The sequence below is a fragment of the Echiichthys vipera genome, assembly GCF_963691815.1.
Source record: "Echiichthys vipera genome assembly, chromosome: Y".
In the NCBI taxonomy this organism is placed as follows: Eukaryota; Metazoa; Chordata; class Actinopteri; order Perciformes; family Trachinidae; genus Echiichthys; species Echiichthys vipera.
In genome coordinates this window covers 5,790,315-5,934,493 of record NC_139849.1, presented here as the reverse complement: position 1 = coordinate 5,934,493, position 144,179 = coordinate 5,790,315, and the positions used below count along the sequence as shown (strand labels likewise).

The 144,179-nt window shown below is 43.6% G+C and overlaps 1 protein-coding gene across 1 annotated transcript; it reads left to right on the top strand.

Annotated features, from left to right (window-relative positions):
* Window positions 1–52,070: 52,070 nt before the first annotated feature.
* On the top strand, window positions 52,071–105,733 carry LOC310966181 (ubiquitin-conjugating enzyme E2 variant 1-like). Its single transcript, XM_083940039.1, has 4 exons — window positions 52,071–52,102; window positions 88,802–88,950; window positions 101,438–101,563; window positions 104,843–105,733. Exons 1-4 carry the CDS (start codon window positions 52,081–52,083, stop codon window positions 104,987–104,989), a joined length of 444 nt encoding a protein of 147 aa, XP_083796165.1. The 5' UTR covers window positions 52,071–52,080; the 3' UTR covers window positions 104,990–105,733.
* The last annotated feature ends 38,446 nt before the right edge of the window (window positions 105,734–144,179 follow it).

Sequence of the window (144,179 nt, the reverse complement as noted above, 5' to 3'; positions counted from 1 at the left end):
AAGGCAGACAGGCCAGAGAGCATCCGTGCGGCCATGGACGCGTTCGTCAAGCCTTGTGCCTTCTGTAAAGGAGATCATGTGATGGAAACATGTGAAGCAATAGCAAAGATTCCCCACAAGGACAAAATTGAGCTGCTAAAGAAAAATGGACTCTGCTTTGCCTGCTTGGTCAGAGGTCATATGAGTAAAGAATGTAAGAAACGTCTCACGTGTCATTCCTGTGAGAAGAAACACCCCACTGTCTTACATATAGAGAACTTTACACCAGCAACTAAGCAGGATTCAGACACCAGGAGCAATTGCATTGCTAAAGTTTCAGCGGCAGCACAAATTGCTATGGTGTCATCAGCAGCACAAACAGGGGACAGAACTACAAGCTACAAGTTAGCAGTGGTACCTGTAAAAATGAAGGCACATAAAGGCAGCTGTTTGATAGAAACCTATGCGTTTTTAGACCCTGGAAGCAATGCTACTTTTGTCACGGAAAAACTGATGGAACAGTTGTCTGTCAGAGGAAAGAAAACAGAGATCCTACTCCGAACGATGGGTCATGAAAAGCCTGTGAAAACCCATGTTATGAGAGGATTGGAAGTATGCAGCCTGGATGGCAACAGCTTCATAGAGCTTCCTGAGGTCTTCACACAAAATGCCATTCCTGTCAGTCAAGAGAACATTCCGACAGAGATGGACATAAAAGGATGGCCTTACCTAAAGGATGTCCACTTAAGACCCATCGAGGCAGAAGTAGGCCTATTGATCGGTGCAAATGTCCCAAAGGCTATGGAACCACTGAAAGTGATCAATAGTCAAGGTGAGGGGCCCTACGCAGTCCTAACAAGCCTGGGTTGGACTATAAATGGACCTCTTGGCAGTACTGCACCTACCGACGAGCATGGTCGACCACGGATAAGTTCCAATAAGATATCAGTGGTTAGGTTGGAAGAGCTTCTTGTACGCCAATACAACCAGGACTTCTCAGAGCTGGCCTATGATGAAAAACAAGAAAACTAATTTGAAGACAAGAAATTCTTGCATGTGATGAACAGCTCAGTCAAAAGGAAAGACGGCCACTATGAAATACAACTTCCGTTCCGTCAGGATAACATCAGCCTGCCTAACAACAGGAAGGTGGCGGAACAAAGAGCACTAAGTCTTGCCCGCAGATTCCAGAAAGATGAAGCCTTTCGGAAAGACTATAATGGCTTTATGAGGGATGTCTTGAGGAAAGGGCATGCAGAAAGAGTGCCAGAGGAACAACTCCCCCGGAGAGATGGAAGACTGTGGTACATTACTCACCATGGTGTCTACCACAAAAGGAAAAAGACAATCCGGGTGGTGTTCGACTGTACCTCTTCATTCCAAGGATCTTCCCTGAACTCTGAGCTGCTGCAGGGTCCTGACCTTACGAACACCTTGTTGGGTGTACTCCTCAGATTCCGACAGGAACCAGTAGCAGTGATGGGGGACATCGAAGGAATGTTCCATCAAGTGAGAATACCTAAACATGATGTGGACTTCCTCAGATTCCTATGGTGGCCGGATGGCGACACCAACCAACCGCTAGCAGAGTACCGGATGACGGTGCATCTCTTTGGTGCAGTCTCATCTCCGAGCTGTGCCAATTTCGCACTGAAGCGGACAGCTGATGATAATGAAGGAAACTGTAGCATTGAAATTCTCAACACCATTCGTCGCAACTTTTATGTAGACGACTGTCTCAAATCTGTCCCAAGTGAGAGCCAAGCAATCTGTCTGGTAAAAGAGCTCAGATCAGTATGCGCCACAGGTGGATTCAAGCTCACCAAATGGACCAGTAACAGTCGTGCAGTCCTTGCCTCTGTTCCAGCTGAGGAGAGGGCAAAAGAGGTCAGAGATCTAGACCTCGACAAAGACAAACTGCCTATGGAAAGAGCTCTTGGCATGCGATGGGACACTGAGTCAGACATGTTTTTCTTCTTGATCACCCCTAAACAACCAGCAATCACCCGTAGAAGTATTCTGTCCGTGTTGAACTCAGTATACGATCCTCTTGGGTTCCTAGCACCAGTCATGCTGACAGGGAAAGGAATACTGCAGGACCTGTACAGGCTAAATTGTGGATGGGATGAATCGATACCAACTGCTTACATAGATAAATGGAAGGAGTGGCTGAAAGATCTTAACCTGATTTCCAGCCTAAGAATCAGGAGATGCCTTAAGCCACCAGATTTTGAAGTTACTGAAGCACAGATACACCACTTCTGCGATGCAAGTGAGCGAGGTTATGGGACAGTCAGCTATCTGAAGCTGACTAAAGACGATGGACTACCTCACATTGCGTTTGTGATTGGGAAGGCAAGAGTTGCACCTTTAAAGGTGGTGACAATCCCAAGGCTGGAGCTTGCCAGCGCAGTCCTTGCTGCTAGGATAGACAGGATGCTGAAAAGAGAGCTTGAGTTAATCCTCGGAGACTCAGTGTTTTGGACTGACAGCACCGCCGTCTTAAAATACATCCAAAATGACTCCAGAAGGTTTCAAACCTACGTGGCTAACAGAGTGTCCACTATTCGGGATCTGACACACAAATCCCAATGGCGCCACATAAAGACTGGACTCAACCCCGCAGACAGTGCATCAAGAGGTATGAAAGCTGAGAGCTTCCTTCATGAAGGACAATGGTTGAGAGGGCCAGATTTCCTGATGCAACCTGAAACAGACTGGCCAGTGATTCAAGTACCACCCACACTGTCCGACAGTGACCCAGAGGTCAAGAAGGTGGCTGTGGCTTTCACTACAAGTGTGCTGCAGAATCAAAGTCCGCTGACTCGTTTCATTGAGCACTTCTCATCATGGGACAAATTGATTCGATCGGCAGCCTGGCTCTTAAAAATCAAAGAAAACCTGAGACAATTGAACTTAAAAAAGAAAATGAGTGACTCAGACCCAACTGGGTCACAGCTGTCTGTGGAGGATCTAACCAAGGCTGAGAAATCACTCGTCTCCTATGTCCAACAACAATCTTTCCGAGATGAGATGACCTCTCTACAAAAGGGCTTGCCCATAAAGAAAAGTAGTAGGATGTATAAACTAGATCCCATCCTCCAACATGGAATCCTGAGAGTTGGAGGCAGACTAAGTAAGCTGGCTATGCCAGAGAAAACCAAACATCCTGCCATTCTGCCCAAGGACAACCACCTGTCAAAGATACTCCTTCACCACACCCATGCCTTGGTGGGTCATTGTGGAAGAAATCAAATGATCGCAAAACTCAGAACAAAATACTGGATCATTAGAGCAAACTCCGCTGCGAGAAGGATAACACGGGATTGTATACTCTGCAGGAGATGGCATGGCACAGCAATGACGCAAAAAATGTCTGACCTACCTCTACACAGGATAACACCTGACTTGCCACCCTTTACCCATACTGGACTGGACTACTTTGGTCCCATAGAGGTCAAGCGTGGCCGCAGCAAAGTAAAAAGATATGGAGCCTTGTTTACGTGCCTCGCAAGCAGAGCCGTACACCTAGAGATGGCCTACTCAATGGATACAGACTCCTGCATTTCTGCACTCCGACGATTTATCTGTAGGCGAGGCCAAGTGAAGGAAATTGTTTCTGACAACGGTACAAATTTTGTTGGGACAGAACGGGAGCTTCAAGAAGCACTTACTCACCTTAACCTCAGTAAAATCCAGCATTTGATTCACGCTGAAGGTATCAAATGGACATTCAATCCACCCTATGGTCCTCATCATGGAGGCGTATGGGAGCGGATCATCCGGATAATCAAAAAGATCCTCTACTCCATCACAAGAGAACAGACCCTGGATGACGAGAGTCTCCAAACAGCTCTATGTGAAGTAGAGGCGATAATGAATGACCGGCCCATCACAGTCTTATCTCAGGATGTAAAAGATCCAGAACCTCTGACACCCAACCACTTGCTTCAAATGAAGCGAAGGCCTACTCTTCCACCTGGACTCTTTGACAAAAGTGATACCTATTCCAGAAGAAGATGGAAACAGACCCAATACATGGCCGATCTCTTCTGGAAACGCTGGACACGAGAGTATCTCCCATTGCTACAAGAAAGACAGAAATGGAATAAGGTTAAAAAGAATCTAAAGCATGGAGACATAGTGCTGATCATTGACGAAAGCTCACCACGCAACTCCTGGCCCATGGGCAGAATCACGGAAATCTTCCCCGACAAAAAAGGACATATACGTCGGGTCAAGATTAAGACACAAAATGGCACCTTGGAAAGGCCCATCACAAAGCTGTGCCTTCTACAAGACATGACCTGAGGAGACAGGCCTGACCTATGCCCTTTTTTCTTATTTGACCCCTGAAACCTTAGTTGAACATTTTTTCTCTCTCTTTTCTCTTTTTCTCAAACAAAGATCTGCATTGAACTCTTTTTGTTGAATTTTTATGAACTTGTTTCGACAAATGGACTATTGGAACTAACTGGATTATTTTTTGGCATATTTTTTGAAATTCTATGGACAATCTTGAATATTATCATAAAGGACTCTTGAGTGTATGCTTCCTATGTAAATGTATGAATTGCCCTATACCGGTCAATTAGGGGCCGGAGTGTTGAAGCCATTACACCGATCTGTGTTTCACCTATATCATATTTATCATATTTATGCGAGTAACTAATCATGCCTATATATCAAATTATGCTGATCATAATGAAATCCTGTTGATCATGTTGATGTGATATTCCTGAAACGATTATGATGATGATGATGATGATGCAATGATGAGGTCAGGGGGTGGTAACTCTATATGTAGATGTCACCTGAGCACAGCCAGGGGGTGTGTTTGGCCAGAGAGCGGAAGGGCAAACAATTTTCAACCGCATTTCGAGACAAAGCGGGTTTTTCTCTGTTTAATATGAGTTTAATTTATATTGCTGTTACTGTTAAGCAATAAAAGAACGTATTATTGTGACACTACGAAAGAATGCGCGTTGATTTACTGACCGCTCCTACATCAGGTGTGACCTGTTGAGGCTAAGGTCACCGCCATAACAGAATTCCCCATTCCGACCACACGTAAAGCTCTACGTCGGTTTCTCGAAAAAACAAAAAAGAAAATTATCACATCTATCTACATAACAAATGGAAGCTGAGCAATCACGCACATACCTGTATGATGGCAACATAAAACAGTGTGGATGACTGAGTGACAGTCATCCTCTCCATAAAATGCCTAACACACAAAAAAAATTGTATCCTTTAGCATGTAGGCTATTACATGAGGAACGTGTTCGCACGCACACAGACACAGACACAGACACACACACACACACACACACACACACACACAATCAAAATCAAAATCAAAAACATAACTTTTTGATCCCAGATTCTGAGCTACATACCTTTTTCAGTCGGGATCATCACAGACTGACCCGGGAAGGGCGCTAACTGCGTCATATTTGCAGACTTTCAAAATAAAAGTTTGGTTTTGTGAAAATGGAGTAAATCAAAAAAATTAAACCAATAAAAAATGTATAATCTGCCTTACAAGTAAAAAAAAGAAACTACAAGACATTATGTGATGGATTTTGGTGAAATTAATTATAATGAAACACAATAAAATTCCAACAGGTTTTGTTTTCTTTTCCTATCTGTTACACGGGCATCCAGCGGAAATGAAACAAATTGTGTCACAATATGAGGTTGTGACAATGCTGTCAGTGTTTGGTTGATGAACCTGCTGATGGAGGGTTGTGACAGACCAAAGTCATCACTGCTGCATTGTTGCATTTTCCCTGTTGTCAAATACCTCAGTGTTGGGATGACTTTCATTTCGGGTGGTATTGCATTGTGGCGTTGGGTTGGAGAAGTAAGTGCATCTCTAATGAGATCAACCACAAACATGATTCCTGCACGATCCAATCTGTAGCGTTTCATTAATTCAGTGTCATCCAGTATTTGGAGAATATCTCTCCTGCCTCTTCCGTCCGCCATTTTGTCCTCTGCTTAGGGAACTCCTAAGCCGCTTAAAAGTCCTCTTCCCTGCTCTTAACAGATCTCACCTTAAGAGCTCTCTTAAGAGCTAAGATTCTGTAGGAATAGCTTTTATCTTTACTGGGATCTACTCTTCACTTTTAGGGGAAATTCTAAGAAAACATCACGATTCTTAGAATTTTCTTAGAATTTGGCCACTAGGAGCAACTCTTTGCACTAAGAAACTTTAGGAATATGGCCCCAGGATCTGTAACTAGTTCAATTATGACCTGATTTTTTACGCATATCGAAGCGCCCCCAGAGAGAGTTTAAAAGAAGCTTATTAATGCTACGCACAGCTTTGTTAACACCAATCCTGTCTGGATTTAAATGAATTCCCTCTCTGTCGTGTGAAAGTATTTTGCTTTTGACTCCGCGTCTTTTGCATAGCTGGAATAAACTGACGCCTCTTGCTTCCGTTGTAGGAAGGTTTTCACGAAGTCTTTAAACAGACTGTCACTTTTGTGCTCGAAATGCCATACCTCATCTATTGAAAAAAGGTCTATACATGTTAATAAATATCTCACCCCATCGTTTTCTGAAAACTATTCTGACATGTCCACTAGATCCGCCTGAAACTGCCCGTCAATTTTATTTACCAAAACTCTATTTCTCTTAAAGTGTATGGGGGCTGTTTTATGAAGAGTATACGAATCCTGTTTTAACAGCCAGTTTTCTACATTAGAGTCTGCACAGCGAGCTCCAAGATGTTGGTGTAGAGCGTTTTGAAGTTTCTGTTTACCCCCGTATCCTTCTGTACTTTCTGGATCATAATATATTTATATTATATATCATATATATTTTTCATATAACGTCATCTGTGGCTGATGTTGGTGAATGAACAATTTTGATCAAGGGTTTTTATTGCAAACCATGTTTGCACCCTCATACTTCATACACATCAGAAAAATATGCTTACACTGTGCTATAGTGTAATGTTTTCTACTAAACAAGCGTCTACAAATTGTCTTCTGTTTAACATAAAAAAAATAAAAACACACACAGTTCAAAACTCAAGACATAAAAACAAGATACATGGCCCTTATGGTCTTTGTCATCATTTGAAGAAAACAATTTCCAATATTGACGAAGGCAACCTTTATATCACTGCATTTACCGACAATCTTCTGTACCATGGCCCCTTGCCTCACACAATCTGTTTTTTGAATCTAGTCCAATACAGATTTCTGTCGATGATATATAACATATTATCAACAGCGTTACTCCACAAAGATCTCATATTGTACATATTTCTTTCTGCCACCTTTTAGCATGTTAGATACACTCGCCATTATGCTGAAGTGTTTTCCACACACCAAATCTTCAGAGTCCTGAGCTACAGTATTCAGTCTATTGTACTCTCTAGTTAGCTGCTTTAGCTTGAAAATTAGATATGGTTTTATCAACCACTTCAACAAGGCAGTTGCAGCCACATCTCGTATGATGGCCAGAGAAGATGAAGCGATGCCTAGACAATCCAGCACATATGTCTGTGCCTTTGTATAATAATCATTAAAAACCTCTTGCTGATTCTCTCAGGTGTCCTTTAATGTAGTGTAAAGGAAGAAAGTAACACATTTACACCGAAACTCCAATCTGACATTCTACTGATGAACAGACTGCTATCAGTTCTCTTACCAAATGCCATGCAGATGAAACAATACAGCATTTGATACTCTGAACAGTACGTCAGCCACTTTCTTTTGGTGCCGTCTGCTACAGAACACTTTCTGCACCACTGGGTCGCCACTTTTTTGCTGAGGATGGTAATTTAAAAATGGCTGGAGCTTTTTCTGATCAGGTTGTGAAAAAAAAATCAGTTTTTTTGACTGCCGCACTCCTCACTCTCTACAGCTGTTTCCCTCTCAGGTCAACCTCCTCACTTTCTACAGCTGTTTCCTTCTCAGGTGATCCTGTCTTTGGGCTGACACACTCCTCACTCTCTACAGCTGGACCAGCTGGACTTGCCCTGAACCTGTCTGGGCTGGACATAGGGAAAGCATTTATCATTGGATGGGGAAATAACTCAAAACCATAGAATAGTGTAAAATTTAAAAGATTAGTTCATATTGAACTAAACATTCACAAGCATAAAACACTAATGGCTTTGTCATGTTTTCATTATGACACTAGTGATTTCCAATGCAAAAAGGTTTGATCTTTGTGACAATACCTGTAAATGCTCAAGACAGCACTATACACAGCCTTTGAAAACTACAGTAAAAGTAACACATTTACACAGAAATTAAAGTTATACACAAATTATACCTACAAAATAGTTATCACCTAAAACAATTCAGCCCAACTTCTCCAGCCATCTCTAACAAATACTGGCTAACCCAGGGAAATCCAGTCTCACCTCGATTTAATGCAGTTCACCCTCCCCTCACCTGTGCGATTAAAGGATCTAATTCCAGCTGAATTTGCACTTGCTTTTTCATTTTACGGGGACGTCATTTGTTCAGCATTCCCCGCACGGAGTCTAGAACTCGACAATTATCTTTCCATGCTTTTAGACATGGTCCTACATTTCGAAGGAACAGGGTTCTACAGCTACCACGTACAGTTTGCACATCAAGTAGCCGGCCGGATCCAGCAATTTAACCAGGGAACATACTGGGGCATCCTAGACTCTGAACTGCCGCATATTTGCAGCTCGCACATCTCTCTTTTGCGAGTTATGCGGAGCACCTTCTCACCCCGCCACCGCATGCACAACTGTCGCTCCACCATCTCACTCGAAATTTCCTCCATGGAACACCTCTGACCCAAACTGTTTAGCATTTACTGCACCTCCACCTCCCATTATTCCTAGGCTGGCAAACTTTCGGCAATCAATAAATACCCCCTCAGCCAAGGGGATTGACAAACGGGGCAGGCCAATCCTCTACCAAGGAGGCAGGATGGTCTGTAACAACTTTAACAGTTTGGGATGCCATTTTTCCAGTTGCCTCCTCCTGCACGCCTGCTCTTTCTGTGGCGGCGCTCACGCAAGGAACTCATGCCCACATAGTCCCGCCACACCCACCGATCAACCTGGGCTATGAGTAGAAGGGCATCTCAGCACTCAAGTTAAGGTAAATGCCCTCGCCAAGGCTTCACAAAATCACCCTGACCGAGAGTTTGTCGATTTTCTGATCGACAGTTTCACTGACGGCTTTCATCCAGGTATTGAAATACTTCCCGAAACTTCCTACTCTTGCAGAAACGTCCAGTCTTCTCTCGCAGAACCTCACATCGTCAACACCCTGTTAGCTAATGAAGTTAAAGAAGGATTCATGATGGGCCCCTTCAAAAAGCCTCCAATTTCAGTGTTTCGCATTAGCCCAACAGGCATTGCTACCCGAAAATACTCAGGAAAAAAGAGGTCAATAATAGATCTGTTCTCCCCTCACGGCTCACAAATCCCGAGCATCAATAGTGTCATTCCCACTCCATGATTTCTCCATGCAATATGCGACTATCGATCATTGTACTAGCTATATCCTGTCATTCTCCAGCCATTGTCTGGGGGCACGAATGGTCCAGAAAGTCCATACTCATACTCAGATCATAAACAAAGGTCGTTCTCGTTCACCAGCCATTATGCAGTTCATGCGCAGATTAACCTTATTCTCAGCCCAAAACCAGTTCAGAGTTCAGAGTTGAGAGTAGCCCACATCCTTGGCCACCACAACAGAATTGCTGATTCACTTTCTCAATTTTCTTTTCAGAAATTCCGACACTTGGCCCCAGAAACGGATTCTCACCCCACAGCATTGCTACCGTTTTCTGCTACAACCTTCAACTAACCCCACAGCTTGAAGAGCTCACAAACACTTCCCGCCATTCTCAACAGACTCGCCCCGGGAACCCTCTCAGCCTACCTTACAGGCTAGAATTGCTTCAAGGCATACCACCATAGATGTCAGGACTATATGCAATTTCATAACCCAAACTCAAACCGTTCAAAGAATCACATCCTCTACCATTCAGACCTACTTGGCAGGGATCAATTTCTTCATTAAATTAATCTCCAACCTCTCATTTCCACATCAAAATGCTCCTAAAGGGCTTAAGACACCAGAAACCAGCTATTGCAGTAAAATGCCTACCACTCACCGCTGACCTCCTTAGCCTCTGTATCCGCACACTCCGTTCAGGCTACATGTCTCCGGCGGTTGACTTAACCTTGGAGTCGATTCTTCTGGGTTTTTTTCTGCTTCCTGAGGTGCTCCGAATTTGCCCCAACCTCATCTACCTACAACCCTTCATATAACCCCAGTCTATCCAACCTCATTTTGCACACCTCCACCTCACTAATTTTCCTGATCCGGAGAAGTAAAACAACTGGGCATTTTCTCCCCTATCTACGTCTTCAGCCTAAACTTCTATCTGAGCCCTTTTGAGTCTCTTATGAAATACCTGAGCTCCAGGTACGCCGCCAAAGCATCACAACACCACCCACTATTCCTTACAGAATCTGGAAAAATGGCCACCCGATTCTGGTTCCAAGAGCATCTGGCAAAAGTCCTCCACAAGTCAGGCATCTCTTCAGAACACTGCTCAATTAATTCTGCATCGGTGAAGCATCCACAGCAGCCAGACAGGGCATTTCGGACAAAAGCATCCAGATTCTGGGCCGCTGGTCTTCTCAGACATACCACTCATACAATTGAATAATCTTCACGACCCCAGTCAAGCCCACATCCAAATCAGCATGATTTTGCCATAATTCTTCGAGGGTTCAAACAATCTACAGTGGGCCATTCCGTATCAAGTGTACAGACTTCCCCCTCCTTTTTATGACAACCACCAAATCATCGGCCTTTCGGGCGTAAGCCATCAATTCTCAATACTCTAACAGCAACATGCACAGTATTCGGGAGAGCCTGGAACCTGCAAGATTTTTTGAATAGACTGCTCTCTTATTTCGAACTTTTGCCTCATGCATTTCCCACGGACCAAGATTGCCTTCATGATTTCACACCTGTCTGGCAGAGCCAAAGCCTGGGCGGCAGCTGAATGGAGCCAGGGCTCCGTTCCCTGTTACTCTCTCCCTGAATTCCAGGCCACGCTACTCAACATTTTTGACCCCGTTACCACGCACCGAGAAAGGGCGCAGGAACTCAGCGTTCTCAAGCAAGGCAGCGGGTCTGTATGTGACTATGCCATCTGTTTCCGCATTTTGGCGGTAGAGAGCGGATGGAACGCCACAGCTTTACACGACGTGTTTTTGAAAGGACTCGCAGCTCCCATTCAGGACCTCCTCGTTCCTCTGGACCTTCCCACCGATTTGGACGCTCTCATCGCGCTCGCCATCCAAACGGATAACCGGCTCGCACAGCTCAGACGACAGCGGGGCGGAGGATCTGCGGCGACGGAGCGACACTCTTGCTCTTCGCTACAGAGCGGACAAACCTACCGCCGTTCACCGCCGGAGCCACAACCTCACTCCGATCAAGACGAGGAGCCCATGCAGCTGGGAGGAGCTCGGCTGACACCGGAGGAGTGAATAAAGCGACTGCTGGAGGGGAGGTGTTTCTACTGTGGGGAGATCGGCCACCTTGTCGTCTCATGCCTATCCAAGATTTCCCAGACGGTCAGTCCCGTTAAATCTTCCCACCACACTCGCCGCATTCTGACCAACGTCCAAATTTTGCATCATACCTTGTTCAATCAGAAAGCCCTCATCGACTCTGGAGCTGATGAGAGCTTGATGAGTTGGGGTTTAGCTAAAGAGCTAGGCATCCGCTCGGAGCGACTGGCCAAACTCATCCGGGCCAGGTCACTCAACGGCCAAGAGATTTTTGCCAAGAGATCTTTGCCATCCGTTAAACGGGCAAGATATTTTTGTCTGTAAGAATGCTGATAGACAGTCATGAAGAACACATTCGATTTTATTTATTCATGTCTCCCATGCACTCACTGATTTTAGGATATCCATGGCTTTTACGTCACAACCCTCACATAGACTGGAAGACGGGAAACATCATTAGGTGGGAAAAGGGTTGCGCCAAAGACTGTGCTGTGTCCAGCCATCCGACTGATGTCACCTCAATTAACCTGTTTTCTGCTAACCGTGCCACAGACATTGAGTACCCGGACCTGACCTCGGTCCCACCTTACTACCATCATCTACCGAAAGTCTTCAGCAAGACCAAGGCTCTATCTCTCCCCCCACATCGTCTGTACGACTGTCCAATCAACCTCATCCCTGGCTCCCCCATCCCTAAGGGTCGCCTTTATTCCGTTTCTGGACCAGAGAAGGAGGCCATGAAAGAGTACATCTCAGCCTCTCTGGAAGCAGGACTCATCCGTCCCGCCTCATCATACGGTGGATGGGGGGTTTTCTTTGTCAAAAAGAAGGAGGGATCCCTCAGACCCTGCATAGACTATAGTCCCCTTAATGACATCACAGTAAAGAACCGTTATCCTCTTCCCCTCATGTCCTCGGTGTTCGGTCAGCTTCAGCAAGTTCAGGTGTTCACCAAACTGGATCTCCGCAACGCGTACCATCTGGTTCGGATGAGGGAAAGGGACGAGTGGAAGACGGGATTCAACACCCCTAGTGGACACTACGAGTATCGGGTCATGCCTTTTGGTCTCACCAATGAGCCGGCTGTTTTTCAGGCCATGATCAATGACGTGCTTAGAGACTTTCTTGACCACTCTGTCTACGTGTATCTCGACGACATTTTAATTTACTCCCCGACCTAGACACCCACCAGAGCCATATTACCCAGGTGCTTAAAAGACTTCTGGATAACCATCTTTATGTCAAAGCCGAGAAAAGTGTTTTTCATGCCGACACGTATCTTTTCTGGGCTTCATTGTAGCCCCTGGAAAGGTACAGATGGACCCGGCTAAAGTTAGCGCTGTGGCCGATTGGCCTACGCCTGACAGTCGTAAGAAGGTTCAGCAATTCTTGGGATTTACTCACTTCTACAGGCGATTTGTCAGAGGCTTCAGCGCAATAGCTGCTCCTCTCCATGCTCTGTGGAAGAAAACATGATTGAGAAAGTGAAAAACAGGCCGAGGTCACTGTACTGGGGACATAGGCCTGATAAGCACATTCTGTTTAGAAAACAATTGAACTGTATTTGGGCTTGATGACGTCTGGACACAAAGTAGACACCACTGATTGTAAATGTACAGAGTGTGTATTGGAAAGACCTGATGGGGCGTGTAAACGTTGTCATCACGCAGACCTTGGTATAAGACAGGAAGTTCTGTTAAGAGACACTAGGTATTGGAATTTTGGTATGGTGAATCTCGGAACTCTGTGATGAGTGTATCAAACCTTGATTCAATAAATTCTCCTTGATTGCTGTGAGACCTCTCTGCTGACTCCTTCTTGTAGACCTTTCTATTTTTATAATACATTGTTCTACCATAAATTGGTGACCCCGGAACTTTTATCCTATCTCGCACAGTTGTATGCCTGTTGAGGCTCAGCCTCGACTCAGGGTAGCGTTTTTGAGGTGCATTCCAAGTTGAACAGGCTGAGTCAGCTGGGAGGTTTCTGGCTGTCTTGTGTGTTCCTGCATGCAGGACAGCTGCTGTAATTCTTTAAAAAATTGCTATGATATAACAAGAATTTGAAACATTGGACTGTGTCAGCAGCTGTGATAAAATAATAAAAAAATAAATAAAAAAGAAGGAATAAGGGAAAAGAATAGTGGCCAGAAAAAGTGTGAAATCGTGCGTGTGTGGATGACCGGTCATTGTGATTGTGATTAATGGGGGGAGTGGATGAGTGTTTCAATAAAACCGGACTGAATTTTTGGTATTGGCTTAAGAGGATATTTCGTAAGAGTTTGGAAATATAATATGGAGGGGCGTGCGCTTTAGAGTCTGTCTATATAGGTCACACGCACATGCTGACCCGCTACCGCTACGGGTTGATCACCGTGGTACTACAGAGTCTACTAAATCATTTATATATACGTGAAAGGAAATTCACTAAGAAACTGAGCAGGATCTGTTTGAGCACTGTAATATAAGGATATGAACACACACACACACAGCAAACAGGAAAAAGTGTCTCAAACGATCTATTGAAAGGCTCACAAATAACGTAATTCAGTCGGTAAGGAACACATTGCTTATGAAAACTCCCATAGAAATATATATAAACTCATATAAACACTGCATGTATGATATGTAAAGCACCAGTTAATAAGGGAAAGTTAACATCTCAAATAAATAAATAAATAAACGATTAATAAAATCTCTATATATAGATCTGTAAAAATCTATCTATAACCTATAAATATATATGTAGATCCATAAACTGGATTCTAGAGAATCTTTGAACGGGTTAATCACTCACTCTTTTTCAACAAGGATGTTCGTGTGTGTCTGAAATCTGTTTTGACTGAGCATGGATAGTAGTATTGAGATACTGCATGTGTGTTGAGAAACTGCTATCTGCATGTTGAGCAGCTGGCTTTCATGGTTCCAAGAAGAAAGAGTTAATGTGGCTCAGCTGTGATCAGAGGAAAAACAGCTAAATTGTATTGTGTAAGTACATACTGTGAATTAAATGAATGGGGTTTTGCGGGTGTTGTCATTTTTAGGTTGTGGCACAGTTTCAGGATTGTAGGTTTAGATTGTAGATTTAAGTTGTATTTCAGAAGTTGGCTGTGGCTATAAAGGCCAATCGCCATTTTGGAACAGTGGCGCAGAGAGAAAATCGGAAATAGTTGTGGTTGTGTTATCAATCGCCATTTTGGAGTTGTGGCACAGTTGAAATTTAGGAGTTAGGTGTGGCTTGGAGGGCCGCCATTTTAAAACCTGATCGCCATTTTGAATCAAACGTTGTGCAGTTTAAATTCATGGTACACGTCATTTTTGCCAGGAGTGGCTTGGAAGACTGCCAGACAGGAGGGGGGTGTAACAGATAGCATCAACTGAGACATATCTGCTATTAGCTATAGGCCCAAATAGCATAGCTATCTGAAAGGCTAATCTAAGTCTTAGCATTTAAAATTGATCATAGCTATTACCATAGCCTAGCTTAGCATAACTAGCATAGCTTAGCATAACTAGCATAGCTAAGGCTAAGCTAATTAGCTGTGAGCTAAAAACTAGCATATTAAATTAGACTTTGGGTATAGCCATAGATTAGCTTAGCATAACTGGCATAGCTAAGGCTAAGCTAATTAGCATTGAGCTAAAAACTAGCAAATTAAATTGAACTTTTGGTATAACCATAGACTAGCTTAGCATAACTAGCATAGCTTAGGCTAAGCAAATTAGCATTGAGCTAAAAAAACTAGCACATTAAATTAGACTTTGGGTGTAACCATAGAGGAGCTTAGCATAACTAGCACAGCTAAGGTTAAGCTAAGTAGCATTGAGTTTAAAAAAAAAAGCATATCAAATTAGACTTTTGGTATTGCCATATCCTAGCTTAGCATAACCAATATAGCATAACCAATATAGCTAAGGCTAAACTAGCTAGCAATAAAGCTAAAGAATTAACGGTTCAATTGATTTCAAATATTTAAATAACGAGCTTAGCATAACCAACTTAAACTAGGCCTAAACTTACCACCAGCAAAACATAGAAATAGCATTCACTTCTGCAAAAGCGCTATCAAATATTAGCATCGCCATAATAAACAGCAACGCAACAATGACTGCACGGCCAATTGAGATAATGGGGGCCAAATACCCAGAATACATTAAGGATATCCCAAGATTTCGGAAAAAATGCCTGCACCGTGGCCGAAGGAGGGCACATTTGATGTGGGAGCCTGCGAGGAAATGGAAGGACAAATAAAAACCTACAAACCAAAAGATGGGAGTACAAAAAGGAAGGGGAAAAGAGAGCTTGAATTAAAGGTTTTGAGCTTGTTCAAAACAGAAGGTGAAAGATACGGAGAAAAATTCACAGAGAACGTGATAAATCACAGTCAAATGAAAAAAGGTGTACAAACAGCAGGCTGCAGGAATCTACCCCAGCCTAGCTGGCAATATCATATTTTCTGAGGATTTTGAACTGCAGCAGGAACAAACACCAACAACAGTGGCAACACAATCCCCGACACCTTCCTCATCACTTGCCACTGTGAGGGATGCCTCACCACAGGCCCCTCCGCCTTATGCACAACCCGAGCCAGGGGAGATGGATGAGATATGTGGAGCTCAGGACTCGCAGACCAGGACCCCCGACAGTATGACAATACAGAAACAAGGTGTGAGCGATGACACGGACAAAACCCCAAGAAGAGCTAATTGCACATCAGGCCTGGTGCCAAAGTTTTGCAGCACAGGGAAAAGGCCATCCATATTGGACTGCTACAAGGACCTAGATGCAAGCAAAGCAGGACAGTCCTACTGGCTGAACATGGATATTGCAGGCACTGACCTTCACAGAGAATTGAATCGATCCCAAATACAAGACTTGGAGGAAGACATAAATGTATACCATGAAGGAGCACAGGACAGACAGACAAATGGAGAACTCCGACAGTGGCCAGAGGTTCCCCAGCCTCCAAAAATCGACAGACCACAGACGAGAGAATTTGACCTTAGATATAGGCCAAACATACGTAAACCAGACAGATATGAGGCAGGCCAGTATCCAATTTTAATAAAGGGCACTCAGGGGCATTATGTGCCGTGGCAAACAGTCGACCTTGCAGGTCTTGTCTCAAGACTCCCTGACATTCACGAAGGAGCCACCTAATGGATAAGAGCATCTGAAGAAGAAACTGTGGGAAAAATGCTGGCCCCACGGTGACATAAAAGCGATATGGGCAAGATGTTTTGGGGCGGCAGCAATGGAGAACCTTTTCAAACTCAACAAAATGGGTGGATGTTAGAACCAAGAGCAGATGGAACCGAGTTCAACGCATATCGCACCACACTGTGGACGGAGCTGCAAAGTGAATACCCCACGAGAATTGATCCAAAGGCTCTTAAGGGGGAGTTGCTCTCAGAGACTGAGAACCCAGCCACGTACATCAAAAGGCAGATGAAAAGGTGGGAGCAGGAAACTGATGAGGAGATTGAGAACAGCCCAGTGCTGATGACATTGTTCAGGAACGCCATCGTGGAGGTCATGCCAGCCCCAGTCCAGAGCAAGCTGGAAGAGGTGGTAGGGTGGACATCAATGTCACACCAACAGTTTAGGGACAATGTCGTACACGCAACAGAAAAACATCGTAAAGACATTAAAAGAGAAGGGGAAGCTGAAAGAAACTTGCAGCGGAAACTGATACAGATACAACTCAACTAGCTGCAAGGGTCCAAAGTTTGCCACGCACCTCCCGATATCAGACAGATTTGTTGAGACAGTAGGATTCTCTGGACAAAAGAACTAAATTCAATTGACGGCTCCAGTGAAAATAACCACAGAAAACTAAGAATAACTAATAACTAAGAACTAAATTCAAATGACGGCTCCAGTGAAAATAACCACAGAAAACTAAGAAATTAAAATCCTAATTCTGGTTAGGAAATAAACACCTGTCAATTTAATTAGAAGAGATGCATTGTGTAAAATAAATATGACAATTTTGTGTTCATCAAAAAATATGCAAAATTCAGTAGAAAACACCCAAATATTTTAAAGTACAACTTTTGATACAAAAGAAGCGGCTGAGGATGAATGAGACATTTGGAGAAGGCGAGGCGCAACAATGAGTGAACAAGGGTTATGAGGTCACAAGACGGTTTGTTGGTGGCCCCAGTGACGTTGTTGTCCATGTTGATTTCTGAAGTGCACAGTCTAGATCACTGTGCAAGGGGGGAAGTGATGAAGAAAATTCGACAACACTTACTGGTTGCCTTACATGCAAGCAATGGTGAACGAGGTGGGTAGATGCTTTGCCACTAACACTAATGAGCTATTGCTTGCAAACGCATAGAATAACGCATATAACACCGCTTGAAATGCTTACAGGTCGACCTATGCCAGCACCGCAGCTAAGAGGTCCTTTTAAAGGACCACCGCTTGAACAATTGCAAAATGAGCTGAAAGCATATATGAAATATCTAACTATGATCCATAGAACTATCTACACACAGGAAAGAGCACGAGAGGAGAGCCTGGAGCAGAAGGGGGAGTCGCCAGTGAGACCAGGAGACTTGGTGTGGATCAAGGTGTTCCAGAGGAAGTGGCATCAACCGAGTTGGGAAGGACCGTACCAGATGGTCAGGGCCACACCGACAGAGGTCCAGGTCGAAGGGAGCACCGCGTGGTATCATCTGAACCACTGCACAAAAACGCGGAACAAGGATGAAGGGAACCCATTGGCAGAAGTGGGAGATGAGAAATGTGGTAAAACTGACTCTGACATTCCTGTGTGTTCAGAGTATGATGACTGTGGAGAGCAGAACCGTGCCAAGCCAGGTACCGACAAGCGAGAGTCCACAGAAAGGAGGAGTCGCAGATGAGGAAAAGGCGATCCAGCCCCAGACGGGGATCCACCAGTCTAAAACAGATGAGAATGATGCAAAACTAAACACTCTGTGCCACCTGCCAGCATTGTCAGATAGAAATAAATGTACAAACCCATTTGACCGTCTAACACAGGAAAGCATAAAAATCTGAAAGAAAAGACAGAGCCATACAGTATGGATTTGGGAAGATAAAAATAATACGTCCAGAACAATTCACAAGGCCAGATCAGAAATACGAGTACATTGTGCATGTAAAAGTAGGTGAGACAAACCTGTGTGGTATAGACAGAGGAGAAGAAGGCAGCCGATGAGGGTTAGATCAGTGTCAGATCAGCGTAATTAAAGGGTAGGAACTGACAATACAAGTTAAGTTGGGTAAACTATAGGACCCAAATTATGACCACAAAGCCTTTATAAAAAAATAACTGAACAAACCCAAATGAGTGCCATATGGGGAGACATAAATCTATGAAGGGTGACCGACGCAGAGATACCAGAGAAGTTAGAAGAGAACAAACTATTTAGGACAGAGGTGGTAACAGGAGGGAGATTAAGGTTTGGTAGAAAGAAGAGAGGTGACAATTTCAGAAATACTCAAAGATGAAAGTAGGCAAGTTATGTGGGTGGATGTCAGATAAGTTATGGGGCAGTAAAATGCGTGCCGGTAGTGCGAGAGGCGTTGTGTGGATGGATCATGGAAGTAGATAATGAAAGACACGAATGAGAAGAAGTCTAATTGAGGACAGGGAAGTGTTTTTGAATGTTATAGGACAACCATAAGGAATTACATACGGGTTTAAGGCCCGAGATGAGATTAAAGCTATGAACAAATTAAAGAAGTTACAGGCCGAAATGACAAAAATGCTGGCAGAGATGCACATGAATGGAGAGGACTAGAAGCAATAGCCGGAGAGTGGGGAGTGTTATGTGTAAAAGCTATTGCGATCATTTTCATAGTGTTAATTATTGTAGCATCCCTACACTGTTGCATCATACCCATACTGAAAAGGTGGATCCAGGGAATGTTGTATAAGCGGGCAGTGGAAGACACAAGACTACAAATGGCTCACCTGGAGTTGGTTAACTGAACCACTACCAAGGGCAGATGAACTATGGAATGGCTACATGGTTTCTGATTCTTTCTTTTTCTCACGTCCACGGCCCGCTTGAAAGAGGTGGGCTTTAGCGGAGCCGTTTGCACATGTACGAGCACGAGCGTGCGCACGTGTACGAGCACGAGCCCTACGGCAGTAGCGTTATGTCCGCCTGTTCGGACATGTAAATAGAAGGACGGACCATGCGCGGACATTTAACAACAACAACAATGGCGGTGAAAGGTTCATGTTGGTGTGATGCGGAGGTGGAGTGTCTACTGCAGATTTGGTCGGATGAAAATATTCAAAAACAGTCGACAAGACGCACAAAAACTCCGAGGTCTATGGAAAGATTTGTAAACAAAGCCACACACACGCGATCAATGCGTGTGACGTGTTACGGCGTGATGGCGTATGGACAGCAAGAAGCATTGGCCGGCCCTGGCAGTGTGAGTACAAACGGGGCTGGGGCGCGGGGGGGAGAGGGAGGGGGGACAAGTACCCTAAAGTCCGGGTCGCGTTTTGGGAGGACAGTGTGAGTAGGCTCTTAAAAACTAGTAGAAGAACTTTAAAATCAATCCTGAAACGCACGGGGAGCCAATGCAGCGACTTTAAAACTAGTGTTATGTGCTCCCGCCCTCTGGTCCTTGTCAGCACTCGTGCAGCTGAGTTTTGTAATAATTGTAGATTCGAAATGCTCTTTTTGGGAAGGCCAGAGAGCAGGGCATTACAGTAGTCTATACGACTAGAGACAAAAGCATGCATCAGCACCTCCGTGCTGGCCTGAGAGAGAAACGGGCGGACTCTGGCTATGTTCTTAAGATGGTAAAAACCTATTTTTGTTATATTTTTGATGTGTGGAATAAAACTGAGCTCAGAGTCAAAAATCACACACAGATTTTTTACAGATTGTGATAGTTTAAATTTCTGTAACTTTGGTAAAAGTTTCTCTTTCTGGCCCTCAGGACCAATGAGTAAAATCTCAGTTTTGTCCTGGTTGAGCTGTAGGAAATTCCCTGCCATCCATGTCTTGATATCTAAAATGCAGTTAAAAAGGACATCAATAGGCCCTGTTTCATCAGGAGACACGGCGATATACAGTTGCGTATCGTCAGCATAACTATGAAAGCTGATGCCGTGCCTCCTGATGACGTCCCCAAGGGGAAGCATGTAAAGGTTAAAAAGAGTTGGACCTAAGATTGACCCTTGGGGAACACCACACTTTATTTTGTGGGTTTCTGAGGAACATGTATCCATACTTACAAAGAAGTGTCGATCTGTGAGGTAAGAAATGAACCAGTTAAGAACAGTACCAGAGAGGCCGACCAGGTTCTTCAGTCTATCTAATAAAATGTGATGGTCTACTGTATCGAAGGCGGCGGTTAGATCCAGTAGTACCAAGACTGTGAGTTCATTGTTATCCAAGTTGCACCTGATGTCGTTTTAAATCTTTAAAAGGGCTGTCTCTGTACTGTGGTTCGCCCTGAAACCAGACTGACACTTCTCAAAAATGTTGTTTGCAATTAAAAAGTAATTTACTTGATTGAAAACAAGTTTTCCCAAAATGTTACTTAAAAACGGTATGTTGGATACAGGCCCATAATTATTAAAGATTTTGGGATCTAAATCGCTCTTCTTCAGAAGGGGCTTCACCACCGCCGTTTTAAAGGAGGTGGGGAAGACCCCCGTCTGAAGAGAGCAATTCACCATGTATAAAAGCTGATCCTCAAAGAAGTGTTTAAAAAAATGGGGTGGGAATTGGATTTAATAGGCAGGTTGTGGACTTTACTTGGGAGAGAACTCGACCAAGTGTCCCCGCATCAACCAGGGCAAAACTCTCCAGTGTTTCCTCGGGTAAAATCAATGATCCAGGTGTGTCAACATTGGAAATCTGTTGGGGTAAAAGACTCGATCTGATGTCATTGATTTTATTTCTGAAGTGGTCTGCAAAGTCCTAACAAAGGGCGTCAGTTGGTGTTTTGGAGGATCTATTAAAATTTTTGTTTGTTAAAAGGTCAATTGTGGAGAAGAGGAATTTGTGGTTGTTTTTATGTTCGTTGATTAGTTTATGGAAATGGGAGATTCTTGACTGTTTGATTGCGTTGTTTTGAGATGTCAATTCAAAATTTCATAGTGAACTGTCAGTTTTGTTTTTCTCCATCTCCTCTCAGCACTCCTGCAGTCTCTCTTTAGTTTTTTAGTTTCTGCATTTCTCCACGGGGGTGTCGGTCTTGTCATATTTCTTTTTATCGATAGTGGAGCCACCAAGTCCAGCGTTGATTTTATTTTATGGTTAAAATTGTCAACAATAAAATCACATGGTGCTGGTAAAATTTCTGCAGGAGTGCTCTGTAAAATCTGGATAAAATTTGCAGCCACTTCAGAAGTTAGGTAGCGTTTCCTCAATGTTCTCACTGGGGCCTCCTGCTGGTTAAAACTGGTGATTGTAAAAAACACACAAAAAATGGTCAGACACAGCCAGGTCCACAACAGAGGGCGCACCAATGGACAGGCCATAGGTTATGACCAGGTCCAAGGTGCGCCCCCTGCTGTGGGTCGGCTGCGTGACATGTTGATTAAAATCAAGGCATGGAGAGGGTTTAAAAATTCTCTCGACATAGGATCTTCGGAATTATCTATGTGTAAATTAAAATCACCGGTTATAAGTATTCTGTTATACATGCTATGTGTTATTGACGGTAACTCTGAGAATTGACTGTTAAAAGAGGTGGAATAGCGGGTGGTCTGTAGATTGTCATACAGAGGATGGGGGGGCTGCTAAAAACAAAGGCATGATACTCAAATGATAAATATTTGTTAAAAAAGACTTCATTTGACAACATGGTGTCTTTGGTGATTGACGCAGTTCCGCCTCCTTTTTGTCCCCCTCTAGTAGAAAATAAAAAGTTTAAATTTGGTGGGGAAGCCTCAGTGAGAACAACAGGTGCATCAGTGCCAAGCCATGTCTCTGCAAGGAGAATGCTGTCTAGGTTGTTATCTAAAATTACATCGTTAATGATAAAGGATTTGTTCAAAAGAGAACTCACGTTCAGCACATTTATTTTAATGTCTGTGCTGAAAGTGCGCTCAGCTGTTGAGCAAGGCACCGAACCCCCAACTGCTCGGGGCGCTGGTCACTGGCAGCCCCCTCGCTCTAACATCTCTCCTTAATTGCATGTATAGGTCCTAGTTGTGCATGTGTGTATTTCGGGCCTGTGTGTGTAACATGTATAATAATAAGAGTGAAAAAATTCAATTTCCCCGTGCGGGATAAATAAAGTAATTCTTCTTCTTCTTCTTCTTCTTCTTCTTAAAGGAATGTTAAAAACACAGTGTGGTCTAAAAACAGTCCTGGGTGTAATTTGTCTGTGTGAGATTCTGGTTTTGATGGTGTGGATGTTGTTTTGTGCCTCAGGTGCAACTGAACAGGGGGCGTGCGTAGTGTAGAAGGGGGAGGGTGAAGGTGAGTGAGGGGCAGAGGGGGCGTGTGTAGTGTAGGAGGGGGAGGGTGAAGGTGAGTGTGGGGCAGAGGGTCTGTGTGCACGTGTATCAATAGTGAGTCAGTGGGTCGTTTGTGCAGATTGTACAGCGTACTGTATATTAGCCGAAAGCATGCGGCTACCCAGTGTGCTGGGGTGGAGGCCATCGCTCCTGAAGAACTCTGAACGGCCCCAAAACAGGTTAAAATTGTCAATAAAACCAATGTTGAGGGCTGTGCATGCTGATTGGAGCCAGCTGTGGAGACTGAGCAATCTGCTTAAACGCCCTGCTCCACGGACTACTGTGGGGATTGGGCCAGAAATAAAAACAGACTTACCACAGGCACTTAAAAAGGATAAAAGACCATTAAAATCCTTTTTGGTCAGCTCTGACTGCTCCCGGGCTAAGTCGTTGGTCCCAACGTGAACTATTACTCGACTGATAGTGGAAGGGAGTGAGAGCATTAGCCCCGGGAGTCTCGGCAGGTGTGTGATATGACGGGGGTCCGGGGCCTTGAACCCAGAAGGAGGATCCTCTGTCGGCTCAGTGCGAGGAAGACGTCCAGACCGTCTGAGTACGGCGTCCCTTAAAATCTTAAAGCGAGAAGACGATGTTGGTTTGGTCAGTGGCCGTCGATCCGGCCTCACGGTTGAGTGGCTGCCCGCCTGGACACTAATTTCCTGCGGTGAGGTGACAGTGTCGGCCGATGTCTGAGCGACAGCCGGGTCACCTGGGTGGGCCGTGGCATCATCGGACAGTACCGTGTAGCGGTTGGAGAGGTCCAGGTGCGGTGGCGATGCAGACCGGACCGTAAGACTGGTCCCACCACGGACCACCACCTCAGACCATGACTCCTGATGGTTAGGAGTTGAGCAGGAAGAATGTTGAAGGTTGGTGACAGGGTCCCATTTGATGGTGGTGTCCTGGATAGTTGCGTTGAGGGAAGTGATGTGTTTGGACTGCTGAGATGCTACTTCCATGAAACTGATTAGTTTGGACTGCTGTGAAGCTACTTCCATGAAACCGGACAGGAGTGAGTCCTTCTTTTTCACTTCATTGGAGAGGCGACGGTTGCCTTCTTTTAGGTCAGCAATCTTTTTATTTGCCTTTTGAAGGAATGTGTAGCCCTCACATGGCGTGGTAGGCATAATAGTTTAGTGTGTGTGTCTGCTTGTCCGTGTCAAAGCTAGCTACTAGCCGGGTAAGCCCAAACGGGTAGTGCGGGTGAACTGGGAACGTCTGGAGGAGACCCCTGTCCGAGAGATCTTCAACTCACACCTCCGGCGGAGCTTTTCTGGCATCCCAGTGGAGGTTGGGGGCATTGCACCCTAATGGGCAATGTTCAAAGCTTCCATTGCTGAAGCTACAGCGGTGAGCTGTGTCCTCAAGGTCTTAGGTGCCTCAAGGGGCGGTAACCCTCGAACACCATGGTGAACACTGGTGGTCAGGGAAGCTGTCCGACTGAAGGAGTCCTTTCGGGATATGTTATCCCAGAAGACTCCGGTGGCAGTTGCAAGTTACTGATGGGCCAGAAGGGCTGCAGCCTCTGCTGTGTCAGAGACAAAGCAGCAGGTGTGGGAGAAGTTCAGAAAAGTCATGGAGAAGGACTTTCGGGTGGCACCAAGGTGCTTCTGGAAAATCATTCATTACCTAAGGAAGGGGGAAACGGGGAACCGTCTGAGCTGTTTACAGTAAGGATGGGACGCTGGTGACCTGAGCTGATGAGATAATCAGGTGGGCAGTGGAAGGAGCACTTTGAGGAACTCCTTAATCCAACTAACACGCCCTCTTTTGTAGAGGCAGAGCTGGAGGCTGATGGGGAATCATTGTCAATATATCTGGCTGAAGTCACTGAGGTTGTCAAACAACTCTACAGTGGCAAAGCCCCAGGGATTGATGAGATTCGTCCACAAATGCTGAAAGCTTTGGGTTTGGAGGGGCTGTCTTGGTTGACACATCTCTTCAACATTGTGTGGAAGTCTGGGACAGTGCCAAGGGAGTGGTAGACTGGGCTGGTGGTTACCCTGTTTAAAAAGGGGGACCAGAGAGTGTGTGCCAATTACAGGGGTATCACACTACTCAGCCTCCCTGGGAAAGTCTACTCCAAGGTGCTGAAAAGGAGGGTTTCTCCTATAGTACTATAGTTAATTAGTCGCCAATCAGCTGTGGGACTTTTACATAATAACGAGTTATTTGAGGACTTCCAGTCCGGATTTAGAATAAATCATAGCACTGAGACAGCACCAGTAAAAATTACTAACAACCTTCTAACAGCTTCGACAAAGGACTTGTCTCTGTACTTGCTTTACTAGATCTTAGTACGGCCTTCGACACTATTGACCATCGCATCCTGCTACAGAGACTGGAGCATGTAATTGGCATTAAAGGAACCGCATTAAGCTGGTTTTAGTCGTATTTATCAGATAGATCTCAGTTTGTACATTTTAATGACAAATCCTCCATACACACTAAAGTCAGTCACGAGTTCCATAGGGTTCTGTCCTTGGAACGATTCTATTCAACTTATATATGCTTCCCTTAGGAAATATTATAAGGAAGCACTCCATGAATTTTCATTGTTATGCTGATGATACACAATTATATTTATTGATCAAACCAGAAGAAACCGATCAGTTAGATAAACTCCGTTAGTTTTCTATATATCCCAGTAACTTGGCCTAGCGACTTACATGGCTCTTTGTGTGCAGTTAGCTTAGCTTTAGCTTTAACTTTGGCTTCCGAGTGACATGGATAATCGACAGAAAACAACATAACAGTGCAGGAATATTCGGCCAACTTCCTCGCCACCTCTATAACTCTGTGGTGTTACTCTTTTATATGTCTCTATCCATTTTCTTTCGGCTTACCTGAGAAAACACATTGCAATACAGTTATGCTTCTGTCCAGTCGGATTCAGAATATACACTGAGCGCATCGGCTGTGTTTACCCTTGACTGAGTTGCTCATTTAGGGGGGTACTCCCTCTTCTGGCATAAAGACACCACCACACCCCTGTATTGCCTGATGGAAGAACTAGAGCCCAGTGATTCTTAAAATAAAATAACATAACATATGTAATAACAAAAAAAATGGGTGTCCCTTTTATAACCACCATCTGAACTTAGATGGTGACAGAAACAAGAGGAAAGCACACAGACAGACGCAGGGAAACACAGACAGAGGGAGACAAACTCACACAAAAGGAAGAGAGGAGGATACTGACAGAACCGAGTCTTGACATCAAATGTGCATCAAGGAAATAAAAAGCTGGATGACCTGCAATTTTCTGATGTTAAACTCAGATAAAACTGAAGTTGTTGTACTTGGCCCCGAAGGCCTCCGAAACTCAATACGTAAAGATATTGTTACTCTGGATGAGGTTGTGTTGTCCTCCAGCACCACAGTAAGGAATCCAGGTGTTATTTTTTATCAGGATATGTCCTTCAATTCTCACATAAAACTAACGACAAGGACTGGATATTTTCACCCGCATAATATTGCAAAAATTAGGAACATTGTGTCTCGGAAAGATGCAGAAAAACTAGTCCATGCATTTATTACTTCTAGGCTGGACTATTGCAATTCCTTATAGTCAGGTTTGCTCCAATAAGTCTGTTAAGAGTCTCCAGTTGGTACAAAATGCTGCAGCTCGTGTACTAACTAAAACAAATCCAAGAGAACATGAGAATGCAGGACTACTTGTCGTTCCTAGATTCTCCAAAAGTAGGATGAGAGGCAGAGCCTTCAGCTACCAAGCTCTTCTCCTCTGGAACCGACTCCCAAGTGTTATTCGGGAGGCAGACACTGTCCCCATATTTAAGAGTACACTTAAAACTTTCCTTTTTGATAAAGCTTACAGCTAGGGCTTACGAGCCCCTAGCTATGTTGTAATTTTTAAGATGATTGTGTTAGGACAGATGACTGTCCTCCGTGAAGCTGGGTCTGTCCCACGTTCCTGTCTGTTGTGGGGAGGGTTTTCATTGCCACTGTACTCTATTGGGGAATTGTTGGGGAGTGTGGTCTATACCTACTCTGTAAAGTGTCCTGAGATAACTTTTGTTATGATTTGGCATTATAAATAAAATTGAATTGAATTGAATTGAACTATAGTTGATCCTCAGATTGAAGAGGAACAATGCCGATTCCGTCCTGGACGTGGAACAACGGACCAGCTCTTCACTCTTGCAAAGATCCTAGAGGGGGCCTGGGAGTATGCCCATCCAGTCTACATGTGCTTTGTAGATCTGGAGAAGGCATATGACCGGGTCCCCCGGGAGATACTGTGGGAGGTGCTGCAGGAGTATGGGGTTAGGGGGTCACTTCTGAGGGCCATCCAATCTCTGTACACCCAAAGCGAGAGCTGTGTCCGGATCCTTGGCAGTAAGTTGGATTCATTCCCGGTGGGGGTTGGCCTCCGCCAGCGGTGCGCTTTGTCACCAATCCTGTTTGTGATTTTCATGGACAGGATATTATCGAGGCGTAGTTGTGGTGTGGAGGGGTTGCAGTTCGGGGCTGAGGATCTTGTCTCTTCTTTTTGCAGATGACGTTGGTCAGTGACCTTCAGCACTCACTGGATCGGTTCATAGCCAAGTGTGAAACGGCTGGGATGAGGATCAGCAACTATAAATCTTAGGCCATGGCTCTCAGCCGGAAACCAGTGGATTGCTTACTCCGGGTAGGGAATGGGTCCTTACCCCGAGTGAAGGAGTTCAAGTACCTCGAGATCTTGTTCATGAGTGAGGGGACGATGGAGCCTGAGTTTGGCCGGAGAATCGGAGCAGCGGGGGCGGTATTGCAGTCGCTCTACCATACCGTTGGGAAAAAGGGGGCTGAGCCGGAAGGCAAAGCTCTTGATCTACCGGTCAATCTTCGTTCCTACCCTCACCTATGGTCATGAAAGCTAGGTCATGAAAGAACGAGGTCGCGGTTACAAGTGGCCAAAATGGGTTTTCTCAGGAGGGTGGCTGGAGTCCCCCTTAGAGATAGGGTGAGAAGTTTAGCCATCCGTGAGGTACTCGGAGTAGAGCTATTGCTCCTTTGCGCTCAAAGGAGCCAGTTCAGGTGGTTGGGGCATCTGGTAAGGATGCTCCCTGGGCGCCTCCCTAGGGAGGTGTTCCAGGCACGTTCAACTGGGAGGAGGCCTCGGGGAAGACCCTGGACCAGGTAGAGAGATTATATCTCCACACTGGCCTGGGCCTGGATAAGCAGTTGAAGATGAGTGGTGAGTGAGTGTGGTAAGAACAGTCAATGATTCCATGTTCAGTACTTTTTGAACCTCTATGATGTTGAGTTACATACCGGCAAAATCCAATGTTATTGATCAGTAATATAAATAGAAATTATAATACCAATGGTTAAATTATCATTATTAGTCGTAGTGGTATGAGAAGTACTATCGATTATGCTGGTCACTGTGTTTGTGACCTGCCGCACAGTCGCTCCTTGCAACCAGCTCCTACCTGGCATGGACCAGTGGTCACTACCACTAGGGGCGCTCATGGTCCTTGTCACCTGCCTGTTGTCTTGACCAGTTACTGAGTGGTCTTTGATGTAGTTATTTTACATTTAATACACCTTTTCCAAGTGGCACAAGCCTTACTACGGGCCCAGGGGGGTAGGCATAGACTATAGAAAAATTAGACTTAGCCTCTACGTCGAGGTCCGTTCACTCAAACTGATCCAATTGTACCTGCCACCATTGTCAAACTTTAACTCCGCCTCATTTCCTCTTGCCCAAAAAGGGCATTGATGTGACGTTGGAGGGAGGGAGATACTTCCATCTTGCTGACGTTTGCTGAATAAGAACAAAAACAAAACATTAGCACCACCTACGAGCTAGGCTAACAGAACACGTTAATAGATAAACACGAGTGAGAGTTGTAGGAATTCTACACACAATACATTAGTCAAATCAGAAGGACCTCACAGAGTATATATTGCGTAATTCAAATTCTACAGGAGGCTTCCTGGAGTCAGCAGAGTCGTTGGTAGTTTAGTGCGCCAGCAGGCATTTATTAGTAGATGGACATCGGATGATACAGACGTCTGGAGAAATGTTCTATTCTCTATCTAGAGTAACTGTGTACAACACAGTACCCGTGATCAGAGGCAAGAAGTTCTGATATCTATTCTATCTGCTCCAGCATATAAACTTGTTACAAAGGCGTGGTTATGTGTCCGCTTGTGCGTGCATATGTTTATTTCAGAAATAGCAGTCCTCCAGCCTCCATCTTCCTCCCTGCGCGTCGGAGTATCATCTGTTTGGCATGACTCGTTTTCTTTATCTGTGAAAAAGCACATATTCTCATCCTCCCTACAGCCTACCTCCTTATATGGTTGTTCCTGTCTCCTTATATGGTATTGTTTTGGTATAATCTCAACCTAGTTGCCACTTGCGTTTGTGCAAGCTGGCTAGTTCATTGTCTTTGTGACCTTGACTGCCAAAAGTTCCTGTGCTTTTGGAGAAAGCAGAAAAGCTTGAGCCTGGTCAAATAATAGCAGAGGCACATACTATCACATGCTTAAATTATTATACTTATTGCGTCTTATTATCACACTCTCATTAATCATTACTAATACACACGCTAACACATGATTACTATACTTCACTCATTGATCATTAATTCTTCAATTCCCCCTGTTGATCACTCACCAGAGTGATCATTCCTCCGAGACCACAAAATCCTGGATGTCTAAAGGGATGCCACGGACGTGGCCTGCCAAGTTCCATAACTCTAACAATTATCTGATCATGCACATATAAGATAAATTACCACTAAAATAATGAATATTACAATAAACACACTAAGTGTCTAGACACACACTGTTTGTTTTTCTGCTCCTCTTTTTTCACCCTATTTATCCATTCTATATACTGTGGTGTTTTACTAATGGTGTATGTGGGTCAATCATAGATTATATGTATTTACAGAAGTCCCTTAACCCTGTTCGGTTAGATTTGTTCTGACTTGGTCTAGGGATCTTTTGGGCTCCTCCCCCTGTCTACACCTTGAGAGGTGCATCCACTTGTCACTTCCCTGTATTTTTACTGCTGTGGAGGTTCTCTCCACCACCTTATGGGGTCCTGTCCACCTAGGGTGTGTCCACTTTCTTTTCAATATCTATACATATACCCATGTTCTCCTAACAGCGTCAATGGGGCCGGTACTGGTCCTGACCCACCTTGGCTTCCTGCCAATGTCTTTACCAAGCCTTGGAGTTGAGTCACGTAGGAGCGTGCTAGTCCTGGTGTGGCCCCTGGCTGCAGCGCTTCCTGTTGTCTTGGTCCGGGGATGGTGCGACCTGTAAATAACTCATAAGGGGTAAACTTCTTTTCTCTGTTCACACTAGCCCTCTTAGAGTATAATGCCATAGGCAAACAGTCTAATCATGATAGACCTGTAGTTGCCATCATTTTTGCTATTTTCTCTTTCCTCATTTCCTCCTCATGCTTAATAGGCAGACCTGAAGCTGTCACAAAACCTGCTCTCTCTCATTCTTTCAACTGACAATGGAGTGCTGCACTGGCATATGCAGAGTCTGCATATGCCTGCCATCAGACGCTGCACAACAACGATGAGCGACGCTCAGGGAATAAACTCACACTATTCAAAGTGACCTATCACTGAAATGCACCTTTATCTCTCTTGCACATTAAAATCCACATAGCACATTGTAATATAGTTGTGAGCCTCCCTGCTCACAGGACAGACGGTAAATGAGGGAGAGACAGCGTTGTCGGCGGTTAACCGTTTATTCCAGGCCCCCCCAAACGTGACTCAACGTAAAACAAGACTACACGAACGAGCAGCCGTCCCTCTGACGGCTGTGGTCAGGCGTCTGCTGCCTCTCTCTCGGTCGTCGCCGCTCTGGTCCTCTCATAGGACCCAGCCTACTGCAAGAGACCAGAACCAGGTTACAAACGTGCTTATATAGCTGACTGATTACCTGATTCTATCCAGCTGTCTGATCACCGGTCGAGCCACTCCTCCCTCTCCTCCAGCAGTCGACACCTTAACCACACCCCACTGCCACATACCCCCACCGCCCGACTTAGGCCGGGATCCCACCGGCCGCAAGCCCACCCCCCCCCCTCCGCGGAGCGGGAGAGAAAGTCAGCCACAACCATGCGGTTACCCGGCCTATGGATCACCTTGAACCGGAAAGGCTGTAATGCCAGATACCAGCGAGTGATCCGCGCGTTGGCATCTTTCATGCGGTGGAGCCATTGGAGTGGGGCATGGTCCGACCAGAGGGTGAATGAGCGCCCCAGGAGGTAGTAGCGGAGGGCCCCGACCGCCCACCGTATGGCGAGGCACTCCTTTTCCACCGTACTGTAGTACACCTCCCGCTGAAACAGCTTACGGCTAATGTATAGTACGGGGCGGTCGATCCCCTCCACCTCCTGGGACAAAACGGCCCCCAGCCCACTGTTCGAGGCATCAGTCTGCAGGATGAAAGGGAGAGAAAAGTTAGGAGTGTACAAGAGTGGCTTCCCACAGAGGGCTCGCTTCACCCTCTCAAACGCCAGCTGACACGGCTCCGTCCACTGGACCGGATCTGAGGCACCCTTTCGGGTCAGGTCGGTGAGGGGGCTGGTCAGCTCTGAAAAGGCCGGAATGAACCTCCTATAGTAACCGGCCAGCCCCAGAAACCTCCTGACCTCTTTTTTTGTCTTGGGTGTTGGGCAGGCCGCAACTGCTGCGGTCTTTTGCACCTGTGGCCGCACCTGCCCGCCCCCCAAGTGGTACCCCAAATACCGTACCTCCCTCCGTCCAACCGCACACTTCTTCAGATTGGCCGTGAGCCCCGCCTTCCTCAGAGACTCGAGCACCGCCCCCACCTGCTGCATATGCTGCTCCCTGGACTCACTATGAATGATTACATCATCCAAGTAGGCCGCAGCATATGCAGAGTGAGGCCGCAATACCCGGTCCATGAGGCGCTGGAAAGTAGCTGGGGCCCCGAACAGCCCGAACGGAAGTGTGACAAACTGGTACAAACCGTACAGAGTGGAGAAGGCCGTCTTTTCCCTGGACTCCAGCGACGGGGGAATCTGCCAGTAGCCCTTGGTCAGATCCAGTGTCGTGAAAAAGCGAGCCGTGCCCAGCCGATCCAGGAGTTCGTCGACCCGGGGCATTGGATAGGCATCGAATTTGGACACCTCATTGACCCTGCGATAGTCCACACAGAACCGTATTGACCCATCAGACTTGCGAACCAGCACAATGGGGCAACACCAGTCACTGTTGGACTCTTCTATTACCCCCATCTCCAACATGGCCTGAAGCTCCGCCAGAACCATTTTCCTCTTGTGTTCTGGCAGCCTATAGGGTCGTGAACGCACGGTCACACCTGGGGGTGTTTCTATGTGGTGGTGTATGAGGCTTGTGCGTCCTGGCAGGGGCGAGAACACATCAGCAAAACGCCGCTGCAACGAGGCCACATCTGCTATCTGGCTCGGTGAGAGATGAGGTCATCAAAGGGGACCGGTGCTGAATAGTTCGACTTTGCCACCTCCGGCCCCAACTCATCTCTCTCGATCACCGTAGTAGCCAGAGAAACAGCAGTCACCTCCCTCCAGGCTTTAAGGAGGTTGAGGTGGTAAACCTGTGTGGCTCCGCCCCTGTCTGAACGTACCACCTCATAGTCAACATCCCCCACTCGCCGTGTGACCACAAAGGGCCCTTGCCACTTGGCGAGCAATTTGGAGCTAGATGATGGTAGCAATACAAGCACTTTATCTCCCGGTGAAAACTGTCTAAGTTTTGCCCCTCTGTTGTACCAACGCTGCTGACGTTCCTGGGCCTGGAGCAAATTCTCCCGTGATAACTGACCCAGTGACTGGAGTTTTGCTCGCAGGTCAAGAACGTGCTGCACCTCGTTCTTGCTGGTGCTTGGACCCGCCTCCCAGTTTTCCTTGACCAGGTCCAAGACACCCCGTGGTTTTCGGCCGAACAGGAGTTCGAAGGGAGAAAATCCCGTGGAGGCCTAGGGAACCTCCCGCACTGCAAACAACAGAGGGTCCAACCATTTATCCCAATTACGGCTATCCTCGTGCACGAACTTACGAATCATGTTCTTTAGCGTTTTGTTAAACCGCTCCACCAGGCCGTCGGTCTGGGGATGGTACACACTAGTCCGGATTGAACGGATGCCCAGTATTTCGTATAGTTTGCGTAGTGTACGTGACATAAAGGATGTGCCCTGATCAGTCAGGATCTCTTTCGGGATCCCAACTCGGGAGATAACTTGAAACAGTGCCTGTGCAACACTCTTTGCAGAGATATTGCGCAGAGGCACCGCCTCGGGATATCGGGTTGCATAGTCCACTAGGACTAACACAAAGCGATATCCCCGTGCACTCCGGTCTAATGGCCCGATGAGGTCCATGGCAATTCTATCAAATGGGACCTCATTAGTGGTAGTGGGCGCAACGGCGCTTTTGGGGTGACCGGCGGATTGACTAACTGACATTCGCGGCATGATGCACACCACCGACTTACATCTGCGCGAATGCCCGGCCAATAAAATCGGGCCATGATCCGGTTCAGTGTTTTGTCATAGCCTAGGTGGCCCGCCATGGGGTTATGATGAGCCGCCTGGAAAATTGTTTCCCGACGGCTTTTGGGCACCAACAACTGGGTGAGTTCTTCGCCTGTCCGAGCGTCACGACTCGCTCTGTATAACCTGTCCCTAATGACAATAAAATATGGGTGAGTGAGTGCTGTGTTAGGGTGGACCTGGCAACCATCAATTTTCATCACTTGGTTAAAGGCATGACGGAGGGTCTCATCCCGAGACTGCTCAAGTGGAAAATCTTCCATGGGGGCTATCTGCAGGGCCCCCGGAGCCAGCCGTGCTGGCCCCGCCGGCCCCACGCCCCCCCCGACGGCGTCGGGATGCGGCACCCCCGTCTCACCACTAAGCACGGCACACCACTCGCATTTCCCTGACGTACGTGACCGCACCCTCATAGTTTCCCCCGCTAGGCTAGCAAACCCCGGCCAATTTGTGCCCAAGATTAGAGGGTGCATGAGGCGAGTACTAACTCCAGCCCTAACTCTATGCTTTTTCCCTTTAAAAAGAATTTCTAGAGCCACCACCGGATAATCGTGAATATCCCCATGCACACACCTCACCTTCACCCACGATGCCTCTAGCAAAGCCCCCGGTCGAACCAAGCGCTGGCGGATCATGGTCTGTTCACAACCAGAGTCTAGCAGAGCTTGGTGTGTACCCCCCTGTATACATACCGGTATACGGTACGTCCCTTCCGAACCGGGGGAGGGAGCTGGCGGTCCCGCAACCCGCACTGGGCCCTGCGGAACAGAAGGCAGTGTGTTACTAGTGGACCAGAGCGGAACGGGCTCCGGGTGTGTGTGTGTGTGCGGGGCAGGGTGCGGTGCAGCGGCCGCCGGGAATCTCCTCCTCGGGGCCGGAGTGGGACGGCCCGCAGGGATCGCCGCTGGCCTGGCCTCCTCCCTCATGCTCCGCCGGGGAAGGGAGAGATGGTCCTCCGCGAGGGCGATCGCTGCCTCGATGGTGGGGGGACGGTGGCACTGGACCCAGTTGGCGGTGGACGAGGGTAAGCCGGCGATAAACTGCTCCAGCGCCACCTGTCCAACGACGTCCTCGGCGGAGTGGGTCCCCGGCTGGAGCCAGCGCCTCGCTGCGTCGAGGAGCCGCTGCGCGAAGGCGAAGGGGCGGCCGGCTTCCTCAAAAGAGAGCCCCCTGAACCGCCGCCGGTGTCCCTCTGGCGTACTGCCCAGCCGGTCCAGGATGGCTCTCTTCAGGTGGGTAAAGTCGTGGCGAGAGGCCGCCGGCAGGCTGTGCGCGGCCAGCTGCGCCACGCCGGTAAGCAGGGGGAGAAGCCGGACCGCCCTCTCCTCCTCTGACCACCCGCACGCCTCCGCCGTGCCCTCGAAGATGTCCAGAAACGCCTCCGGATCATCCTCTGCTGTCATCCGTTGAAGGGCAACAGGCGGAGGCCGGCCGCGACTGGGCTCCAGGTCGGGCTGGGTGGCCGGGCGCTGCAGCAGCTCCTGCAGGAGAGCACAATCTTCCCTTTGGGCCGCCACGATGTCGGCCAGGGCACGGGACTGCTGCTGCTGGAGAGTGGTAGTGCTCTCCTGCATCGCGGCGAGGTGCTGGAGGGCCAGCGCCAGCGGACTTTGGGCTTCCGACATGTCCCTGTTCAGGCGCAAGATGTGAGCCTCCCTGCTCACAGGACAGACGGTAAATGAGGGAGAGACAGCGTTGTCGGCGGTTAACCGTTTATTCCAGGCCCCCCCCCCCCCAAACGTGACTCAACGTAAAACAAGACTACACAAACGAGCAGCCGGTCGTCGCCGCTCTGGTCCTCTCATAGGACCCAGCCTACTGCAAGAGACCAGAACCAGGTTACAAACGTGCTTATATAGCTGACTGATTACCTGATTCTGTCCAGCTGTCTGATCACCGGCCGAGCCACTCCTCCCTCTCCTCCAGCAGTCGACACCTTAACCACACCCCACTGCCACAATAGTGTTTATCTGCGATACTGTACTTTTATTTTATTTTATTGTTGTTCATATTTTGTATTTTATATTTTATCTTTAGTACTTCTGATTGCTTTGTACCGCTGCTACGATGACCTAATTTCCCCTCGGGGATAAATAAAGTTATCTATCTATCTCTCTTTCTCTCACCATGCTTACAAGCTGCTGTCACTGCCATCACTTCCGCTAGCTGAGCCGACGGTTTTTCTGTCACTTCTCCTGTACTTAGTGTCTCAAACTTTCCCTGATCTTTGATAACCACTTCCCATGCTGCGCTTAGTCCTCCATTATCTTTTCTGAAACAGCAGCCGTCTACATACAAGTCCATGTCTGGTCGGTCCTGTGATTTTGCATGCAAGTCAGGTCTCACTTTAATGGCTTGCGCTGTCAGTGGAATGCAGTCATGTGGGTTTTTGTCATCTGGAACTGCTAAACAGCTCGCTGCATTAACTCCTTCATGTGTGTACGTTATGTTTGGCGCATTTAAGCCGTCCTCTACTTTTCTCAGTCGAGAGCCTGATAGAGTAAAAATGGATGATGAGATTCCTGGTCAAAATTTGGAGTGGATGCCTGGATTACCTTTTTCTCTAATTCTGATTGTGAGGTGATGTGATGAGTGATCTTGTACATCTGTCCTTCTTTGAAGTATGTGACTGCCGGGATTGTGGTTTGTTCGCAGTCCTGTAACTGAGATGTTGTTTTTACCATGGGCCCTAAATCTTTAGCTTGACTTCCTGCTCCTAATGCTAAGCTAATATGGGGTGCTGCAGTGTCACACATGTTGTACCACTCTGCCTGTTTTGCAGTGAGCAGGACTTGTGCTACTACTCCTTTCTTTGATACATATGTACTATGTACTATGGTCACTTCTGTTTTTGCACTATTTGGTCTTATTTACTTATATTTATTCACTCCATATTACATTATTACAAAACAAACAAAACAAGAACAACTGCACTATATCATGTGAATATGTATATATGTCTATTTCTTCCCGCTTATTTTTGCTATTTTTAATCTTATTTTGTAATATTCTGTTGCTGCTGTGACAAAAGAATTTCCCCGTCTGCGGGACATTAAAGGTTTTCTGATTCAGATTCTGATTCTGATTCTGATTCTGATATATACAGTCCGAAGTCAGTGTCCAAGGGGAACCCTCCACTTCCCTAAATCTTTCCTCATACACTTCTTCAGTTTGGGTACGGTCATAGAGAAGAGTACAGTGGGGAACGTCAGGGACAGGTTCATATGGGTGCACTGAGTGAATCCACGGTTTCCATTGTTGATACAGTTTCAAAACATTGGTAATTGGCGGGTCTGGACATCTCTTCCTAGAAGTGAGATTGGGCATTGCGGCGAATATACATAGCTTTGATGAAACTGGTAACCAGCTATTTTAGTGGTGAGGGGTTCTGTGAAAGGGAGTGGCATTGGCTGTCCTCCAAATCCCACAAGGTCTATGGAATATTTGGTGAGCTGTTGACCGAACTGAGGTTGTATCAGAGTCGAATGTGTTGCTCCTGTATCGACTAAAAAGTTCACTTTTCGTTCGTTCACTTCTCCCCGTAGCAAGGGGTCAGCCTCTCCCCTTGCCCTTGACCCTGGGCACCCCTAGTATTGGTCTGGATACCAGGTGCCTTGGCGCAACTGGTTACCTGGGGCCAGTTGTGGTTGCGGTGGCACATGCTGTTGTTGCTGCTGTTGAGGGGGTCCCCCTCTTGGTGACCCTCTCTGGTTTTGTGGACAGTCTCTCCCAATGTCCATGACCTCCACACACGAAACACCCATTGTCCCTAGCCCCCGGTGATCCGCCCCTGCCCCTTCCATAACCTCCTCGAGGATTAAAGCCTCGTCCTCTTCCTCCTCTATAATGTGATTGTGGTGGGCCCCATGGTCCTGGCGGGTTCCATGGTCCCTGGGGAGGGGGTCCTGCATAGAATTGGCCTGCAACTGGAACTGGGGATTCCCATTGGCGCTGGCTCCCCCTGTTGTTGGCTCATTTGTGCTTGTGTCTTTGCTTTAGCTGCTTGTTTGTGGCTTGCGCCTTCCTCTCTGGCTTTTGCTAACTGTAATTTAGTCAGTTGTATTTTCAAATTTTCTACCTCTGTCTTGCTTGCCTCTTTTCTCTCATCTGCTCTACGCATGTGATGTTGGAGTGTCCTCATCCATATGTGTAGAGGCTCTGTGTCTGCTCTGGGGTCATCCTCCATCTTTGCCTGCACTTCCTTATCTGTTCCTTTCATAACGGCGGCTTTAAACATTGATCCCTGCAGTGGATCTGACCCTGGGTTTGTTCCTGACCTTTCCTGCCAGTCTTTCCTGCATCTAAATCGAATTGGTCTGTTGTCCCTAATCCGTATTTCTGTCCAATTACTTCTTAGTTCTGTAGGAAATGCTGCTACATTTTTAACTGTTTCAATAATCGCTCTTTATCACTTATTTAGTTTGTACTTATCTTATTTCAATCTGCTGCTAAACTGCACAGTGCGTATTGTTGTATATTGTATAAACCTGCGTTTAACCACGCCGTATGTTGCACTCTGTCACACTTAGTTATTGTTTGATTTATTTTACGTTAGCTTTATTTTATTTGATTATGTTTTTATGCTTATTGTCAATCTGATCCTTTCCCATCTTTGTATTGAAACTGTTGCACAATAATTTCCCTCTGGATAAATAAAGCTTCTTGAATCTTGAATCTTAATCCTCTCACATCACCTATGATGGGATACCGTGACCTTACTAAGGAGCTTTTCATAAAATATAATATTTTTAAATTTACGGATATAGTCACGCTAAAAATACTTGAAATCTTATTCAGAGCTGTAAAAAATCTTCCTACAGGTGTTCAATCTTTATTTGAATTAAGAAACAATTGCTATAATTTAAGAGGACTGCTTCAAATTAAAACAAGAAAAGCAAGAACTAACATTAGCCAAAGATGCGCGTCCGCGTCCGTTATTGGTGTAAAAACGTGGAATGACTTTAATGATAAACTGAAAGTAATTACAACACGACCGATATTTAAAAAGACCTTGAAATTTGAAATAATTAATGCATATGTATAAATGTTATAATTGGAAAAGAGAAAAATAAATAAAAAAGGGAAATGTTATTCATTTTGATTATTGAATACATGGAGATGAGAAAACCTTATTTAAGCAAATATGAATTTTGATTTTGCAGATTTTGATTTTTGCTTTGTGAGTATGTGTATGTATGTTTATATGTATAATATGTTTAAATGTATGTAAAGTAAGTAAATTATTTCATTTATTTAGATATAAGTAAATATACTTTTAATCAAATATATGTTTAATCATAAAATATGTTGTGTTTAAACAGTTAGAACTGTGATGTTAGGGTGGGCTAATAAAAGCAAGTTGCTTCAGCCAAATCCTTTCTTTGGTTGAAATTGTCAAAATATTATGTCGTTTTATTTAACATCTGATGTATAACCAAAAGTTAAATTAATTCATTCATTCATGGTGAGCTCTGTGCCTACGGTTAGATCAGCTTATTTCTGTAACCATATTCCAGCTCCGTCACTAAGTGGTGGTAGTTGTGCATTCATGTGTTCCTTGTCTGCTAAACTAAATGGTTTGTATATCGGTGGTCCTGTCCCTTTAGAGCGTACTAGAAGCATCATGTGAGATTTACCACGTGTTCTAAACGCTACTGGTCCGTCTGCTCCATGCTGTGCCAGAAGTCGTAACTCATCTTCTAATTCTCTTCGATTCTTTTCCACTAATTCTTGCATCTCTACTAATTCCTGCATGTATACTCCCTCATCCTCCTTTCTTCCTTCATGTCTCGTCCAGTCTTAGTTCCTGGTCCTCTGCTTCCGCATTCTGACCATAGTATCTCCTCTTCCTCCCCCTCTGAGCCAGAACTCATCATACTGATTTTTTTGTGTTTGTTTTTAAATCCCTCTCTCTTTCTCCCGTGTTTGTCGCTTTTCTAGCTTCTACAGTCATAGTCAGAGTGGTCTGAGTCAGTTAAGTCAGTCTCAGGTTTGGGTTTTCCTGCTTTGTGTCGCTGTCACACACGACAGCGACACAAAGCAGGAACAAGTTGCTGCTCCCTCTATTTCTCCCTCTAACTCTTCTCCTAGTATTCCTGACTTCCCATGTTCCCTTTCATACTTTTTTTTCCCTCATACTGTCTCTCCGAAAGCCCCTCCTTTCTGTTGTGCCCTCTCATGCAATCTCTCTTCCTCATATCGCGCTCCTCTCTGACGCTGTCTTTCCTTCTCCTACTGTTTTTCCTCTTCTGTCTGAAGTCTCACCCTCTCAGATTCACCTGTTATTATACTATAGTCCTCCTCTCTTTCTTCCCTCTTTTTTGTATCCTCATAATCTGCGTTTCTTCTCATTCTTACCTTCATACTTCCTTCTGCCTCAATCGTAGGTAACTGTAAAGACAAATCTGGGTATATTCTACTTGCTGAAGGGGCCGATGGTGACGGGGGTGGGTTTGGATAGGGTGGGGGTACTGTTTCTGCCTCCTTCTTTTCTGCCCTATTTCTCCGCTGTCTCTACACTCTCAGCTGCCAGTCCGGCCATATGCAAATCTGCTCTTCGCTCCTCCCTCTTCTCCTATTCCTTCTCCTCCTTCTTTCTCTTATGCCACAACCTACTAGGTCCATTATTTCTGTTTCCCACTACTTCTTCACGTGCTCTGTCCTCCTCTAACTGAATTATCTTTACCATATTTTCTGGCTCGCCCTTCACCTTTACACGTCTCTAAATATTCCTTCAAATCTATCAATCTAGTCTTATGTTTCTTTTTATCCTTACCGTGAGTAGGCCTTCCGGAAATGGCCTGTCCTACTATTCGCTGCCAGTATTCATACCAACCTAATCCTGGGCCTGTAAATTACCTTTAATATAACACATCATATTCCCAAAATGTGTAGTTGCATTTTCATGAGAAATCTCTTAAAATTTGTTTATTTTTACCGTTACTTCCTGTTTTTAGGCTCGTGCTTTTATTTTGATAGAGTGTAACCGGAAAAGAGAAAAAAAGGACAACTTTACAGAAAGTTAAGTGTATTGCAAACGGGTCCATCAAAAGTGCAAAAACTTAAGGAAATGTAAACTGACAAGTTTGTTTAGCATCTGGCTGATAAGGGCACAAGGTTTGTCCTCATTTTGTTTAAATGTGGTGCTTAATGCTTTATCAAAACGGGATGTTGCTTTGCATTGTTTTACACAAGTCTATTTTAATGCTGATGCAGAGCATCTGTCTTTCTGAAGGAGACAATTATTTCATTACACTGCTTGCTAGTATTTAATAAATACAGCATTATTTTTGTGTGCATTCACAATCTTTGGAAGTTAAAGGTGCACACTGACAGTTCTAATATCATTTTTTAAGTTAAATATGTTTGTTTATTGAACTCTATTCTGAGTTTGTAATTAAGATAAAATAGGTTAAAAGGGATACTTCATGATTGTAAATGACAATTCATTTTCTGTAAAAGATTAAACACACTATTTTGATATTGTTGAACATGATATTACATAGATGGTAACATATTATTTTTGTTTTATTCTATAGCTCTTACGGTGTGTGTTCACGGTGTGTTCACTATGTGTTCAGAGTCTTCAAGTTGTCAAAAGATTTAATGGAGCAACGGTATCATCTATTTTGCCCAAAAATAAACACTTGTGAACCATCAGTCCGACCATCAATCAGCCGGAGACGCTACAGGGCCTGCCATAGTTATTTCAGCTGTTAAAGTACTATTCACAATTATTTCATTACACTGCTTGCTAGTATTTAATAAATACAGCATTATATTTGTGTGCATTCATAATCTTTGGAAGTTAAAGCTGCAAACTGACAGTTATAATATCATTTTTTAAGTTAAATATGTTTGTTTATTGCACTCTATTCTGAGTTTGTAATTAAGATAAAATAAGTTAAAAGGGATACTTCATGATTGTAAATGACAATTCATTTTCTGTAAAAGATTAAAAACACACTATTTTGATATTGTTGAACATGATATTACATAGATGGTAACATATTATTTTTGTTTTATTCTATAGCTCTTACGGTGTGTTCACGGTGTGTTCACTATGTGTTCAGAGTCTTCAAGTTGTCAAAAGATTTAATGGAGCAACGGTATCATCTATTTTGCCCAAAAATAAACACTTGTGAACCATCAGTCCGACCATCAATCAGCTGGAGACACTACAGGGCCTGCCATAGTTATTTCAGCTGTTAAAGTACTATTCACAGGTATTTATTTATTTATTCTTTATTCACACACACTCGTTATCTGGTCAGTGGATCTAGTCCCCAGTGATCCTCCCCTCACTCAAGCTTCTACTCTACCGTGATAGAGCGGAGTGAGACGGTAAATCACCAGTTTTAATGACCAAAAGCCGAGTGTCACAGCCCCGTTATTTATGTACCCCCAGATAAGAGAAGACCAGTGGTGAGTTTAATCGTCAGGCTTTTCTGTGATGTCTGCAACAAGCTTCTACTGACAGTGTTTCACTATCAAGACAGATGGCCGTCCTCCACAGAGCTGGGTCTGTCTGACGTTCCTGCCTGTTATAGGGAAGGTTTTCGTTGCCACTGTACTCTACAGAGGAATTGTTGGGTCTATGTAAATCATAAATAAGTCATTGAGTGTGGTCTTTACCTACTATGTAAAGTGTCCTGAGATAACTTTTGTTATGATTTGACACTATAAATAAAATTGAATTGAATTGAATTGAATTATCAGCGGCTCCAGACAAGGGTGTATCCACCATCACAGAAACCTACTCACACTTTTATGTTTGTGTTCTCTATTATCCTCGAAACCTCCCACACAACAGTCCCACAAATAAACACAACTTTTAAGTATTTCTTATACTTTGGTTCCCAGAACCGTAGGTCCCAGACCTACAATTTTTCTTTGGTTCCCAGAACCTTTAGGTCCCAGACCTACGGTGGCTTTCTAGGCTCACCTAGGGGCTATCCCCCTGTGGCGCTTTTAGTCCTTAATGCCTAATGTATATTCAAGGGTCTCTACAGCCTCCGGCCTTTCTGCGTTCCCTGAACGTCTTACTGAGCACCGTTTATGCGCCTAGGACGGATTTAAGATCCCAACACTCCTTTACCTTTTACTCTTATACTGATTCCAAATCAGTTTACCAGGCCTTTTTTCAAATCGTCAGTCCACCGGCTAAATTCGGATCGAATTAACCTCTAGGAAACATACTGACTTGCTCCACCAATTTAGATTATAGGCCGAATCACAGTCTTTACTTCTTAAGAAGAATAGGTGACTGCTTACCTTTTGTCAGTGATGGGCGCCCTTGTGGAGAAGTTCAGTCGGCCCCAGGAGGTTCCCAGTGACTCCGCTTGGTCACCGGTCCAATCTCTGCAGCTCCTTTTACCTGAGCCTCCTTGTTAGAATCCCGTCCGGGGTCGCCAAGTTTCTCTGTAGGAATTTTACACACAATACGTTAGTCAAATCAGAAGGACCTCACAGAGTATATATTGCGTAATTCAAATTCTACAGGAGGCTTCCTGGAGTCAGCAGAGTCGTTGGTAGTTTAGTGCGCCAGCAGGCATTTATTAGTAGATGGACATCGGATGATACAGACGTCTGGAGAAATGTTCTATTCTCTATCTAGAGTAACTGTGTACAACACAGTACCCGTGATCAGAGGCAAGAAGTCTGATATCTATTCTATCTGCTCCAGCATATAAACTTGTTACAAAGGCGTGGTTATGTGTCCGCTTGTGCGTGCATTTGTTTATTTCAGAAGTAGCAGTCCTCCAGCCTCCATCTTCCTCCCTGCGCGTCGGAGTATCATCTGTTTGGCATGACTCGTTTTCTTTATCTGTGAAAAAGGCAAGGCAAGGCAAGGCAGCTTTATTTGTATAGCACTTTTCATACACAAGGCAGACTTAAAGTGCTTCACAGCACAACATGTCATGAATTCAAATGCATTACAGAAAGACAAAGAGAATAAAAACATAGACAATAATCAAAACAGTGCGGACGTTAAAAGTGCGAAGATTTAGCAGAAAGCTAAGGTGAACATAAAAGTTTTCAGTCTAGTTTTAAAAGTGGTCAGAGTGGGTGAAAGTCTTACATCTTCAGGAAGTTTATTCCAGCTGTTTGTTGCATAATGACTGAAAGATGCTTTCCCTTGATTTGAGTTTACTCTGCGAACCACTAACAGATTGGTCTCAGAGGATCTTAGTGATCTAGAAGGCTTATGTAGTGGGAGCATATCAGTGATATACCTCGGCCCTAGACCATGTAGTGATTTATATGTGAGCAGGAGGATTTTGAAATCAATTCTCTGACGTACAGGAAGCCAGTGTAAGGATTTAAGAATTGGTGTAATGTGTGGTCTTTGTTAGAACTCGAGCAGCAGCGTTCTGAACAAGCTGTAGCTGCCTGACAGTTTTTTTGGGAAGACCTACAAGGAGACCGTTACAGTAGTCTAGCCTACTGGTTATAAAGGCATGGACAAGTTTTTCTAAGTCTTGAGCTGACATGAGCCCTCTAAGTCTTGTTACATTTTTAAGGTGATAATAGGCGGATTTTGTTACTGATTTGATGTGACTGTTGAAATGTAAATCAGAATCCATAATAACCCCAAGATTTCTGGCTTTATCTGAGGTTTTCAGGGACAGTGATTGAAGGTGTTGGATGACTTTAAACCTTTCTTTCTTAGCACCAAAAACAATTATCTCAGTTTTATCCTCATTTAGTTGAAGGAAATTTTGGCACATCCAGTGTTTGACTTGCTCAATGCACTGGCACAGAAGATCTATGGGGCGATAGTCATTTGGTGATAGCGCTACATAGATTTGGGTGTCATCGGCATAGCAATGGTGGTCAATGTTATTATTTTGCATGATTTGTCCTAGTGGGAGCATATAGATGTTAAATAAAGTCGGCCCCAAGATTGAACCTTGGGGGACTCCGCACGTTACGTTGGTTTGTTCTGATACAAAGTCGCCAATGGAAACAAAATAGTTCCTATCTTGTAGATATGACTTGAACCAGTTTAGGACTGTGCCTGAGAGCCCCACCCAGTTTTCCAACCTGTCCAAAAGTATTGAGTGGTCGACAGTGTCAAATGCAGCACTGAGGTCCAATAGCATTAGTACTGAAGTTTTGCCAGAGTCTGTGTTAAGACGGATGTCATTTATAACTTTAATAAGGGCCGTCTCGGTGCTATGAAAAGGTCTAAATCCTGACTGGAGGTTGTTGTGGCAGCCAGTAGAAGCCAAGAAGTGATTTAGTTGTTGGAGTACAACTTTCTCAATTATTTTACTTATGAATGGTAGATTTGAAATTGGTCTGTAGTTGTTGATAATAGAGGCATCTAGGCTCCGCTTTTTTAGAAGAGGTTTAATGACTGCAGTTTTGAAGGCCTTTGGGAAATTCCCCAATTGAATAGAGTTATTAACTATTTGCAATACGTCTGTTGATAGGCAGTCGAAAACATTCTTAAAGAAGTTGGTAGGTAAAGCATCGAGACAGCAGGTGGTTGGCTTTAGATTGGTCACTTTTTCCACTAGAGTTTTAGAGTCTATGGCATTAAAGCTTGCCATCATTGCTGTGTTATTTTGGCCTAAACGGGGTGGTGATCCAACTTTTTTGTTTGAGATATTGATGGCACGTCTGATGCCTTCAATTTTATCAGTATAAAAGAATGCAAACTCATTGCATTTCTGTGTGGAATGGAGTTCGGCTGGTATTTGTGTCGGGGGGTTGGTCAGTCTGTCGACAGTTGCAAATAGGGTTTTGGCCTTATTAGTGTTGCTGTTTATGATATTGGAGAAGAATGTTTCTCTAGCACGTTTTAAGACTAAATTGTAGGCCTGGAGCCTCTCTTTATAGATGTCAATGAATATGAAGTTTTGTATTTCGCCAGATTCGTTCAGCCTTCCTGCACTCTCTTCTCTGGGCTGTTACAACAGCAGCTTTTCTCCAGGGTGCCTTTTGCTTACCAGAAATCGTTTTAACTGTAACCGGTGCAATGACATCTATGATATTCACAATTTTGGAATTAAAGTTGTTTACAAGATCATCAGCATGGCATGGGTTTAGAGGTGGTAGCGAGGAGATGGCATTTTTAAAGAGTACATTAGCATGTTCATTGATGTAGCGCTTTTTGACATTCTTTGATTCTGTTTGTGTCTCCGGAATTAAAGAAATATTAAAGAAAACACAGAAGTGATCAGACAATGAAAGATCAGTCACAAGAACATCAGAAACATTGAGACCTTTTGTGATAATCAGGTCCAGGGTGTGTCCTTTACAATGAGTAGCCTCTTTCACATGTTGAGACAGGTCAAATGTATCTAAAATAGTAAAAAGTTCCTTTGCACCCTTGTCATTCGAATCGTCAATATGAAAATTAAAGTCACCAGTTATAACTAGGCAGTCAAAGTCAGTGGAGATACTAGACAATAATTTGGTAAAATCCTCGAAAAAATTTGCTGAGTATTTAGGTGGCCTGTAAATAATTAACAGAATAATTTTGGGAGAGCATTTCAACACAGCACACAGGTATTCGAATGATGTAAAATCACCAAGTGACATCTGTTTCCCCTGAAATATGTTTTTAAATATAGCAGCAACCCCTCCCCCCCTTTTCCCCGATCTACATACATCAATAAAGTTATAGTTGGGGGGTGCTGTCTCGATCAGAATGCTTGCACTGTTATATTGCTCCAGCCATGTTTCAGTTAAAAACATAAAATCAAGTTTGGAAGTAGTAATGAAATCGTTGACTAAAAATGATTTGTTATTCAGAGACCTAACATTGAGCAGACCCATCCTAATGGTGTTATTGACAGGCTTCGATGTTGACTTTGATTTGGAGAGGATAGGAATGAGATTGTTTAGGTTAGCAGGGTGTCTACGTTTCCCAATGTTCACTCTCTTGGTAGTCACAACAGGAATGTAGAAGGTGCCAAGCTTTGACGTAGGCAGCCTTGGGCCCAGCTGATAATGTGGTCTACTGCTGAACCCTTTTCTGTATCAGTAGTTTTCAGGACTGCTGTCAGGGCGGGGCGGGGGTGGCCATGAGGGGGAGGAGGAGTGGGCAGCGTCAGAGCTGGAATGAACTACTGGAGGTGGACGTTGAGGGCGTAGAGGGGGTTTACGTAAGAGGGGCGGAGTAGGGCTGAGGGTTTGTGAAGCACGCCTTCGTGGAGGGGGGGGAGGAGGTGGGAGGGAGGTGCCACTGAGATGACGCTGAGGGGGGGATCGCTGAGGTCGATCAAGGGGGGTAAAAATAGGAGTAGGGCGGGGAGTGGGTGGGGGTAGCTCCCGGAACTCCAAGGGGGATAAGGGGGGAGAAAGGCTTACTTGAGGAAGGGAGAAGGATGGAGACCTGGATTTAGTCTTGGGGGGTGTGGGGGAGGGATCTTCACGCCCATTTGAAATGAAAGGGGAGGTAGAGGGGGATGGACACGTCTCCTCTTTGCTCCGGTGTCTCTCATGGTCAGCGCTCTCCTTTTGCAATGGCGGTCCTCCTTCGACGTTCATGATAAGCTGTGTTGTGTCTGTCTTTTCCGTTGGTTCCTCTTGTCTGTTGTCCTTCGCAGTGATGATAGATGGATGACGCAGGAAGTAAGACATGTTGGTCATGAAAAGCTTTACTCCCAGCTTATTTAGACAAAGTCCGTCTGCCTTAAAAAGATGCCTGCAGTCCCAGAAAAAGCTAAAATTGTCAATAAAATGCATCGAACGAGCAAGAAAAACGCTGGAGAGCCACTCATTCAGCGAGTAAAGTCGACTGAATCTCTCAGCTCCTCTCCTGATCGGAGGTAGAGGACCACTGATAAACACCTCAGCATTCACAGCGCTGACTGTTTCAAAGAGTTTATTGAAGTGCTCTCTCAGCTCCCTTGATTTTTGTTTTTCAATGTCATTAAAACCAATGTGCAGAATGATATTTTTCACATTTGGGTGTGTAGCCACAATATCCAGGATTCTTTTTTCCAAGTCAGACACCTTATCCTTCGGAAAGCAGAGTACTTTGGTGCTATTATTGCTTTTCATATCTTTTACAGAAAAGTCACCCACAATCAGATTTTCAGGCCCACTTGTTAGCTTTCTCTGTGGTTTTAAGTTAGCAGGTCTTACCCTTCTGCGTGGTGATGGTGGGTTATTCAGGCAATCAGAGGGGGATCCATTGTCGGGCAACAGTGGAGCAAACCTGTTCTTTAGTTGAACACTTGCTTGCTGGGGAAGTTTCTTGGTACTTTTCCTCTTCTCAGCTGTCCGCTGCTGTGTCCTACGTGGCAGGGGAGTGGATGAAGCGCTATGCCTGGATAGAGATGGTAGCGCAGGCCAACCGGTCAGATCAGAGATATCGGGGCGCTGGGTCCTCCCGGTTATCCGTTCTCCCTTGTCGCAGGGAGGTGGTCTTCTCTTTGGCTTTGCCCCAAGTGTGTTCCAGGGCGGATTATCGCTGGTAGATTTATTACCCTGTACAGGGACCTCCCGTTTCCTCGTAGCTTCATCATTGCTAGTTAGCTGGGCTCTGGCCTGCCCCTGTCCACTGTTTTCAGTCAGTGCTAGAGTGGTATTGTTGTCACAATATCCATTCACTTCTATAAATACTTCTAGCCGATTAATTTTTGTTTCCAACAGCAAAATCTTCTGTAGTAGTTTGTGGTAATCTTCCATAGAGAAGGGAGGCATCTTCTGGTGATTACCTTTAGCACTGTAGCACAGGCTCAGGCTTATCTTGAATGGTAGGCCTCCCTGCCTAGCGTTGAGGAAGTCGTAAAAATATTGAAAAATGCCTCTGTTATCTAAAAGAAATATAATCCCACTGGTTTTGTACGTATCCAGGAGCTGTTGCTTTTTGTTTCTTATTGAGGAGAAGCAAATAGTAGCAGATAGTAGCAAAAAATGCAAGCAAAGGCGAGAGCAAGCAGAAAAGCGTCCGCACTGTAGCAAAGCAGGAAGTAGGAAGCACATATTCTCATCCTCCCTACAGCCTACCTCCTTATATGGTTGTTCCTGTCTCCTTATATGGTATTGTTTTGGTATAATCCCAACCTAGTTGCCACTTGCGTTTGTGCAAGCTGGCTAGTTCATTGTCTTTATGACCTTGACTGCCAAAAGTTCCTGTGCTTTTGGAGAAAGCAGAAAAGCTTGAGCCTGGTCAAATAATAGCAGAGGCACATACTATCACATTCTTAAATGATTATACTTATTGCGTCTTATTATCACACTCTCATTAATCATTACTAATACACACGCTAACACATGATTACTATACTTCACTCATTGATCATTAATTCTTCAGAGTCAATATTGAAATGTTTTTACGGGACCAGGAGTGAACAGGAGTAATTTTTTTAATTTCCTGTGTCTCTAGCAGAGATTACACCGGCTCCAGGAGTAAATTGCAGGCAGGCAGCATTTATGATCTATGATTTAAAGTGATATTCAACACTGTACCATGACCATAAATTGTAAAACACCAACCCTCACAGCCCGAATCCTCCCTGTGCTCCAGATTAGCATCTAGTGTATGTGACATCTATAGTAGGCTATATTGCAAGTCATGGTACAACAGCGGCTATTTAATTAGCATGACAGAGCGAACGTTAACACGGTGTGTTCTTAAACCATCTGTTGGTACAGTTGATCAAAGAGCAAACCATCTTATCACTTATAGTAACACCACCGCCCAAATGACCGCGTTCCAGGTCAAGATGACGGAGTTAGCATGCTAATCCTTACAAGCTGACAACTCCGAGTGAGGGTGTTGAGAATGGATAAGTGTAGGAATGCATGTACCAGTACTTGTTCAGGAGGAGGCGCTGTTGCAAATGGCATGGGTAAGGGGAATGTTACCATCCTCTCTCTCTCTCTGTATCTGACTCACTGAGAGCAGCATGTTGTGCACAGTTGTGGTTTGCGGGGAAATATGTTTGAACAATGGTTGTAGAATGGTAACAGTAACAAAACGTTAAAACGTCAAATCGTCTTGATGGATCCAGCACCTGATCACTGGATAACTCAATGATCCTTCCAGGGATTTTCTCTGCATAAAATCTGGAAAATCTGCATAAAGGACACATTTTAGTTCAGGACAACATAAGAAAAAAATAAACAAGGAAGAGGACACATTACCAGCGTTATTTATGTTAAATTAACAGATGTAATTATATTTATGAGTTATCAAGTAACAGAAAGCTAAATAATATTTGAAAGACAAAAGATGATTTTTATTTATTTATTTTTACATTTATTCAGCACAGTGTTGCCAACATAATGAGAAAGGGGAGAAGGTGTATTAAATAACTACATGTACAATACAATAACTACTCCAAAGACAACTCACTAACTGGTCAAGACAACAAGCAGGTGACAAGGACCACAGGACGGACCAGTGTCCTCAGCGCCCCAGATCCCTCAACTGGCCCAAACAACAGAACAGGTCACAGAGCAGGTGGTCAGGACTAGTCATTTTAGTGCCCTTTGTGCCAGTAAGAAGCTGCTCGTGACTACTGTGCCACTGGTCGCAACCGGTGTCTTGGTGGTTGTGGCCACCACTGAGCTACTGCCGCTCAAAAACATAATTCTATCCATCTCTTCTTTTTGATTTAGTTCTGCAACTACTTGTGTTTTTGAAAGATAATTTGGTTATTTAGTGCAATGCACCTGTAGCCCTTGTTAAATAATGAATGTATTTTGATGACAGAATATATAAACAATCCACAGATTCATGATTCATAGAAGTTAATTGCATATTAAAATGTTTAAAATAGTATAAATATAAATACAGAACACGGTAAAAAGGTAAGATAAGTCTGTTAAAAATATAACTTAATTCATCATTTGTCATTTAATTCCATGGCATATAAACAAATAGTAAGTTCATGCTGTTATAATGTTTTGAGATGTATGATGATTATTTGTTTTGAGAGGTCTCAGTCACTAATTTATTTTATATGATTGGCATGTGTTAAACTTCAGTGACTCCGGCCAATCACAGAGTAGTTTGAGGTGAAGGGGTGGGAGATATCGCCAATGCTGTGGTTCAGAGCAAGCAGAATGGAAGAGAAAAAAAAAGGAGACACGTGTTAGCCCAAGTTGGAGAATGTTTCAGAGGATCAAAGTTCATAATTCGTGGGAAACAGACAGTGACCTGATGTTACAAACTTTTGTGAACTGCTGAGAGGTACACCTGAGCATACACAGTATTATCACAGATAATGAGCATACACAGTATTATCACAGACAATGATCATACACAGTATTATCACAGACAATGATCATACACAGTATAATCATAGACAATGAGCATACACAGTATTAGCACAGACAATGAGCATACACAGTATTAGCACAGACAATGAGCATACACAGTATTATCACAGACAATGAGCATACATAGCATTAGCAGACAGGGAGCATACACAGTATAAGCACAGACAATGAGCATACACAGTATTAGCACAGACAATGAGCATACACAGTATTATCACAGACAATGAGCATACATAGCATTAGCAGACAGGGAGCATACACAGTATAAGCACAGACAATGAGCATACACAGTATTAGCACAGACAATGAACATAAGTGCACTAACTACAAGTAAGGACAGAGTAAAATATATTAATCCAGATTATGGCAGCATGTCTGATTTTCAAATAGCCATTGTTTTATAGATTTAGAAAAAGATTTCAAGGATGTGATGCTCCTTAGTTCTGTAGGTATGTAATTCCAGTGTGAGTGTGAATTAGACTGTTTTATTTTGTCCAAGTCCCAAGACAGAGAGACTTAGGCAATTTTAGTTGTGCTTTATTATGCACAGTTGAAACATCATTTCACAGTATCACAGAGGAAATATTTAACTGCCATTTGTTTGGTTGAGCTAAGAGTCATTGCAGTTGTGATGTTTGAGTTTACGTTACTGAATTAAAGGGCCTTTCACAGCCAAATGTCTCCTGAGTCTCTGTGTGCTCCACTAGCATTTTCAAGTATCTGTGGCTTACCCTTCCCCATGGTCTGTCACAGTAGTAGGGAAAAACAAGCGCACTGTTTTGCCAAAGTCACTTATTCCAGAAGTAATTTGGCCCAAGTCCCGTTTAAATTGCTAAAGTCACAAAAGGATGCCTGTAAATTGTAATATAATCCTCTTGTGTTACATAATTGACTGACAACATCATTTGTATATCAAGAGTCATCTATTGGCATACCATTTTGTATGAAATGATTAATAAATGTCATATACTGTATATTTGGTTCAGTTTTTTCTGTTTTTTGTGTAATGTTTTATTACAGGTTAAAAATATTGATGAAATATATGCTTAGATCTTTGTTTGAATGTAATAAAAGATACTGTCGATTGTTGAATATGAATAAATCATTTCCAAATCATGTTCTCTCACTCTTAATAAAATTGTCATACCAAAACACACTTCAAGATGTCGCTAAAAACAAACGCTCCAACGTTTTCACAAAAAAGACAACACAGGCCTTTTCTTGCGGCGGACACGCGCCTCTCATTGTCGTGCATCGTACGTGCGCGCTTCCGCAAACAGTGACGAAGATGGCGGCCGCCGCCTTAACAGGTAAGCCGACTTTACTCACAGTTCAGACATTAATTTTCATTGATTCTCCTCATGAAGTATAATTTCCAGCATACTGTTTCAGCTGCACAATCGTTTTGCAATCCACAAGAGTCCAGTTGCAGAGTTTTGTGTGTTACAGGAATCCTTCTGAAAGAAAAGCTGACGCTGCGAGTTAGCGTGAGCTAGCTCATCGGTTAGCTAAAGCTGGGCTGTTTAAAGTGGCCCACAGTGTTTTAGCAGCACTCGGCCATCTGCAGCCGCCTAAATTATTATTATGAAGCCCGGCGGTCAGATTAAAGGCTACATGCGGATTCAGTGGCCGCCGCAGACCACATTTTTCTGCGGTATTGGTGGTTTACTGTTCAGCGGGGACACCCGTGACTAGCTTGACAGGTAGAAAACTTGTTTGCTCAGATAACAGATAACACGCCCTAATTAATAATTTAGTTGGATCGCAGTTCTGTTCAGTCGTGTAGTCCGGAAGAAATGCACAAAAGTGGTCCGTGACTTCAAAATGAAGCCCAGGTATTTTCCTCAATGCAGCGTTTGACAACTTGTTAGCACACCTACTGCTTATTTGACGTCAACGTGAATAGCTGTCCTTAGCGAGCACGTTATGTTTTTACATTTAGTAGGCAAGGCAAGTTTATTTGTATAGCACAATGCAAGAACAAGTTAATTCAAAGTGTTTGACATAAAACATTAAAAGCATTCGGAGAAATAACACATAAAATATATACATTTATAAAATATAAAAGGTCAATTAAAACATATAAAATATTTAAAATGCATAAAAAGTCATTTTTTAAACATAAAAGATGGTTAGAGTTACAGAAAAGTCTTCAGTCTTGATTTAAAACAACTGAGAGTTACCTGGACCTGCAGTTTTCTGGAAGTTTGTTCCAGATTTGTGGAGCATAAAAACTGAACGCTGCTTCTCCATGTTTAGTCCTGACTCTGGGGACACAGAGCAGGCCTGTCCCAGAGGATCTGAGAGGTCTGGATGGTTCGTAGCTGAGCAGAAGATCTAAAATGTATTTTGGTCCTAAACCATTCAGTGCTTTGTAAACCAGCAGAAGTATTTTGAAATCAATTCTCTGACAGACAGGAAGCCGGTTTAAAGATCGAAAGACTGGAGTGATATGATCAACTTTTTTGGTCTTAGTAAGGACTCGAGCAGCAGGGTTCTGGATTAACTGCAGCTGTCTGGTGGACGCAGCGCCCCCCTAATATAATGGATATTTTAAACAGAAGAGGCCCCAGAATGGAGCCTTGGGGAACTCTGCGTATAATTTATGCCCACTCAGATTTGTATTTATTCATAGAAACAAAGTAGTCCCTGTCCTTCAAGTAGAATTCAAACCATTTTAATGCTGTGCCAGAAAGTCCCACCCATTTTCCAGACGGTCTAGTAATATGTTGTGATCGACTGTGTCAAATGCAGTGCCTAGATCAAATAATACTTTGCCATTGTCCGTGTTTAAATGGATTTCATTGAAGACGTCTCGGTGCTGTGGTGTGGTCTAAAACCTGACTGGAAGACATCAAAACAGCTGTTCATTAACATGAAATTGTTCAGCTGCTTAAAACCAGTATTTTTAATGCTTTTGCTGTGAAATGGGAGGTTTGATATTGGTCTACAATTGTTCATTAGTGAAGTTTCTAAATATTTATTTTTTTTAAGAAAGGCTTGATAACAGCAGTTTTCAGGGCCTGTGGGAAAACACCTGAAAGAAGAGACGTGTTTACAATCTGTAGAAGATCTGAGGCCATGCAGTTTGATACATCTTTGAAAATGCCTATGTGGAGAATATTGAGGCAGCAGGAGGAGGATCTCAAATTTTGAATAATGTCCTCCAAGGTCATATGGTTAATCACATGAAATTGCGCCATGGTATTTGAGTTAGTGTTAGGTGGACACATGGACAGCACATGTCCTGTACCTGATTTGGAGGCACTGGCTGTTTGCCTATGTTTTTTTTTATTTTTGTCATTGAAAAAGGAGGCAAATTCATTGCAGGCCCTGAAGGAGCAGTTCAGGTGCTACTGACACAGAAGGGTTTGTTAGCCTGTTGACAGTAGAAATCAAGGCACGTGCATTATTATTGTTCTTGGCAATGATGTTTAAGATTGGCTGTGACTGACGAGGGAAGGATGCTAGATTTGATAAATTTGCTGAATGAGAAAGGAAATAGGTTTGACATGAAACGCCTTATTCCCATCCTGTTTAGGTATAATCCATCTGCTTTAAAAAGTTGTCTGAGGTCCCAAAAAACTTGAAATTGTCAATAAAAAGAACTGAGCGGACGGCACATGCAGCTGAAAGCTATGTGTTAAGACTCAGAAGTCTTGAGAATTTCTCTCCTTTTACAACTGGTGGCAGAGGCCTACTGATGGACACTTCAATGTTCAGACAGCTGACTGTGTTTAGCAGATCAATACAGTCTTTTTTCAGTACTTCAGTTGTTTCACAACATCATTTGACCCTATGTGCAGTATACATTTCACCCGTTGGTGCTCCTTCACAATAGCAATGATTTTTTTCATTCATGTCAGATACCATGTTCTTGGGAAAACAAAGAACTTTGGTGTTCTTACTCATATCTTTTAAGGCAGAGTCACCCACAATCAGAGTTCCAGCACATAAAATGACGTCAGAGCCGCCGTAGGCCTCATGCTCGTACATGTTCAAACACGCTTCACAAAAGCCCACCTCTCTCAAACGGGCCGTGGCCGGCCAGCTGGCCGCAGCTAGGCGCGGAGCGTTTGCACTCACACTTAGCACCAAGAGAGTTCCAGCGAGAACCTGTGGGTTTTGGTTTCCAGTACTGAAATCTTCTGGAGAAGTTTGTGGTAGTCGTCTTCAGAAAAGGGAGGCATATGCTGGTAATTAGCTTTGGCTCCGTCTCACTGCAGGCATTTGCTATGGGTAGGTCAAGGTTGAGCAGTACTAAGGTCGTAAAAGTATTAAATTATGGCAGTAGTCTGCTATCCACAAAAAGTGTATAGTCCCAGTGATTTATAGGTATCCAGGAGCTGCTGCTCATAATTTATCTTAGAAGAAAGCATGAATATCAGCGCAGAATTGCAAGCAGAGGCGAGAGCAGAGAGACAGGCGTCTGCACTGTAAGGAAGCTGGAAGTAGAACAAGCAAGCAAAAAGTTACGTTAGCCAACTTAGACAGTTACCGTAGTGTCATTTCTCTCACCCCCTGGCTACCCCAAAGCTAATAATGTCATGCCAGGTTGGGCAAACTGTTAAAATTGTGTCTGTCTGATAATAAACCTTATGAATGAAGGGTCATTGTATAGCCTAATGACACGCTCACAAACAATCTGATAAAGATCAAGTGTAAACCCAGTTTAGTACGCGTATTACTGAATATACTCACCAACTTAAACTTTATCAGGATGTCACATCTTGTGTGTTTGGCCATCAATGTATTTCTGCCAGGGTTTGAAATTGGCCTTTTTAAAAATTTTCTTTTTTACACAATTTTATGACACTTTGGAATCTACTTTATTTACTAAATGAAGGAGTAACGTTTAGATAATTTAGACACATTTTACTATAAAGAATATTGTCATTCAATCTTTGATATATTTACACTAAAAAATCACTGGCATGCTAAATTAATTTGGAATTTCTGTGTGTATAACATGAAAATATAGGCTAACGTAAACATAGGTAAACGTAAAAAATTACACATGCTCCTATGATTTGGAAAGACAGACAACAGGATCAGAATAATCCTTAGTCCTGCTCCCTTTTCGCCTCTGGCCATAAAGCATGGCCTAATCTATGTGACTTAGGGATGGGTATCATTAGGATGTAGGGGTGGAAAGGTTCACAAAATCCACTTTTCGGTTCATATCACGGATTTGGGGTCACAGTTTTTCGGTTCGGTTGTTTTTTTCTATTTTTTAGATTCTAAGAATACCGTGTATCAGATCTGTAGCCTAATAATTAGATTATTTTAGTAATTAGATATTCTCAAGGACATGTCATGCAATCATGCAAAAACTGAAATGAGGCAGCTTGTTTAGGGATTACTGTAACAATCTTATATCAAAGTGAAGTGAGATTTTGAAACAGTAGGAGAGACATTGCTGCATTAACGCGTTTATATATTTATTTGGCAAAAAGGTAAACAATTGATTGCCTTCTAGGTAAGAATATAAACACTTATACATTATCAAATCTTGAAAAAAATGAAGAAAATAGGTTTTCTTTCACTAAAATAGGACAAACAGCAGTCACTGAACTGACTGAAATAGGCTACATCAGGGCTATTCAATTAATGTGGAATTGAGGCCGGTTGACGAAAATTATCCAAAATGAGGGGTTGTAAAAATATGAGCATCACATTAATGGATATTGTAAAACAATGCAGCGACATAGGAGTGCATACAGTATATTGTCTTTATTTTATCAATGTAAATATTAGTCATAGGCCTCAAAGTGCAACAAGCTTGTCAAAAACAATCCTTGTTAAATGAACAAACCTGTGAACCAGAGGATTTCACTCAATTATTGGACTAAAATAAAGTTTGAGGCACTTTTACTTGAGTATTTTCTTTTCATGCTACTTTATTCTTCTACTCCTCTACAAATCAGTGAAAATATTCTACTTTTTACTGGACTACATTTATCTGATTACTTCAGTTACTAGTTACTTTACCAGGCTTACACTGTAAAAAATAAAGGGCTATGAAAACTCAAAAATTCTAGGTAACTGGCTGCAATAGATTTTTGCGTTTTGATTCCAACTAAAACTCTCAAGTTTTGAATAAAACTACATAAAGTTAAGACAACAAATTATCTTTTGTTGAGATAACTTATAAATTAACTTTGACATAACTTCAAATTTAGATTTTTTAAACACTTAAAATTCAGTAGTCTCAACTAATTATTTTAGATTTGAAGAAACATGTTAAAACACTACAAACCACAACACAGTTCAAAAGCACTGAAATAAAAATCCTGAGCTTCGCAACACTAGGCAGTTGGCAGTTTTAGCTTCAGATGATTGCTTTTTTCGCCCTAATGTTAACATTTTTAATCCAGTGACAAAGAAGTTATTTTCTTCAAAAAAAAAATAAAAAATCCCATCTCTGTAGAACTGTAGGAACATAACCCTGACATAGATGAGTCCTTTGCTTGCAAAACAGGCCTAAAAGCCAGCCAACACAACTAAAAAAATAACAAAAAATCAAATGTAATGTAAATAAACAGATGGGCTTGTGGCTAAGAGTGAGGCCTTGTTGTTCTCAGGCTTCTTACAGCAAAAGCTTTGTTTTCAGGCTCCGCACACGCTGTGAACAAGAGGGTGTAAGCTCCATAAAGATGTGCTGCACTGTTTCAAACGTGTATCTGAAATGTCTTGGGAACTCTATGTTCAATGCATAAAGTAGGCCAAACAGGTAAGCAAAGGCAGTGGGAAAGTCTGGAATGTCTTCGAGCACAATAGTCTCCTCCAACACCACAGCAATGCTGTTAACAGTTTGAAGCGAGGGCGGTGCACCATCATCCAAGAACACGGTGAGCACTGCCATTTGGACCCCTTTTGTTTGTCCGTCTTCTGGATCAGTTTCCTGTTAAAAGCAGAAATTAGGTCAAATTTAATATTGTTAAAATAACGCTTTAATTAAACACCCATGTCAGGGTGTAATTTAAAATTTGTGTATGTGTAAAAGGATATTCCTTCCTGCTGGAAGTGATGTAAATCAACCCCTGGAGCAACTTTAGCCATAGCGTACAGTAGGAGACAGTCCAGTGTCTCAGGCAAAAAACTGTATAGTACAGTAACTGTAAACTACAGGTTTACTCAGGCTGTGATCCTGATTGCTATTCCTTTGTAGATGTACTGTAGTTGTGAGACTACAAGTGTTAAAGAGGAATTATGATTTTTCACTAAACTTTGTTTCATTTTTACCTTAAAAGGTTGAATATGGAGAATGTTTATTAAAAGCTACATATATTTTTTTTTTAACACTGTTAATCAAGTACAATTTGATTTCTGCTACTGCTCAGATGATGGTCAGCAGCACCACTGCCATTCAGGTGAGAATTGCTCAGAGCAGGCAGAGCGCTTGTTAAATGCTCTGTTAGCAGATGGTGCTACTGGGCCATGTAACTCAGCTAAATGGCTAAAATATATGGAACGTTGTTGATGGGTACAGTTTTTTTGGAGCTACAATCCAAGGTGTGGATATCTCATCTTTTCAATGTTCTAAAGCAATATGGCATAGAGAATAATACATAGTTTGTGCATGATAATTAATGTGCACTGACCAAAAACTCAAAAGACTCACCAGGCATTTCAGGAAAAGCTTCTCTGAAGTGTCACGGAGAAAAAGAGGTAGACCTTCTAGACATGCTCTGCTTCGATGCATTGTGATGTCGGATGTCTGGAAATTGGACAAAGGAAAGACATAGGACATTTGGTTAAAAACAGTGCAGCTAAGATTTATTTGATACTAGTTTAACATGTCTTTATAATCACACTTAAATCAGGTTCTGTTACAATTACATAGAACAATGACGTGTTAATAAAATGATTCAACATCACTCTGTTAAGCTTTTATTAAATTAGCTAAAGAAACGTCAACCACTAAACTGTAATCAATACTTTGGTTCAAACCTAACTCTACTAATTCCCTCCCTTTTCTTTTGGAACCAACTCTCACCCTGGGCCGAAGACACTCTCTCCACTTTTCAGAACCGGCTCATAACCTTCCTCTATGAGCTTTTCATAAGGGCTGGCTCAGGTAACCCCGAACCATAACCAAAAATAAATTATGTTTATTACACAAATTCACCTGATCATCAAGAACATCCAAGAGGCTCTCCATGTCTTGTCCAAAGGCCCCTTTCCTGGCACGATACAGCTTGAGTAGTCGAGGACAATAGGTGTCTAGGGCTGCTCTAAATGTCCCCAACAGGTCCTTGGTCGTTACACGGTAGAACTCGCGGCAAATCTGTGGAGCATGAAAGAAACAAAAACAAACAAAAACGCACACATAAATGCAACCAATCAAAGCATAGCATAGTGATATCAAATAGTTAACAACTTTTTCACACACACATTTACTTACCTGTTCCTTAAGAAACAGGGCAGGCCATCTCTCCTGGATTTCCGTGACCATGGGCTGCACCTCAATAATCTCCTTTCTCCTGAGGGAAAATGTGAGTTCCATCTTCTGACTGATAAGTTCCATGTCTTTCCACTTCTTTTTGGTTTCATCCACCAGAACACATCTTTCATCTTCTAGAGTGTCATCATCAAAGTTTTCTGGATGATCAGGCAAATTATTGACTTCGCCTCGCTTTGGTTTTTTCAAGGAAAAGCCACCTTCATCCGGATCTTCAGACCGCCCTCTTCTCTTGTTCACACTGACCTCATGACAACCAGCCTGTCGGAGCTTTGCTCGGTAATTCCCAAGCTTGTACTTGATGCTTGTTGTCCAGCCATCATATCCTGTTCCACTACCAGGCTCCTTGAGGCATGGATGTTTGCAGACAAGTTCAGAAGCAACTGATTCAATTTGACTTTTATCAGGGTACGCTTTCAGACCAAACATTTCTTGTGCCAGCTTGTCTAGAATTTCCATTTTAGCATCTCTTGTCAGACCTTTTCCAGTTTTTTGAAATGTCTCGTTTCCCTTACGCAGCTTTAACTCTACATCATATGCAAATGAAGGAACTGGAAAAGGAGAAGGCCACTCTGAAGCACTTCGCAAAATGGTCTGGATAATGGAGGATGTGCTGTGGGAAGAATTATGCGAACTGACACTGGCTGTATCAAGAGAAGAGATGGACGCTTGACTTGGTGTTTGTGATTCATCACCACTATTCCAAACAATGTGCAAGACAGCCTTTTCTGCAGGCAACTCTACCATGTCTATTAAGTTGCAGAGTGCATTCTCAAAGTCTGGATCCTCATATTGTACAGAGAAATCACCTTCTAGTTCAAGTTTTTCCCGTAGCTCATCAGGTAGTTGCTCCACAGATTCAGGGCGTTTAGTCAGTTGAACTTTCCTAATGAGTTTGGGGTTGATGTTTACACGTAACAGCAAAGCCTGTGAAGACAAAGAAAAACATTTTATACACAAGCATGATCAAACAATAATTCTTGGATCATACACATCTATAGTACATACCATTACATTCAATGCAGTAGACACGCCCTCGGGGTTACCATCAACTTTCCAGCGACTTGGTATACGGTTAGGGGCTGGTAGTCATTCAAGTCCTCAGGATCCAGGATTTCAACATCCACATAGCTAGTGTCAATAACTTCGTAAGATCTGTAGTGTTCCATAAACCAGGAAGAGAGCTTTGTGGTTACAAAAAACACTTTTTCAAAGTTGATGACAATGCTCAGAAGTTTGTAAAATTCAGGCAGTCCACTGCATTGCCCAACAGAAATGATCATGCCTTTTGCATAGTGGGTTCCATGTAAATGAACATCTTTGGTAAGGGATACATTATCTTGCTGTGGAAACTTGTTTTGAATTGCTATCCTGAGTTTTTCCTCCAATGATGCTGTGTTAACCCTATCAACACTGGCTGTGTACAGCTTTGGTTTAAACAGACTTTTGCCATCAAGGTAATATGCCATCATTTGTTGATGTTTAGTAGAGAGCGTAAGAAGGATGTTCTTGAAATTGTGAACATCATGCACCACATTTTTAAAGAAGTTGTGTTTGGACTCAAAGCGCATGGTCCACAAGCCCACTAGAGGTCCAAAGCAACGTATAAGGTGTACATAATGTTCAATATAGTGATGTTTTGGCAAACACTTAAAGTCAGGAAAAGTGTCAAGAAGCAGCTTGCGATGGTCATATATTTTAGTCTCCAGATAACACAGTATTTCCTCTGATATATTAGTAGAGACAATAATCTCCACAATCTCTTTGAGGTCCATTTATATTTCCCATGACGGCTCCTTTTCTGGAATACTGCTCCCAATCAAAAGAGGAAGTAAACGTAACAGTGTCCAGTTTTCGTGACCGTTTCCACTGATTCTTTTCTTTCCAAAACTGGCTTTTGTAATTTGTTTTGGCTTGTTAACCTTATCAGAATGTTTATATGGAAACAGTTTTATGCGGCTATTCAGCCCATCAAATGTAATGAAACCTTTTCTTACCAAATCTTTAAGACACAAACATAACTCTACTGGGATAACACCTTCAAAGAAGTCGTGTAAAATATCTGGGGGAAAGCCAGTAACAGGATGGAAATGGGACAAATGCTTATGAAGTACACAGGCCTTTTTCACACCATTCACAGTTTATCACCAGATTCAAGTTCCTCCACAAAGGTGTTGTGCTGTTCCACAGTGCTTAGTTGACAATCTCTTGCTTCAACAGTATTAATTTGGTCCCGATTAATACAACAAAATCGGCAAAAATGTTCAACATTGAATGATTCCTGGAAACCTGCTAGGCTATGTGCCCCAAGATTATCTGCGCACACACAAAATACTGTCCCCTTCACAAATGTATCTAGTGCCTCCACAAACACCCCAGTCGTTTCCAAAAATTGTAAATCCTTAATCAGTGGATGAAGAAATGCATCATACCCAAACTGTTTCACATCAACACTCTTTCCAAGAAGAGCCAGTTGTATTAAGGGCAGAGTAGAGCGAAACTTGGCTGGTAAATTCAGCAAAATCCAGTAAACAGCAGTTATTTTATGTATTGTTCTAGATGTCCCCAAAGGGTTACATACTTCAAAATCGTCTATATACAGTCCAATAGAAAAACTTGTCTCTTGCACACCCAAAAGTGTATTTTCTTTGTAGTACTGGCCGTCTTGAAATGACCCGTATTGACCTGGTTTGCTTTCTTGATCAAAAACTAACTTCTCTGTAAAATATGACTCTCTCAATAAACTCTCTAGAACTTGAATAAGTGGAACATAAACAAAATTGTTTTTTTGGGTATATTTATATGTGTATTCAGTTGGTGCAATCACAGGGAAGTGCTCGTTAAAATAGATATTCCTCCTGTAATTAGTGGAGAGAGCACCTTTTGCTTCAGTGCTTACAATAAGTGGATTTTTTTTTTTTTTTACACATGCAGCATTAATTTCTTTAACAACACAATCATCTACTTGAATGTCATGTTTAGTTAGCACCTCTTTGATTGTTTGTAGAGAATGACATTTAGTGAAATGGAGGATGTCGTTCAATTCCTCAACAATTGTCTGTAAAGCACTTTTTGAAACATGTAATACAGTTTGCATACGCAGAAAAAGTGATGCAATTTTATGTTCTATAGTGTCAGTGTCTATATACTCTTCCTCAGCCCTGTCAGTTGAATCCTCATCACTTTGTGATCTTTCACTTTCGCCACAGATATCTGACGTCTGGTTCACATTTTCAGGTTCAATTGCACATGCTACATTTTCTCTAACACAAGTTCTAATGTCCTGTTGATGTCTGTATTTCTGCTTCTGTGAGAAGTGAATGTTTTTAAATTGTTAGTTTTAAACTCACACCGCAAAAAGGGGCAATGCACAGTCTGTCTATTTCTTAAATGATGTGCAAGATGGATGAAAAATGTGCGTTGAGTGCAAATTTCTCTGAATTCACAAGACTCACAAACAAAAGTGCACGTCTCCTCCCTTCTCCTTGTCCTGCAATGTGATCTTGTAAGATGTGTTTTCAGTGCCCCGTGGGTCCGGAAAGTGCACACGCACTCGCTGTAAATACAGGGCCAGTTAGCTCCTCCTACATGCCTCAGACGATAGTGCTTGAAGAGACCCTCTTGGTTTGTGCAGGCAAAATCACAAAATTTGCACCTCATAGGACAACTGCAACAAGAAATACAAGTCCAGTTACTTGATAAAATAAACATATAAATAACAAAATATACACTCAAACAATGTGCAGCATAAAAGACCCTCAAACTTATCATTTAATTAAATATATAGATTGTTTCTCTGTTGGTGCAGTCTCATAGTATGTATAGTATGTGTTGTCATACATACTGGTGGTATAACCTGATTAGATACATGGTTTCATTTTTCATCTCCTACACTTTTCACTCTGGTGCAAACCGCATCACTGACAGAGCGTCATGTTTCCATGACGACCGACCGAAACAAGACGAGTATTTCATGTTTACATGACTGTCGTTTGGAAAAAAGAGTCTCTAAAGTAACACTAGACTTTAACATCAAAGACATACGTGCGCAGTATACCGGTTGCTTATTTTGTTTAATAAATGAGCTCCAGTTCGACTGTAGCCCACTAACGGAGCCGACAGAGCTAACGGGGCTAACGAGGCCAACGTAGCTAACTGGTAAACAGACGGACATTTTCGGCAGTTTGGGAGGCATATCTGATACCGGTATTGGAATCGGAACAACTCTAGTTCGGTCCAGTGTTATATCTTGATGACTCTGGCTGTTTAATTTTAACTTGGTAACACGTTTTGAGTTGCTAACAACCTACCTTGCTAACACGACATAAAGAACGTGTACACAGGCCTCACCACAAGTAGCTCAGTGTGTCTGTGTGCTCCACAGTGCCCGCTCGTACTAGGCTGTGCACCCATTTGCTTATTTAACAATGGTTAAGTTACCAGCATGTTTAAACGAGTCCTTCACATTTAATTTATACATGATTTGTACATTGAAAGAACTCTCTTTAGCCCTGAGAGGGATATTTCTCCGGATAGCAATGTTAAAAGGCCAATAAATATATAATAACAATAAAGTATATATAATAAAGTATAATCTTGACGCGTGAACCCCAACTTTTAGTACCATATTGAGCAAAATACTCACCTTGACAGTAAAACATCTCGAAGAGTTATCGGCAGCACATGGACACAGTGTGGTTGTGATGGAACCCCTGCAGATATGCGTTGGAAACCCCCAGTTCTTGTTCGCTAGTTTTGTCCTGACCTCAAATACACAGTTTTGAGGTTTGCTAACTCAAATTATTATGTGAGACCAACTTTAGCCGAAAAACTCGAAAAAGATAGTTGGAAATACATAGGTTGATTAGTTTAAAACACAACTCAACCTTTTTTGTTTTGTTAGCTGAAAGAATATGGGTAGACCAACAACTTTAAGTTTTCATTTTTAGAGTGTACAAGCACATATGAAACATTAGTTTATTCATCAAAAACTGGACTGACACAAAAGAACGTAACATAAATGCAGAGTAGCATTATTTTTCTGAAAATGCCTTATTAACTTTTCCTCTTTACACTCAGATATGGCTGCAGAGTAAACACAGGCTTCACAGTGACAGACAAACAAAAACTTCCCGGTCCATTCTCTGGTGAACTGACGGTTTTCTGTGACAATCTTTCTGTTTTTCAGAGTAGAAAGAGACATTGATGTGGTGATTTAACCACGGATTTAACCACTGAAATGATTGAGAATAACAACAAAGCGGGGTTTAGCGAGCTGTTGCCCAGAGGATTAAAAAAAACCACAAGGAAGAGCGTAGCGGGAGCGTGCGTAGCGGGAGCGTGCGTAGCGGGAGCGTGCGTAGCCGAATGGGACAGATTTTTTTGATAAACCGTTCCACCCCTATTAGGATGTTATTAATACTACTGCTGCTGCTAGGACTGTAAATTAAATTGGCATCTTCTCTACATCAGTATAAAAGGTAATAAGTCCTCTATTATAATGTTATTAAATCACATTCAACCACGTTACCTGAACATTTACAGGAATACAAGGCAGCTATAGGAGCTAGCCAGTTAGCTCATTACTTAGTTCAACTAGTTTGGGAATTACTGAAACGGGTGTCTAACAGCAACACAATGAACAGACTTAACCCAGTGCATACACTTAAGTAAAATAACATCATAAAATAATCACATTAATGTGCTTCATGAATCTTGTAACATCATAACTTGCATCATCAGTGACGACTGCATCACGATCTTCGGCAGGAAAAGTAACAAGATGCGTGCATTAACAGGAAACTGAAATACAGCACGACTTTACAACAAACGGTTTCAAAGTAAAAGTCTCTGAACGCGAGGAATTCACAACAGACGCTACATAGAAAATAAAATTAAAGTAACTTGACCTTCAAGGGGGGCTGGGGTTACCTCCCGAATATAATGGTAGGGGAGACTCTGCAGATTCACAAATTTGTGGATATTTCTACAGTACTGACATTCCTGTTCTCACGTCGCATAGTTTGCTGTTGCTATTTAGAAGCCGGCCAACATCAGGTGTGGCTGTAAAATAGCGATAAACACATTTAATAAAAGAACTCTGTTGTATTTAGGGCTGAGCAATTTTATCAATTCTGCGATATAAATCGATATTTTGTTTCCCAATAATGTATAGATTTTTAAGCAGCTAGTATAAATACATAAATCCCTTTCATATCCCCCTTGTTTACCCCCGTTCGCTTTGCAGGAAGTTACCCGTCTGGATACTCTCTTTGCAAAGACCCCGACCTCTTCCTGTTTGCGGAATCACAGCGAGGAGATTCAAAAAAATGGCAGCGATTATAAATCCAACACCTTCGTGCTTAAAAGCAGACGTGTGGGAGCACTTTGGGTTTAAAAGGAAGAAGGAAAGTGACGACTTGGACAAAAGCGTTGCGGTTTGCAAGCTGTGTCACACAAACGTAAAATACTCTGGAAGCACCACCAACCTACGAGCCCACCTAAAACGTCACCACCCCGACAAGGTAATGTTAGTGGAAGACCCCAAGAAGCTGCGGCGTGACCCAAAACAAACCATGCTGGACATGGATGACAAGGTCGCAGAGTCCATTGCCTACTTTATCCGTCAGGATTTGAGACTGTATTGGATGGTGGAAAACACCAGCTTTAGGCGCATGGTGAACGCGATGGAGCCCCGCTATCCTCTTCCAACCCGCAAATACCTCACCATGGTTTGCATCCTCAGGTTGTACGCTCAGACAAGGGCACACGTCAAAGCCTCCCTGGCCAGCGCGGAGAGAGTTGCCCTGACGTGCGACGGCTGGACCTCGTGCACAACCGAAGCCTATGTCACCATCACGGCTCACTTTATCAACGAGGAATGGGAGCTCGTATGCTACGTATGTTTTGCAAACCAGGGACATGCCCGAGAGCCACACAACCTGGCAGAACACCTGAGAAAGGCCCTCGCTGAGTGGGGAATCACAGAAAAGGATCCAGTAATTGTCACTTACAATGCGTCAAATATGACAATCGCAGCTTTACACTTCATGTAAAATGCCATGCTCACACCCTGAATCTGGCTCCACAACGTGCCCTCAAAATCACAGCAGTTGCACGCCTGCTGGGAAGGGTGAGGCGCATTGTGAACATCTTCAGACGGAGCACCACAGCCAACTACATGTTGAAAGAGAGGCTTCTACTACCAGAGCACAAGCGGATGACGGATGTAGTGACGAGGTTAGTGTGCTGCTGTTTATTTTGTTTTTTATTACAATTTTTTTTTGTTGTCATTTATGTAAAGCAGCATTCCGTGCATCCATGCTGTGAAGGGTATAGGGTGCTATAGGTCTATACATAAATGTATTTATTTTATTTAACTACAGGTGGAATAGTGTGCATGACATGTTGGAGCAACAACCGGCCATAGGTGCAGCCCTGCTCTCTAGTGAAGTCAGGAAGACAGAGAAGGATCTGTGCACACTGACTGAGTTGGATGTGACAACAGCTGAAAAAGTTGTCAGCGCGTTGAAGCCCATGAAGTAAACTACACAGTACATGTCCAAGGAGAAGACCCCTACACTCTCCGTCGTCGCACCCCTGCAGGAAACACTGATCAACCGACTGAAACCAATCGAAGGTGAATCTGCAGTCATAAAAGAGATGAAGGCTGCCATGGCCGGGGTTCTTCAGAGGCAGTACATTGACCTCAAGGCAACTCTCTAAGCATGTTCAGCAATGGATCCAAGATTCAAAAGTCTTCCCTTCCTGACTGAGAATGAAAGACAGGAAGTTTATGATGGACTGATTGTGGAGGCTGCAAGACTGAGCATGCAGCCATCAGAGGTAAGGCAGTGATGGTACTGCTAGGTTTAACCATGGGCCTTATTTAATTTAGTCACTTTGGAGTGTGTATGAAGAGGGGACTGCAAATGCCTGTAGATGAAGGCTGTAGATGGAGAGGAATTCATGGAAGGAGAGAGCTGTCAAGGTCAGTATTATCACTCATTGTTATCCAGTGAAGCACACTGTTGTCTGAACCTCTGTGTAGGAATTATGGGATGCGCTTAACTATAAGTAAATCGTTATTGTTTATTTATTTTAAGGTCAGCATCCTCCACCCAGGAATCCAAGACCTTCTTGTCCACTGGTTGTCCTTCTTGGTGAATGATATGGTGGTGGTGCAGCACGACCCAAGACAATTACCCAAGAGGACGAGGCCAAGGAGCAGATGACCCGCTACAAGGAGGCTAATCTCCTGGAAGTGAAAGAAGACCCACTGGTCTGGTGGAAAGGGCACCAGTATGAATATCCACTCTTGTCACAACTTGCTAAAAGGTACCTCTGTATCCCTGGCACTAGTGTTTCCTCAGAGTGGGTCTTTTCCACCACCGGGGATATCATCACTGCTCAAAGAAGTGCACTTCTCCCAGAGCACGTCGATCAGATTCTATTCCTGAACAAAAATCTGAAGGGAATGTAGATCACTTAGTCTGCAGTAGTTATATGGAGAGGAGAGTTTCTGTTTAGTGTTAAGGCCTTAAGCTACTCTAAGATTTGTACAGTTTTAAATAGGCTTAAATGTTGCTCCTATGGAATGGATTATTGGCTGCTATGGTTTATTTTTCTTTTCCGCTGGCCAGACTGGCTACCTCACAAACTTGGAGGACTACAGGCCTTAAACTACTCTGCTAAGATGGGTACATTTTAAGTTAAATGTTTAAATGTTTTTCCTAGTGACTTGAATTATTGGATGTTTTGGAGAAGCCATGGTACTATGTTTACTTACCTGGTGGCTAGACTGGCTACCTCATATGATCAGTTTCAAGCTAAATAAGCTGTCAAAGAATCTGTTAAGAACAGGCCACTTGCTGCACTTTTGAACTGTCCATTGTTAATTGTAATACAGCACTTTATTTACTTTTCAAAGGCTTGTAAGTGACAGTTTGCACTGTTTTAATAAATTGAACTAATTTCTCAACACATCTTTGATTAATTTTGTCCAGCATGCTGTAGATTTTGTCCAGTCAGACACATATTGTGTAATTGATGTTTTTAGTTTTCAGTTCAATTAATTCAATCCATGTAAATGGAGCACTCACAAGATGTCACCAAAATCACACAGTACCTTTTAAATCTTTCAGAAAATGATGTGTGTATTAAATTATATCGAATCATATCGTTTACTGAATATCGTGATATATATTGTATCGTGAGCTGAATATCGTATCATGAGATTGGTGTCGTTACAGCCCCAGTTGTATTGCTTGTTTTCCTCAGCAGTAACTTGACACTTTTAAAAATGCCTTTCTCTCTCTTCTCCTGCATAAACCCGAGTTGAATCTCACAACACACTCTAACTTAACCCATTTAAGCGGGAAAAGCATCACCACATTTCTACCATTTAAAACCGGGGGCGCTGTTGTATTATTCTACCATTTAAAGCCAGGAAAGCGATAATGTAATTTTGTAGTTTTTTTCCCCCACCTATTTCAGGCAAGCCCCCACCGCAACGACTTCCTGGTTGATCCAATCAGAAAGTACAAAAAACTGCAGTTCTCAGTGTCCAGTAGGAGAAGTTTGAACAATAGAGCAGACCCCCATGTTAAACAGGCATAACCAAACCTATTTAGGACTTGTTCACAAAAAATCATTCTAGTCTGTATGTTTAAGTCATATCTCCATGACAACACTTAGGAGGGTGAATATTTTTGTACCAGGCTAGTTTTTATTTTATTGGAGGTTAAAGTATAATAAAAATTAGGGGCGTGGCCTCCTGAGTGACAGTTAGCCTCTGGCCCTCACTTGTCCTCGGAGGCTAGTTGTCAGGATTAGCATCATTAGCATGCTAACTCCGTCATCTTGACCTGGACTGCGGTCATTCGTGTGGTAGTGTTTCCATCAGTGACAAGAAAAGTAGCCACACTTGCACCATGACTTGCAGTACAGGCTGCTATCTATGACACAGAAACTAGATTCTAATCTGGAGCAGCGGGAGGATTCTGGCCGTGATGGGTCAGTGTTTTAAAGTCTGATACTTAAAATCATAGATCATAATTGCTGGCTGGTGGGTTTTTTTTGTTTTTTTCCCCCAAAACTTTATTTCATATCCTAGCCGGTGTAATCTCCACTAGAGACACTGGAGAGCCTGCACTCGACTCGCAGAGCCGGTGTAGTCTCCGCTACACACGTTAATCTAGTAACATGTTCTGTTATTATAGCTCCCGCACAGTGGAGCTAATGTGAGCTAATCTGGCTAATTCTGTAAACGTCACCCAGACAGACATATCTCCCTCCCCCCAACGTTCCATAAATGCCCTTTTTTGGTAAGAGGAAATCAGGAGCAGTCAAAGTCTGACAAGATGGCTGCTTCCAGAGGCGAATATGATTGGATCAAGCTGAGAGAACGTTCCCCAGCGGAGAGGCTACGTCCATTTTTTATACAGTCTATGATTTCAGGTTTCTTGGCCAATGAAATGCATCAGAATATACACGTGGGAGTGTCACAATGCAACGTGGGACTTTTCCAGAACTTTGAAATCATGGTGGAAGACGACTATAGCGTAAGGGAGCTCAGAAGTTAGTGCTATTTTCATCAAGATCGCTTCCTTCACTGACCATTTTATTGCTGACCTGGACTTTGAACCCTTGGGACCAGTCGCTCGGGATTTGGACAAGGAATATGTTTTTAGACGATTGTGATGATTATATAAGAAATCATGTGTTTATGTCATATTACTTTATGAATTAAGTACCCTGAAAAGTGCAATATAGATAAAATGTATGATTATATTGATATTAGTTATTATTACAGTAGGCTTAAGAGTACTATGTCTATTTCTTCCAATAGTGTATCATGTTTACATCTTGCTAATTGGCATGTATTATTGTCCATTGGATTTTTATTCAGTCATCACATACAAATGTATAAACAGTAGCTTACCGTCCAATGTAATTTACAATATACTGTAGACTCTATACTCGCTGAGTTTGTTGATTTTTTTGTTTTAGACTTTATTGAAGGTTTGGAAAAATAAACCCAACTTATCATGAAAACCACAGTTGTAAGCTCTCAAATACTTTTATGAATTTTATCTCTATCTGCTGCGGAGTCTGATAAATCAATTATTTAGTAGGTGTTGACACTTCTGTTAAATTTCCAGAAAAACTTAAGGTTTTAGGGGGTTATTTTAAAATCACCCAGAGGTTTTACAGGCATTTTTTCCAGGCGTTGTTAGATTGCACATTCTGGGTTTTACATAAAACTGGAAAAAGGATGAATTATTATAGACATGTACTATGCTGAAGGTTGCCCTATACGCACTACTGTATTTACGATACCGGCTTGTTTACACCATGTCCGCCGTGTTTACTCTTCTGTTTCTCCTTTTTTTTTTTACGGCGGTTGGGCATTTTTAGTTCATTGCTGCAACCTATGTTATCCTCCGTGCCGAACACAGGGCTCTGTATATAGTTTGGATCAAATGCTGCATTGCTTTGAAGCAGTGACGTGCAGTGAGAGTTGGGGTTGGGGAGGCACTGAGTCACAATTCAGATTTACAAACATACAGTAGGATGCCAATAGGATAGGATGAGCGAATAGGAGCTGAAAACCATTTTAAAACACCAGTGCAACTGTATATTGCAGTATATCTTACCTTTACTTGTAAATGACTTCTTGCTTTGGCTGAAAGTCCAGCTTTGAAAATTTCTTAGTTTAGAAATCATATCCTCCATTTTCAGGGCGAGAAATGACAGCTTGTCGCTAAGCTCTACAGCGTCGCACAGCACACTTGTGTTTACTTTTTGCACAAGGGTGAGAGTTCACCGTGACCTGGCTGGATGCTGGCTATCAGGCTGCTCACTATCGCCGCCTTCCTTGAGGCAGAGGTACTGCCTGCCTCAAGGCAAGCATTTTCCCTGTGGATTTATGTCCTATCAATAAGATGTAAATATTACACACATTACCGTTCAAAAGTTTGGGGTCACCCTGAAAATTTTGTGTTTTTCCATGAAAAGTCACACTTATTTACCACCATGAGTTGTAAAATGAATAGAAAATATAGTCAAGACATTGACGAGGTTAGAAATAATGATTTTTATTTGAAATAATATTTTTTTTCCTTCAAACTTAGCGTTCGTCAAAGAATCCTCCATTTGCAGCAATTACAGCATTGCAGACCTTGGGCATTCTAGCTGTTAATTTGTTGAGGTAATCAGGAGAAATTTCACCCCATGCTTCTAGAAGCCCCCGCACAAGTTGGATTGGCTGGATGGGCACTTCTTGCGTACCATACGGTCAAGCTGCTCCCACAACAGCTCAATGGGGTTTAGATCTGGTGACTGTGCTGGCCACTCCATTACAGATAGAATACCAGCTGCCTGCTTCTTCTCTAAATAGTTCTTGCACAACTTGGAGTGCTTTGGGTCATTGTCCTGTTGTAGGATGAAATTGGCTCCAATCAAGTGCTGTCCACAGGGTATGGCATGGCGTTGCAAAATGGAGTGATAGCCTTCCTTATTCAGAATCCCTTTAACCCTGAACAAATCTCCCACCTTACCAGCACCAAAGCAACCCCAGACCATCACGTTACCCCCACCATGCTTGACAGATGGCGTCAGGCACTCTTCCAGCATCTTTTCAGTTGTTCTGCATCTCACAAATGTTCTTCTGTGTGATCCAAACACCTCTAACTTCGATTCGTCCGTCCATAACACTTTTTTCCAATCTTCCTCTGTCCAATGTCTGTGTTCTTTTGCCCATATTAATCTTTTTCTTTTATTGGCCAGTCTCAGATATGGCTTTTTCTTTGCCACTCTGCCCTGAAGGCCAGCATCCCGGAGTCGCCTCTTCACTGTAGATGTTGACACTGGCGTTTTGCGGGTACTATATAATGAAGCTGCCAGTTGAGGACCTGTGAGGCGTCTATTTCTCAAACTAGAGACTCTAATGTACTTATCTTCTTGCTGAGTTGTGCAGCGGGGCCTCCCACTTCTCTTTCTACTCTGGTTAGAGCCTGTTTGTGCTGTTCTCTGAAGGGAGTAGTACACACCGTTGTAGGAAATCTTCAGTTTCTTGGCAATATGGAAAAGCCTTCATTTCTAAGAACAAGAATAGATTGTCGAGTTTCACATGAAAGTTCTCTTTTTCTGGCCATTTTGAGCGTTTAATCGTCCCACAAATGTGACCAGATACTCAACTAGCCCAAAGGAAGGTCAGTTTTTTAGCTTCTCTAACCAGCTAAACTGTTTTCAGCTGTGCTAACATAATTGCACAAGGGTTTTCTAATCATCCATTAGCCTTCTGACCCAATGAGCAAACACATTGTACCATTAGAACACTGGAGTGATAGTTGCTGGAATGGGCCTCTATACACCTATGTAGATATTGCACCAAAAACAGACATTTGCATCTAGAATAGTCATTTACCACATTAGCAATGTATAGATTAGTTTAACTTAGATTAGTTTAAAGCACTGTTTAAAAAACAGTGCTTTTCTTTCAAAATAAGGAAATTTCTAAGTGACCCCAAACTTTTGAACGGTAGTGTATGTAAAATACATACTGAACACCATGGAAAAGAAAACATAAAAATGTCCTCAACCATCATATTGGAAACACAGAAATGGGAACAAGCACGCGCATTTGCTCAATCCAGTTTGTGAGTGATTGCGCAATCTGGAGGCAGGCTGGGCTGCCACTCACAACCGCTGAAAAGTTCAGCACACACCACGCGAGAGAGAGAGAGAGAGAGAGAGAGAGAGAGAGAGAGAGAGAGAGAGAGAGAGAGAGAGAGAGAGAGAGAGAGAGAGAGATGAGAGAGAGAGAGAGAGAGAGAGAGAGCAGAGAGAGAGAGAGAGAGAGAGAGAGAGAGAGAGAGAGAGAGAGAGAGAGAGAGAGAGAGAGAGAGAGAGAGAGAGAGAGAGAGAGAGAGAGAGAGAGAGAGAGAGGAGAGAGAGAGAGAGAGAGGTGAGAGAGAGAGAGAGAGAGAGAGAGAGAGAGAGAGAGAGAGAGAGAGAGAGAGATTATTTTAACTATTAAGAATCCACATTTTGATCAAAAGCACATATCAAACAGCACATCCTTTAAAAAACATTAAAATTCAAACTAAAACCAATAAAACATACACAGCTTAGCCCGTGCAGACAGGTTAGAGAGATGCATTAGATGAGATGGTGAGAGAAGACCAGAGTATTGTCAGTAACTGAACACAGTGTGTTGGAGTGAGTCCAGGTCTTAGTGAACTGATCCATGTCCTGCATCTGACTGTAGTATTTTAAATCTATGTGGATCCTGGCCTTCACCATCCGACAGAACAACAAACTCACATCAACATCCACCATGTTCTCCTCTTTCCTCTTCCTGCTCACAAGCACTGCCATCTTGGCCTGTCCCAGTAAGAAATTTAAAAGTTTACACTTGCTCTCTGCTGCCTTTCTGTACTTAAAACCCAAGATAAAAACCTGAACAGAGAATTCTTCTCCAGCTGCTCTGAAGAGACTCTTCAGGAGAGTGAAAAGAGGAGTGAGACGTGCACACTCACTGTAACAGTGAAAAACTGTCTCCCTTTCACCACAGAACACACACCGGTCAGTGTGCCCTGGGGAGATGATCGACAGGAAGGAGTTAACTGCTACAATGCCATGTAGCACCCTCCACTGTAGGTCTGCCACTTTTTTAGTCAGAGGACCTTTATAGAGACTCCTCCAGGCGGGTGTCACCTCATCTCCCAACTGCAGGTGACCCCTCCATGGAGTGTCCACTCGGTTCAGAGTCTTTCCATTCAAACATGTCACCATGACTCTGTACAAGGCTTTGCCAGTGGCCTCCTGTAGGCTTAAAGTGCAGTGCTGTGAGTTTAAAAACCAACCAATGTAGTCTTTAAAAAACCGGACGAACAGTGATGGAGGAAACGGATCGTCAGTGCAGGGGGCAATAAAACCTTGGGAGTGCCGGCTCAGTAGAAGACGATGTCCATTCAGGCAGCCTCTCCAATGCTCCAAAAGTCTGCCAATGCTCCTCACAGACCGGATCCCCAGCTCAGCTCCAGCCAGGTGAACAACAGACCCCAGAGTCATGACCCTGGCCTGACAGAAGATGTCCCTAAGAGCTGTTCCGCCCAGAAAGGGGCGCTGAGCTGTCCTCCAAAGACCACAGGCTCCTGAAGCAGCCAGTGAAGAGAGACCGTATTTTTCTCCCTCGCCATCAGCTTCCACACAGTGAAGGCTCCCCGGTAGAAAGGTGGCAATGTGCGAAGGTCTGCAGTGCTTGAGGTCCATGAGGAATAGAGTCTTTTAAACCCAGGCCAGCGAACCGCTGCAGAACCATGTGGGCCAACGGTCCTCCAGACCAGGTCCTTGGGGCCGTACAGCAGTCGCTGAAAGAACTGTAGCCGGAAAGCAGCTCCTCTGCTGGCCAGGTGGACAAGTCCCTGCCCTCCCTCAACCTTAGGAAAGTAGAGGACAGCTTGAGGGGTCCAGTGAAGTTTGTCCCAGAAAAAATTAACTAACAACGCCTGTATTTTGGACAGCAGGTTAGGGGGAGGGTCCACACAGGCCAGTCTGTGCCAAAGGGAGGAGGACACCAGGTTGTTGATAATGAGTGCCCTTCCTCTATAGGACATGCTCGGTAGCAGCCAGCTCCACCTCCTGAGCTGACCTTCAATCCTCTCCAGCACATTGTCCCAGTTCTTATTTAAAACAGTCTCATCGCCTAAGAACACCCCAAGGTATTTTATGCCCCCTGTCTTCCACGTCAGTCCTCCAGGTAAAACCAGCTTGGTTGTGGGCTTGTCACTTACCATCACTGCATCGCTCTTACTCCAGTTTACCTTTGCTGATGACATCTCATTAAACAGTCCAACATTAGTTTTTATGATGTCAATGTCTTTTTGTGTGTTCACCATTAAAATGACATCATCAGCATAGCAGACAGTTTAAAAACAGCAGGACATCCATTAAAAACAACACCATTGAGCTCCTTTCTTAATTTGTGGAGCAGAGGCTCTATGGCAAGGGAATAAAGCATCCCTGATATTGGAGCATCCCTGCCGAACCCCCCTCTCCACATTAAAAGGAGCAGCCAGGCCACCGTTAACCTTCAGTATGCTCGCAATGTCACCGTACAGTACCTGGATCTTAGCTATGAAGCCTGGCTGAACCCAAAAGCAGCCAGCGCCTGCCACAGATACTGGTGTTCAACCCGGTCAAAAGCTTTTTCCTGGTCTACGGAAATCAGACCAGTGTCCACGCCTAATGAGCTAGAGACGTCCAAAACATGCCTGATTAAAGTGATATTATCACTTATGGACCTGCCGGGCACACAGTATGTCTGGTCCACATGGATGACCTCACTGACGACCTCCCTCAGCCTCAGGGCCAGGGCTTTGGACAATATCTTGTAGTCCCCACACAGCAATGAAACTGGTCTCCAGTTCTTTAAAAGCTGCAGGTCTCCTTTTTTAGGGAGCAGAGTAATTATAGCTCTCTTGCAGCTCAGTGGTAGTTGTCCCCGGTTCAGACTATCCTGGAAAACCTCCAACATGTCTTCGCCGAGAACCGGCCAGAAAGACTTGTAGAACTCCACGGGGAGCCCATCAATGCCAGGAGCCTTCTCATTGGCCAGACTCATGAGGGCTGTGTGGAGCTCATCAACAGTCAGCTCAGAGTCCAGTGTTGTGTTTGAGGCAGCCTCCACCTGAGGCAGGTTATTAAAAAACTGTCCACCCAGCTCTGGGTTATCCACAAACTCATTTGAATACAGTTTTTTATAGAAATGTGTGGCATACCTCCGGATCTCTGGGCCTGTCGTGTATGAAGAACCATCTTTAGCACGTAGCGAGTGGATGATCTTCTTCTGGCCATTTTTCCTCTCCAGGCTGAAGAAGAACCGGGATGGAGCATCCATTTGTGAGGCATTCAAAAAACGAGAACGGACCAGCGCCCCCTGTGCTGTAATGCCCAGCAGGTTGGCTAAAGCAGCCTTTTTCCTTTTAAGGGCTTCAAAATGCCCTTGTTCTCCTGTACAGTCTGCCAAACCCTGCAGCTGTACCACCTCAGTCTCTAGGTCCTGAAGAGACCTGGTGATGTACTTAGTGACATTGCGAGTATATTGTTTACAAAATTGTTGGATTTGGACTTTGCCAAAATCCCACCACTGCTGTAAAGAAATAAAACTGGACTTCTTGCCCTTGTGTAAAACCCATAAATAAATAAGACCCTCTCTAAAAGCATTATCTAATAAAAGAGCTGTGTTAAAATGCCAATACGCACTGGTTATCTTAACATTTGAGATAAAAAAAGAACACTGAACCAGAGAATGGTCTGTAAAGCCGACAGGTATAATATGACTTGATTTAAAAATGCTAAAATGATGTTTAAAGCAATAAAACCAATCAAGTCGAGCCATCGATAATACATTCTCAAGACTGTGGCTCCATGTATACTGCCGGATATTTCTATGAAACCCTCTCCATACGTCCTGCAGCTCTTGAGCTTCACTGAGACGCTGAAGCCGAGCACATGAAGCAGGGTAGGGCTCTAGGTGATTCCTGTCTGTATTAGGATGCTCTGTGCAATTAAAATCACCTCCCAGAAATAAATACTCTTCAGTGCTGCAGCCGCTAATGGCATCAGATAGAATGTCTAAAAAACTCATTCTATCTTTGCTAAAAACAGGGGCATAAACACAGATAAAAACCATTATGACATTCTCAAACTGTGCTCTGACCTTCAAAATGTGACCTGATAAAACATCCTGCACCTCGACGGAGTGAGGGTTAAAAGCTTTGTTAAAAAGCACACCGACTCCAGCACTATTAAAAGATTTCATCCATGTCCTCCTCCATCACCTCATTCACCACCTCGTCTGCATTCACATTATGTTCTTTATCCTTCTTTTCCTTTTCCTGTTTATTTTTATTAGCAGGTGTGACCGTGCTCTTTGTAGCAGTAATATTTTCCTCTGGGCGAACAGCCTGTTCCTGCTCCATCTCCTCCCGTTCACTCTGTTCTGCCGTCTCGTCAGATCGCTGCACACCGGCCGAGTCTAACTCAGCCGCCGGCTGCAGCGCGTCAGGTGAGCCCGTCTCACCTGAGCCACTCTCGCCACCAGCTGACGCATCAGCTGCCGGCTCACCGGAGGCCAAAGCGCCAGGTCCACCAGAGGCCGAAGCCCCGGATCCCCAGGGGCCCCGCAGCGCCACCGGCAGCCTCCTTATCCTCAGGGCAGGCTCGAGCCAAGTGCCCCTTGGCCCCACAAGCAAAACACTTCATCGTTAATGCACACAGTGACAGGTTCAAAAATAAAACCATCCTCCACCTTTCTCCTTCGGCTAAAATACACCGCCATCTTGGCCTGCCCTAAAACAAAGTTTAAAAGCTGTCATTTGTTCTTGTGTTGGCGTGTGTATTTAAAACCCAGAACAAAAAGCTGCTTGGTAAAAACCTCCCCACATTTGGTAGAAACAAGGGTAAAAGACGAAGACACTTATAAAAAACAGTGAAACAGTCTCTCTTTGGTCGCAGTAGGGACACTTGTCCTCTACTGCAGGGTTTATAGTGGACACAAACTATAGTGGAGTTCACTGCTATGACTCCATGGAGGACTCTCCAGTGAATGTCTGCATGTCTTTTGGAGAGTGGAGGCTTGTAGAAGGACCTCCACTCCGGTCTGGCTGCAGGAGCCAGTTGCAGATATCTCCTCCATGGAGTGTCAGGTCTTTTGTCCAGTTTTGTTTTGTACTGCTTTCACCAGTATTCTGTAGAAGATTTTCCTGTGGTACCATCCAGTGGTGCGGGGTGTGTGTGTTCCATTAAAATCCCAGAGCAGTCTTTAAAATCCGGTGCCAGGAAAATGGCAGGAAAGGGATCGTCATCCTTCACTGTTGGATTAAAAGAGGAGTTTAAAAGCAGGCGGTCATGTCCTGTGAGTCTCTGTTTCCAGTGTTCTAGGAGTCTTTGTGAGACCCTCACTGATGTCAGTCCCAGCTGGGCAGCGAGTCTAGAGGGGTCATCCATCAGGGGCCCAGTCAGCGCCACCACCTGCACCAGAGTAACAACCCCTGCAGTCTGCAGTCTTGTAGTTAGATTCTGACCTGCCCAGCTGGGAAGGTCCAGACGGGTCCCCCACAGGACAGGCTCTTGGAGGATCCAGTACAGGGAGTCCGCTTTATCCCTCCTCTCCTTCTTCAGCAGGTTCCACACTCTAAAAACACTTTTATAAAAAGCAGGCAAAGGAGATGTGCTCATGTTTGGTATGTTCATTAAAACAAATTAAAATCATGACCAAGGCCTTTAAAACCCTGCAGAATGCAGCGGGACAGGGGTCTCCACAGAGTGTTCTTTGGCCCGGTCAGCAGTCTTTGAATAAACTGGAGGTGGAAAGCCGCGCCCCTGCTGGCCAGATGGACCAGGCCTTGCCCCCCCTCTTCTTTAGGTAAAAACAGGACACTCTGTGGGACCCAGTGCAACTTGTCCCAAATAAAATCAACCAAAACCGACTGAATTTTTGACAGGAGAGAAATTGGAGGATCGACGCAGGCCAGCCAGTCCCACAAGGAGGATGAGACCAGGTTATTGGCTATCAAGGTTCGGCCTCTATATGACATTTTTGGGAGGAGCCACCTCCACTCCTCCAGCCGACCTTTAACCTGCTCCAGGACATTGTCCCAGTTTTTATTTTTGTTGGTCTCATCCCCCAGGAAGACTCCAAGGTATCTGAAACCTCCTTTTTTCAATTGTAGGCAGCCTGAGCCGACCCCCCAGCTCCCCCCCAGCCATCAGAGCCTCGCTTTTCCCCCAGTTCACTCTAGCAGATGAAATAAAACCAAAGTCTTTTACAGTGTCAGTTAAAATGTCAATATCTTTTTGTGACTTAACTAAAACAACGAGATCATCGGCGTACACAGACAGTTTAAAAGACACGGGACACTGGGGGAAACACACACATGTAAGTTTTGCTCTGAGTTTGTGGAGCAGAGGCTTGATGGCTACTGACTATAACATCCCAGAGAGAGAGCAGCCCTGCCTTACCCCTCTCTGGATCTCAAATGGTGCGCCCAGCCCGCCGTTAATTTTCAGAACGCTCGCAGTGTCACTATCTGTCTGCCACAGGTACTGGTGTTCAACCCGGTCAAAAGCCTTTTCTTGGTCTATTGAAATCAGACCAGTCTCTATACCCAATGAACTGGAGAGCTCCAAAACGTCTCGAATTAAAGTGACGTTGTCACTGATGAGCCTGCCGGGCACACAGTAGGTCTGGTCAGGGTGGATGGACGCCATCACCTCTCTCAGTCTAAGGGCCAGAGCTTTGGACAGGATCTTATAATCTGTGCACAGCAATGAGACCGGCCTACATTTTTTGAGTTCCTGCAGGTCTCCCTTTTTAGGCAGCAGGGTTATTGCGGCCCTCCTGCAGCTCAGAGGCAGTCTGCCGGTCTTTAGGCTTTCATTTATAACCTCTAGCAGATCTGGTCCTATGGTGGACCAGAAGGACTTGTAAAAGTCAGCAGGAAGGCCGTCCATGCCTGGAGCTCTGCCGCTCTGCAGGCTCATGGAGGTGGTGTGGAGCTCCTGCAGCGTCACCTCTGCTGCCAACTCACCGTTGTCAGCCTCGCTGACATGAGGGAGACCACTGAGGTAGCTGCTGCGCACATTTGGATTATGTGTCCACTCACTCTTAAAAAGTTTTCTGTAAAACTTGGCAGCATACTTCCTAATCTCAGATGAGTCTGAGAGTTGGGAGCAGCTACCCGTTCGTAGGAATGAATGGTCTTGTCCATTTTTTCGCTCCAGCCTAAAGAAGAAGCGAGATGGGGCGTCCATCCGTGTGATGTTCATGTACCGAGACCTGACCAGAGCCCCCTGTGCTGAGACGCCCAGGGAGTCTAAAAGCCCTCGGTTTGCTGTGGAGTCTGCTAGGGGCTGCAGCTCCACCACCTGCGACTCCAGATCTTTCATGGACCGGGTTAAGTCTGTAGTGACACCACAAGCGAACTGCTGGCAGAGCTGCTTTATCTAGGTCTTACCAAAGTCCCACCACTGTTGTATGTTAGTGAAGGCAGGCCTTCTCTCTCTGTGGGACTCCCCAAAAAAATTAAATGCAGTTCTAAAAGCCTGGTTTATCTAAAAGGGCCGTGTTAAAATGCCAATAGGCGCTCTTAAAACGGATGTTTTTGATAAAAACATGACAGGAGACTAAAAAGTGATCACTAAAACCCACAGGCTGAAAAAAACACCTCTTAAAAATATTGAAATGGTGTTTAAAACAATAAAAGCGGTCCAGTCTGGCCAGAGATAAAACCCCCTCCCTGCTGTGGCTCCAGGTGTACTGTCTGTGCTGACTGTTAAAAACCCTCCACACATCACTCAGCTCATGGTTCTCCACCAGTTGTCTGAGTGTGTGAGATGAAGGAGGGTGTGGCTCAGGATGGTTCCTGTCTAGGGTTGGATCCCCTGTGCAATTAAAATCCCCCCCTAAAAACATAAAACCATCATCCTCACAGTTCTTAACACAGTCACTTAAAATGTTTAAAAATGCTACCCTGTCCACTGCGTTAGTGGTAGTGTAGACATTAAAAAAAACACAAGTTTTACATTTTCAAAGACAGCTTTAACTTTCAATAAAACACCTGGAACGACTTCATCAATAGTAAAAGAAATAGGTAAAAAGCTCTGAGCAAATAAAATCCCCACTCCTCCACTCAGACTGGACCTGTGACTTAAAACCACCTCCCCTTTAAAAGCCCTTTTCCAGTCACTATCATTGTCTACAGTGCTGTCAATTCTTTTAGTCTCCATCAGTTTAAAAAGGGCGTTTCGTTTAAGATCAGACCTGGCACCGTTCAGGTTTAAGGTACTGATGTTAAAATCACACATGGATAAAAAATGAACAACAGTAAGAAGAGCAGTCAGTAAAAGGTAAAAATATCTAACAATCCTCTTCATCATTGACGATTTGAGCTCTTACCTTCAGTATTAACTTTTTTAATCTGAATATTTCTTGCTCTGTTAAAACTTCCTCTCCATAGCTCTTCCTGGTGAGCGGCTTGGCTGAACTAATAAATAGGTGCAGGTCAGGAAAGAACTCACCTACATAAGCAGCCTGGCTCCTTTAGTTTGAAGAAGAAGAAGAAGAAGAAGAATTACTTTATTTATCCCACACGGGGAAATTGGATTTTTTCACTCTTATTATTATACATGTTACACACACAGACCCGAAATACACACATGCACAAACAGGATGTCACAGGGGTGACAGCAACGGGCGGATCTCCATCCGGAGCCGCAGCAGCAGCAACGGCGGTTCCCCTACGGCAGCAGCAGCACCGGGCGGATCACCCGCTGGAGCAGCAGCAGCAGCATGGCAGTCCTTTGGGCAGGACCGGACCAAGTGCCCCTCGCCCCCACAACCGAAACATTTCCTCGTCTCTGATGAAACGAAGACCACATAATTAAAACCATCGATTTTAAAAGAGAAAGACAGGCTCATATCAGTGTTTCTTTCTTTTAGGATCCTGTAAACCTGTCTCCTATGACACACAACGTGTTTTAATTTAGGAGATTTACACCCCAGTGAAACCATCCTGATTGGCGACACTATTTGTCCGTATTTGGACAGCTCCCTCCCCAGCAATTCATTTTTGATGAACGGGGGAGCGTTCAAAATCATAATTTTTGTGGCCGGGTTGACGAGAGGGGAGACGGGAGTGAAGGTGTCTCTGATAACCACTCCCCTCTCTACCACCCCGCCAACCTTAGCCGTACTGTCCAGGAGCAAAACGATAGCCCCGTTCATGTGCGAGGCAGTTCTCACACTGTCACACCCGACCACCACTCCCACAGCCAGCCCGGCCTCCTCCACCGAGCACTGCACTGCGGGGAAAAGCTTTATCGCATGTCTGCGAGTCAGCTTTTCAAAGTCCGCAGGTACAGCCTCCGCTGCCAGCATTGTGCTACACAGCACGCTGCCCCTCACAAACACGTTCACACCCACACACAAAAACAACCCTTATACCAGAAAAGGATAAACAAATAACTCATAAAACCACTCAAACCGACGAAAAAGGAAAAAGTTTTTCACAAACTTACGAAAAGTTGAAACACTCTCAGCTCCATCATCCACTCGCACTCAGCACACTCACTCCCAGCATGAACTCCGAGAGAGAGAGAGAGTTTTAAAATCTACGCATTTTTCAACCGTACACAATGTACAAGTTAATGCCTGATAAAAAAATCTTTTAACAAGGCAGCCTTGATAAATAAATAAATAAAACATTCAAATGAGGTGAGAGAGAGAGAGAATATTATTTACGTTCCTCAGCTCCACTGTGACCCGTGTGCACACTGTTGAACCTGCGCTCCTGCTCTGTAGCGGGGTTTACCAGCGGGGATATTAGGTATTCCGTTCGAGGATAACCTTTGTCACCTAGAAGAACCATACCAAAATGTTCATCATCTGATACCTTGTTTGATTTAATGCAATTTATCGAGGGTAGCCACTTATCGAGGAGATGACTTTGGCTCTGCAGTGCGCATTCCTGCAGCCGCGCGCCATCACATTCATTCATTCATTCATCTTCAACCGCTTGTCACTGTCGGGGTCGCGGCGGCTGGAGCTGAGCTCTTTTGAAATATAAAAGAATCGTGTGTCCCCCCTGGCCACCCGGCACGCGTTTAAGAGCGATAGCTTGGCATCACAAATCATCTGTACATTTATCGAATGGTAGGTATTGCGATTGATGAATGCGTAATCATTCATGGATGGTGCCTTCAGACGCACATGAGTACAATCAATTGCTCCAACCACAATTTTTTTTTTTTTTTTATTCGATTTAAGAATCCATTTTGATCTGTTCTTAATATGTGACTGCTTATGCTTAATGACAGCTGATGTTTGTTAATTATTTTCAGCCAGATTTTGCTGTGCTGCACCGCAAATCCACAGGCTCAAATTTGCGTACAGGATCTCAGACCTGACGTGAGATTTGATCGTAGCTCCCGCTCACGTCCAAATTGATAAATGCAGAAGTTTGCGTGGAAATGGTTGTACGCACGTTTTGTCTGCCGTACGTTCGTTTGATAAATGAGGGCCATTGTCTGGTGTATCATATACCTGACGTTTTATATGTGAGGTTGACTTATCTCTTTGAACTTGCAAGTACTAAGAAATGAAAAGATAAAGAGAACAATTTAAAAAATGGTATCCATAAATAAAATTGTAATTTGGAGACTATTAAAACTGAAGGGTTATTTTCTGTACTTTTTTTTAGTATTACAGTATTAGTATTACATCATCACTAACTATATCCACTTTTGCTGTTAATATAATAAACTGTAGATACTGTGTCCCTATCAAAGCCCTTACCTTCACAAGTGTCCATCACCAGGAGACAGTTTCATTTTGGTGACAATCTACATAATTAATCAGTGTCTTACTGTATAAAAACATATTATGCAGTTAAGATCAGATACTGCATTAATGGTTAGGTCTGCATAGAGAAGTTACAAGACTATTTACCAACAACCCTAAATATACACACTATTAGTCTATTCATATATTAAGGAACTGCAATACAAATGTAAACTAAGGGCAAAACTCAAAACACAAGATTGGATCTTTTGTAAAATATGAATGTGGATGTACCAAATGGTTAAAAAAGGAAAAAACATGTATCCATTAAAAGTAGAAAACACACACTACATTAGCTATTTTCTTATTTGGAACATGTTTAATTGACTTCCAGTTTTAGATCAAAATGCACACAGACAATCGTGAGATCTATGCTACATTGTTTTTTCTCAACTTAATAAAATATGCAAAAGTGAATAGTGATAAAGTTAAAAACAAACATCTTGCAATGTTTAGAAAACATTCATTCATTCCTTTGATTCATATGAATTGTAGACTTTGATCTGACTTCTTCTCGACTAATAGTAATCTTAACCAGTAAACTTTGTGTGAATGTTGTGTGAGAGACCGGCTGTCCAGCTGTCCCCAGTGATCTTTTGGCAGGTGCAGTGGAGGACAGTCAGCACAGATCTCTGGTAGTCTTTGATGAGATGATTTTGTGATGTCGTCCTCTTAGTGACTGTGAGGGCTTTTAGATCACATTCAGTGATTCAGCTTCTCCTTAATAGGTGATCAGACGTCAGCATCACTGGTCCATCAACTATCCATCACAATGTGATCATTTGTGAAGAAACATAAGTAAAGCCAATATAGTATAAAAATAAAATGTGGTATGTAGAGAAAAAAAAACACCTTTTCTTGTATTTAGGGGATCACTGCCACTCTTAATAAAACTGTACATCATTTTTTTATTGTCAGTTTTTAATGCAAGTTTGACACAAGAGTCCTGCAATGAATTCTATATGCATATGAGTTTATTATGTGTTTGTTTTTAGACATGATTCAACTTTTATGAGTCTGTAGTTAAATCTTGTTTGAGGTGTTTATAAGTCCAGTTTTAGCTGAGATGAGTTCATCACATTATGTGTCATTGAGATTATTATATAATATTATCATTGAGGTCAGAGTGACTAGCAGAGTTGTATCTGACTGCATTATACTCAGTGTTGTTAATTTACACTAACGTTACACCATGTAAGTGGAGTGGATATATCTGTTTACTTCAGGATAATAACAGTGGACTAATGTTACAGATTTCTCCCGATCAACCTGTAGGTTTGACAAAATCCAATGCTAACTGCTAATGGAGGCTAACAATAAAATTTGGTTATTAGCTGGTGTGTTCCACTGCTGCTTTACCTGACTAACCACACCTTGGTTCTTCTTACTCAAACACTTGTGCTGGTTCATGTGGAAGCTGACAAACTTAGAAATTAAACTTACAGTGCACAGTTCATGTTTTCATCCAGCTGAGTCTCCATGATAATGACCATCCCTCCCACCGGGGACGTCAGCAGCACGGGGGGCTGCTGTACCAACGTAGGTGCATCAGCTGTCTGCCTCACAACACCGGGAAAATAAGAGCGCCCTAACGTTACACAGCCGTGTTTCCGGTACTGATGCAGCAGTGAAGTACCGTCTCCTTGTCTCTTCACCCGCAAAAACACTCAGGCACGAAGCTAGCTCCGTACATTTTCTTGTAAACTACGGACTTGACGTCTTAAGAGGCTGAAGTCTGTGCTTCCTTTATAAATAGAATAAATCACTATAATGACAATTGGTTAAATTTATAGAAAAACTACAGAACAAAACTAAAACCTTCTATCGCCTATGATCGTGACAGCGAAGGAGACTCCCGTCTCATACTTAATATGACGCGTCTGATGTATGATGTTAACAAAAAAGAGGTAGTAGCAATGCTCAAAACGGCCACTTTCACCTCCGATTTCTGCCCATATGTTTTGTAAAACATAAACAATCCTCCATTAACTTTTCAAATAAATGTAAATTTAGTAAATAAAAAACTAACCTGCAAGTGCAAGTTGCACTTTAAGCTCTGTGTGGAAAACAACAGCAGGGAGAAACAGACTCGGGAGTTCCAGGTGAACTTGTAAACACCATTGCTGTAGACGTACGGTAAAGCCAGAGGCTTACTTCGGTAAAGCAGTTAGTGTGAGCGGAGATGAGGGGCTATTCACAGAGAGAAAGAAATACAGTGTGTGAGAGAAATACTGTGATTGTCCTAATTAAGTTCCTTAATTTCCGTTAAAAAAAACAACTTGACTGTTTTATTCATGTTCATTTTATTTTGAATAACTGTCATTGTGTAATGCAGCACAAAGCAAAATGTAAAAAATGTTTACATATTTAAATGCTAAACTGGCAACAGCAACATGATAAAAAAGAAATAGGCTCAAATAAGTGAGTGCTTATTATTTAATTTTGGTGAGCCAAACCTAACCCATTGTACCATCACACCAAACTCTCTTCTGAAATGAAACAATTTCAAGTTTCTTTAAATATTTGAGTCATTTATTAGTTACTTTTCAAAATCCACATGAACCACTCTTCACATCGGCATAAAGTAGATTCACAGCACTTAGGGTGCACTCACACTGTCCATTAGTACCGTGCGCCGTGCTTTAGGATGATTGGCTCGATTACTTCTTGATTATACGTCATCACCCCTCAAACATAGTCTTGTCTGACGGTTTTTGAACATTTCATCTGACATTAGACCACTGCGAACCGTTCGACGACATCTTTTTAAATTTTCGTCACGGGGAATAGTTGTATATAAATAGTTTCAGGACCGCTGTCAATGCTCGCGCTTGTGTCCGTACATGTGCATTTGTGCTTTACTAAAGCCCACCTCTCTCAACCGAACTGTGGCTGGTAAGCGTGCCGAGCCTGGGCGCTGTACAATTGTACTCACACTGGTCAAACAAACTAGATTTTAGCTGTAAAACGTGCTTGGACACGGTACAAATGGACAGTGTGAGTGCGCCCTTATTACAAAGAAAAGACGTCACTTTTAATGCTGCTTCCTGTGACTCCTGTTAGTAATTTCTTCTAAAAACAATCTGTTAGCACTTGTGTGATTCACTACCAAGCCTTTTTTTTTTGCCTGTCATTTATGTAGATAGGACAACTGGAGTTTTTGTCAGGAAATTGTTGAGAGAGAGAGAGAGAGAGGGGGGGTCGGCATGTAACAAAGGGCCGCAGGTCGGAGTCCAATCAGGGCCGCTGGGGTGAAGATTTTTGGCTCTGTATATGGTGTGCCTGCTCTACCCACTGAGCCACCAGGCTCCCCCACTACCAAGCCTGTTAACCAGTGCAGACGACGTTATGTTCCCTTCACCTGTGTCTCCTGCTCTCTGAAGTCGATACAGTATAGCAGCTGTTGATTATTATGGCCATGCTCAGCTGCTCATAACGGGCATGCAGCGGCAGGTGTCTATGCCAGGGTCTGTGCCTGTGTATTTCAAGATATCAATGATTGTATTGACTAGGGATGGGAATCTTTGGGTATCTCACGATTCGATTTGATTCCGATTCATGGGGTCACGATTCAATTCAGTATCGATTTTTGATTAGAACTGATTCTCGGTTCAAAATCCAGTCTTTCAGGTTCATAATGATTCAAAATCAATTTTTTAATTAGTACATGCTTCAGGATCTACTCCAGTCCTCTGTGAGCTAATAAAGCATTGTGGCAAATTATGGCATGAAAGCATAAGATTTTATTTTATGTTTTGAAAAAAATATCACCTGATTACAAAAATGTAAACACAAAGGAAAACCTATGACCAAATGTTATTTATTCATGCTTAACTGCACTTTTTTATTATCTCTCAATTGTCAGTGAAAATAAAAGTTCTATTAACATAGATACAATTACACATGTAGGCTAGTAGCTGCCTTATTTCTCAGAATCTTTTCTATCTATTCTCCAGAATAAAATTGTACAAAAGTAATACTGCAAGATTGGTATTTTGCCTGTTTGTAATTTTTAATACAAAAACATACTGTTTATCCTGAAATTCCACAGGGCAAAGTTCTGTGAATATGCAATCATTTTTATTTTCATATTTATTTGGTATTTTATGGAGTAAGACAGCTGTCAAAAAGATGTGTCCGTGATTAATGTCACGAAGGGTGACCCAAATGCAGACACGAAACTCAGGAGACAGTATTTTAATAAACTTATTTTACAAAAAGGTGCACTAAAAACAAAAGGAAAAACAAGAAGAGAACTGATACAAACTGGACACGAGGAATAAACACAAGAGGACAGGTACGCAGGGAGACATCTGGGTGTATAGGGTATGATCCGGCACCGAATGAGGCTTAGGACCAGCTTAATATACAGCGTTGCAGGTGATCAATGCCAACGAGACACACCTGCCAGGAAAACGAGCTCAAACCAGGGAAACAGAAAGGGGAGCACATACAGAAAAACACAAACAGAGGGAGACAAAAACAACGACTAAAAAAGGAGAGGAAGACTGTCCTGATCCAATCATGCCAATTAAAAGATTTGTCCGTGATTCTAACCATTTGTATTCGTAAATACAAAAGTTGTACACAAATTCTGCTGTCATTCAAGAGTCTGAGAAACTGTTCGGGTTAGGATCGTTTTTATGTGAGTATGAATCTAAAAGCGTACGTACATAAACTGTATATTATTTAAAACAGCACAATTTCATGAAATTAATGCGGTTGCACTCACACTTGTCAAACGGACTAGGCTTTACCCGTAAAACCTGTTTGGGCACGGTACGGATGGAAAATGTGAGCGCGACCTTAGATTCATACTCACATAAAAACAATCCTAACCCGAACAGTTTCTCAGACTCCATAGTATTTGGGCTTGGTTGTGTAAGATCCACGACACAACAAAACATTTTTGAAGCAATTTAATGAGATTTATTTCCTGTGGTGTGGTTCATCCCCTCTCTGCAGATAAGAGTTTTATACTGCAAAGTGAGAAAGAATGAGCGTAACCACTGACTCAGTCTCTGAGTTATAGTTTTTATGTACTTAGTTGTTGGACTAATCTTTTTGCTGAGATATGCAAAGCTTTCCAAAAAGTTTCTAATTCATGTACACATTCATGTGTGTGTGTGTGTGTAGGCGTCGTAGTTCCCCGCGGTTTTCGTCTGCTAGAGGAACTGGAGGACGGTCAGAAGGGAGGCGGAGACGGTACTGTGAGCTGGGGCCTCGTCAATGATGAAGACATGACGTTAACTCAGTGGAATGGCATGATCATCGGCCCTCCCAAGGTGAGCCCCCGCTCCAGGTCCAACAGCACTAATACATCATACTACTCTTCAGGTGGCCAAGTGGTTCTAGCATTGGCCTGGATTGAAAAATCTGATTTTAACAAGTGTCCTTGTCAGACAAAAGGGTAGTGATGGAAATTGAGGAAATTTTGTTAATACTAATTAGGGCTGCACTATATATTGTTCCAGCATTGACATTGTGATTGTACATTACAGGATGTGCACGTTACAACTTTTTTGCTGCTTGATACAAATGGAAAACTCCCATGGTTCTCAATTTTCACAACTACTAATTCATTACCTCGGTAGGCCTAGAATTAAGTTGAAAAAAAACCTGCTGTAATCGGAGCCCAGATATTTTTACGCGTGTGTATCTCATGACCTAACCACTGATTTTTTTTTTTCATTAATTCGATGTAACGTCAGTCTTAACTTTCTGACCTGTTGGGCTTCAAGGTACTTGCATTCAACTTCAGTATTCTCATTTGATGCTACTTTATAATTTTACTCCACTACATTTGTCTGGCAGATTTGTTATCGTGTTAACGTGTGTGAGATAAACTCGACTCGATTAGTCCTTGTGACAAATTAACTTGATTGGTAAACAACAGAACTCGATTTTTTTTATGTGCACGCGTGTGTAGTGCCTCTGGCGTCTGCACTTGACCCGAATGAATGTTTTGAAATTGTGGTTGTAAAAAATAAATCCTTAAAGAGTAACTGTGACTGTTTTGATTAAGAAAAAGCATTAGTTTGTTGGGTAGGCTGTATTGTTAAAAAATAGAGTTGGAAAAACGAGTAGTCGATTGTCCCACGAGGAATTGATGCCTCCATCCCTCCATCTTGGAATTAACTACTCATGACCATCTCTAATGCTAGCGTTAACAGATAGGGCTCAAACAATTACTCTACAAAAATTTGCTTAATTCTTATCTCGCTCGTTCTGCGGCCTGTTCAGCGCAGAGATCATTTTTCCACACAGACCGTTTTTGCAGATGCACACCACTACATCTGGAAAAGGCAGAGAATAAGTCTGGGATTATTTCACACTTAAAAAAGATGCTAAAAGTTGCAACGTGTCTACTGTAGGTGCAACCGGCATCCCAAAGATGATTGTTCATTTCTGGATTAATGTGAACTTTCAGTTTGATTATGAGAAGGCCTCATCCAGATCAAACAAAGGAAAAGTCTAGGCCCAAAAGCCTGGTAGCCTTTGTCTGCCTGAGTGCATGGTCACAGACAAAGGCCATGCAAATCTCCCCCAACAGGTCACACCCAGGTGTGAGCTCTCCCAGGAACCCCAAACTGTCAGTCCCTTGGTTCACCTGACCTCTGGTGATGACATCACCATCGAGTCTATAAAACCATAGGACACCTCCTGCTCTCTCTCTTTCTTGGACTTCAGCTGGATGCAGGGACCAGCTGCCAGCTGTCCCTAAGCCCTGAACATGGCCTGTATGGAGTAGGATCATCAGCCAGGTTAACCAACCGGTTATCAACCCAACTGAGTAGAACAAAGGACGATCTGTGTCATGAACGGTACGGGGATAACACAAAGAGACTGGACCCAAATGCAGACACGGACACGGGATGAAAGTACAAACAAACGTTTAATATAAACGACAAACAAAAAACGTTGAACACTACAGGGTAATAGGAAACTAGGACGAGGAAACGACGGATAATCAGGGAAACGGACGAGGAAATAGGAACACGGGAAACCGCAGAGAAAACAAAAAAAAAAACAACGATTAATACAATTACCAACTAGGAGTGCGAAAACCACAAACGAGTAAGGATAACAACGGTCCGGCGCTGCATGCCTGTCAGCTCTGGGCTTAAGTAGTCCTCAGGTGATTAGCGTAACAGGCTCAACTTGGGGGAAACACGCCTACCGGACCTAGACGACAAAACAAGAGGGAGACACATGCAGGAAAAGACAGACAGAGGGAGACAAACTCACACAAAAGGGAGAGAGGAGGGTATTGACAGAACCGACTGTTGACAGTACCCCCCCCTTAACGAGCGCCTCTAGGCGCTCCACCGGGCCTCCCTGGATGAGCCCGGTAGAAGTCCTAGTACAGGGACGGATCCAGGATAAGGGATCTAGAAACCCAGCTCCTCTCCTCTGTGCCGTAAGCCTCCCAGTCCACCAGGTACTGGAACCCACATCCTCTGCGTCGCACGTCCAGAATGGAGCTGACGGTGAACGCCGGATGGCCGTCAACGGTACGGGGGGTGGTGGGGGGACGGCAGGCAGGCACAACGTGCTGGTGGCTACTGGCTTCAACTGGGAAACATGGAAGTTTGGATGGATCTTGAGAGTCGCAGGGAGCTTCAGGCGGACAGCACTGGGGTTCATAATGGCCTCCAACTCGAAGGGGCCAATAAAGCGAGGAGCAAGTTTCTTGGATGGGACATTCAGGGGGATGTCGCAAGAGTTTAACCCGACTTTCTGTCCTGGTCTGTACTTAGGCGCAGGGATGCGATGGCGATCCGCCATCCTGCGGTTCTGCTCCACCGTCCGAAGCAAGGCCCCTCGGGTCTCTCTCCATATCCGACGTACTCTCCGTAGATGGTGTTGGATGGACGGAACAGCAATCTCTATTTCCTGGGCCGGAAAGAGAGGGGGTAAGTAGCCCAACGAAGCCTCGAAGGGGGACATACCTGCAGCGTGTAGGTCAGGGAGTTGTGGGAGTATTTCACCCAGGACAGCTGCGAAGACCACGACGAGGGATTACAGGCACAGATACAATGGAGAGCCGTCTCAAGGTCCTGGTTAGCTCTCTCCGTCTGTGTGTTGGACTGAGGATGAAAACCTGAGGATAGGCTGACCTTGGCTCCCAAGGCCTGGCAGAAGGCTCTCCAGACACGGGAGGTGAATTGAGGACCCCGGTCTGAAACAAAATCTGCAGGTATCCCGTGGAGGCGAAAGACATGGTCCACAAGGATTGATGCCGTCTCCATGGCAGAAGGCAGCTTAGGCAAGAGGACAAAGTGAACCATCTTTGAAAAACGGTCAACAGTAATCACAATAGTGTTGTTACCTTGGGAGACGGGAAGTCCAGTAACAAAATCCAAGGCGATGTGGGACCATGGTCGACCGGGTACCGGGAGAGGGCGGAGAAGACCTGCTGGAGGACGATGGGTGTGATAGGGTCCTGGTGATTCTGGGATGACAGGAGAGACGAGAAGAGTGACCCCACTGGAGCACCTGGGAGCGAACACAGGCAGGAACAAACAGAAGCCCAGGTGGACCACCACCAGGGTCGGGGTTAGCGCGTTTAGCCTGTTTGACAGTCGACTTGATCTCCCAGGTTAATGCGGGAAAGATGCGGGAACGGTGGGCGTCGGCCATTCGGTCACTGCTGTGACCTTCGTAGGATCTGCCCCTACCTGTCCACTCTCCACGATATACCCCAAAAATGTCACGGAGGAGACGTGGAACTCGCATTTCTCAGCTTTAGCGAATAGACGATTTCCCTGAAGACGCTGGAGAACTTGACGAACGTGCACCACATGTTCATTCAAGTCCTTGGAAAAAATCAGGATGTCATCCAAGTACACGAAGACCGAGCGATTCAGCATATCACAAAGCACGTTGTTAACTAAAGCCTGAAAGACAGCTGGCGCATTAGTTAACCCGAACGGCATAACTACGTACTCGAAGTGTCCGAGTGGAGTGTTGAAAGCTGTCTTCCACTCGTCCCCCTCCCTCACCCTCAAAAGATGATACGCGTTGCGGAGGTAGAGTTTGGAGAAGACCGTTGCTCCATGCAACGGTTCGAACGCGGAATTAATCAAAGGGAGGGGGTACTTGTTCTTGACCGTGATGTTGTTGAGACCACGGTAATCAATGCAGCGGTGTAGCGACTTGTCCTTCTTGGCCATTAAGAAAAACCCAGCTCCCAGTGGAGAAGAAGAAGGACGAATGATCCCTGACTTAAGCGAGTCATTTATGTACGTCTCCATCGCCTCACGCTCGGGGCCTGACAGGTTATAGAGACCACTAGTAGGAAAGGTTGACCCGGGCAACAACTCAATGGGGCAATCATAAGGACGGTGAGAAGGTAAGGATAACGCCTTAGTCTTGCTAAATACCTCGGCGATATCGTGATACACGGATGGCACGGAAGACAAGTCTGGAGGTTCAGGTAATGAGGGACTGGGGTTACTGGGATATCTAGGAGGAGCTGAACAAAGGCAGGAAGAATGGCAATTGCTGCTCCAACTTACAACCCTACCAGTTAACCAGTCAATAACCGGGTTGAGTGATAAGCCAGGGAAGACCAAGAACCACGGGAGCATAAGTCGACGGCATAATGTGGAAAGCAATCGACTCAGAGTGGTTACCAGCAAGAGACATGATTAAAGGCAAAGTCTCAGTGGAAATCTGTGCGAGCTCGCTCCCACTGAGACTATTAACCATTAATGGAGTCTCAAGCTGGTTAACAGGGATAGAACTGGATTCCACAAATTCCGAGTCGATAATGTTTGGGTCAGAACCCAGAGTCAATTAGTGCTTGGAGGGAAAACTCTCTACCATCACAACTCAACACTATGTCCAGGTTAATACGCTTACAGGGAATATCAGGGACAACCGAAAGACTCACAAGAACCCCGTCTGCGACTGGTGAGTCTGACAGTTTAAACGTATCGGACAGCTGGCTAACTGATGATCGGGAGCTCCACAGTAAATACACAATCTACCCCTAAAGCGCCGCTGACGTTCAGCGGGAGTCAAACGGTTGCGACCTAGCTGCATCGGTTCCTCCTGGACTGGAGCAGGAGACAGGGGAACCCGGTTGCTCACAGGTACACAGGGAGTGGAAAATAGTGAGAGGACCTGAAGTAACTGGGGAAACTGACCGCCTCTCACGGCGCCTCTCACGTAGACGGTTGTCTATCTTTATGGCGAGGCTAATAAGCTCCTGAAGGTTAGCAGTCTCAGATCTACCTACCAGACTGTCCTTAACCTCCTCGTTAAGCCCCTTAAAGAATATACTCTGGAGAGCCCGATCATCCCATCCTAATTCTGCCGCTAAAGTGCGAAACTCTACGGAGTAATCTGCAGCACAAGCGGAACCCTGGCGTGTATCCAGCAACCGATTGCTGCTGGAATCGCAATTAGAAACAGGATGATCGAATCTTGACATAATCTCACTGGAGAACTGTTGGAAAGTGGCCTGCCGAGTCAGGGGATTATTCCAAAACGCAGCTCCCCAGACTCGAGCCCTACCGGACAACAAGCCTAGCACATAGGCTATCTTGGTATCGTTAGCGTATGTGAGAGCCTGCTGACCGAACACCATAGAGCATTGAAACAGAAAAATCCTGCATCACCCAGTTTACCACAATAACGCTGTGGTGCAGGAACATAGGGCTCACCAGGGAGGAGAGTACTCACGGTAGTAGCGGGTGACTCAGCATTCACAGTAGCAGCAAGGAGAGGTCTTACCTGTCTTGCCTCCAAACGAGATACGCAGGCAGTCAGCTGACTGAGACTCTCCATGATTCCTTGCAGCGTCTGCAAATGCAGTACTCCCTGGGAGGTAACCGCGTGGCGAACAGAAAAACCGGGGGGATCGATTTCCATGTCCGCGGGGTCCATGTTATGGCCGGACCGTTCTGTCATGAACGGTACGGGGATAACACAAAGAGATTGGACCCAAATGCAGACACGGACACGGGATACAAGTACAAACAAACGTTTAATATAAACGACAAACAAAAAACGTTGAACAATACAGGGTAATAGGAAACTAGGGACAAGACGGTCGAGGAAAACAGGAACGAGGAAACGACGGACGATCAGGGAAACAGGAACATGGGAAACTACGGAGAAAACAAAAAACAACAACGATTAATACAATTACCAACTAGGAGCGCGAAAACCACAAACGGGTAAGGAATGCCAATCCGGGGGGAATAGTTTACCAAGGGAAGGATAACAACGGTCCGGCGCTGCATGCCTGTCAGCTCTGGGTTTAAGTAGTCCTCAGGTGATTAGCGTAACAGGCTGCAGCTTGGGGGAAACACGCCTACCGGACCTAGACGACAAAACAAGAGGGAGACACATGCAGGGAAAGACAGACAGAGGGAGACAAACTCACAAAAAAAGGGAGAGAGAAAGGTACTGACAGAACAGACTCTTGACAATCTGATTCCTCTTTTGTCTAAGAGCAACCACCAAGACAAGAACCTTCCTTCAAACAGCTTCCTTCACAAGGACCAGACACTGGCATCAAGTAACGCAACTTATCTTTCCCATCTCATGGACTGGTAACTAATCACCAACTGGGCATTACTACATGTTATAGGACTGTATGAACGGCTAAGCATAGAACTGTAACTTTGTTATAACCTGAATAATAACTTCTGAGGTCTTCAGCCTGCTGGCTTTTGTGTAACTTAAATGTTCACATCATCTCTGCAGGGGTCCAAGCCCCACACCTCTACTCTTTGTTTCACACACACACACACACACACGTGCGCGCACACACGCACGCACACACACACACACACAAACACATTTGTTGTTAGCTTTAGTTAGTTTATTGTGTGTTTTGTTTGTTGCATTTATTAATTTGTTAATAAATGTCTGTGTCTACAATATGTCTGTTTATTTAATATTGCACAAAGATGAATGAGCCAGCCTCTACTAAGAAAATAACTTTTAAATCCTTCAACTGAGTAAACTATTACATTTATTGGTGTTTAACCCTTAATTAGTAGTTTAATCTGTTTAATGAGACTTTTATATTAGTTGTCACTCCGTCTATGACGGTGGTGCCCCGAGGACCTCTGGTTTAACAAGAGTAATTTTATTATTATCTTTGATAATTATTGGTGATAACTAATATTTACTTGATTAACGATAAATTTATTGAGAATACTCAATCTCAATCTGAACGTTAGTCAAGGCCCTACATTTAATTGGTTCTCCGTGTAAAGTTTTTAATAAATTAAAGTTATTCATTTTCAGTAATGTTTATTAAATTTATTAATTTTCATTTTCAAATATTTCATTTGATAGTCACACCTTTAATCCAATTAACCTAGAGTGCCTACACCACTGTTAACTAGAACTGTTCTATCACAATAATACAACATCCATGATTCAGCGTCTGAGCCGAAAGCAGCCCGTTGTTAATGCCACTTAGCACCGGTTTCAGTTGAAAGAGGGCAGTTGCTGTAGTAACGTTAGCTGTCCTTGTGAGTACTATTCTACTCTATGTTTAGTATTTCATTACAATGAAAAACATAACGTCACCTACCTGATCAGTCTTTATAATTTTTTTTAGGAAATGTGTCAGTGGAGTTTTGTTTGTTGCTTGTTACTGTAATCAGGAAGAGAGCGATAATATCTATCAATCTATTTTCTAAATAAATCTATTCATTTTTGAAACCTGTTTGAGTAAACGTGTGTCACGTAGAATGATTTAAAGAGTAAACTTATTCATGGTAAATTGCGAGTGTATTGCCTCCAACACACACACATCTCGTCTCTCTCCCGCACGCACGCACACGCACTCAAGCACACACAAACACACACACACGCACACACACACACACACACACAGCCACCCCATTTAGGCCAAATAGGCCAACCCCAGACATAATATATATTTTTGCAACTTATAATCATTTTTTACACGAAATGCAAAGTTGTTTTTTTTATCCGCTTATACTCGCTTACAAAAAGATTTGATAGCTGCAGCCCTATCCCCAACAGGTTAAGGTCGATTCATACCTCTCAAACTGGACGAAATTCGTCCGTCCGTTCCAAACGTTGTCTCCGGTGCTGCCCTTTATATTTCCGTCTGGTTTCAGCGCTATGGATGTTACGCAATACTTTTCCTAGTGCCTTGTCGCAAACAATACTGGTATCGACAATCGCAAACATGGCGTCTGTGGGGGAGATGATTTTGCCCTCTGAAATTGGCATAAAAGGTGCAGAAATCTTACACGTTGGTGGCATATGAGACCACTCAATGAAAACCAACACCTTAATGGCAAGTTTTTTTTCTTTGGTTTTGCTGCTGAGAGAGCTGGATGATGAAAGGCACTTCCAGTACTTTAGGATGTCTGCCTCTATTTTCGATGATGGCCCGGCATGGTCGCATTATAAATGTGGATGTACCCCCAAACCAACTCGCAGATTTTGTCCTCCAAATTTTGCTCCACTTTTAAATGTCCAGTTACTACTCTCTTCTTTGTCGATTTTTGCGAATGGTTGGACTGCCTCTCTATTGACTCTATACTGCCACCTCGATTTCCGGTGGTATTGCTCCATTCTGTCCAGAGCACTCCGGATTCATAAGCTCAGAGGAGACGGACCCACTGATGGACGAGACGACCTCCGGGACGGACGAAGGGGTCCGTTTCCGTTACATTAGGGTAGGAATGGGCCTTTAACCTCCAGAATTTAACACCAAAACAGCATAAAAGTGGCAGAACTTACAGCTTCCAAGTTTGAAGTTTGGTCCCAGACAGCCGGTAACAGTTACAGATCCGTCCTGAGCTTTGGTTTTGAAGTGACCATTTGTTGGAAAGTTTTGTGACGACAAAAATGGAAATAACAAAGGCCTTCAAAATAAAGTTAATCCACTGGGTTTCCAACTACTCTGATAATGAGTACATTCTGCTATTCTGTTGGTCCTTGTAGACGACAACAGAGCAGGTAGCTAACAGCTCCTGGTGGCTAACCGCTAGTCTCTGTGTAGGTCCGCACCACTCTGTTTGAGGGCGTGTCTAACTAGGAGGAGGGCATAGCCAGGCATTCTTGGGCAAGAAATTACACATTAGGACTTATTATTATAATCATTATTCACGGAAGTTAACACGAAAATGCTATTGAAATGTGTTATTTTGACTTAGAACACCTATTACATGCATAAACAAACTATAAAACATACTAAAGGACAGGAAAAAAACCCAAATGCATAATAGGGCCTCTTTAACCTAAATTAAGTCTTTAAAAGACCTCTTGGATCAGATGGAAAATGCCTCGTCACAAAGCTCCTCACCCTCTGAGGTCTAAGGCTATTTTCTCGATTTTGCATACTTTTGTAAGTTCTCCTTTTAAGTGTACTTGCATATAACATAATACCTAAGTGTTTTTTATGGAAATTTTCAGAACAAACCCAGCTTTATGAATAGTGAGGCCCAAATTTGTCCTAGAGCAATGTGTAAAGAGATTATTTGGCCCAAATGCTGAAAATTGAATTCCGCTTTTTCAAATTCTTCACATCTCTTATGAAAACATGCCTTTACTCATGTGGACGAACTGTCTTGGTGCTTGACATGAGTTTACTAAAGTCTTAGGTTGACAAAGGTAGTGTCCTTTATGAACAAAATGCATGCAAAATGAATGTCTGAAATGGAAATTTGTCACTTTTTGAGAAAAGGTGTTGTCTCTCACTCTATTTTCACCATGAGATGAAATGGGCCAAAACATATCCATTCATCTAGACCATGGGTGTCAAACTGATCCAGTAAAGGGCCGTGTGGCTGTAGGTTTTCATTCCAACCAATCAAAAACACACCTGGTCCAACAAATAAACTGTGTGAAGACAGTTCAGGTGATTGAGTAAGTCGAGTCAGGTGTGTTCTTGCTTGGTTGGAATGAAAACCTGCAGCCACATGGCCCTTTACTGGATCACTTTGACACCCATGAGAGACTATTAGTAAGTGAAGCTCACTAATCAATTATGCAAAACTAAACAACTATTACAGAGTGATACTTTACTAATGGACAGTCAATTTTGTCAAACAAATTCATGACTTTTGATACACAGACCAATTTAGACATAGCACACAGAAGCTTACTTTGGCCAACCTGGTCACAATTACACATCGTTTTTGTGAAGTAAAAACACTTACTCATCTTCAAATGGATCTCTATTGTTCCTCTCTGTTGGAGGAATCAACCCTCTGGCCCAGAAGCACCGCAATCCTCGTCGAGGCCAAATCAGTTCCAGAACAGCGCTTGTGTTTTCCACTGTTGTGATCTGCTGCTAGTGTCAGGATGCAGTAAAAGGATCAGACTAACTTGCTGACGGTAGTGGGTGAAAGGCTGAAAACCAACATTAAATGGCCCTGACCTTTGATCCCTCAGGCTGCACTGCATTAAAAACTGACATCATTCTATATAGGATATTACCATGTGGGCTCAGGAACGCTTTGTCAGTTTAAAACAGTTTATCACTAGATCTACAAGTGCAAGTTAAAACTCTACCATGCAAAGTGAAAGCCACATATCAACAACACCCAGAAACACCGCCTGCTTCTCTGAGCCCGGACTCTCATGGACTGACACAAAGTGGAAAAGTGGTCTGAGAGTCCACATTTTAAATTGTTTTTGGAAATCATGGACATCGTGTCCTCCGGGCCAAAGAGGAAAAGGATTGTCATCAGCGCAAAGTTCAAAAGCCGGCATCTGTGATTGTATGGGGATGTGTTAGTGCCCATGGCATAATGGGTGACTTGCACATCTGTGAAGGCACCATTAGTCAGAGTTCGTACGTTTGCTGGAAGTCCTTGAAAGCATTTGAATTTTAGTGTGGTGTTTTCAAATTTTGTAAAAATGCTTGGATTTTTAATAAAGTGCTTGAAAGTGCTTGAAAATGTTTGTTCTATAGGATGGCATAAATAATTTAACCATAGACTGAATAAAAAATGGACGTAGCCTCTCCGTCAAGTTCCGTTCTCTCAACTTGATCCAATCGTCCTCTTGTCAGACTTTGATTCCGCTTCATTTGCTCTGACCAAAAAAGGGCATGTATGTGACGTTGGGGGGAGGGAGATACGTCCATCTGGCTGACGTTTACCTCCAAAGAGAACTGAGGGCCAGTAGCTAGCTGTCACTCAAGAGGCCACGGCCCTAATTATTCATAAACTTTAACCTCAAATAAAATAAAAACTAGCCTGGTCAAAAAAATTCACCCCCTCAGTGTTGTCATGGAGACATGACCTAAACATACAGACCAGAATGTTATTTTGTCCCAGGCCTTAAATAGGTTTAATTATGCTGTGAAAACGGCCTGTTTAACATGGGGGTCAATGAGAAACTGCTTTTTTTTTGCAAACGACTCCTAGTGGACACTCGGAGAACTGCAGTTTTTCGGCACTTCGTGATAGGAACATCCTTATTGGATCAACCAGGAAGTTATGGTGGTGGGGGCTTGGATATAACACAGAAAAGAAGATCTCCATATTTGAGGGACTGAAAACCGAATTTTCTGACATTTTTGATGATTAACAGATGATCAGAATAGTTGGTGATTATATTTCTGTCGAGTTAGTTTTCCTTTCATTTGTCGTTCTTCTGTAGAAAGCTGTCTCAAAACATCATGCTGTTTTTTTTAAGGGCATCTCGTTTAATGTAATGAACAAGTGCAATAATAAGTATACTGAATGCTGAGTATTGTACTGTATACACATATGTAGTTTACCACAGCTGTAAGGTGTTGGAAAAGCATGAAAATGCACCTTTAAATGCTTGGAAAGTGCTTGAATTTTACTTTGGAAAAGGTGTAGGAACCCTGCTTAATGCTGAATGATACATATAGGTTTTAGAGCAACATCTGCTGCCATCCAAGCAACATCTTTTTCAGGGATGTCCCTGCTTATTCCACCAAGACAATGCCAAGCCAGATTCTGCACGTTACAACAGCGGGGCTTCATAGTAAATGAGTGCAGGTACTAGACTGGACTGCTGCAGTCCACACCTGTCTCCCACTGAAAATGTGGGGTGCTATGAAATACGACAGAGACCCCGGACTGTTGAACAACTGAAGTCGTACATCCAGCAAGAATGGGAAAGAATTCCACCTACAAAGCTTCAACAATTAGTGTCCTCAGTTCCCAAACACTTATTGAGTGTTGTTGAAAGGAAAGGTGATGACACACAGTGGTGAACATAATTCTCTCCCAGCTTTTTTGGAACGTGTTGTAGGCATCACATTCAAAATGAGTGAATATTTGCAAAAAAAAACCATTAAAGTTTATCAGTTTAAATATTAAATATCTTGTGTTTGAGGTGTAATCAGTTGAATATTGGTTTAAAAGAAATTGCAAATCATTGTATTTTGTTTACATTTACATTTTACACAACGTCCCAATTTCGTATGAATTGGAGTTTGAATTAGGAAAACACTGAAACTAAACATTTCACTGCACAATGGGGGGGCAGACATTCAGCTCTGTGCGCATTGGCATTATGGCATTGGCGTGGTGTTTGTCTTCATTAGATTGCCTGAAACACCACTCTGCTATAGTAAAATCACACAGACCTCACACTTCAAACTGTTTGGTAAAAGTGCGACTCCGACAGACATTTATTCGTTACCGGCTGAGATGGACGGCATATCACTTAAGTGTTTCAGTGGAATTATTAAATTGGCAGCTTCTGGTAATTGTGCGTGTTTTAAGCCTACATGTTGAATGTAATTTGAGCTAACCTGTCAACTTTTCTCTATTGCAGACCGTGTATGAAGGCAGGATATACAGTCTGAAAATAGAATGTGGACCCAGATACCCAGAGTATCCCCCTCATGTCCGCTTTGTAAACAAGATCAACATGAACTGCGTACACAGTTCCAATGGTGTGGTGAGTGTCCAAATTTCACCACGCATTGATTCTTACCTGTTGATCAACATTCAAATTTTGATCATTATTTCAAGTGCTTATTGATACGATCTTATGTGGACTGAATTAGACCAATGCAATATACACATGATTTATCAATAACTACTCTGCCAGTAGGATCCACAGCTAGCACTTGAATTTCAGACTTGACTTATGCTTCAGTCCCAGTGATAGCTTTTAGTAGTAGAGTTGTTGGCTCACTACTCGTTAGAAACACTATAATTTAAATATATAAACTGTGTGTGTGTGTATATAACAAATAAACTTTGTTATGCCACCAATGTTACAGTAGGACTCAACAGGTAACATGTTCTGCTACTTCAAACTGTGTCCTTCTCAGACCTTATTTTAGGTAGATTTATTAGATCTTGTTATTTCCCTTCAGAAACATAAAACAGGATTTTGGATCAGTGAACCCTCTGCTGTATAGAATTGATTTGACCAGCCATTCTATTTAGGAAAGGCTAACAGATCCTGCAGTTTGTAAACTTAATGTGGTACAGGCTAATCAACTTGTGTGTAAAATGTAATTAGAAACAGAATGTGATGATTTGCAAAACATTGACACGGAATGTTTAATTAAAAATGGCACACAATGGCACACATATCCAATGTTGAAACTCAGAAATGTCCTTGTTTTTTGAAAATGACACGCCTAATTTGAATTTGATGCCCGCAACACGTCTAAAAGTTTGGACAATGGTAAGAAAAGACTGAAAAAAAATGTTAAATGCTAAAAGAAAACAATTGGTACACCTCAAAATGAATGAGGTTAACTGGCAACAGGTAAGTAACATGACGGGGTATAAATAGAGCATCCCAGAGAGGCTTTCTGGGATGCTCCGTATTAAAAGAGTTTAGGTGCTAAACTGGCCTTCATTCCAGACCTACTTACTTACGAGAAGGGGACTCCAAATTGGTGAGCGGCTGGTAAACATTCCACTTTCAAAATGACACCAACTGGTCTCCTCAGTTCCCAAACGCTTATAGAGTGTTGATAAAAGAAGAGGTGATGCTACAGAGTGGTAAACTTGACCCTCTCCCAACTGTTTTGAAACGTGTTGCTGGCTTCAAATTCTAAATGAGGATTATTTTCAGAAACAATAAATGTTTTCAGTTTCAACGTGTGAAATGTTGTCTTTGTGCTATTTTCAATTATATATGGGATCATGGGGTTTGCAAATCATTGATTTCATATTTTGCATGGCGTCCAAACTTTTTTGGATGGTTGGTATAAGGGGTGCCACTCTTGATTAATTTTGCGTTCAATCGTTTAACCAGTAACTTACTTCCTAACTTTCTTTTTAAGAAAAAAAAATTACAGAATGTGTAGTTGTGATGTAGCTTTCGCTCGTGAAAACTGTCCAGCAGTCTGTGGTCAGAGCTGCATGGTTTCCAAAAGTGTGTTGAAAGCCTGGTCCTTCACGGTCTTAGCATCAGGGAATTATTAAATAATGAAATAATAAAAAAAATGTTTTTATTGATTTTTTCAAATAATTTTTTTTTAAATTCAAATGTGTTCATCAAGTAGCAAACACCTTTAAAGAATAGGTGTAGGTTGTCTGGTGAGTGTGTGTGTGTGTGTGTGTGTGTGTGTGTGTGTGTGTGTGTGTGTGTGTGTGTGTGTGTGTGTGTGTGTGTGTGTGTGTGTGTGTGTGTGTGTGTGTGTGTGTGTGTGTGTGTGTGTGTGTGTGTGTGTGTGTGTGTGTGTGTGACGTTTGCAGTAACATTCTAGCTGCGAACGTAGGAATGAAGTGTGTGTACAGTTTATGTATCTGTGAGATGCTGCAACTCTTCAAGTCCCTAACCAACTTCCTGTGTATTGCTGGCCACCTGCTTTAATTGAAGGGTCAGCTCATTTTAGTGACAGGCCGCTCCTCCAAGTTTGCTCAGCAACTTTTACCTCAGGCTTCTAGCTAGCGAAGCCGTTAGTGGGGTTAGACTGTGAATGCATATTAACATATAGGCCAAGTGTTTAACTGGTCAAAAATATTCCATGTGGTTAACCATTGACATCCCTAATACCTAACAAATCACCATATGTCATTTTATTGCACAACTGTAGCTTCCCTGTAAATCAAACATGCCATGAAGTTGTCATGCTTCTTGTTTAAATACAAACAGATGGTAAAGAGATAGCTAGTGCTGGGAATCTCAAAGTATTGAACCATTTGATTCAGAAGCCGTATTTACAAAATATCTAGCACTCATCCTAAATGGTTCTACAAATTCTTTACATTACATAAATTTTCTTTCCTTTGGCCTGACAGAAAGTCAGCCATCTTGGACTTTGTGCATTAATTTTCATTTGACGAACACGTTTGAGACCTTTAGGATGCATAAAAAATGCACAAAACTGTGGACGCATATTCAAAATAGTTATGTTGTCGATTTGATGTTGATGTTGACTTGGGTGTGGCTCGTCCAGTCTATAGCACCCCTTTATTACTTCACGATGCCAAATTGTAAAGTATTTGTGTTTTACTGGAACGAGGTTGCCCCTGCGAGGCGGGCAAATTGTATTTTTCGCCATGACACAGTTAACTGTTGTAACTTGACTTTACATTGTCCATTCTGCCCCAAATTTCTCATTCTGGATAAGAGACCAGACCAGAGCCACCTACTGACAACAGCAAGTAAAGCTCATGTGACAGACATCATATGATTTACATGAAATTATTATTGTGTGGCCTACATTTGATATAGTGTGTGTTCTCTGGTGCCACATGGTGGACATCAGAAGAGATACAAAAATGTAAATCCATAATTTGCAGTGCCCAGTGACAATGCAGAAAATAGTGGGTTGCGATGGTCTGTTGATTGCTGCTTGCAGCTTTAATAATTAATTATTATTGCTTGTATTGTATTAATACATTGACAGTGGTGCCACAAGATTTCATATATGAAAAAAGTTAATTATTGTACTAGTACTACTTTAAATGGTGCAAATTTTACAGTGTAATCCAGCGATGCCCAACAAATTTGCTGTATCCATTTAGTTATGAGATGTTTGTTTTAAGTACATAAGTTACAGTCACGAAGCGTTAGTTTGTTGTTTAGATTAAAATGAAAGCTGAGTTTATGGATGGGTGTGGTCCCAGCATGGTCACAGAAGTAGGGCGTAGGAAGTGTGTAATTTTGATGTAAAAAGTTCTTACAAAAATGGAAAAACACTCTTTGTGTCAATGCCCTGCTTTAGTCTAGCTTTCGATATATTTAAACTTAATGTACTCCTTTCAGGTGGACATAAAGGCGTTGACAGCACTGTGCAGGTGGAAAGACTCCTACAACATCCGGATGGTGCTGCAGGAGCTCAGACAGCACATGATGATGAAAGAAAACAGCAGGCTTTCCCAGCCGCCCGAAGGCCAGGTGTACAGCAACTGAGGCACCTGCTGCTATCCCTCCCTATCACACACACGCAACTCTACCACTTTCAAACTACTCAACCATCGTGTTCTACAAGACTCTCCACTCCCACTTCCTCCTCCCTCAGGAGCCTCCAATTGGAAAGAGAGAGGGATGTACACCCAGTGCCCAGCCATCTGTTAGTCCTGGGTGCAGACCAGACATTACAAAACAAAAATACTGTACATCTTACTAATGTTATTTTTTATTATCTTTGTGCGTTTTCTAAATCCAGATTGTAAAATAACAAATTACCTGATTCAGTGTACCAATTATGTATGTGCGTGCTGGATTCTTCACAAGTGGTTACAGTTAGTCCCTGTTCTTGTATGGGTTTTGTGGTGATGGACACTCTGCAAAACAAATCTGCTTCTGTAACCCTGACCAAAATATTAAACATTCAGCTCATTCTGCAAACCTTAGCATGTTGCAGTACGCTGAAACAGATTCCCCTCATAGAGAAACAAACGTACCCCACTAAATGCTTGGCTTGGTCTCCCAGGCTGTGTTAGTCTTAAATTCCACAGCTTCCGCAATCCCAACGATGTGAATTTCACAGGCCTTCCTTAAATGAGTGCATGTCCAGTACATGGGAATAAATGGCTACTAGACATTCAGCAACGTATGTATCAACAGGGAACTGCTGGCTCATCACTCATGTTCTCAGACATGAGAATTGCGTGCCATATGGTTCATAGCGCTTTGTGATGGTGATTGATTATTAGCAGCCATTGGGAGGGGGCAGGGAGGGGGTTTTGGGGCTATAGGCCTTTGTGCTTTCTCTCTTCAGAGAACAGTTTGAGCACTCAGCACCTCTTCAGGATCACCATTGTATTGTGGCCTGTGCCGGGCAGGAGGCGCTGGGATCTTTTTCTTGGCTGTTTTGGGGTTCTTCTTTTGGTTTCTTCAGTCTCTGGGCTAACTAGTGTATACTCCATGAAGCTGTCTCTCCTCTCATACAGTAAATGCTCATGGAGCGCAATGTACGGCTTTGGATGTTTATTTTATGGGATTGAATCTAATCAGGGTGATGGTGACCTGTTGCATGGTTTTCTTTGAATTAAACGTTATACGTATACTTTTGTATGTGTTTGTGTCATGATTCCCGAGACATTCCAACTCCTGCTGGAAACAACAGTGGTTGCTCATGACCGATTAAATAAATGTAAGACAACATAAGTAGCTCATCTTGTAAATGATAGGTTCCTCATTTTTCAAGTCGTGTTGGAAATGGTTTTGCTTGCTGTAGTCATTCTCCCTTTTTTTGTATACCTGACTTGAAAAAGACTGGTCAAAATTAATGCATTATTTGCTATTATAAGTCAAGGTCCAACAACTCTGCATTCTACACTCACCTGCCACTTTATTAGGCGCACCTGCTGCTTATTAAAGTGTCAGTGTGGTCTTCTGCTGCTGTTACCTATCTGCTAGAAAGTAGGTGGTTGTGTGTGTTCACAGATGCTCTCCTGCATTCCTCTGTTGGAACCAGTGGATATTTGAGTTACTGTTGCCTTTCTATCAGCTCCAACCAGTCTGGCCGTTCTCCTCTGACCTCTGGCATCAACATTTGCGCCCACTGAACTGCTGCTCACTGGATCTTTTCTCTTTTTGGGACCATTCTCTGTAAACCCTAGAGATGGTTGTGCTTAAAAATCCCAGTAGATCAGCAGTTTGTGAAATCCATAGAGCAACCCATCTAGTACCAACAATCATGCCATGTTCAAAGTCACTTCAATCACCTTTCTTCCCCGTTCTGATGTTGCTTTGAACTGCAGCACATCCTCTTCACCATTTCTACATGCCTAAATGCACCGAGTTGCTGCCAGGTGATTGGTTGATTAGAAATTTGCGTTAACGAGCAGTTGGACAGGTGCACCTAATAAAGTGGCCGGTGAGTGTACATTTCCCATTATGCAATCAATAGCAATGAGCCAGCATGAGAACACTTGGCACTAAAGTGGCTTACCAAAACTATCTTACATTTTTATAAAATATGGTCAGTTAATTTCAGTTCAGTTTACTTTATTAATACCAGTAGGAAGATTTGTTGTGCAGCAGGAGAGGGCGTCTCAAACATTAATGAAAGGACATACAGAAGATGAATTAACAGCATGATACGGAAATGGATACTTCCAATGTTCACTGAGCAGGATTCAAAGCAGATAAGATATGACCAAGTGATGATAAAAGGGACGATAAATAGGTTTAAAAACCATTTTCAATAAATAGAAATGAATACATAAATGACGATAAGTCGCGTCTCCGTCCAGATGGCAGGAGTTGGAACTTGCAAGAGGATGGGAGATGTTGGTAACAAGAATGAAAGTTAATATTGTTATTTAAGTCTCATTAAATATATTAAACTACTAGTTAAGCGTTAAACACCAATTAATGGAATAGTTGACTCAGTTGAAGGATTTTATAGTTCTTAGAAGAGGCTGGCACATTCATCTTTTTTAAGAAGTTTTTCAAGACTATTATATATATATATATATAGGACAGACAGGAAATGGGGTGAGAGAGAGAGAGAGGGAAAGACGTGCAACAAAGGGCTGCATGTCAGAGTCGAACCCACAGCCGCTGCCTCAAGGACCTTCAGCCTCATGGGGCGACTGCTCTAACCACTGTGCCACCAACTGCCCCTGGTACATTCATCTTTGTGTTATATTAAATAAACAGACATATTGTGAACACAAATATTTATTAACAAAATAATAAATGCAAACAAAAAACAATAAAACTAAAAAACAAACTGCAGCTGGAAAGATCTAAAAAGCCAAATCCAAGTTATGTGTGTAGTCTGTTCAGATTCAGTTATAGGTAACAGAGTCTTAGTGCGTGCAAAAACTGTGTGGAGCATTGCTAACAAACATCCTCAACTTAACTGAATCAACACAGTCACACATAATCATCATTAAACATCAGCCATAACAAAGTTACAGTTCTATGCTTAGCCGTTCATACAGTCTCATAACATGTAATAATGCCCAGTTGGTGTTTAGTTACCAGTCCATGAGATGGGAAAGATAAGTTACGTTGCTTTGATGTCAGTGGCTGGTACTTTTGAAGGAAGCTGGTTGAAGAATGTTGGTTCTTGTCCTTGTTGTTTGCCGTTAGACATAAGAGAAATCAGATCGCCCCTTGTTCCCTAACCTGGCTGATGATCCTACTCCATACAGGCCATGTTCAGGGCCTAGGGACAGCTGGCAGCTGGTCCCTGGATCCATCAGAAGAGAGAGGAGATCCGAGAGAAAGAGATCCTAGTAAAGAGCGAGAGGAAGAATGGTGTTTTATAAACATGGTGATGTCATCAGCCAGAGGTCAGGTCAGCCAATGGACTGAGTTTGGGGGTCTTTGGAGGGTTTTACACCTGGATGTGAACGGTGTCATCCTTCTGGCAGTTTCTTTGTTTGTGACCATGCGGCCAAACAGGCTCTGTGTCCCCAGAGTCAGAACTAAACATGGGACAGGTGTGCTCTGTGTCCCCAGAGTCAGGACTAAACATGAGACAGGTCTGCTCTGTGTCCCCAGAGTCAGGACTAAACATGGGACAGGTCTGCTCTGTGTCCCCAGAGTCAGAACTAAACATAGGACAGGTCTGCTCTATGTCCCCAGAGTCAGGACTAAACATGGGACAGGTCGGCTCTGTGTCCCCAGAGTCAGAACTAAACATGGGACAGATCTGCTCTGTGTCCCCAGACTCAGGACTAAACATGGGACAGGTCTGCTCTGTGTCCCCAGAGTCAGGACTAAACATGAAGAGGCAGCGTTCAGTTTTTAGGATCCACATATCTGGAAGAAACTTCCAGAAAACTGCAGGTCTGCTGCAACTCTTAGTTCTTTTAAATCAAGACTGAAGACTTTTCTATTTGCCGCTGCTTTTCAGTAAACTGCACTGTAACGTCTGTAACTGTAACCATCTTTTATGTTTTAAAAATGACCTTTTATGCACTTTAAATCTTTTATATGTTTTAAATGTATATGTTTTATGTGTTATTTCTCCCAATGCTTTTAATGTTTTATGTGAAGCACTTTGAATTGCCTTGTTGTTGAATTGTGCTATACAAATAAGCTTGCCTTGCCATCATCTGTGGGATGCTGGTTGCACCTACAACAATATGACCAAAAACATTGAAAACTAAGTTTTGTTCTTTCCATGGCCTTCAGCAGACTCAAATGACACAAATTCCTGTTAGTAATGTGTCTTGTGAAATGTCCCAAAGTTTTAGAGGGACATGTCATGGTATCAGATCAGAACAGAGTGAAAACTTGGGGAAACAAGTAAAAAGTTTAATTTAAAACAAATGTATTTGTCAAGAGTTGGTTCTGTCAGTGCCCCCCTCTCTCCCTTTTTGTATAAGTTTGTCTCCCTCTGTCTGTTTTTCCCTGCATGTGTCTCCCCCTTGTGTTTTGTTGTCCAGGTCCGGTAGGCGTGTCCCCCCCAGCTGCAGCCTGTTACGCTAATCGCCTGTACAACTATAAAGACCCTGAGCTGACAGGCATGCAGCGCCGGACCGTTGTTATCCTTCCCCTGGTAAACTCTTTGTCGGATTGGCTCTCGTTACTCGTTCGTTGGTTATATTAATCGTTGTTTTCTTTGATTCTTTCCGTAGTATCCCGCGTTCCTGTTTCCTTGTCCTGTTCCCTGATCGTCTGTCGTTTCCCCGTTCCTGTTTCCCTTCGACCGTCTAGTCTTAGTATTTCTGTTACCCTTTAGTTGTTTCACGTTTTGTTTGTCGTTTATATTAAACGTTTTGTTTGTACTTTTACCCTTGGTCCTTGTCTGCATTTGGGTCCAGTCTCCCAGTGTTATTTCCCGCACCGTTCATGACAGTAATGTCTAAATTGTAAAAAGTGACATTATATAACAAAAAAATACAGCATACAGGCATGAGATGAAACATATGACTGAGTGCTGTGGGGACAACAACCTTGCCCTTAACACCTTGAAGACAATAGAGGTGATCATTAACTTCAGGAGGACAAAGAGAACTGAACACGTCCCCCTCCACCTACACAGAGAAGCAGTGGAATTAAGTTCCTCGGAGTCAACATATCAGACAAGCTGGTCTGGACCTCCAACACCTAATGCTTGGTCAAAAGGGTTCAAAAGAGACTATATTTCCACAGGAAGCTGAAAAAGGCCAAGCTCCCACAAACACTGATGCTCAACTTTTACAGGTCTGTCATTGAGAGCATCCTAACCAACTGCATAACTGTTTGGTATGCCAGCTGCACAGCTGCTAAACGCAGGGGCCTGCATATGGTGGTGAAGGCAGCCCAGCGTATTATCGGGCTGGAGCTCCCTAACCATGACATCATAAATGCCAGCAGACTGAGTAAGAAAGCTAGCAACATACTCAGGGATCACACACACCTTGGACACACTCGTCGTGAACCACTGCCATCCGGTAAATGGTTCAGGACACTTGGATCCAACACCAGCAGTATGAGGAACTGTTTTTACTCCAGAGCTGTGGCCTCTGACAACCCCCACCCCCCACCTCCCTGATTGCACACCCACCCACCTCCTAACTGACTGATACGAATTTGCATAAAAACTTATAATAATATACTGTACCCTTTTGTAAATATACATTTACAACGTTTTGTTGTTACACTTTTTGCCAGCTGCTGCCTACTGACTTTGTCTTTCTTTGACTTTGTTTCTGTTTCTATTTTGCTTTTATTTATTGTTTTGATATGTGTACAGGAGAAGACATACAAAATGTCATTGTACTAAGTATAATTACAATAAAGAGAATTCTGATTTCCGAAGGAGTGCTGTGTAAGAGGTTGGGGAGGGGGCTGAAATCTATCTACAAATTATGAATAGGAATTAAAGCTGCAAGCATCAATGAACGGGCCCTCCTACCTGGGTCATGTCGTGGAGGTGACTGGATGCCGGTACTCATGGCAGTGTGCTTTAGATATTGAGAATTTCATGTAAATCTGATTAATTTTGTTGTATAAGTCATTTTTCCTGTTGCCAGTAGGTGGCACTGTATCTGTTAGTCGACATTGGCATGTAGTTGTCCTCAGACCTTCATCATCTCTGGGAAATGTGGTGCAGTTTGGACAATTTATGATAAAGTTAGAGTGACTTCCTGTTTATGGCGGAAGGTACAGAATGGCTGCAATGCCATTAGACAACATACACAAAACATGCGCTGTGTTACCCTACATCAAGTGTAGAACCCACAATGTAAGTTTCATGTAAATCGATAGATATTTGTCATTTTTCCTGTTGCCAGTAGGGGGCACTATGCTTATGACTAAATGTTGGGATGCAGATATGTTCAGGCCTGGACTGTTATAAATCATGAGAAATTTGGGGCCTATTGGACAATGTACTGTAAGTTGAAGTTACAACCACTTCCAAAAAATCTCAAGTATGTGCTGACAGGATTTGAGGGGGATGTGTTCAACCGGCTAGGAAAAGAACATCAAAATATATAAATGTAATTTCCTGTCGCCAGTAGGGGAAGCTATGACAATGTTTCAAACTTTTCCTACATAAGTTCAGGGCCCTGGCCAACTTCGTCGGTGCTCAGGCCCTAAAAATAGCAATAATAATACTACTACTACTAATTATAATTAGTCATTTACTGTGTTTTTACTTTAGTGCCAGCCCGCCGTCACCCGATGCACTTGGGGTGCGAGGGCCAATTCAATGCTTATATTTCAATTGTAATTATTGTAATTATATAATAATATTATTATTATTAGGGCCCGAGCACCGACAAAGTCAGCTAGGAACCTAATAATAAAATTGTGCCAGGCCGGACGCCGGCGAGACGCTGGCACAAAAGTAAAAACACATTAAAAACACACATGCTTTTAATGCAATTTGGCATCGTGATGGTCTTGTGATTCTTCTGACACATTTGAGATTGATCTGTTAAATTCTCTAGAAGTTCTGAAAAATTGGTTTGAACATATATCGACAGTTCTGTGCATTTTTGTGAATCCTAAAGGCCTCAAACATGTGTAAAATGAAAATGAATGCAAGAAAAACAAGATGGCGAAAAAAATAAAAAAAATGTCAGTATGTTCTATAAGATGAGAGCAATGATCCCACAAAATCTGTCGATCAAAATAACTTTTTCCCAACCATGGCATGCATTTTGGGGCCTGCTGGCCACACATGAGCCCAATTACTGCGGAACTTTGCAATGTTTGCCCCTTCTGACCTGTGAGCCAGTTTTGGTGAGTTTTCGAGAATCCCAAGCCCCTCAAAATGCGACAAAGTATTCACATAAAGCTGACTTCCTCTTGTCAGTAGGTTTCGTTTACAATAGGGTCCTCGCGGACTTAGTCGTTGCTCAGGCCCTAATAATCATTCCAATTACAATAGGGTCCTCGCCGACTTAGTGAGTTCTCAGGTCCTAATAGTGCAGGACAGTTTCCTTGAAAATATAATGTATAATAGATGCCTTCTGTACGTTATTCATGCAATGTCCTGGGGACGGACAGGGCACCAATGTTGTAAAATGGCCCAGAAACTTTATTGTCCGTGATATGAAAAGGTGTCTTTGACTGCACCATGAAGTGGAAACTTTTCTAGACTGGTCAGGATTACTGTTTCCACTGGTTCTTTTGCTACACAACAAGAAATCTTCTTTTTTGGAACAGAACTTCTTGAGACCTTGATGCGAGAACAAGCCTATATTTACTGGGTACACCGCAGGGCGTCATCCGCTAACACATGCACAGGCAAATGTCAGGTTATGGCGCACAGGATACAAGAACAGAGCGTTTTTATAGGATTCTAATACATCGGTGTCTATGTGGAGTACACTTCAGATGATCATGCGCCAAACATAACACCTTAAAGAGGAACTATGCTAGCAGACGTCCAGCTGAACAGGCCGCCTCTTGTTAAAGAAATGTATAAAACATTATCAGAAATGTTCTTTTCATGCATATAATCAAAAGTGTTTTTGCTTCAGAGGGTTTGTTCCAAAAGTATGTGAACCAATTATATTTGACCCATCCGGGGAAAGGCTGATAACGCTTCCCCTCCGTAAGAGAACTGTGTGAGCAAAAGCAGCTGTGACCTTGTAGAACTCTTGTGTGAAAATATAACCTGTATGTAACTGGTTAATGATTATTCATGTACTTTTCAATAAAGAGGCACGGGGAAGGGCCAGACGTCAGAAGGGAGATTGAAGCTGGACAGGCTGGACTCTCTCTTCTCCGTGCACGTAAATTATCTCTTGTCTCTGGCTTTGCTGAAGGGGGTCATTCTTGAATAGGGGATGCCAGGAAGTCTCCATGTGTTGTTTTGTCAAGACAACAGAAATATTTTGACATTTTTGGTCATTCGAGCCGGATCTCAACACTGCAGAAAAAAGGGTGACTGACGGGACGTCTGCAAAGACTGTGCACAGCAAAGTCTGGCGGAAAAACCTGCCGCTGGACAAAGACCACCTTTCAAAGTGGCCAGACAGACCCCCTCATCCATCCTTTCTATGCAGCAAACGAGATCCGAGCCAGGGAAGGGGAGACATTCATCACGAAAAGGTCAGAGACTAAAGAGAACAGGGAGCATGAGTCTCCACAGTAGATATCTAAAAAAGTGTGCATGATTGTAGATCTACAAAGTGTTTGTGTGAATGATTGTTGTATGAAAAGGAATTTGGGCCTGAAACCTAACGGTGTAAACAGAAAGCCTATTTGCTAGCTGTAATAGATTAAATTGCATTAAGGGCATAAGGTGAAGGGACTAGGGATCTAAAACGCAGATTTATTCCTGGGATAGAACCCCCAGACTGTGTCCGCAAGGAACAATAAGTTCTTTGCAGAAGCTTGACACAGTGGGAATTATCTGTGGTCCTTGAGAAATTGAGTCCTGGATCACTCAGTAACGTGATGCAATGGGATAAAACAGTTCATGTTGTAGTAAGATGCAATTAAAATTAAAAGTAAAAGACAGAAAGTGTAGAGAAAGCTAAAGCAAAAGAGGTGCTGGTTTATATGAAGGAGGATGAAGTGACAGGGCCAGTGACAGGAAGACAGGAGAGACATAGGGATGAGGAAAGTGAAGAAACAGGAGCTGCTGCAAAGCCAAAGGTCGTAGTGCAGGGATTATGTAAGTACATTCTTTTAGGACAGGAAGAGGAGATTTACTACCAAAGAAGGGGTAGAGGAGGTTTCAGATAGAGCGAAACAGACAGGGACAGGGGAAGTGCTGTTAAATTATCAGGACCTGCTCTCTATGCATAGTATAAAACAAGAGGTCGTTTTGTATGTGAACGGTAAACCTATTACCTTTTTATGTGACATAGGTGCCTGCAGGACTACCTGCAGATAACACATAGATAAATAAATAGATAAATAGATAGATAAATAAATAGATAGATAGATAGCTTTATAAGGTCATCGTAGCAGCGGTACAAAACAATCAGAAGTAACATAAAATACAATATAAAATAACATTATTAATGAATGATTTTCCTACTGTTTTTCTCTGCGATACTGGTGCAGAGAGGACAGTAGTAAAAAGTGCAAAGCATTTGAAAATTTCGTCCCAAACAATTAGAGTAAAATCAGCTAATGGAACGATCAAAACAAACGCTGTCAGCCAGCCTGTACATCTGTGCCATGAGGATTTTCCTGAAGATGGCGTAGATTTACAGCTGGTTATCGCCCCTGACTGCCCACATAATTTACTGGGGAGGTATGCTTTGGTATGTTTGGAACTAGGGGTAATTCCTACATCTTCAGGACGACTAAAAGTGGCAAAAATGCCCTTAGTGGATACTGTAATGGTGTATGAATCAATCTCTGCCCCACAATATTACTGGACATTGGACCTCCCAGAGGGGCCAGCAGCTGTTTCTAAGCAGCTCTTAAAAATGACAGAAGCTCGAGTAGAACCAAGGCATACAACTATGCCCCCTGGTGATCTACATGTGACATTATGTTACAAGTACTCCCCAGGGCCAGACCCACTATATGACAAAGCTGTGCAGAAACTAAGTCCACAAAGGTGTACATTAATGCAACTTTACTGGAAAGATTCGACCTCTTTCTGTACAGCAGACATAACAATTGATGCATCATATTTAATGTAGGGTGGACGCACACCACATGTGTCTTTGACTAAATCCTCAAAGCAAACATGGAAAGATTTGGATAATGAAGCAAGACGAGTAAAAGCAGCTCACATCTGGACAAATACAACCGATCCTAAAGTTCAATATAATAAGGATACGCATTATTATCGTCAAAAACTACAGTGGGTGGTCACAACCACTCCAAACGTCCATTTGGACGAGCCAAACACATGAGAAGCAAAAGTGTTCTCTCTCACCACGGAAGAAGAACAAAGTCTGGCTTCATTACCCAAAGAATTATGGTCAGAAGGTCCATCTGATGTAGGATTAATGAAAGGCGTCCCACCAGTAGTAATTAAAGGAAAAACAGAATATATGCCGAGAGTTAAACAATATCCCCTAAAACCTGATGCAGAAGAAGGCATTGAGCCTGTAATTGAAGATCTAAAGAAAGCAGGAATTATAATTCCGTGCCCAGATTCACCCTGTAATACACCTATTTTTCCAGTCCGAAATGCCGCGCCATCAAATTCTTGGCGAATGATACAGGACCTAAGAGCAATTAAAGCTGCAGTACAACAAAGGGCACCAAATGTCCCCAATCCACACACATTGCTTAATTCTATGGATCCAAATGCAAAGTATTTCTCGGTCATAGACCTAAGCAATGCGTTCTGGTCAATTCCAAACATAAAGATAGCCAACTTTGGTTCGCATTTACATTTAAAAATAAACGATATACGTTCACAAGGCTAGCACAAGGCTATTGTGAAAGTCCAACAATTTTTGCTGAAGCAATTGCCAATTGTCTAGCAGACTTCAACCCCCCTAGAGGGAGCCAAATCCTCTCATGTGTAGATGATATCATAATAAACTCCACAACAAAAGAGGATTGTAAAGAAGACACGTTATCTTTACTCAAATTTCTTGCAGAAACTGGCAACAAAGTGAGTAAAAGTAAATTACAATTGTGGAAAGAAGAAGTGAAATACCTAGGTCACACATTGACCCAAAATGGCAAAACAGTAAATCAAGAAAGAAAAACAGCCATTTTGTCTGCACCAAGACCAATAACAAAAAAGCACATGCTGTCCTTCTTAGGACTTTGAAACTACTGCCGAACGTGGGTAATGGATTACGCAGAAGTAACAAGAGCTCTGCTTGATCTCATTTACTCTACACCTATGGCACTAACAGATAAAATAATTTGGACAGAAACGGCAGAAAAAGCATTTTGTAACATAAAACAAATGCTGGCAGGAACAACGGTACTTGCCTTACCAAACCATGATAAACATTTTATCCAAACTGTGGACTGTAAAATGGATTTATGACGTCAGTGTTATTACAATTACATGGGCAAAAGCACAAACCATTAGCCTACTATTCAACGCAACTGGACCCAGGTGCTAGAGCATCCCCGCCTTGTGTTCAGGCTGTGATCGCAGCAGCAATGGCTGTACAGGCCTCGGCGGAAGTAGTATTATTTCATCCAATAACACTACAAGTGCCACATGCAGTAGCAGCCCTGTTATTACAAACAAAAAAGACCTTTCTATCACCTGCCAGACATCTGTCATGCATGACTACACTTTTGTCGCAACCACATCTCAATATAGAAAGAAGCACAACATTAAATCTAGATACGCTGATACCAGTATCAATAAATGGCACTAAACATGATTGTCTGCATGAAACACAGTTAGTGTATAAACCACGTCCTGATTTATTAGACACACCCTTGACACATGGCCATATAGTATTTGTTGATGGTTCTGCACGTAAGAATGCACAAGGACAAATATGTGCAGGCTACGCTGTAACAACTATAGATAAATGCCTAAAAACAGGGAAATTACCATCTAATTTATCGGCACAGGCCGCTGAAATAGTAGCATTAACTGAAGCATGTAAATTATTTCAAAATAAGGATGTAACAATTTACACAGAGAGCCAATTTGCATATGGCGCAGTGCATCTATTCTGCCAACAGTGGAAACTTAGAGGTTTTAAAACGTCAACAGGAAAACCAATAACACATGATAAGTTATTACAAGAACTTTTAAAAGCTATAATGTTACCAAAATCTATTGCAGTGTGCAAGTGTGATGCCCACACAAGAAGAAAAGATATGGTTTCAATCGGCAATGCAATGGCAGACAAAGAAGCTAAATTAGCCGCACATCCTGTTTTGCATGTTTCAACTTCTCAAAACACACCAGTGACGTGTGACATATTACGACAAAGACAACAACAAGCACCACAAATAGAGAAATCAATGTGGCAGAAAAAAGGAGCTACAAAAATAAATGATATTTATATTGGACCTGATGGTAAACCCTGGTTACCTCGATCGCTGTTCAAATGGGCTTCAATAATGAGCCATGGGCGTTGCCATGCCTCAAACGGGGGGATGACAGACTTAGTGAACAGCTACTATACTACTTATGGGTTTAATACATATTCAAAAAAATTTTGTAATCAATGTTTAACATGCATTAAACATAACTCACAAGGACAACAACGTCCAAAACGAGGTGCATTTCCAAAACCAGAGTATCCTTTTGAAGAAATACATATGGATTTCATAAAACTAAACAAAAGCAAAGGTGTAGAATACTGTTTAGTTATAAAAGATGCCTTTTCCAAATGGGTGGAAATGTTTCATTGTGCTAACCCTGATGCCATCACAGTAGCGAAAGCTATATGCAAAAGAATAGTCCCAACCTTTGGGATACCAAAAAGAATACGATCAGATAATGGCTCACATTTTGTAAACGAAACAATAAATAAAATAGGAAAAAACCTAAAAATAGACTTGAAATACCATAGTGCTTATCACCCGGCCTCAGCTGGACTTGTTGAGAGATTCAATGGCACAATTAAAAATAAACTAACCAAATGCATGAACGAAACTGGAAGACCATGGCCTGAATGTGTTGATTTAGTACAACTAAGTTTACACATTATGCCTACAGGCGGATGTAAATTGACTCCTTTTGAAACACTGTATGGTAGACCATATTATTTACCTGACATACATTTAAAAATAAAAGATGAGCTCTGAGAAAACATTGGCAGACTATATGAGACAAACGCTGAGCCATAGAAAGTGTAAAGAAACCAATAATCTGCCTGATTTTCCTATATGCCCCCAGGAGGACAAAACTGTGACGCCTGGTGACCACGTGTTCGTGAAAGTGATAAAGAGGAAGTGCTGGTCCAGTCCAAGGTGGGAGGGGCCATTCCAAGTTATTCTCTCCACACCCACTGCTGTAAAGATCGCTGAGACGTCCAGCTGGATACATCTCTCACATTGCAAAGTGAGGACACTTAGTGATCTCGTTCCAACCGCTAAGTAGGGGAAGTCTGATTACAAAGGGGTTTGGAAACGCCTAGGTCCATTCGTCTCAATGTCAGTGAAGAAATCAACGATCCTCTCAGTTTAGTGGAACGAGAGCATAAGTGTGAAACCATGCCAAGATACGATGAAAGATGGCTGGCCTCCAGGACTGCAGGTGCAACCATGGTCACACTAATGATCTTTGCTGCTTTCGCCCTGTGGATGTGGACAACACTTCAAGACTCAAAGGATGAAGAAATGGTTCCAATGGTAAAAACTGTGATTGATAACTGTGATGATTCATTTCTTGTCTGTAACAGTACTGGTATGACGAGGTCTGTAAATCTCAGATTACGTAGGAAATGTTATCAAGACAACGAGCAGGGTCATGGTAAGACTTTGATATACTGTAGTGATTACATTATTCTCACAGCAGAAGGTACTTGGTCACTTCAGGTTCTCAATAAATCATTGACGACATGTAAACACTTGTTCCGTAATCATAGCATATGGACACCTATTGTTGAACCATACACACTCCGCATACGACATCCTAGAGGTGATTATTATCGTAACCTCATTGGCAGGGAATGGCATGGCTTACTGGAGGGGCCTGGTGGGAGATTCTGCTGAAGTTTCTGAAACCCATAATTGTGATTCTCCTCCTATTCTGTGTATTTATCACGTGCATCGTGCCTTGTCTACAATCCCTGATGTCCAAAGTGATAAGCAGAACCACGGCTGAGGCTCTGTTATATCAACAGGAGAGCTTGGCCCTGATAACTACACATGCACATAACGAAGGATCCACCACGGTAGACACACACTTATACTGTGATAGCTTTGAGGAGTGTGCACTGGCTGACATAAAATACATTGTCTAAACTGATTACCTCTGAGTGTAAAGAAGTGTTATTTTCGAACCTGACGACTGTACTGAAAGCTCTACTAAGAGAATGGTATGTGTCTGATATGAGAATGAAATATAACTCTTCTGATAAACAGGAGGGAAATGTTAAAGAAATGTATAAAATATTATCAGAAATTTTCTTTTCATGCATATAATCAAAAGTGTTTTTGCTTCAGAGGGTTTGTTCCAAAAGTATGTGAACCAATTATATTTGACCCATCCGGGGAAAGGCTGATAACGCTTCCCCTCCCTAAGAGAACTGTGTGAGCAAAAGCAGCTGTGACCTTGTAGAACTCTTGTGTGAAAATATAACCTGTATGTAACTGGTTAATGATTATTCATGTACTTTTCAATAAAGAGGCACGGGGAAGGGCCAGACGTCAGAAGGGAGATTGAAGCTGGACAGGCTGGACTCTCTCTTCTCCGTGCACGTAAATTATCTCTTGTCTCTGGCTTTGATGAAGGGGGTCATTCTTGAATAGGGGATGCCAGGAAGTCTCCATGTGTTGTTTTGTCAAGACAACAGACATATTTTGACACCTCTGCATGTGCTTTCTCAGCAGATGTGCCTGGTATTGGAGAAGTGCAAAAGAGTTCATAAAGTTACATTTTCATAAGTACAAGTCAAAAGGTCATGCTACATGCACATTTGTTCCACAGGATGTTGCACAGACATAATTATAAGCAAACATGGTTATTAGTTATTTTACCTTGCAAGCATCACATCTAGTAATACTTTTACCATTACATGCCCCCCTTTTGATCCTCTAGGATCAACTAAATATAAAACAAGTATTCCAGTTAATCAAGCATCAAGAATGAAACAGTTGTTTTTGAACACTTCACCGGGTATCAGCCAGTCAGTTTGTATGGAGTTCACCTGAGCAACTGACCCGTATGATGGAGGGATTTGTTTATGTTATCACCACTAGGTTTCCACAAATCACTTACCACATCAGAGACACTGATACCGGTTAGACAAACAATCAGACTTCAATCATAGGTTAACTGGGTAACAACAAATACAATGACTAAATCAAATCAAATCAAATCAAATCAACCTTTATTTATATGGCGCTTTTCATACAGAAAAGTATCGCAAAGTGCCTTACAGAGATGTACAGAAAAAGAGAAACATCAAATAAAATCAGGAGAAGAAAGTTAAAAGAACCCAACCCTCCCACAATCATGCACAGAGACATAAACAAATATATATACGTTCATTCACACATTCACACAAACACACACAGCCACGCTGACACACAGACACACAGACACACACACTCACACCTACACAAACACTAGCTGTCACTACAGAGACATGGCTGGGCAGCGAGACCTGAGGTACAGAGGAGGCTAGAGAAAGCTACCTTTGGGGGGCCAACCACACTGGGAGAGATCCCAGTCCAAGGTCACAGGGAGCACCGCCACAGAGACCACCCCAACCCGGGCAGACAGGAGCCTCCGCACCAAGGTGCAGAGCCCTCGAGTCGCCCTGGCCGGAACTGTCCACGGGACAGCACCCCCCGCGGCCAGAGCAGAGACAACTCCCAAACTGGCAGGCCCCCTGAGGAAACACTGGAGATTAAAAACTGTTTCCTAAAACAGTAAAGGGTTAAAATATGGAGGCTAAAAACACGAGGGACTACAACATAAAAGCAAAAAAGCATAGAGGCTAAAAACATGAACTAGAAAATAAAAGCGTAAGAGCATAAGACATGAGGCCATAAAAATAAATAAAAGCATGAAGGCTAACACACAGAGATTAAAACAGTAAAAAAGGATAAAAAGTGCTCTGATTAGCACTGCCCAAAAGAAACCAATTAAAAGCCTGGTTAAAAAGATGGGTCTTAAGCCTCTTTTTAAAAACCTCAGCAGTCTCCGCGACCCTGAGGCTCTTCGGCAGGCTGTTCCACAGTTGGGGCCCATAACAACTGAAAGCCGCCTCCCCGTGCTTTTTTGAACTTACCTGTGGTATGGGTAAAAGGACGGTTCCGGAGTACCTCAAGGTCCGCGGCGGCCGATAAGGTAAAAGCAAATCAGATAGGTAAGAAGGCCCAAGACCGTTAAGACACTTAAAAAATAGTAGAAGAACTTTAAAATCAATCCTGAAACGCACGGGGAGCCAATGCAGCGACTTTAAAACTGGTGTTATTAGTGACTAGTGTGATTATGAGCCCTGCGACATGATCATAACAATCTGACTTAATACATAACAGGTATAGAGATCATGAGACAGTTCAGAACAATAGGTTAGTATGTCGTTTTCACAGAGAGTGGTTGTCGGAAGAGGTGCTTGAGGTTTTGTCTAACCCTACAAAGGGTGGGGTAGCAAACAGAATTTCAAACGGGCTGAGATTACTCCTGCCTCGTTTTCTCATCCTCATATACATCAGGACAAGTGGCAGAGCCTTTGCCCATGTGAGACCTGTGTCAGCACCATTGCAACATTTTGCCAGTTTGGTTTTGTGTGGCACAAATAACACATGCTTGGCAATGTTTTTGTGCATAGGAAGCATACCCTTTTGTAAACCAAACGGTGTTCAGTTGTGTACACATCCCCTCTTTTGACACATGGTCTAACCCGTGTGTCAATTTAACATAGTTTGGCAAAAAGTGTTTGGGAAGACACGGTTTACCATCAGGGCCAATCCAAATGCCCGTCGAGAATGAGGCACCACTGGCAGACCACAAGCGCTTCTCAACATTAGTCGAAAATGACTGCACAGCAGACAGCTCATTCGGGACCAAAACAAAGGAGCCGATGTGTTCAACTGTGTCTGGGCCTGAGAGAGGGGGGAGAAAAGCTGCAGCCTTTGCAGCAGCATCCGCCCTGGTGTTTCCTCTCGAGACAGAGTCATGTACAACCCCAAAGGCATACCTAGAGTCCGTATAGATGGTGACAGATTTACCCCGAGCAAGATCACAGGCAGCAGCCAAAGCCACCAACTCAGCCGCCTGCGCAGAGTAATGAGAAGGGAGGGGTGCCGAAATTAGCACATTAGTTTCAGAACAGACCGCAAACCCTACCTTGCTGAGGCCTGTGTGTAAATCTTTAGTAGCAGAGCCATCAACAAAGAGAATGAGGTCTGGATTAGACAGGGGAGTGTCCGAAAAATCAGGTCTTGGGGAACAGGAGAGAGACAGCTCGGCCAGACAGTTGTGTGGTTCACCATCCTCTGGCAAAGGAAGCAAAGTAGATGGGTTGAGAACATAACATCTCTTCAATGTGACATTATGCATGTCTTAAAGACAGGTATGGTATTTCAAATGTCTAGAAGCAGAGAGATGTGATGTTTTTTGCTCAGAGAGAATGAGTGTAACTGCATGAGGAACAAGCAGGGGGCATAACCCACAATGTCACGTGAGGCCAACAGAGCCTTTTCGGCTGCAGCAACTGCTGCTACAGGGTCGAGTTTGCTGGAGAAAAAGGCTATAGGCCTGAGTTTGTCACCATGAGGTTGCAAAAGAACGGAAGTCATACAACCTGAACGCTCATCAACAGTCTGAGTGAAAAGTTTGTGTGGGTCTGGAACACCAAGAGTCGGTGGAGACTGGAGAGACAGCTTCAACGCAAGGAAAGCTTTCTCAGCTTCTGGTGTCCACTCGAGGGGTAAGTGGGAGGTGAAGCCAGGTCTGTAGAGAATGTCTCTCAAAGGCTTCTCCAGTTCTGAGTAGTTGGGAATAAAACAGCGACAATAAGAACATGTGCCAAGAAACAACATAATTTGTTTAGTGGTTAATGGTTTTTGGAATCTCAGCAATGGCTTCAATGTGTTTGGGAGATAAAGTCTTCCCTTTTCCTGACACAATGTGACCCAAAAATTTCACTTCCTGTTTGACAAACTGCAGTTTACTGAGACTGGCTTTGTGACCTTCTGCAGCCAGATGTTTCAAGAGAATGAGAGTATCAGCTTTACATTGAGCTTGAGTCAACTAAAAGGGTGCGAAGAGAGTCATGAAGAGCCATGTTGTAAATGGTTGGACTCTCACAATAGCCCTGACACAAACGAGTGAAAGTGTACCCTCTACCATTGAACTGGAATGCAAACCAGTACTGGGAGTCTGGATGGACCGGGACACTAAAGAAAGCGTTCGACAGATCCACCACAGAAAACCAGGTGGCATCAGATGGAACTTGTGTTAGGATTGTGTATGGGTTAGGTACATTTGGAGCTTGAGCATGAACAGCAGCATTAACTGCTTTCAAATCTTGGTCAAATCTCCACTCAACAGGTTCTGCTGGGGGATCCCTGGCTTTCTGAACAGGAAAAATGGGTGTGCACACAGGTGAGTCGTCACAGGGGAAAATTACTCCAGCCTGTAATAGGGACTCAAATACTGGCTTAATGCCGGCTACGGCTTCAGGTTTTGGAGGATACTGTGCTCTACTTGGCCTAAATGTAGATTTAGGTATGATCACAACTGGTTCTGCTCCTTAAATGAGGCCAACATCATATTTTCTCCTTGCCCAAAGTGTGTTAGGAACAATACTGAGAACTGGGTCAACGTCAGTTGCACAGAGAAGAGTCATGTCTGGTGTTGCAGGTTCAGTCATAGTATCAAAAAGGTAAACAGACCTTAGCACATGTAAACGTGCCAGGCTCGGAGTCTTATAAACACCCCCCTTTGATGAATACATCACATGTGGGTCAGGTGTTGGGGCCCAGTCATCAAGGGCTTTACATTTCTTAACCCAGGGACCCAAATCTCTCCAGTGATCACTTTGTGCTTTAGGCAGTGAGAAGTGTGGGTGTGAGTTGTCAACCTGGAATAAAGCATGCTATTTTGAAGACAAACAAACAGAGATGGCGCTGCACCAAGTACCCCAAAACAAGGTACTGGTTAGAATGACGTCATTCAGGTCTGAATAAAACACTTCATCATATCTGTTGTCAGCTCCACGTGAGACATGCGCAGTGCAGTGGAGCACCTCCGGCCGCAATGCATCTGCAGTCTGGCTTACCACTGCACGCGCCTGTGCCACGAGGGGAGGAGCCAATGTCAGTGGAACCTTCCATTGGTACACATAGAGCAATGTGCAGGCTTCTTCCTCGTTGGGGGAGGATCCTCGCACAGCTTTAACGCCATCTGGTGTAGAAATCGAATCAATGCCCAAACGGAGCATCAAGTCTCGACCCAAAAGGTTTCAAGGACAACATGGTGAGAGAAGAAAAGAGTGTTTAAACATAGTCAACGGTTCATCATGCGATGGAGCAGAAAATCTCTCCTTCACAGAAGTTCCACATGCACCAAGAGAATATATAAACCGTTCACTGAGTTTAACATTTGGCATGTCAGTTAGTTTAATAACAGAGCGTGTTGCTCCAGAATCAACTAGAAACTCTACAGGTTTCCCTGCCACTTTAACCATCATTTTAGGCGGTGTGTGTGTTTGTGTGTGTGTGTGTGTGTTCTCACTTCCCTGTCCCTCAGCAGGCGTTGAAACCGATGTATGACGTCAGCCTCCACTCCGTCACCTGCCCCGCCTGTAGATCAGTCGGATTTAAAGTGAGGACCCTGGGCATCAGCTGGGGGTCTCCACACGGGAGCACCATGACCTCTACCTCTGTTTTTAGACAGTCACGATGAGGGTGTGGGCATTGGTTTGCCCAGTGTCCAGGTGGCTTTCAGGTGGCTCTCCCATGTCTCTCCTCCTGTGGAGAGTAGGCTGGGGGAGGTACCGGAGGTGGAGTCTCATCGTCAAACAGAGGTCCACTGCAGCCTGTAAGATGAGGATACAGAGAACCCTTTTTACTCTTAGGTTTAACATTTGTTTCCTCTTTTTCTTTCTTCACATCCTTTGCCTTACTCCCTATCTGCATGGATGTCATTTGGCCGCACACTTGTTTTCTCTCCCGTGCTTCACATTCAATTTCCCACAGTTTCAGACAATATTCGTTTTTGTCCAGTTCTCTTACACTCTCTGTCTTAATCTTTCTCTTTTTTAATACTATGTCCCTTTCCTTCTCTAGACTTTCCCTCAGTTTCGTCAACTGAAACTTGCTCAAAGAGCCTCCCTCAGGAAACCTGTGACATTCAACCCAATATGACAAGCAGTCAATACTGTCATCAAAATGCTTCTTTTTCATAATGTTGACAATTGGTCCTTTAGGTGATTGTAGGTGCAACCAGCATCCCAAAGATGATTTTTCATTTCTGGATTAACGTGAACTTTCAGTTTGATTATGAGAAGGCCTCAGCCTGCTCAGACGAAGGGGGAAAGACTAGGCCCGAAAGCCTGGAAGCCTTTGTCCCTGAATGCATGGTCACAGAAAAAGCCTGACTCTCCCCCACAGGTCACACCCAGGTGTGAATTCTCCAAGGGACCCCCAAACTGTTAGTTCATTGGCTGACCTGACCTCCCCCCTTAAAATGGCTTGTATGGTGTAGGATCACCAGCAAAGGTTAACCAACCTGTTATCAACTCAACTGAGCAGAACAAAGAGCGATCTGAGTCCTCTTTTGTCTAAGAGCAACAACCAAGACAAGAACCTTTCTTCAACCAGCCACTGGCATCAAGCAACGCAAAACATCTCCCATCTCATGGACTGGTAACTAATCACCAACTGGGCATTACTACATGTTATAGGACTGTATGAGAGGCTAGATAGAACTGTAACTTTGTTATAACCCAATTATAACTTCTGAGGTCTTCAGCCTGCTGGCCTTTGTGTAACTTAAATGTTCACACCATCCCTGCAGGGGTCCAAGCCCCACACCTCTCTTCTTTGTTTCACACACACACACACACACACACACAAACACACACACACACACACACACACACACACACACACACACACAAACACATTTGCTTTTAGCTTAAGTTAGTTTATTGTCTATGAAGGTGGTGCCCCGAGGAAAATTAAATTGATTAATTTTCTTTAAAATAAATATTTCATTTGATAGTCACACTCTTGATCCAATTAACCTAAAGTACCTACATGGTTCAGGACCAGTGTCTGTACCATTAGTAATACCCATTGTTGTTATTGTTTTGTTTAGTTTTTTCTTTCTTTGTTTTAAATTTTGCTCTTCCTTATTTTATTATGTTTTATTTTACTTTATTTATTTATTTTATTTATTATTGTTGTGTTATTTTTTCTCTTAACCTCTTAAATTATTTTAGCCTCACTTGACCCCACAAAAAGTCAACTAATTGGGGAAGGAGAATCCCTTACTTAATTTCGATTTTGTTCGAAAAAGGAGTAAACGCAAATCTAGCCTCACTTGACCCCACAGATAGTCGATTCTAATTTGGGAAGGAGAATCCCTCACTTCATTTCAAATTTAGTTCGAAAAAGGAGTAAACGCAGATCTAGCCTAACTTGACCCCACAAATATTCGATTCTAATTGGGGAAGGAGAATCCCTCCCTTCATTTCGATTTTGTTCAAAAAAGGAGTAAACACAAATCCTCAACTTAACTTGTATCACACAAGAAGGAGTCAAATCTCTCAACGTCCGAACGGAACAAAAATACAAGCCTCAACTTCAATCTGTACTTTGATCAGACAAGGAGTTATTCTGTGTTTTTAGTTGACTTATTTAGTATCAACCAAATCACTGACATAATCAGTGATACAAAGGCAATACATCACAGGCTCAAGAATATATTACTACACTTTTGTTCAGAAGAAGTCATTGTTTCGAGTTCAATATTTTAATATCATGAAAGGAAATTCAACTTCTCACCAAATGGGTGGTTCTCACGTTGTGTAGATGGTTGCGGAGTCAGCCAGTCGGCCTCGGGATGTCAGCCCTCTCTTCTCTCAAGTTTGAATGGAGATAGAGGATAAAGTCGTCACTTCAGGCTGTTACCCCCCGACGTCCGTCGGTCCTGGGGTCCGTTTCACAAAGCAGGTTTAGTGAAAACTCTGAGTCTGTTAACCCTGAAATGAGGGAAACTCTGAGTTTTCCGTTACACAAAGGGAGGTAACTCAAACCAGAGAAAGAGGGGTAACTCTAGCCTGTTTCACAAAGAGAGGTAACTTAATGTCTCGGTCAGTTACCATTGTAACATGCTCTCTGAAACTAACCTGGTCCCGACCAGGTTAGTTTCAGAAAACCTTGAGTTTCTCTCTGTCTCCGCCCTCTTTCAGCCGAACATGGCATTTGATTTCCTCATTCATTCAGTCAGCAGGCGAGTTTTGGCGTGGTATAGTTCCGTATTTTTTTTTCAGAAAATCATTGCAAAAATCAGACATTAGGAGTTATATTAGGTGGCGACTATTTTCACTACCATGGCATGTCCTTTTGATAATGATCCCGTGGAAGAAGGTGCAGCATTAATGCGCAGAAAATTAAATATTCATCGGGAGATGATTATCAGACGTTCTTGCATTTCCAGCGGTAACTTAGTTGTTGTGCCCTATTCAGCACCCCTGCCGTTAAATGCACCCCCTCGCACTATAGGTGATATGCTGGATCAGAAGGCTGTTGTTTCGACCTGTAGGAGTAGTTTATATATACATGTATATATATATATATATACATATATATATCCTGGTGAACCAAAACGGCCAGAACACTGGTTACTGACAGTCTTTAAACTGTTTTAAAGAGTTTAAAGTCACAAACTTGGATAATAGCGAACACAAAACAACACCTTTTGTGTGTTCTGTGGAAATCTACTGCAGCCATAATTACAAAATGAATGAAATGGATCTTTTGAGCCAGTTGAATGTATTTGACTTAGCGTTTCCTAAATATAATCCCAGTTTTTCTTGCAATTCATAGGTTCAAAAGTTGGTGCTTTTAATGTGGTTACCTGTATATAAACTACTCCTATAGGTGGAAACAACAGCCTTCTGATCCAGAATATCACCTATAATGCGAGGGGGTGCATTTCACGGCAGGGGTGCTGAATACGACAACACTGTTTCATCACAGTCCATCATTTACATACACAACCTTATCCGTTCTTACATTTCCAACATTAACAACCAAAGTCATGCTCTCATATCCCAGCAGATATTGTGTGTTGCGCTGCGTTTTTTGCAAATGGGTGTCAAGATCTGGTTCTGTCAGTACCCTCCTCTCTTCCGTTCTGTGTGAGTTTGTCTCCCCCTGTCTGTGTTTCCCTGCATGTTTCTCTCCGTTGTCTCTGTGTAGGTCCGGTAGGCGTTCCCCACAAGCTGCAGCCTGTTATGCTGATTACCCCACCAGCTTAAATACCTGAAGCTGACAGGCATGCAGCGCCGGACCGTCGTCGACCCTGTATTGGTAAAACTATTCCCCCCAGACTGGCATCCCCTTTCTCGTTGTGGTTTTCACGCTCCCCGTAGTAAGTTGATTAATCGTGTTTGTTTTCGGTGTTACACTTTCGGCGAAAAACCTGCTCAAACTCTCTGTATGAGCACATTAATATTTCCAATTCCAGTGGTAGCGTAGCCCTCCGCTTCCCCGTTGCCATGGTGACTCGTCGAATCAGGGCTCCATTGATGCTGTCTTTTTTTACTTGTGGTGCTTAACTCCAGGTCAAACTACTCTGAGTTGATCAACCTAACTCAAATCAGCCGAAAACTCAGAGTTTCTTATCTCAGAGTAGATCAACTCAGAGTTCAGGGTTAGACTCAGAGTTTGGTGAACCTGCTTTGTGAAATGGACCCCAGACGGACTCTTGAACGATCCCACTTCTGACACCAAGTTGTAGTGGAAACTTTTCTAAACTGGTCAGGATTACTGTTTCCACTGGTTCTTTTGCTACACAACGAGAAATCTTCTTCTTTGGAACCGAACTTCTTGGGACCATGATGCAAGTACAAGCCTTTATTTACTCGGTATACCGCAGGGCGTCATCCGCTAACATGTGCACAGGAATACAAGAACAGGGCGTTTTTATAGGATTCTAATATATTGGTGTCTATGCGGAGTACACTTCAGATGATACATGCACATTTGTTCCACAGGATGTTGCACAGACATAATCATAAGCAAACATGGTCTTTAGTTATTTTACCTTGCAAGCATCACATTCCCAGTAACACACTCAGACAGAAACTAGTACATCCCAAGGACAGAACACCACACACCCACAAAAGCAATCTGGTTTATGCTGTCCAATGCAATGAGGATTGCAAAAGTCTCTACATTGGAGAAACTAACCAACCACTGTATAAACGCATGGCCCAACACAGGAGAGCTAACTCCTCAGGCCTGGACTCCGCTGTCCACTTACATCTCAAGGAGAAAGCCCACTCCAATATCCACATCCTGAACAGAGAGGACAGATGGTTTGAAAGAGGAGTAAAAGAAGCCATCCATGCAAAAGTAGAGAAACCATGGCTAAACAGAGGAGGAGGTCTAAGACACCACTTATCTCCAATTTACAATGCTGCCCTTTCATCCTTTCCCAGGAGATTAAACAATCTAACCTTTAAAGAACAACTGTTCCCAACCGGCCTCCTGTGACTCCAACGACTGTCGTAAGACTCAATAGAGCACTAACAAAGTCGAAACCTACTTTGACTTGTCACTCTAACGATGGTCGTTGGCACTTTTAGCACAAAGAGTTCCAGTGACATCATCGGCCTTGTGAGAGGTTAAATACCTGGATCTCCACGCCAGATAGTTGGACCAGTCCCAGCCTGGTCAGTTGTGACGCAAACTGATGAAGCCTCTAGGATGAGAGGTGAAATGTCTTCCTAGACAAATAACCAAGTCCAGTTGCTTTTGACTGAAATTGTTTTGGGGATAACAATGACCTGGACAAATGAGAACATTCACGGGCTTACTGTTTTCTAATTTTGTTCACTGTTTTTTCTTCCACAAAATAAAGGTTTTCTGATATTCTCTAAAAAATGGGCAATAAAACTATTTAACAGTATTTATCTCATTTTGATCACCATTTTATAATATATATATATATATATATATATATATATATATATATATATATATATATATATATATATATATATATATATATATATATATATAGGTTGGTAATGACAAACCAACCAGATAGCGTGGTGGTGGATAAAAAAAAAGAAAAGCGCAGTGCTCTGAACAGAGCACTGCACTTTTCTGGACTGAGATGTCTGAGGTTGTTCCGGGAATCTGTTGTAACCACTACAGGTCACTGCCTGTAGTGCTCCGATCACCACAGGTACTACTGTCACCTTTACCTTCCAGGCTCTCTCCAGCTTCTCTCTGAGCCCTTGGTATTTTTCAAGTTTCCCGTGTTCCATTCTCCAACACCTTTGGAGGACTTTCTCATTTGGATCTTGGGGTTTCCAGTCCATACTCTTGTACACTATGCCAGCCACTTGGTTATGCCGTTCCATGTATGCTTTCCCTGCCAGCATCTTGCACCCTGTGGTTATATGTTGGATCGTTTCAGGTGCCTCTTTGCACAACCTACATCTTGGGTCTTGTCTGGTGTGGTATATCTGGACCTCTATCACTCTGGTGCACAGGGCCTGCTACTGTGCAGCCATGATGAGTGCCTCAGTGCTGTCCTGTAGGCCAGTCCTCTCTAGCCTCTCTTGGTAGGACTTCTTAAGATCAGCCACTTCAGTGATGTCCCGGTGGTACATCACATCCGTGGGGGCCTTATCCTTGATGTATTCATGGAGCTTGGATGTTTCATCCTGGAAAGTGGCTCTCATGCTCACTAGTCCACGGCCTCCTTCCTTACGGCTTGCGTACAGTCTCAGGGTGCTGGATTTAGGATAGAACTCGACATGCATGGTGAGGAGCTTCCGGGTCTTAACATCTGTGGTCTGTATCTCGTCCTTTGGCCACCTGATTATTCCCGCAGGGTAACTGATCACTGGCAGGGCGTAGCTGTTTATTGCCCGAGACTTGTTCTTGCCTTTGAGCTGGAATCTTAGGACTTGTCTTACTCGCTGGAGGTATTTGGCAGTTGCCGCTCTCCTCGTTGCCTGTTCGAGGTTGCCATTTGCCTGTGGTATTCCAAGGTACTTGTAACTGTCCTCCACGTCTGCTATTGTTCCTTCTGGGAGTGGGAACCCTTTGATGTGGACTACCTTGCCTCTCTGTGTCACCATCCTACTACATTTCTCAAGCCAAAATGACATTGTCATTGCTGTAGATCCTGGTGGTGTGGATCAGGGAATCGATGTCCCGTTCGCTCTTAGCGTACAGCTTGATGTCATCCATGTAGAGGAGGTGAATGATCGTAACTCCATTCTTGAGGCGGTATCCATAGCCAGTTTTGTTGATTATTTGGCTTAGGGGGTTCAGACCTATGCAGAACAGCAGTTGGGACAGAGCATCTCCTTGGTAGATGCCACATTTGATGGATACTTGTGCAAGTGGCTTACCATTGGCCTCGAGTGTGGTTTTCCACATCCCCATTGAGTTTGCAACGAAGGCCCTTAGAGTCCTGTTGATGTTGTACAACTTCAAGCATTCCGTGATCCATGTGTGTGGCATCGAATCGTAGGCTTTCTGTTAATCAATCCAGGCTGTGCACAGGTTGATGTGTCGGGACTTGCAGTCTTGGGTGACTGTCCTGTCAACCAGGAGCTGCTTGCTCATGTATTGGTCCATGTGCCCACTTATCTTAGCCGAAATTAAGCCGGACATGAGCTTCCATTTTGTGGAGAGACAGGTTATTGGCCGATAGTTGGAGGGGACTGCACCCTTCATGATCAGGACCGTTCGCCATTCGGTTAGCCATTCTGGGTGAGTCTCGTCTCTCAGCAGCTTGTTCATTTGTGCTGCAAGGCGCTTATGGAGTGCTGTGAGTCTCCTTAGCCAGCAGGCGTGGATCATGTCTGGGTCGGGTGCTGTCGGGTTTTTCATACCTGCGACTCGTCTCGTGGATGTCTGCCTCTGTGATGGTCACTGGTTTCTGTTCAGAGAGGTTGCTGTGCTCCTCTCTCAGAGAGACCAGCCATTGTGCACTGTTGTTCCAGAACCGATCAGTTTCCAGCCTCGGTGGGTCTGTTCTGCTGTTATTACCCTGCCACTGAGCGTACACTTTTGCAGGTTGAGTTGCGAATAACCTGTTTATTCATTGTCTTTTGTGTACCTCTGTAGGTGGCTGGCAAGGGCTTGCAGCCTTTGTTTGGCAGTTTCGAGTGCTGTAGGATTTCACCATTGTGTATAAAAAGGATTCAGTATACTGTATAAAATGATTTCACTATAGTGTATTAAAGGATTTCACTATAGTGTATAAAAGGATTTCAGTATACTGTATAAAGGATTTCACTATACTGTATAAAAGGATTTCACTATAGTGTGTGAGAGGATTTCAGTATCATTTATAAAAGGATTTCAGTATAGAGTATAAAAGGATTTCACTATAGTGTATAATAGGATTTCCATATACTGTATAAAATGATTTTAGTATACTTGTCATGAACGGTACAGAGATAACACACAAAAAAGGGTAGACCCAATGCAGACACGGAATAAAAGTACAAACAAATATTTAATTATAACTACAAAACGCTACAGGGTAAACAGGTAATACAAATGACAAGAGGTCGAGGAAAAAACAGGAACGAGGAGACGACTGAAGATCAGGGAGACGGACGAGGAAACAGGAACACGGGAAACTACGGAGTTAACAGAAAACAAACATGATTAGAATATACTTAACGACAGGGAGCATGATAACCACAACGTGAAAAGGAATGCCAATCCGGGGGGAATAGTTTTACCAATGAAGGAATACAAGGGTCCGGCACTGCATGCCCCTCCGCTCAGGGTATAAGTAGTGGTTCAGGTGATCAGCGTAACAGGCTACAGCTTGGGGGAAATGCCTACTGGACCTAGGTGACAGAAACAAGAGGAAAGCACACATGCAGGAAAACACAGACACAGACCGAGAGGTGAATTGGGGCCCACGGTCATGTGATGTCTGCAAGAATTCCGTGGATGCAGAAGACATGGTCCACCAGGATCTGTGCCGTCTCCATGGCGGACGGCAGCTTATGAAGCGAGACAAAGTGAACCATCTTGGAAAAACTGGTCTACAATGGTGACAATAGTGTTGTTACCTTGAGAAACGGGAAGTCCAGTAACGAAATCCAAGGCGATATGGGACCATGGTCGACCGGGTACCGGGAGAGGGCGGAGAAGACCTGCTGGGGGCCGATGAGAAGTCTTTCCCCGAGCGCAGACGGTGACGGCAAGAACAAACTCTTGAGTGTCAGTACCCATGGTCTTCCACCAGAAGTGACGACGAGGGAGGGACAAGGTCCTGGTGATTCCGGGATGCAAAGGAGAGACGAGAAGAGTGACCCCACTGGAGCACCTGGGAGCGAACGCCGGCAGGAACAAACAGACATTAGAGCGTTGAGCCTGTCTGACGATGGACTCGATCTCCCAGGTTAATGCTTCCATCACACATGATGAGGTAACGATGTTATCCACTCCGGATTCTTCCTCCTTGGCTGGTCCAAACATCCGGCTTGATGTTCTTACTGCCAGGAATATAAGTCAAAGTAAGTAAAAAAAAACGAATTCAGTCTCTTGGCGGTCTGGATAAACGCCAAGTTCTTGTGGTCAGTCCAGACCACAAATGGAACTTCTGCCCCCTCTAACCAATGTTGCCACTCCTCCAACGCTAACTTAAGCTCCAGTAGCTCACGGTTCCCGATGTCGTAGTTCCTTTCAGCGGGCGACAGCTTCTTTGAAAAGAATGCACAAGGGTGAACCTTATTGTCAGATACTGCCCGCTGGGACAGACCCCCCCCTACTCCCAGATCCGAGGCATCCACCTCGACAATGAACTGAAGGGCAGTATCAGGTTGGACTAGCACAGGAGTGGACGAGAAACGCTTCTTGAGAGTCAGAAAAGCGTTGTTGGCGGCAGGAGACTAGTCAAAAGGAGTAGAGGGGGACATCAACCTGGTCATCGGTGAAACTACCTGGCTGTAGTTACGGATGAAACAATGATAAAAATTAGCGAAACCCAAAAATCGCTGAAGTTGCTTCCCGGGGGTGGGTGTCGGCCAATTGGGTCACAGCAGTGACCTTTGCAGGATCAGCCCTAACCTGTCCACTCTCCATGATGTAGCCCAAAATGCCACGGAGAAAACGTGGAACTCGCATTTCTCGGCTTTAACAAAGAGACGATTCTCCTGGAGATGCTGAAGAACCTGACAAACGTGACCCACATGTTCGTTCAAGTCCTTGGAAAAGATCAGGATGTCGTCAAGGTACACAAAAACGGAACGATTAAGCATATCACAGAGCACTTCATTAACTAGGGCCTGAAAGACGGCTGGGGCATTAGTTAACCCGAACGGCATGACCAGATACTCAAAATTTCCGAGTGGCGTGTTAAAGGCTTCCTTCCACTCGTCCCCCTTTCTCACCCTCACAAGATGATATGCTTTGCGGAGGTTGAGCTTGGAGAAGACGGTTGCGCCATGCAACAGCTCGAACACGGAATTGATCAACGGGAGGGGGTACTTGTTTTTGACCGTGATATAATTGAGACCACGGTAATCAATGCAGGGACGTAGCCATTTATCCTTTTTGGCCAAAAGAAAAAAACAGCTCCCAGTGGAGAAGAAGAGGGGCGAATGATCCCTGACTTGAACGAGTCATTAATGTATGTTTCCATAGATTCTCCTTCGGGACCTGACAGGTTATAGAGACAACTAGTGGGAAACGTTGACCCGGGCAACAACTCAATGGGACAATCATACGGACGGTGAGGAGGTAAGGATAACGCCTTAGCCTTGCTAAACACCTCGGCAATATCGTGATACATGGGAGGCACGGAAGACAAGTCAGGAGGATCAGGTAGAGAGGATCTGGGGGCACTAGAACATCTAGGAGGAGCTGAGCGGAGACAAGAAAAATGACAATTGCTACTCCAACTCACAACCCTACCCATTAACCAGTCAATAACCGGGTTGTGAGTGATAAGCCAGGGGAGACCAAGAACTACTGGAGCATTAGTGGAAGGCATAAAGTGGAAGGCAATAGACTCCGGGTGGTTACCAGCAAGAGACATGGATAAAGGCAAGGTCTCCGCGGAGATCTGAGCGAGTTCGCTCCCACTGAGACTTTTAGCCATTAAAGGAGTCTCTAGCTGGTTCACAGGAATAGCATTAGCTGTAACAAACTCTAAATCAATAATATTCGTGTCAGCCCCAGAGTCAATTAATGCCTGAAGGGAAAATTCCCTGTCCTCACAACTCAAAATCATGTCCAAGTTAATACGTTGACGGGGACTATTAGGAACAACCCAACAACTCACCAGGACCCCGCCTGTGACTGGTGAGTCTGACAGTTTAACCGTCTGCGACAGTTCGCCATCTGATGATTGGGAGCTCCACAGTAAATACATAACCGGTCTCTAAAGCGCCGCTCACATTCAGCGGAAGAATATAAAGAAGAATTCCTTTATTTGTCCCGAATGGGGAAATTCAATTTTCACTCTATTATTATTTTTTTTCATTTTACACACACACACACACACACAGGACCTATATACATGCAATTATGGAGAGATGTTAGAGCGAGGGGGCTGCCAGTGAACTTGCTCAACAGCACCTGGGCAGTGCCCAGGAAGCGAACTGGCACCTCTCAAGCCACCAGTCCACGCTCCATTCATGGTCCACACAGGGACTCGAACCAGCGACCCTCCGGTTCCCAGCCAAGTCACCTATGGACTGAGCTACTGCTGCCCCTTAAAGAAAATACCCTGAAGAGCCCGATTATCCCATCCTAATTCTGCCGCAAAAGTGCAAAACTCAACGGAGTAATCGGCAGCACAAGCGGAACCCTGGCGTAGATTCAGCAACTGATTGCTGGAATCGCAATTAGAAACAGGATGATCGAAGACCGACATAATCTCACTGGAGAACTGTTGGAAAGTAGCCTGCCGAGTCAGGGGGTTATTCTAAAACGCAGCTCTCAAGACTCGAGCCCTACCGGACAACAAACCTAGCACATAGGCTATCTTGGTGCTATCGTTAGCGTATGTGAGAGGCTGCTGACCGAAAACCAGAGAGCATTGAAATAGAAAATTCCTGCATTCACCCAATGTACCACAATAACGCTCTGGTGCCGGAACATAGGGCTCACGAGGGAGGAGAGTACTCACGGTAGTAGCGGGTGACTCAGCATTCACTGGAGCAGCAAGGAGAGGTCCTACCTGTGACTCCAAACGAGCTAAGCAGGCCGTCAACTGACCAAGATTCTCTAAGATTCCTTGAAGCGTCAGTGAATGTTTACCGAGCAGTACTCCCTGGGATGTGACCACGTGACGAATGGAAAAACCTGGGGGCTCAATGTCCGCGGGGTCCATGTTATGGCCGGACCGTTCTGTCATGAACGGTACAGAGATAACACACAAAAAAGGGTGGACCCAATGCAGACACGGACACGGAATAAAAGTACAAAACAATTATTTAATTATAACTACAAAATGCAAAACACTACAGGGTAAACAGTTAATACAAATGACGAGACGTCGAGGGAAAAACAGGAACGTGGAGACGATGGAAGATCAGGGAGACGGACGAGGAAACAGGAACACGGGAAACTACGGAGAAAACAGAAAACAAACACGATTAGAATATACTTAACGACAGGGAGCGTGATAACCACAACGAGAAAAGGAATGCCAATCCGGGGGGAATAGTTCTACCAATGAAGGAATACAACGGTCCGCTCAGGGTATAAGTAGTGGTTCAGGTGATCAGCGTAACAGGCTGCAGCTTGGTGGAAACTCCTACCTGACCTAGGTGACAGAAACAAGAGGAAAGCACATATGCAAGGAAACACAGACAGAGGGAGACAAACTCACACAAAAGGAAGAGAGGAGGATACTGACAGAACAGAGTCCTGACAATACTGAATGAAAGGATTTCACTGTAGTGTATAAAATGATCTAGGTGTACTGTACAAAAGGATTTCACTATAGTTGGTAGTTGGTGAGAGGATTTCAGTATACTGTATAAAAGGATTTCGATACTGTATGTGAGAGGATTTCAGTATACTGTATGAAAGGATTTCCCTATACTGTATGAATGGATTTCAGTACACTGTATAAAATGATTTAAGTACACTGTATAAAAGGATTTCACTATACTGAGTAAAAGGGTTGAACTCAAATAATGGACAATAAAACTGTATTAAACAGTATTAATCTAATTTTGGTCACCATTTTATAATATATATATATATATATATATATATATATATATATATATATATATATACGGTACATACACATACAGAATATTTCACTATAATGTGTGAAATCACTCCCTTAGCCTTAGTATTGCGTTTATCTCTCTATTAGATTCGATTGGTTTTAGTCAGTGTACATAAACCTACTCACTGTTTTAATCACACCCTCGACCTTGTTTTGGCTTATGGTGTGGAAATCAATGACTCTGGGCGCACTCACACTGTCCTTCCGCACCGGGCCAAAACAGGTTTTCGGGTCAAGCCTAGTGCGTTTGACCAGTGTGAGTGCAACCGTTCCGCACATAACTGCGGCCAGCTGGCCTTCCACGGCCCGTCTGAGAGAGGTGGGCTTTTGTATAGCGCGTTTTCACATGTACGAGCACGAGCGTGCACACGTGTACGAGCACGACGGTTCTGACGTCATTTATGTGCGCCTGAATTGCCCCCCGGGGACAAATAAAGTTTTTTTTTAATTGAATTGAAAGGTTTCACTATAATCTATGAAAGGATTTCAGTATACTGTATAAAAGGATTTCACTATACTGTGTAAAATTATTTCAGTATTGTGTATGAAATGATTTCAGTGTACTGTATAAAAGGATTTGTGTATAAAAGGATTTCATTATACTGTATAAAAGCAGAGTTGCAGTCTTACACACCTCTCTGCGCTCCCTGTGGAGCATTTTACAGGTCAGTATAGTCTACAAACGCTGTGTGCCCCACGACCATTTAAATTAACCAGATCAAAAATGAACAGAAGAGGAGCTACACAGAAAAACTTGATAGAAGTCAACACCAAATCTGCGATAATGCAACAAAATCAGAAAATAAAATGTGGACTTTTAAACATCAGATCTCTGCCATCTAAAGCTGTATTAGTAAATGATCTGATATCAGATAACCATATTGATTTACTCTGTCAGACTGAAACCTGGCTGTGTCACGAAGAATATGTTAGCCTAAATGAATCCACTCCTCCCAGTCATATTAATACTCATATTCCTCACGGCAGTGGTTGTGGAGGAGGCGTTGCTGCTATTTATGGTTCAGGCCTATTAATCAACCCTAAACCTTAACTAAATTATAATTCATTTGAAAGTCTTGTTCTTTGTCTTTCACATTCAACCTGGAAAACTGTGCAGCCAATTATACTTAGTGTACCGTGCTCCTTGTCTGTACTCCGAATTTCTATCTAAATTCTCAGAGTTTCTGTCAAATTTAGTCCTTAAATCTGATAAAGTAATCATTGTAGGAGATTTTAGTATTCACGTGGACGTTGATAATAATAGCCTTAGTATTGCGTTTATCTCTCTATTAGATTCGATTGGTTTTAGTCAGAGTGTACATAAACCTACTCACTGTTTTAATCACACCATCGACCTTGTTTTGGCTTATGGTGTGGAAATCAATGACTTAGGGCGCACTCACACTGTCCTTCTGCACCGGGCCAAAACAGGTTTTCGGGTCAAGCCTAGTGCGTTTGACCAGTGTGAGTGCAACCGTTCCGCACATAACTGCGGCCAGCTGGCCTTCCACGGCCCGTCTGAGAGAGGTGGGCTTTTGTATAGCGCGTTTTCACATGTACGAGCATGAGCGTGTACACGTGTACGAGCAGAGCACAACGGTTCTGACCTCATTTATGTGCGCCTGTTCGGACATAGAAAATAGAAGGACGGACCATGCGCGGACATTTAACAAAAACAACAATGGCGGCGAAAGGTTCACGTTGGTGTGATGCGGAGGTGGAGTGTTTACTGCAGATTTGGTTGAATGAAAATATTCAAAAACAGTCGGACAAGACGCTTCCATCACCATGGGGAACGTAAGGTCGCTGGCTAATAAGATGGACGAGCTGGCGGGCCTGGTGAAGACTCAGCGGATGTATCGTATGAGTAGTGCGCTGTGTTTCACGGAGACGTGGCTCCACGAGGACATCACAGACTCTAACGTAACTGTGGACGGCTTTCAGACTGTTCCGGCGGACAGTAGTCACCGTGAGAGTGGCAAGAGGAAAGGTGGGGGACTTGCTATTCTTATTAACAACAAGTGGTGTAAAAGAGCGTGTGTGCAGCCCGGACATTGAGCTGCTTGCCGTGAGTCTGCGGCCATACTATCTGCTGAGGGAGTTTTCACACGTGATAGTCCTGGTTGTTTACATTCCTCCGACTGCACACCGTCGTCGTCGCGGGCCTTCAGACACGGCACCCAGACAGATTCATTGCAATATCTGGGGACTTCAACCACATCACTCTGGCTGCAACACCGCCCACTTTCAAGCTGTTTGTGGACTGTCCCACCAGGGAAAACAAGACACTGGACTTGCTGTATGCTAATGTTGAGGAGGCTTACAGCTCCAATGCCCTTCCTCCTCTTGGAAGATCAGACCACAACCTCATCCACCTGCAGCCCCTGTATAAGCCCCAAGTCCTTGATGATCTCACGGACTGCATAACAGGGTACATCAATTTCTATGTGGACAGCGTTGTTCCTACAGTGACTGTACACTGTTTCCCCAATAACAAGCCGTGGGTCACCAGAGACATCAAGGTCCTGCTGAATGAGAAGAAGAGGGCCTTCAGAGACAGGGACAGAGAGCGGATGAGGCAGGTCCAGAGGGGGCTTAAGGAGAAGATTCAACAGGGCAAAGACACCTACAGGAGGAAGCTGGAGCACAAACTCCAGCAGAACAATTTAAAGGACGTGTGGAGCGGCATGAGGAGCATCACTGGCTACAAGCTATCTGGTAGCCAGACAGTAGGAGGTGGTACGTCCCAATGAGCTGAATCTTTTCTTCAACAGATTTGATGAAAGGGCTCTGGACCACCCCCCCAAGGCTCCTCCACAACCATCCACCTCCAAACCTCCAGCCCTGCTGACACCCCCCCTCCCCCTCAATTCCTTCCTGATTTTGCCCCACCTGTCCCCTCCCCCCCGCCATCACCTCTCTCCACCCCCACCAACGCACATAGCAGACAGACCTTCACTGCAGAGCAGGTGAGGAAGGAGCTGTGCAGACTCCGCCCAGGCAAGGCAGCAGGTCCCGACGGTGTCAGCCCGAGGGTCCTCAAAGCTTTTGCGACCCAGCTGTGAGGAGTCCTGCAGTACATCTTCAACCTCAGCCTGAGTCTTGAGAAGGTCCCTGTGCTCTGGAAGACATCCTGCCTGGTACCAGTACCAAAGAAGGTGCGTCCCAGCACCTCCGAAGACTACAGACCGGTGGCGCTGACGTCGCACCTGATGAAGTCCCTGGAGAGGCTGGTCCTTTCACTTCTTCGGCCCCTGGTCAGCTCATCACTAGACCCTCTACAATTTGCCTACCAGCCAAGACTAGGTGTTGAGGACGCTATCATCTTCCTGCTCCACCTTGCCTGCGCCCACCTGGACAGACCGGGAACCACAGTGAGAATCTTGTTCATGGACTTCTCCAGTGCGTTCAATACCATCCGGCCTGCTCTGCTGGGACGTAAGCTGACGGTGATGCAGGTGGACCCTCCCCTGGTTTGCTGGATTACGGATTACTTGACGGGTCGACCACAGTATGTCAGACTGCAGGACGGAGTGTCTGACACTGTGGTCAGCAGCACTGGAGCTCCACAGGGAACCGTTCTTTCCCCCTTTCTGTTCACCCTGTACACCTCAGACTTTTAGCTCCTCTCTGAGTCCTGCCACCTGCAGAAGTTTGCTGACGATTCTGCAATTGTTGGCTGTGTCAGTGAGGGGAAGGAGGAGGAGAACAGGGGCGTTGTGGACTCCTTCGTCGACTGATGTGCAGCTAATCACCTGATTCTAAACGCCACCAAGGACCTAGTGGTGGATTTCCGCAGGAGTAAACCGGCCCCCACATCCATCCACATCAACGGCGTGACGGTGCGTATTGTTGTATATTGTATATACCTACACTTAACCACAATGTCTGTTGCACTCTGTCACACTTAGTTATTGTTTGATTTATTTAACGTTAGCTTAATTTTGATCTGATTTTGTTAGCTTATTGTCACTCTGATCCTTTCCCACCTTTGTATTGAAACTGTTGCACAATAATTTCCCTTGGGATAAATAAAGCTTCTTGAATCTTGAATCTTGAATCTTAAGGTTACAGCCCCTAACTTACATCAGTGACCGAGCTAAGATAGCCTATGTGTTGGGTTTGTTAACAGGAAGGGCTAGGTCTTGGGGTACTGCTTTCTGGCACAGATCTGCGAATTTTTACACTTCTTTTCACAAGTTTTCAGCGGAGATGTCCACGTCTTTGACCACCCTGTCGCTAGTAGCGACGCTAGCAACCGCCTGCTTAGCCTTTGTCAGGGCTCTCTCAGTGCAGCTAACTACTCGGTGGAGTTCGTACGCTAGCCATGGAACTGGGGTGGGATGATGAGGCACTTCAGAGCATTTTCTTGAGGGGATTAAACGAAGCCGTAAAAGACAGTATTGTCGGCAGAGCTGAAACCACTAACCTACAGGAGCTGATAGCTTTAGCCATTAAGGTGGACAATAGGCTAAGAGAGAGACGCAGGGAGGCCACCACGTCTAGACTCTATTTTCGACCTTCGGAGGGAAGGTTCACCGACACCAGCAGCACCACCGTCTCCCCGATACGTGCGGAGGCACCGATGCAGCTGGGACGGAACCGGCTCACATCGTCCGAGCGTGACCGGATGTTCAGAGGCGGACTTTGTCTCTACTGTGGAGAACCAGGACATCAATTGGCAGCCTGTCCCTCGCGGTTAAACTCGAAGCCTCACCAGTCACAGACGGGGTTCTGGTGAGTAGCACGGCTTTACCATGTTCACGCCGAGAACGCACCCACATCGAGGCTAGTATTTTCTTTAATGGAGAGACTTTTAAATTGGAGGCTCTCATTGATTCAGGCTCGGACTCTAATCTACTGGATGTGGGGTTTGTGAGACAGCATCAGATAACCACCGAACCCATTAACCCTCCGCTCAGAGTCAACGCTCTGAACGGAGAAATGCTGGCGCTCATCTCTGAACAGATTCCTCCGCTATCTCTTCTGCTGGCCAGCAACCATCGAGAGAAAATATCGTGTCATGTGATGCCCTCCTCTCATGCGCCCCTTGTCCTTGGGTTGCTGTGGTTACAGAAACATAATCCTGTAATTGACTGGGTCTCACGAAGGGTAATCAGTTGGAGCTCATTATGCCATGCTACCTGCCTTAAATTCGCTCAGCCTTCCTGTGCTCTTAAGAGTTGTGTTACCCCACCAGAGCCTCCTGACGTTTCTGCTGTCCCTGCCGTATAGCACGATCTTGCTGAAGTGTTCAGCAAGCATCGGGCCTTGTCTTTACCCCCTCACAGACCTTACGACTGCGTCATTGACCTGCTACCTGGAGCTTCCTTCCCTACCAGCCGGCTATACAATCTTTCTGCGCCAGAGCGGGAGGCCATGGAGAGGTACATCACCGAGTCATTGGATTCAAGTATTATCCGACCCTCTACCTCACCACTTGGGGCGGGTTTTTTCTTTGTGTCCAGAAAGGATTAGACTCTGAGGCCTTGCATTGACTTTCATGGACTAAATAATATTACTGTTTAGAACAAGTATCCCTTGCCTCTCATTAACTCTGCCTTCGAGCCTCTTCATGGTGCGAAGATTTTCTCTAAGCTAGACGCCTACCACCTGGTCCGCATCAGAGAGGGGGATGAATGGAAAACTGCTTTTAACACCCCGTTAGGTCACTTTGAATATTTAGTGATACCCTTTGGCCAAACTAGCTCCAGCTGTTTTTCAGGAACTCGTGAATGACATTCTGAGAGACTTCTTGAACCACTCAGTTTTTGTTTATTTGGATGACATTCTTTTTTTCTCCAAGAACCTCGAGGAGCACATTGTGCATGTGCGACAGGTTCTCCAGAGACTGTGGGAGAATACGCTGTTTGTTAAACAGGAGAAGTGTGAATTGACCTTTTTAGGCTACATTCTGGAGAGTTGGCAAGTGCGGCCTGATCAAGGCCGCACAAGGTCCAGGCGGTCAACGACTGGCCACAATCCAACACAATGAAGCAGCTTCAGAGATTCCTGGGTTTTGCCAATTTCTACCGACGGTTTGTGAGGAATTACAGCCAGGTAGTAGCCCCCCTCACTAAACTAACGTCTCTATCTGTCCCGTTTGTTTGGTCTCCCGCAGCTGAGGAAGCGTTCAGTGAGTTGAAGAGACGTTTCTCCTCGGCCCCTATTCTAGTTCAGCCAGACAATTGAATTCATCGTGGAGGTAGATGCGTCGGACCTTGGTGTTGGAGCGGTCCTTTCACAGAGAGCCAAAGGAGATGGTAAACTGCATCCCTGTGCATTCTTCTCAAAAAAGCTTTCACCTGCTGAGAGGAATTATGACGTGGGCAACAAGGAGTTGCTAGCGGTCAAACTAGCCCTGGAGGAGTGCCGTCACTGGCTGGAGGGAGCAGAACCACCATTCACGGTATGGACAGACCACAAGAACCTAGCTTACATTCAGACCGCCAAGCGGTTGAATTCCCTTCAAGCTCGGTGGGCTCTCTTTTTTGGTTGTTTCAATTTCAGTCTCACCTATAGACCTGGTAGTAAGAACATTAAACCTGACGCTCTCTCCAGACAGTTTTGCTCAGACTCTGACAGATCACCAGTTTCCCATTCCATCCTCCCGGAGTCATGCCTGGTGGGGTGACCTGGGAGATCGAGTCCATGGTCCAGTCAGCACTGCAGAACAATCCAGATCCAAGTGGTGGG

Coding starts and splice junctions, on each gene's coding strand:
- LOC310966181 (XM_083940039.1), top strand. CDS start 52,081: ATGGCGGCCGCCGCCTTAACAG. Junction 52,103..88,801: donor GGCGGCCGCCGCCTTAACAG/GTAAGCCGACTT, acceptor GTGTGTGTGTAG/GCGTCGTAGTTCCCCGCGGT. Junction 101,564..104,842: donor TACACAGTTCCAATGGTGTG/GTGAGTGTCCAA, acceptor TACTCCTTTCAG/GTGGACATAAAGGCGTTGAC.